Source organism: Pseudophryne corroboree, chromosome 1 (genome assembly GCF_028390025.1).
Source record: "Pseudophryne corroboree isolate aPseCor3 chromosome 1, aPseCor3.hap2, whole genome shotgun sequence".
NCBI classification, from domain to species: Eukaryota; Metazoa; Chordata; class Amphibia; order Anura; family Myobatrachidae; genus Pseudophryne; species Pseudophryne corroboree.
The window spans coordinates 503,715,927-503,860,105 of NC_086444.1; positions in this window are offsets into that span (position 1 = coordinate 503,715,927).

Consider the following 144,179-nt stretch of genomic DNA (forward strand, 5'->3'; position numbering starts at 1 on the left):
CCATATGTATATCCATTTCTATTTACCCTCTTAATTCCTTCCACCTCTTTCTCTCCTTTTTTCTTACTTTCTATTTCATGCCTGTAATACTCTCTTTGTTTTTCTTTTTTTCTGTCTCCCCCCACACACACACACACACTCACTGTAGCCTACTGCTCTCTGTGTCTGACTGCGTTTATCTCCTGTCTAGCTGCTTCTTGCCGTCGTTACCCCCCTGCACTTCCTTTCTTTTACACTTCAGTAGATTTTCCTCCAATTGCTCTTCTTATAGTTGCCATGCTGACCAGGTACTGGCTGCTGTACTAGCTTTGCATGTCATTGCACTCATGTAATGTGCACTTATGTGATGCCTGGATTGTGATTTTTTTATGTATTTGTTAGGTTTTCATTTAATACGTTGTCACAAAGCATGCGCCATACATGTTAGGTCTGACGTGTGGTGTTTGCGTTTCCCCCTTCCTGGCTTCAATAAACTCAGGGGAACCCTCATTTTAAAGATGACTAATAACACCGTAGTGTTTAGGCTAGATGCATCATTGCTTGGAGAGTGATAAAATGGAGAGATAAAAAGCACCAGCCAATCAGCTACTAACTGCCATGTCACAGGCCCTGTTTGAAAAATGACAGTTAGGAGCTGGTTGGCTGGAAGCTTATCACTTTCCATTTTATCTTTTTTCAAGCGATGATGCATCTAGACCGTAGTCTGATGATTACCCTTGATCTTGGGCACCAAACATTAACACACTTCTCTGCAGAAATACTAGTAGACAAATGGGATGGGGGGGGGGGGGGGGGGCAATTAATGTCATCATGGGATTTACATATTCATGGATACCCTATTTTGAAAGAGAAGAGTCCCCTTAATAGTCATTATGTGGTGATATTTAACCAGACAATAATAGCTTATACTACAGAAAGTATTAAAAAGCCAAGAGATCATAAACAAACTCCAGAGCACCCTGCTTTGATTCACTAGGCTGTCTAGCTGGTGTGTCTTTTTTGGCTAACATTTTATTTCTATACATGTTATGTGTTTTGTTAAAACTAGTATATATATATATATATATATATATATCTATATATCTATAGAGAGAGAGAGAGAGAGAGACTCTCCAAGGTCCGGCACTCCAATGATCCATAGATAAACTTCAGCCTGTGCCTTCACAGACATAATAACATGCTCAGAAAAGGTGTGGCACTCGACTTGAATAAATAGGCAACAAAAACATGCTTCAGCAACGTTTCAGTGTAATAAACACTGTCATCAGGCTAACAGTATAACAAACAACACGTACCTTATATATCTTAAACCACCACGTGTAACGTCCATGTCTGCACCGGGACTGCACACCCGGCCAGCATCAAGAATCAGTGAGGTCACTGCCGGCTGATGTGCGCACAGGGAATGACGCGGTGCTCACCATCACCATAGTTACAGCTTAAACAAAACAAAATGGAACATTGATAGCAAGGGAAAACAAAGTAACATAAAACATAAAGCATCAGCAGATCGATCAATGTTGCCATGAATGAAAAAATTAATACCATATAATAAATATTTAAAAACACGAAAGTACTAAACTGTCATTCAGGCCATGAGGAAACAAAACTCCCAACCTGTGGATCCACCTCGCTTCACATTTCAGTAATTGTAAATTACGATCCCCACCACGATAAGATGCCGGTATGTGGTCTATCATGCGGTATCTGATGCTGGAAAGACTATGTTTAGCTTACAAGAAATGTCTGGCCACCAGATGCTCACTGCTCCCCAACTGCAAAGCAGCACAAATAGCAGAACGGTGGCCAGACATTCTCTCCTTAAATTTGCATTGCATCTTGCCCACATAGGACAGACCGCATGGGCACACAATCTGATAGACAACATACATGCTATTACAGGTGAGGTGATGCAAAATCTTATACTTTTTACCGGATCGGGCGTGAGTAAACATGTCTCCTGCAAGCATGTAACAACACGTAACATAGGAACATTTGAAACAGCCAAATCTTTTACAAGATAAAAAGTGATCAGGAACATCATTAACTCTCATAGTAATATCAGACTTCACCAGATAATCACGTAAATTTCTGCCCCTAGAATGACAAGGCATCAGCCTGGTATTAGTTAATGACAAAGAATCATCTGATGCAACTATAGGCCATGCAGCCTTAGAAATACTATTGATATTAGGTGATAATACATTACATTTATTTATCCACGCGAACACCTGATCGCCACCACTGGTACTTTTTTTCTTCAATAGATCTTTCCTGTCATGTGACAGTACTTTAATTTCCTCCAACAAAGTACTTGAATATCCACGTTCCTGAAATTTAATAATCATCTGATCCATTTGAGCAGCAGCTGTAACAATAGCACTGTTAATACGTATGGTTCTAATCATCTGGGAATATGGTAGTCCCTTTTTTAAACTCACAGGATGACAACTGCTGACCAATAAGAAAGAGTTACGTTCTGTGTTTTTGTGATGCACAGTAGTGCTAATCAAACCATCATTCACTGAAACCAACACATCTAAAAAATCAATGCGGGTCTGATCTAACCGTACCGTAAATTTTACTGGATTCAGAGAGGCATTATGAGCAGAAATTAACTCGTGAAAGCTAGATTCGATGTCATTCCATATTATAAACACGTCATCTATATATCTTGTATAGAACAAGATTCTAGATGACACAATCGGATTAGCAAAAAAGATCTCATCCTCCATCATGAACATATACGTGTTCGCATACACAGGTGCCATGGCAGTACCCATGGCCCAACCAGACTGCTGACAAAAAAACATCCCATCAAATAAGAAGAAATTATGAGTTAAAATAAATTCTAGGAGCTGGACACAATGGTATATGGTATTAATTTTTCCATTCATGGTAACATTGATCCATCTGCTGATGCTTTATGTTACTTTGTTTTCCCTTGCTGTCAATGTTCCGTTTTGTTTTGTTTAAGCTGTAACTATGGTGATGGTGAGCACCGCGTCATTACCTGTGCTCTCGTCAGCCAGGAGTGATGTCACTGATTCTTGATGCTGGCCGGGTGTGCAGTCCCGGTGCAGACATGGGCGTTACACGTGGTGGTTTAAGATATATAAGGTACGTGTTGTTTGTTAGACTGTTAGCCTGATGACAGTGTTTATTACACTGAAACGTTGCTGAAGCATGTTTTTGTTGGCTATTTATTCAAGTCGAGTGCCGCACCTTATCTGAGTATATATATATATATATATATATATATATATAAACAGTGGGGCAAAAAAGTATTTGGATAGCCACCGATTGTGCAAGTTGACCCACTTAAAAAGATGAGAGGTCTGTAATTTCCATCATAGGTACACTTCAACTGAGAGATACAGAATCTGAAAAGAAAAACTAGGAAATCACATTGTATGATTTTTGAACAATTTATTTGTATATTCTTGTGGAAAATAAATATTTGGACAATCAAAAAATTTAACTGAATACTTTGTAATATAACCTTGGTTGGCAATTACAGAGGTCAAACATTTCCTGTAGTTCTTGACCAGGTTTGCACACGCTGTAGCAGGTATTTTGGCCGACTCTTCCATGCAGATCTTCTCTAGATCTGTCATGGTTTAGGGCTGTCGCCGGGCAACACGGACTTTCAACTCCTTCCACTGATTTTCTATTGGGTTGAGGTCTGGAGACAAGGCTAGGCCACTCCAGGACCTTGAAATGCTTCTTACGAAGCCACTCCTTAGTTGCCCGGGCATTGTGTTTGGGGTCATTGTCATGCTGGAAAACCCAGCCACGTTCCATCTTCAATGCTCTTACTGCGGGAAGGAGGTTTTTGCCCAAAATCTCATGATACATGGCCCCATTCATCCTCTCCTTAATACGGATCAGTCGTCCTGTACCCTTTGCAGAAAAGCAGCCCCAAAGCATGATGTTTCCACCCCCATGCTTCACAGTGGGTATGGTGTTCTTGGGATGCCATTCATCATTCTTCTCCCTCCAAATATGGCGAGTGGAGTTTATACCAAAAAGTTCGATTTTGCTCTCATCTGACCACATTGCATTCTCCCAATCCTCCTCTGGATCATCCAGATGGTCACTGGCAAACTTTAGATGGGCCTGGACATGTGCTGGCTTAAGCAGGGGGACCTTTCAGGCGCTGCAGGATTTCAATCCATGACGATGTAGTGTGTTACTAATGGTAACCTTTGTGACTGTGGTCCCAGCTCTGTTGAGGTTATTGACCAGGTCCCCCCGTGTAGTTCTGGGCTGATTCCTCACCGTTCTCAAGATCATTGATACTCCACGAGGTGAGATCTTGCATGGAGCCCCAGGTCGAGGGAGATTGTCAGTGATCTTGTATTTCTTTAATTTTTTAACAATTGTGCCAACAGTAGATCTATTCTCACCTAGCTGCTTGCCTATTGTCGAGTAGCTCATCCCAGCCTTGTGCAGCTCTACAAATTTGTCCCTGGTGTTCTTAGACAGCTCTCTGGTCTTGGCCATGGTGGAGAGGAAGCAGTCTGACTGTTTGAGGGTGTGGACAGGTGTCTTTTATACAGATAACCAGTTCAAACAGGTGCCATTAATACAGGTAATTAGTGAAGGATAGAAGAGCTTCTTAAATAAGAAGTAACAGATCTGTGAGAGCCAGAAATCTTGCTGCTTGGTAGGTGTCCAAATATTTATTTTCCACAAGAATATACAAGTAAATTGTTTAAAAATCATAAAATGTGATTTTCCTGGTTTTTTTCAGATTCTGTCTCTCACAGTTGAAGTATACCTAAGCTGGAAATTACAGACCTCTCTCATCTTTTCTAGGGGGTCAACTTGCACAATCGGTGGCTGTCCAAATACTTTTTTGCCCCATTGTGTATATATATATATATATATATATATATATATATATATATATATAAATTTATGTAGGCAGCACTCCAGTGCCGTTGCATAAATCACTCCTTGGTCTCCCTTTATTCGGGATCCAATATAGCGGTGTAGTCAGGCAGCACTCGGACAAAATTCAAGGAAACAAAACTTGCTTCAACGTTTCAAGAGTTATTATCTTGTCATCAGTAAAAGACATACACATACACCAATACTGACCTTATATACCCATCTCCACATGTGTAGCTCCCACCATCGGAACTGCCCGCTGGTGCCCATAAAGGATGTCATCAAGTGGTAACCATTGCCAGGTAACTAAAACAAACAAATGCAGTGACGATTCCCACTACAAACAGTGTAACAATCACAGATATATATACAGTTTGCAAAAAGCTACAGACACATAATAATACTTTCTGACACATGCATTCTATTATGTAACAGTTTTTCCCCAATTCAGAGTGTTAATGATATCTGATGCCATATATATTGCATAACATTGGCTGGGTAAAATAGTGAATTTTTACACTTGAATCACTAAAATCTCTAGATGTCACTGTATCATCTAACATCATGCATATATAACACATTATTCAGGAACAAACATCTTACAGAACCAGAAATTAAAACAGGGTAAACAGCAATAAAAAGATTAAAGAAAAAGAGTATGAAAAAGGGGTACAAAAACTGCAACCTACAAAGGGTATGAAATCCATTATAGGAAACAGTGAATAACCAGGTTTTCATTTAACCCCCTTGTAGCTAACATCCCTAACCTATGTATCCACTGTGCCTCACAGCGCAATAGCTTTCCCGCATGGTCGCCACCGCGGATAGATGGTGGTATATGATCGATTAAAATAAACTGAAATGCAGACATGTTATGTCCAGCCTGAAGGTAATGTCGGGCCACAGGCTGATCACTCTGCCCTGTCAGTTTGGAGACAGGGCAGCTATTGCGCAAAATGTGGACGGTGACTGCGACTGAAGGAATTCTTTTCTGATAATATAAGCAATGATAATTTTAATAAATCCTTTAAGAAAGCCTCAAAATTTGATCCAGTTTCCAATAGCTCTAGTATTAAGACTTTTCTACGGATGGTCAACAAGGATATCCGGACACATACCCCTCCGCGCATGTACGATAATCTGACTTCTGATGAGCGATCTGCGTTAAACAAATTTAAGAACTTCCCGAATTTAGTTATACGACCGACCGATAAGGGAGGATCAGTCGTGGTCCAGGATTGGACAGATTATGATGCAGAGATCATGCGTCAATTGTCTGATTTAAACACCTATCATCGTGTGGCGTTCAATCTGATTCCGGTTATTAAAACCAAAGTCGATGGTTGTTTGAAAATGGGTCTGGATTGTCGATGTATAGATAAAGAGCTGTTTGAATTTCTAATGGTTAATCAGCCGAGATGTCCTATCATCCACATGCTCCCCAAAATTCATAAGACCTTGTTGAAACCTCCCGAGAGGCCCATCATCACCACGGAAGGTTTCCTACTGCAACCATTGGCCACATTTATTGACCACATTTTGCAACCTTATGTTACCCGTGGTACTAGTTATATTTGGGACACTAGTGATTTCCCTGATCCTCTCATAGGGATTAAGGAACCCTGAGAAAACATATTTTTGCCAACGATGGATGTACAGTTATTGTACATGGTAATTCTCCACTTAGAAGGTCTTCAGACATTTAGTGAGGTGTTGTCCCTTGATCTCCATCATGAAGTACCTACGGAATTTATTCTTGAACTCACCAATCTGGTGCTCAGCCAAAACCACTTCAAATACAAGGATGCGTATTTTATACAACAATCAGGCAAGGCTATGAGGTCTAATTTAGTGCCCTCATATGCTAATCTGTACATGACACACTTTGAAAACAAGTACATCCTCCCTGAGTTTGGCCCACAGATTCAATTTTACAAATGCTTTATTGATGATGTATTTATTTTATGGGCAGGTAGCAGAGCTTCTTTTGTTCAAATGGTGGAGAATCTTAACCATATGGAATGTCCTATCAAATTCATGTTTGAATTCTCTGATGAGGTCATCAACTTTTTGGATGTGACGATACAGATACGTGATGGCATTCTTTCAACTTCTCTTTTTAGGAAGTCAACAGATCGGAACATGACCCTATTAGCGAGTAGTTTCCATCCTCCTGCTGTTAAACAGAATTTGCCCGTATCCCAACTACTGAGGGTAATGCGCATTAACACCAATTAGACATTGAGAGAACAACAACTTGATGAAATGATTACCAGATTCCGTGATCGGGGATATATTTCTAAAGCATTACAGAAATGTCTACAAAATGCTATAAAATTCTTTAGTGGAGACAAAGTGACATCCCCTTCAAATGGACAGTGCATGATCTTTTTTGACAAAATATGATAATTATTAACAATTTACACAGCGGACATTACATAAACATTAGCTGATTATTAATCCTGATTCCTCCTTACCATTTACACATATGTGACCCCCTATGATGGCCTTCAGTCGAGGTGCTATTCTGAAACAATTATTGATGATACCAGCCCTTGTACCTGAAACAAGTATGAATACTGTAGAAATCATGCGGTGTAAACCAGGGAGTTACTCGTGTGGGAATTTGCACAACTTGCAGGTCCCTGATTGTGGGCAGAACTTTTCCTCATCCACACTCTGGGAAGACATTTAAATTTCAATATAATTTATATTGCATATTAGACCATGTTATTTGTTTGTTGACATGTCCATGCAGTCTCTATTACGTCGGCCTGACCTCCAGATGTTTTAGAGACCGCATGGCCAACCACAGGACAACAATAAGAGCAGCTTTACTGTATTCAGTATGTCTCTCCATGCTTATCGTAGAATGACTGCGGGGGTTGTTTCTTGTTGTAGCTGCGGCAACGGGTAATGGGTGATGACATCATTTGTGGGCGTCTCTCATACCGATCTCGTGAGCCAGAGCGTGTACACGTGGCGCTGGCGACCTGTTAAAAGGTATGTTTTGTACTTGTGTTTTATCCTGATGACGGAGTGATATTAAAATTTTGAAATGTTGACCACAACCTGCGGTTTGTGCTGCATGTTCCGGGTGCCGCCTACAATGGCATGCTGCTACTGTATATATATACATTATGAAAACCTAGAAACCTAAAATCTTGTTTTTAAGGTAGCCTAATACAGAAGCAAAAACCACAAAATGTTTACTGATGCAAAATACTGCACTAAACATTGATTGTTTTGAACATTTGCTAACATTTGCAAACTAAACATTTGCTTTTTTGAAATGTTAATTTAAAATGTGTCAGTTTCATTGCCATGTTAGGATATATAAACAAACTAACTGAATTTCCTGAAGAGCCTTCTGGAAAAAACATTATAAGGGCCATATTTATCACAAACCGCATCTGCTGATGTGATAAAATCTCCCCAATGCGCAATGCAATAATTGAATACATCGAAGGGATGTATTAATTATTGCATGCAGGGACAGAGCTCTGTCTCTGCGAATGCACTCTGCAGCCACCTCAGGGTATGCAAAAAATGCACTAAGTATGTGCTGTGCAAGTGCCGCCGCTGACACCCCTATTATCAGGTGCGTATGTGCAGCGCACGTGCCACTGCCAACACCGCCACTGTCAGTACCACCCTTGCGCTTAACCGGTCATTGGTGTTCCAATGCTCTCCTTTGGCTCCAGTCATCTGATCACTTGTTTACAGCTTTGATCACATTTCTCAGTACAAGTATGGGAAACATTGGTGGTGGTGGGGTGGTACTAATTACCCAGGCTGCTGGGGGGTCAGCTGCCTGCTCTACCCCAAGTTGCCCTACTCCGAGTATACTTAATGCCGGCACCATCTTCCCAGGGATATCTTTGGGAAGATGGCACCCACACATTGAAATCAAAGTCTTTGTTTTCTAGTGTAAATGCACCATCTTTCCAAATTTTAATGGGAAGATGGCGCCAGCTGAGGAGGAGGGCCCCATCTTGCAAGGAAAGAAGTGGGTAAGTGCCCTACCCCCCACACCCTCCTGCTCCCCCTGCCTTAGAATGGTGCCCCCCATGGAGCACACGGGATTGCTTGCTTATCGATGCCGGAGTGGCTCTCTACACTCCTGATGGGACATGTGATCTGATTACTAAAAGATGTGAATTAAAGGCTTTTTTAGAAAAACTGCTCCATAAGCCCACATATACATTTCAATTAAACTAAATAATGTAATGAAAAAATATTAGGAAATATGCCCATGCACTGCACTGCATAAAAATACTGATTTTGATGTTGGAATATGATCAGCCCAATAAATGACAAATCAGTACAGTGATGAGACAAGCCTCAGTGGTGAAAGGGTTAATTACCATTGCCCAAAGCCCGTCCCTAAAAAACTGGTTATTCTGCAACACAGAACACTAGTTTTTGAATGCTATACGATGCAGAACCTCCATACTGTATTTCAGACCTTCAGATCTATGGCACAGTAACTTGCTAGGCAAATACAATACAGTTTCAGCATCTAAATGGCCTCAGATGCTAAACCCTAAATGTATTGCTAAAATGAGTGAGTACAGGATTTTGGGGTTAAAATAACTATTTGTCAGATGCTTATGTTAATGCTGATGCTATATTTATCCTAATAAGATACATTTGGATCCATGTTATGTATTGTATGTATGTATGTATGTATGTATGTATGTATGTACAGTATGTATGGATTAAATATTGAGTTTTGATTAGAAATGCCAGAATATTTTAAATAAATAACTTATTTTGTATGTGTTTGAGTTTCCTTGAAATGTTCTAATACAGTGTAACTTACAGACGGCACACAAAGAAATAAAACACAGAGTGTAAGGGTTAAGTTCTTTACCCTACCATCTAGTCATGTTACCATTTTTGATTAGGTCATGTTTACTGTTTCACTATGAGATGCAACTTATCTTTGAAGACACAGAGTGACATTTTACCAATCTCAATAACACCTGGTAAGTACCTCCTGTTGACAGTACTACTGTGTTTTAATGAACAAATAAATGGCTTATGTACCCTTCTTGGCAAGGAACCCTAGCTATTGAGGCAAAGCAGTAGCTTTCCCAGTGTTGCTTGGGCTAATTGACTCTTTGGATGAAGTTAAATCACATCATCCCCCGTGGGATGAATGTTTGCCAGTAATCAATAGCTCAACAAGATCCACATGGCAGGTAATTAACTGGAAAGTAATTAATACCCATTGAATGTTTTATTAACTGTTTACAATTCCTGAACTTAAAAATGTCAGCCTACTGAAAGTCGCTTCATGGAAACAGTGAACTGTAGATTGTTTGCACAGCTTATACTAAAATTGTATCAGACAAATAAATCTCTTTTAAGGGTCAGAACGACTATCCTTTCTGTTTGACAGCTATTGATAATGTTGTGTGGCGAAAGCTGCCTTCATAATGAAATGTAGGAAATGTGAGAACAAAAGAAAACTATAAACGTACAATAGCTCTGAAGTACAAAAGTTCATTACCTCTGCTATACTGTATCTAGTATATACAATAAAACCAACAAAAACTTGCAATTCTGCTAAATCAGTTAGCATAAATTTTAAAATAATATGCTTGCTATTTGTAATTAGGGGTTTTACTTAGCAAATGATTTGTCATCATTTTTGACATGTATTAATGCATTTGTTGCAAATACAAATATTAATTTTTATAGAGTGACCATATTATTCCTTTTACCTGGGACGCACATGAATTACACAGGTTCTGTGGCTGGTGAACTTCAAGCCTACATTTCATCTGATTTTAATCAGCCACAGAACCTGTATAATCTATGAGCGTCCCAGGTAAAAGGGATAAAATGGTCACTCTAATTTATATGCATAATTTAACAGAAATCATCAGTAAATATTATGCTGGGTACACAATAAACGATGTATTGCAAATGGCTTGGCGGGTGTGTACACCCAAAATGTCTGTGAACGGACTCGTTCAGATATATCAGGTCAACCCTGCAGCACAGCTGATGCCAATATATCTGAAAACTATATCGGTTCATTTGCATGTGTGTACAAGCGACCTGCCGACTGGCCGTATAGTGGCTGCAGGGGCCGCCGACACTGCGCAGGAAAATTTAAATGCCCACCCAGATGTGACGTCTGGCCCGACATGTTGAGCAGCCGATTGGTAGGTGTGTATGGCTTACCTAATCAGCCACTTTATTGGCTAGACGGCAGGTTGTTGGATGAATATTTTAAGTGTGTACCCAGCTTTAGTAAAAGAGATCTCTGAAAAGTTGGTGTGATGACGGCTCTATGCACAAAACAAAAATGGGAGTGCCAACATCAGGAAACACATAATTAAAAAAGTTCACCAAAACAGTGCTTAACAAATACTTAGGTAAACATGAAGTTTATTCTAACATTTGTCATTTTTATTTGCATTCTAGGATGTACTGTATATAAAAAAAAATCCCTATTATAACCTTACCATACGTCTTCCAGAACCATGGGAAGAACTCCAATTTACTGCTGCCAACAATTTTGAGAAATCTAAAATAATTAAAAAAAATGTTTTAAAGTAATGAAATAAAAGTTAACCTTCCACTTCTTCATTCTATTGTGTATGGTCTGGCACTATGTAAACTTTCTAGAAAGCCATGTCTGAGAGTAGCACCTTGATTAGTGGCACCTTGATTTTCCATGTGCACTAAGAATTATTTCGTGGAAGCTGATGCGGAATATGGAAGAGATGGTATATGTTCATTAAGAAAGCCAATGAGAATAGATGGTGCTGTTAATGGATGATAAAATATGTAAAGTGCGTTAGTGAAACCATATCGGGGGGGTGTGGGGGGGCATACAAATACTCTCAAGTAGGGCCTTAGTTGAAATGGAACACATGAGCCCAAGGTTGCAAGGCAGGAATGCAACCACTGTGCCACTGTGTTGCCTATATTGTAATTTTTTGAAGCTGCTGGGGGATACAGAAGAGAGGGAGTATGTCCAAAAAGAAAGTTGATGAGAAAATATAGTGCAGAATTAATGAACAATTACTCTGTATAAGTTAAGTGCATTGGAAAAAACATACAAAATCAGATAGGGACTTACTTGGAATGGAACACGAGTCCAGTATTGTAAGGCAAGCATGCTAACCACTCAGCCACTATGTTGCATAAATTATTATTAAGAACAATAAATAATGTTTGCGTCTATAAATGTATTTTTAATTGCACAAAATGTACGTGAAAGAAAGGATGAATAGGGACATTAAGGTGAATCAGTTACAAAATCACATAATAAAATGTACAAATAAAGGAGTTTCTGATTTGGCATAGCTTAAAGATACAAATCAAGGGCCAAATTCAAGATTGAATGCAAATGCAAATGCATTTGCAGTTGCCAATAATTGATACATTGCGCATGCGCAAAATTCACACAGCTCATGTCCGCCGCTATATTTATGTTCGGAAGAGAGGAAAAATAGCCTCTGCTAATTATTCTGCAAACTTGCACAAAAAAACAACCCCTCCACTAAACAATGTAAAAAAGGTGTCGTGGAGGAGTGTCTGTGCGCAGTCTCCACAAGTTTACAAATCTGGGCGTGTAGTGGGAGTATGTACCTGGCAGGTAAATGGCTCAGGAGGCACTAGCTGGCCCCAGAGCCAGATTTACAAACAATATATGAGTCAAAGGGTACATCTGGGCATTATACACAGGTGCAGCATTATAAACTCCTGGAAACTTGGTGAGTTTTGATCAGAGATGAGTAGAAAAGATAGGCAGGCACTGCCTCACCTGCCATAGACTTTTTACTCCAGAGTTTTGGCTGTAAAAATGATTAGAATAATGCAAAGGAGATATTTCTAACATATTAATTGTATTTATCATATACTTTACACAGTCAAACCTCTGGCACAAACGTAAGTATGACAGGAAAGGCTCTGCCTCACCTGCCTCACCCCACCGCACGTCACCGGTACCTGGGTCCAGGGCGGTGCATACGCATAACTGCAGAGACACAAGCATAAAGTAAATAAAAAGTCAATGCAGATTCTGAGCAGGTATAGAGCTACACACACTCTGCAAACATAGCCAGATTAAAGGGGGGATGCAGGGCATACTGTACCCCTGGCCGGAGCACAGTGATATCACTAGCTCTCCTTCTGGTGCAGTTGCAGAACCAGACAGCCAGAATGTGAGCAGGACAGTATGCAGTGCAGGCAGAGACATAGGAGTATCAGGTTTCATGAGCTACTAATGTAGCTTCCTGACCGGATGAGAAATAGAAGGGGAGAGAGAGCTGTAAGTAACCAAGGTATCCCAGCTTCTCTTCCTCCTTGCCTGTGTCCTTTGTAACCTGTTATGTAATGAGAGCATTGGGTCTAGAGAGAGAGAGACACACAGAGAGTCCTCCTGATTCCTGTCTCAGTGTGTAAGTAGTACAGAGGCTGCTGCTATTCTACATGCAACACCATAGATGATAGATTTTATTTTTCTATGTGTATGTCAAGGTTGTTTAAGCTGTCTTTGTTCCACTACAAGAAAACTTTAGAAAATAGTTGTCTCTCAATTAGGTGGAGCTATAAACAGTAAACATGCATTATTAAACTATTAGTTTAATTCTAATAAACACCATTGGTTTAAATTTAATATACACAATACATACCTCCCAACATGACTAATTCCAGAAGGGACAAAATACTCTCTACCTAGACTTCCCTCTAATGGGCCCTACACATAAAAAGATCCACCGCCGAGCTGCCCGACGGTGGATACGGCCGACGGGTGACTCGGTGGGGGGGCCGTGATGGGGGGAGTGAAGTTTCTTCACTCCCCCTGTCACCCGGCTCCATTGAAGTGCAGGCAAATATGGACGAGATTGTCCATATTGGCCTGCATGCACAGCCGACGGGACACCAGCGATGAACGAGCGCAGGGCCGCGCATCGTTCTTCGCTGGTGCCTCCACACTGAAAGATATGAACGTTATCTCGTTCAATAATGAACGAGATCGTTCTTATCTTTGAGGAATATTGGCCAGTGTGTAGGGCCTATTAGTTTATGATTGCAATCATCTCTGTTGAAATACCTTTCTTATCAATTAAATAGTTCAACACAAGTGACGCCAATCACATAATAAGAGGAAAGTCCAGGTAGAGAGCATTTTGTCCCTCCTGGAATGGGTCATGTTGTGAGGTATGCACAATCTAATATACACCCCCCTCCCCTTCAACCAGGGCCCCCCCTGTCTTAAGTGCCCTGGGCACCCCTAAGGCTTAATCCGGCCCTGTCTGCAAAGTCACTATAGTGGCAGCATTAACATCAATGGTTGATGCAGTTGCTGCAAAATTAGTGAATATTCGCACACAACTGATATTAATTAGTAAAATAAATCACACACAGCTCGTGTGCTGCCTCACGATTTTAGCTGCAGGTTTTTGACCCTTATGCATTCTGAATTTCAGGTTTATTCCTTTGTTTAGCTTATGTTGGTAAGTGCATTATTCAAACTGTTCATGCATTACAATTTAGGACATTAGTAATATATGCACATTACCCTGTGTTTGTGGTTTAATTTACTGGAAACACTAAAGCAGATGTTCTCTTAGTGCAAATGAACGGTAATCTGCGAAGAAACTGCACTAGAATTGCTTCTAATGCTAGTTTGCTTAGTTTTCAGGGTGACTCTCTTTTGTGTATTTGGATTTTTTTGTTAGTTTGCACTGTGGGCGTGGTTTCTTTTGTGTGCAGATTTGCATTCACTTTGCAAATGTTTGCAACTTTGCTTTTGCTAATACATTTGTGTTCAACCTTTAATTAGGCCCCAAGTACACTATTACATTTCCGTGGCATGATAATATCCTAATACAATTGACTGTGTCATATAAACATTTTAAACAATACATTTTTTTATTTTATTTTTGCATTTCAAACTCAAGTGGATGTGCATGCAAATTGCTGGTAACAAACACCACAAGGACACCACATGGTATGGTTTTAATTACAAGGTTTTAATTTCAGGTACAATGGTAGAAGAAGGAAAGTGTTACGATGAGACGTTAGTATCACTTGCTGTGCTATTAAAAAAGAATGTGTCTTAGGATATGGTAAAGGATCATTAACAGTATTCTATTATTAGGCTATTTGTACTACAGCAACAGTGCACTATATATCCCATGATAGTATTTCAAATGGGACTATAATAGCTGACTAAATAACTCTAGGGAGTTGTCATGAGTGTTGTATTTGTGGCAGATAAATGGAATAAAACTAGGCTTGTCACACCAACAGTATGAAAATCTATATGGAGATACTTAGGAAACATGGGCTGGGACCGGCTCTCAGCATGATAAACTTTGACCAAAGGCAATATTATTGAATACATTTCCACTTGCAATTCTTGTCACAGCAATCAAAGGATTATTTTCCAACTCTCAATAAATTTCCTTCAGCTAGAATGTACATTTTTATCACAATAGTGATGTATGTGAGACTTAATAGGGAGTGTATAAGCATACACTTTTAATAAAGGGAGGAACAGTTTAATGCAAAAAAAAATTGTTAAACATATATTAGTAGGGTCACATATGCCTACGTAGGTAGATAATTAGCTGAAGCATGCAAAAATGGTCATTATAAAAGGTTTACAGTATGAATTGATATGTTCGTAGGTTCAGTATTGGATGCTGTACTGTTCTTTCATTTTGTTTAATGACCTTGCATATGACTTAAAGTGAGAGTAAGGTGACATATACTGATATTAGCACCAAGGGCCTAATTCAGACCTGATCATAGACGTGCTAAATTTAGCACATCTACGATCAGTCACACAGACATGCAGGGGGATGCCAAGCACAGGGCTAGTCCACCCCGCATGTCAGCCCCCCCCCTCCGCACAAGTACAAAAGCATTGCACAGCAGCGATGCCTTTGTACTAGAAGAGTAGCTCCCTGCCAGCGCAGCTCCTGTGTACTGACAGGAGCTATTTGTCACCGTGAGGGTCGCAGCGACAGCGTTTGTCTGCCGTTTAGGGGGGCGCGTGTCTGGACAATTTGGGGGTCAGGCCACAGCTGCTGTGGCCCGTCCCCCAAATTGTCCGGACACGCGCCCCCCTACACGGCAGACAAACTCCGCCGGCCTGCCCAGCGACTGCCTCTGCCTGTCAATCAGATAGAGATGATCGCAGGGCTGAGACAGCTGTCGGCTGCCTGGCATGCACCGGTGCACTGCGGCGCCGGCACATGCGCAGTTCAGACCTGATCGGCTGCTGTGCGAGAACGCACAGCACCGATCAGGTCTGAGTTAGGCCCCTAGCACTACAGACAGATGTGGACAAAAGGGCAATTTTGGAAAGCAATGTAAACAGAGATTTAACGTAGATAAATGTAATGAGATGCACAGAGGCTGTATTAATGTCAGGTTATGCAGCAATTATATGGAAAACCTGTATAAAATACAGAAAAATGTTGGCTATAGAGGTCTACCACGTGTTAACGTGACACCAAGGCTTTGTGAAAGGAACATCATTTTGGTGCAATAACTTAGGAGTCATTTAAGCTAAAAATACCCATAAGCGTCAAAGACCTCCTGCTTTAAGAGTGATAAAGCATATTATTCTTCAGTGCATTATGGCCAACACATACTTCAGACCCAAGCTCGTGCTGGGGATGACAACTGCGTTGTAATGCTTAAATTGGGTGGTTTAGGGTGTTTGCACCAAACTACCAAACTCGTGTTTTCCATGTCTTTCTTATTTATGGTAGATTATTGGGGAGACATAGAGTGCCTCACTTGGAGGGCAAAGGGATCCAGCGGATTTGACAGAATAAGCTGCAATGTGGTGTGAATGGGAAGCATCTTTCATTAGTCAGGATCTAGGAGATAATATTCATTGCATGTTATTTTTTATTGTTACCAGAAACTTCATTTGAATGCAGCTGTGACTTCTGAGTTGGATGGCAATTTTTACTTTGAAAGTTATACGGCTAAGTGGATCCTATTACATTGTATTTGCTCTCAAAATTCCTCAAGGGATGAGTGTGGGATCAGCTAAGTAGTCCAAAAGATCTGAAGTGGTTAGATTGAGTCAGAGGGACAGGTGGCTTCAGAAGGTTAAAAAGTTGCATTGTGTAGGTGACTTTTCCTTTGCCCTTTTTAGGAGCCTTTACAGCTAGCAAAATGGTGATGGTGACTAAAGAACCTCATTTTCCTGTCTCCTATTTTGTAATGTACTGGCCCAGAATGCCACGTTACTGTGTAAAAACACTAAATCCAATACTGAACAGATGGGCAAGAATAATTGGGTTACACTGGCATCTCATATGATTACTGCAATTTGTCCAGTTGCATTGGCCCCTGCTTATTTGGGCTAGAGATCCCAATGGGGTGCTCAGTGGTTGCTGTATGGCTTAACAAATGTTAAACATTTAAATAATGATTTAAAAGTTAATTCAGTGTATTACTTCTTAGGGGTGTGGATAATGTGACGCAAACACTTTGTATTGGGGCGGCACCTTCAGTGGCAAAGTTGGCATGCTCAGTCACATTCATTCATGGTTTTTGGGTATCACATACTGTAAATCATACATTCATTGTGAACATTTGGAATACTTGTCTTCAACTTCATATAGGTTACCTGTATGCTTATCCTAGCTAGGCACTGCTTTGCTTAGATAACCCTTCTAATTCTGATGCTGTTTAGTTGTAAATGTGTTTTGTCTGGAACCTTTCATTTATTGATGAAATGGGGAAAACTCAGCAAGTCTGGTTTTGGCCACATTTATATAATTAATGGGCTAAACACCACTCCACCTGTAGAAGGCCAAACACCTTCCTGGGGAAGAGTAATGTCTACTGGTTTTATGCATGGGGAATGCACTGGAGTCATTTCCCGGGTATACTTTTTGGGCAATGGGGATAGACCACATTCTACAGTTAATGGCTGATTTGGCCAAGTTCAAGACTTAGTGGCTCCAAATGACAATTGTTTGGACAGAAATAATGCATAAAGTGTTTTGTATGGACTCGCTCAGAGATGTCATTGACATGCTTCGTGAAAAAGTCAACAAAGCTGTGTTCAGTTTGTGGGGTTGGCATCCACATTTATGTTTTCAAGACGCACATTTATATAGATAATAAATTGTGCAACATAACACGGTGTGTTTTGGTTTATTTGTGCGACAGATCTTTTCCTTCCTATGATTGGCATTTGGTTTGGCCACTTTGGTGGCGCACTACAGCTTTTAACTGGATGTTGTATAAAGATCATTGCTTTTCAGCAACCAAAAGTATGAGGTGTGGTGTGGTGGTGTTATGAGCCACGGCTGTGGCTCATTCCTGTTTTGCATTTTGGTTATGTATTTTATGTTATACTTCTGTTTATGTTCCCCGTGGGTGTCATGGGGTGTTCGGAGCTCACCCTTAAGGAGAGGGTACTGTTATGAACCACAGGTAGTGGTTCATTCCTATTCTATGTTTATAGTTGTCTTGCAGGCCAGGATTTCCCGTTGCTCTGGTTTTAGAAGACTCTTGTTTGCTGTCGGTGGTGAGTCTGTGTGATTGCAGCTTGTTCCCATGTGTTCAGCCTCACCTGTCTGTTGATTGCACCTCTCAGTTGTGCAGCAGGGCAGCTGCACGACATAATTAATTAAGACTCTGTTATATTCTGGCTCAGTGCAATTCACAGACGCTGGTGATATTTCCGGAGTTCCAGAGTTCTTGAGTTCTGAGCTAGTCCCTGCCAGTTCCTGAGCTCCTGTCTAGCAGTGTCTGTCTAGCTGCTTCGATTGTCGGTTCCTGTGTCGGTTCCTGTGTCGGTTCCAGTGTCGGTTCCCGTGTCCTGCCGTGAAGCGTTCCTGTCCAGAAGTCCTGTGGCTTTGTCTGTTCCTGGTCGAGTATCTGGCTTCTTGGTGTCCACCAGTTTGTCGTTTGGGATTCTGCCTGTCCTCCGGTTCTGAGAGCCTGTGTCGGCTACATTGGGGGTTCCCATCCGTTTGCCAGTATTTGTACCGGTTCCGTGAGTAGCGGCTTTGCCGCGTCCGTCGGCCTAGGCCGCTGTATTCCTTGGTTATATCTGTCACTGGTGTTTTGCAGAGGGTTCTGCATGTGCTGTCACCGCCGGTACACAACAGTATTGTGCCGGAGTGTGGACAGCATTTCCTTTGTTGTTCTTTTCCTTTGGCGGCGTGCCGCACATATACTTAATTTTAGGGTTGTTAGTAGCCCCTAGCCTTCTGTTTGCTTTAGTTAGAGGTCCCCTTGTTATTATCCTGTCTCGGTTCATGCCTTGTCTCACTCTAAGACCTGGGGGCATCGGAGTTGGGCAGACCTAATCCGCCCTTCAAACGCGGCTGCCGTGGGCCCAAGAAACCATAGTCACTCAGGCGTGAACTGACCACACGGGTGAAACAATGGAGGTAGGGTGCTAGGGGCTATTTCCACACCACACCTTATTTCAGCGTCACGTTCTGGTGCTCTGGACTCACTACGCAACATCTCCCTTGTTCTGAGCACCAGGAACCTAACATTATCACCAGCCATACAACAAAAAAAGAAATAAAGCTTTTTCTTTTTTGGCCCAGTCCAGTGTCTTGTCTAGAATCCAGTCCTGTCTAGAATTCAGTGTGCAGAATCCAGTCCTGTCAAGAATCCAGTCCTGTCTAGAATTCAGTGTGCAGAATCCAGTCCGGTGTTTAGAATCCAGTCCTGTCTAGAATTCAGTGTGCAGAATCCAGTCCGGTGTTTAGAATCCAGTCCTGTCTAGAATTGAGTGTGCAGAATCTAGTCTAGCTTAAAAATCCAGTCTTGTCTTGTCTAGAATCTTGTCTAAGAATCTTGTCTAGAATCTTGTCTTAGAATCGTGTCTAGTCTTGTCTTGTCTAGTTTGAAATCCTCCTATGCCTACTATGCAAGCCCTGCAAGCATCTCTCTCAGCCCTGAACTCTGGTTTCAGTGCTTTGAAACCTGAGCGGCTGGAAGTTTTGCAGCAATCCTTAAAGCAACTGCAAAACCTTCTGACCAAAATTTTGCTTATTTTGCCAGAAGTAGTTGAGAGTTCATTCTCTAAAGAGACTCTTGTTCACAGTATGGTGACAAGTGAATCCTCAGGTTTAATTAGAGAGAAAAAGTTTGAAAGTTTTCTGCGGCCCAGGCTCCCTGAAGAGGAGCGTCTGTGTCGCAGAAACTTAGATTTATGCCTATATTGTGGGGGTTTAGGCCACTATCTGCAGACCTGTGAGTTGCGCAAGCCAAAGTGTGGCGACAAATCCTGCCCTCTGGCCAAGTTGAGTCAGGATACAAGACCTACTCCTGTCTCTACTGTGGCAGAGGTACTTGTCACACAACCCACACTAAAAAGCACTCTGTCCTATAATTGGGGTCCTTGGGCTAGGGAGCCCCATTATAGATTCAGGAACCAAAGGAGAATGTTTCTCTCCTCTCTTGATTTTCCTGTTGAAGCAGAGTTGCAAACCCCTGGAGCGGTGCCCGATGCCCGGGGTCCTGGAGTGGTGCCCGGTGCCCAGGGTCCTGGAGTGGTGCCCGATGCCCAGGGTCCTAGGGCGGTGCCCGATGCCCAGAGTCCTGGAGGGTGCCCGATGCCCAGAGTCCTGGAGCGGTTCCCGATGCCCAGAGTCCTGGAGCGGTTCCCGATGCCCAGAGTCCTGGAGCGGTGCCCGATGCCCAGAGTCCTGGAGCGGTGCCCGATGCCCAGAGTCCTGGAGCGGTGCCCGATGCCCAGAGTCCTGGAGCGGTGCCCGATGCCCAGAGTCCTTGAGCGGTGCCCGATGCCCAGAGTCTTGGAGCGGTACCCGATGCCCAGAGTCCTGGAGCGGTACCCAATGCTCTAGGTTATAGAGGGACATCGAATATTATAGCTCAGGTGTCAATACCAGAAGGGGTCTCAGAAGCTGTTACCCCAGGTAGAGACTTGAAAAGCGCAACTCCAGAGAAGGTGTCAAAAACCATAGTTCTAGAAGGGAACTCGAGAAGCAAAACCCCAGAAGGGATCTTTGAAGTAATATCCCCAAATGGGGTCTCGAGAGAAAAATCCCCAAAGAAGGGTCTAGAAGTCGCTTCCCCAGGAAAGGTCTCAAGAGGCATAGCATTAGTGGAGGTTCTGAAGGTTATAGCTTCAGCAAAAGTCCCGGAAGTCATTGTCCCGGGAGAAGTTTCGATAATTATCGACTCGGAGAGGGAGGCTGACGGCCCGGTCCCAGAGAGGGAGGCTGACGGCCCGGTCCCAGTAAAAGAATCCGAGGTGCTGACCCCAGCGGGGTTCCCGAAGGCCACTGCCCCAGCGGGGTTCCCAAAGGCCACTGCCCCAGCGGGGTTGTGAAGGCCACTGCCCCAGCAGGGTTCCCGAAGGCCACTGCCCCAGCGGGGTTCCCGAAGGCCACTGCCCCGGGTGGGGTTCAGAAAGTCACTGCCCCGGGTGGGGTTCAGAAAGTCACTGCCCCGGGTGGGGTTCAGAAAGTCACTGCCCCGGGTGGGGTTCAGAAAGTCACTGCCCCGGGTGGGGTTCAGAAAGTCACTACCCAGGGTAGGGTTCTGAGGGCCACTGCCCCAGGTGGGGTTCCAAGGGCCACTGCCCCAGGTGGGGTTCAGAAAGTCACTGCCCCAAGTGGGGTTTAGAAAGTCTCAGCCTCGAGTAAGGTCAATAGTGACCAGGTCCTAGCAAAGCACTCTAGTCAGTCAGATGGGAAGGAAGCAGATCCTGACTCTGTTGATATCTCAACATCTATAATCTTTGATGGGGACTTAGTCCAATTTCTGGCGCTTTACAAACACTATTACACCATTTTGTTGTCTAGACCATTTCTGGGCATCACTTCAGAGAACCTAGTGCTCTATCTGATATATTCCTTTAGAGGAGAGCCTTTTGAGTGGGCGACCAGCCTAATGAAAGCTGAAGATCCCATTCTTCAGGATCCCCCAGCATTCAGTGATGCAGTTATTAAAAGATATGGTTCCAAAGAAATTGGTTCAGTTTCCTCTAGGTCACCCGTCTTATCTGCTGAGAGTTCACCGTATACTGTAAACTCGGCACAAGAGTCTCAGCCCGGTGTTTTGACTGCAGGATGTGCTTTTCTGTCTTCTTCTAATAGTAGTACTTTGCCTGAAAGTTCAGCTCCCAAGGTTGAGAAACCAATCTCTGATTTGAACCCAGCCTTGCTGGGAGATACCATCAGTTCAGACAATGTTTGGGGAATTACCTTGGTCAGACCTCAAGAACTTTGTAAAAATAATAATAAGAAAAATAAATAATTATTGACTCTTGCCTTGATATAAAAAAATATATATATATTTTTCCTTGTCTTGTGTCCAGTGGCCACCGTCAAGGGGGGGGGGGGGGGGGGGGCACCTTTACAAGCTGTTGCCACAGCTTGTTTCTGTTAGACCAGTGTGTCAGGTTTTTTTTTTTATCCCTTCTTTTGGAAAGTCTGAATTTTGGGGTCCTTTGACCCCTCCTCAAGGGGGGGGGGTACTGTTATGAGCCACGGCTGTGGCTCATTCCTGTTTTGCATTTTGGTTATGTATTTTATGTTATACTTCTGTTTATGTTCCCCGTGGGTGTCATGGGGTGTTCGGAGCTCACCCTTAAGGAGAGGGTACTGTTATGAACCACAGGTAGTGGTTCATTCCTATTCTATGTTTATAGTTGTCTTGCAGGCCAGGATTTCTCGTTGCTCTGGTTTTAGAAGACTCTTGTTTGCTGTCGGTGGTGAGTCTGTGTGATTGCAGCTTGTTCCCATGTGTTCAGCCTCACCTGTCTGTTGATTGCACCTCTCAGTTGTGCAGCAGGGCAGCTGCACCACATAATTAATTAAGACTCTGTTATATTCTGGCTCAGTGCAATTCACAGATGCTGGTGACATTTCCAGAGTTCCAGAGTTTTTGAGTTCTGAGCTAGTCCCTGCCAGTTCCTGAGCTCCTGTCTAGCAGTGTCTGCCTAGCTGCTTCGAGTGTCGGTTCCAGTGTCGGTTCCAGTGTTGGTTCCAGTGTCGGTTCCAGTGTTGGTTCCTGTGTCGGTTCCAGTGTCTGATCCCGTGTCCTGCCGTGAAGCATTCCTGTCCAGAAGTCCTGTGGCTTTGTCTGTTCCTGGTCGAGTATCTGGCTTCTTGGTTTCCACCGGTCTGTCGTTTGGGATTCTGCCTGTCCTCCGGTTCTGAGAGCCTGTGTTGGCTACATTGGGGGTTCCCGTCCGTTTGCCAGTATTTGTACCGGTTCCATGAGTAGCGGCTTTGCCGCGTCCGTCGGCCTAGGCCGCTGTATTCCTTGGTTATATCTGTCACTGGTGTTTTGCAGAGGGTTCTGCATATGCTGTCACCGCCGGTACACAACAGTATTGTGCCGGCGTGTGGACAGCATTTCCTTTGTTGTTCTTTTCCTTTGGCGGCGTGCCGCACATATACTTAGTTTTAGGGTTGTTAGTAGCCCCTAGCCTTCTGTTTGCTTTAGTTAGAGGTCCCCTTGTTATTATCCTGTCTCGGTTCACGCCTTGTCTCACTCTAAGACCTGGGGGCATCGGAGTTGGGCAGACCTAATCCGCTCTTCAAACGCGGCTGCCGTGGGCCCAAGAAACCATAGTCACTCAGGCGTGAACTGACCACACGGGTGAAACAATGAAGGTATGGTGCTAGGGGCTATTTCCACACCACACCTTATTTCAGCGTCACGTTCTGGTGCTCTGGACTCACTACGCAACATCTCCCTTGTTCTGAGCACCAGGAACCTAACAGGTGGGGCACATCCACTTTGAAGGGAGGCAAGTTTGTCACTTAGGGGAAGTTTGTTTATTTACAACTAAAGTTGTGTTAAGGCTGTATGGCAATGTAGTTATTGGCTGGAACTGATAGAATGGAATTCTTTGTCTTTTTCTTCTGATTCATTTAACAAAGTTGTGACTTCTTTTAAACCAATCATCTCATGTGTCTTAAGTTTATATTACGTTTAAGGGAAGAATCTACCTTTAATTGTAGAGGTGCCTGGTTGCTAAGTACATTATAACCAGTGTAATAACTTGCTGCATTGAGGAAATCTATGCTGACAACAAAAGGGACAGCTTAAACTACACCTTGGATAACATACATGAAAAAATACATGGGCTTTTTAATGGTTTACTACAATTTCTTACACATTCTTATTCTGTATGGATGTGAAGTCACTTTCATGACCATTTATCACCCAGCTGCTCTGGGTGCATAGGCTGTTGATCATCGATACCAACCCGTTATTAAGCAGCACATTTAGCAATGAGCCAACTCTTTAATTGGAGGAAGAATCATTCAACACACACCCTATGAAGTTTTTAGAAGTTTTCATCATGTGGAGTCTTTATCGAGTCATTCTGCAGGAGACTCCCTGAAATAGCAGCAATCTCCCTGGCTCCCTGAATAGTCCACCAATCTCCCTGATTGCACTTTACCCCCATTATATAGATGTTACATTCTTGGGGAAAACAAAGAAATCAGAAATATACTGTATACATTTAAATGGGATCATCAGCGCCATTTCCCTTTATTGGTTATAACTTATAAGGCACAATGGAGCAGATGTATTAAGCCTGAAGAACTGATAAAGCAATGATAAGTGGAAGGTAATAATGCACTTGCCAATCATTATAAGTTTGAAAAATGACAGTTAGGAGCTAATTGGCTGGTGTGTTATCACGTTCCACTTATCACAGCTTTATCATTTCTTTATCCCTTCTCCGGGCTTAGTAGATCTGCCCCAGTGATCCCTATGGCTACATGCATTTTAAATAAGGTTTCTCGTGGCCACTTACAGTATATAGGACCTTTTGTAAAACACAATAAACAAATCCTGCAAAATACAGTATGTTTCTTTTCTTCAACAAGTAGATCTTACTAACTTTGGGGATCCGTTACATTTGGATGTACGTCATTTTTATGACATGCCTTTCAGATGTAACAGTCCACGCTGATAGGTGTTACTTTCACAATCTCCCTAAAATGATTTATTAAAAGTAGGCAAGTATGCTTTGTTTCATGGAAAACATTTATTTATGCAGTGTTACAAAATTAATTTGCGCAGTGTACATAGAGTGTATTATTGAGATAATATTCTATATTGCAATTGCAAGATTGCATAATTTTTTATTCAGGAATGACTTATATTGTACCAACTAAGTTAAAAGAGGTCTTGATATTGTAATGACTGTAGTTTTGTGAACCCGGCGTATATGTAAAGTCTGTGCGGGTAACTGGAGGACTATGTGTATATTTGGCTGGTCTGTGGGAATCAGTAAGATGAAGTAATAAGAAGCAATCCCTGACTGGGAGTCGAATCCGGGCCTTAGCAGAGGGAGACGTATCCTGACCACTGGATCACCAGGGACTAGGTGTTGATAGCAGGATGGTGAATGTATTGGTGAGAATGAACTGGATATACTTTCACAGGAGTAGGTGTTTGTGTACTCAAAGCTACTATGAAATAGGTTCCCTGGAGTTACACAGATCTGGGAGGAGAGCTGAAGACGTTGAACCGGACTGGTTACGAGTGAGACTGGAACTGGGCTGGTTACTGGTGAGACTGAGAACTGGGTTGGTTACCAGCAAGACTGAGAACCGCACTGTGAACTGGGATGGGTTCCCTTAGAAAAAGAAAGCAACTGTAACCCGGACTGATATAACTGGAAACGCAACTGTGTGTAGAACAATGACTGTGGCTGGGACTTTAAGATGAGACTGAAGAAGAACTGAAGACTGTAGCTGTGACTTTAAGATGAAACTGAAGAATATGGTGGCTGTGTCTTTAAGGCAAGACTGAAGAATACTGTGGCTGTGTCTTTAAGACGAGACTGAAGAATACCTCAGCTGTGTCTTTAAGACGAGACTGAAGAATACTGCAACTGTGTCTTTAAGACGAGACTGATACTGGATATAACTAGTAACATAACTGTAATCCAGACTAGGTAGCAAAAGAGCAGAGTTTCACAGGAACTAAGGTAATAGTGTTACCTATTAGGGAGCTCAGCTACTAAGCTCACACTGAGCTGTGTGACTCAAGGAACTGGCAGCTTCTGTAACACAAGTCTCTTTACTTATACTTCCTGGTCCTTGGTGATTTGTGAACAGAATCAGGTGATACAGACCCTGTCATGTCAGTACTCCAGGTTAGGCTTTGATGTGGAGTGAGGCCCAGCAGGCCGGAAAAACACTGAAGCCTAAACTCCTAAAATGAGCAGAGGATGCTGGCTTTTAGGCCCAAACACCAGAGAGCCAAGCACAGTGGAGAATGTATCTGGTGACCACTGGAGTCAGAGAGACATATAGTATAATGACAACAATAATTGCTGTGTAGGCACAGCATAGAGAGACTTGCTGAATTCAGTATACACACAAAAGGTTAATCAACACAGGTGGAGCTTGTTAACGTTCACCTTCCAGGCAGAGAACTCAGCACTCCGGAAACTCATGGTACTGGCAAGCTGTTTATCCCAGTGAGCAGAAAAGACGCAGGATCCAGGACAGATGGCAGAGGTAAGTCACCAAATATGAGAACTACAGTCAGGATCATGACAGCTATTTATTGGTTTGGCTTCCCTGCTCTTTTTTTTCTCGAATTATCCCTTTGGTACAGCAGATATTAGTGGCCAAATGTGTGAGTGTAGATTAAATGCATATACAGTAACTGCATTGACCATACTTGTGTGTACCCATTTTTAGAGCATACACAGTGCAATTTCCCTCTGAACCACTGGACTGAACTTGAGCTCTGGCCCCACCATCCTGGTCCTTTTAGTGTAACCCGAGTCAGATATTCCAGGTTGCGTTTTCACACTGTAGCCTACTCGGGTTGGTCTGGGTTCAACTCTGGTCGTGACTTGCATAGCGAATTTAAGACACACAACCCGGATGGACTCTTTCAAACCAACAGAGAACCCAGCTTGCCCCAGTAATATTCTGAGTCAGAAGCTTGGTGTGCAAGGGGTACAAGCAACCTAAGAGTTGCTTAGATGCCCAATGTTTGTAAAGTGGATCCAAAACTGCAGTTTTGGACACCTCTGAATCAGGTTTGTAAGGATTACAAGCACATACATCTACACTGGAAACTCTGCTACTATACTGTAAATAACCGGCATCTTGCATACTATTACTTATGGCAGCCGATTGTTGGGACTTAAAGTTTAATTATTTTAAAAGTTTATTTACTTGTTCCCTCTCCCAGTGCCTGCCAAGCAGCCGATCCCTGCTGATCAGGCAGCCCACACCCCGCGGCTGCAGGGATTAACAGCCACCAGGTAATTGTAAAAGAATCAGTTTTCACCTTCCCTGTGTAGACTTGGCGGCTGCAGGAGGAGCTGCTGCTGGGAAAATATAAAGCCACAATGTTAAAATATTTCCTATCATTGATGGTAGATTTAGGTTGATATTCAGGTCAATGTTTATAAAAATGTTTAAAAAACATTTAAAATAAAATAAAATCATGTTGGATATAGATGCTCTTAACCTAATTCAATCACAAAAACGATCATTTCTGAATTTGGAAAAAATATTAGCCTCTTAATTGGCTGAAGCATTGAAAGCTGCTCTGTGTGATGAGTGAATATGCTATACTTTAAGCAGTTGTTAAACTTCCCGAACAACTGTCAGCACATTGAATAAATTAGTGCTGTCACAGACCAGCAAGAAGTTTTATGTAATCAGTGACATTCAAGATCTGTGAAAAGTACAGGTAATAAAAGCTACAGTAATTACAAACGTTATGTTGTTGTTACCATTATGCTTCTGACTAGAGATGAGCGGGTTCGGTTTCTCTGAAACCGAACCCGCACGAACTTCATGTTTTTTTCACGGGTCCGAGCAGACTCGGATCCTCCCGCCTTGCTCGGTTAACCCGAGCGCGCCCGAACGTCATCATGACGCTGTCGGATTCTCGCGAGACTCGGATTCTATATAAGGAGCCGCGCGTCGCCGCCATTTTCACACGTGCATTGAGATTGATAGGGAGAGGACGTGGCTGGCGTCCTCTCCATTAGAAATTAGATTAGAAGAGAGAGAGAGATTGTGCAGAGTCAGACAGAGTTTACCACAGTGACCAGTGCAGTTGTTGTTAGTTAACTTTTATTTATTTTAATATATATCCGTTCTCTGCTATATCCGTTCTCTGCCTGAAAAAAAACGATACACAGCAGCAGCCAGTCACACAGTGTGACTCAGTCTGTGTGCACTCAGCTCAGCCCAGTGTGCTGCACATCAATGTATAAAAGGCAAAGCTTATAATAATTGTGGGGGAGACTGGGGAGCACTGCAGGTTGTTATAGCAGGAGCCCCCAGGAGTACATAATATTATATTAATTTAAAATTAAACAGTGCACACTTTTGCTGCAGGAGTGCCACTGCCAGTGTGACTAGTGGTGACCAGTGCCTGACCACCAGTATAGTAGTATATTCATTGTTGTATGTATTGTATACTATCTCTTTATCAACCAGTCTATATTAGCAGCAGACACAGTACAGTGCGGTAGTTCACGGCTGTGGCTACCTCTGTGTCGGCAGTCGGAACTCGGCAGGCAGTCCGTCCATCCATAATTGTATTACAATATATACCACCTAACCGTGGTATTTTTTTTTCTTTCTTTATACCGTCATAGTGTCATACTAGTTGTTACGAGTATACTACTATCTCTTTATCAACCAGTGTACAGTGCGGTAGTTCACGGCTGTGGCTACCTCTGTGTCGGCAGTCGGCAGGCAGTCCGTCCATCCATAATTGTATTATTATTATAATATATACCACCTAACCGTGGTTTTTTTTCCATTCTTTATACCGTCGTCATAGTGTCATACTAGTTGTTACGAGTATACTACTATCTCTTTATCAACCAGTGTACAGTGCGGTAGTTCACGGCTGTGGCTACCTCTGTGTCGGCAGTCGGCAGGCAGTCCGTCCATCCATAATTGTATTATTATTATAATATATACCACCTAACCGTGGTTTTTTTTCCATTCTTTATACCGTCGTCATAGTGTCATACTAGTTGTTACGAGTATACTACTATCTCTTTATCAACCAGTGTACAGTGCGGTAGTTCACGGCTGTGGCTACCTCTGTGTCGGCAGTCGGCAGGCAGTCCGTCCATCCATAATTGTATTATTATTATAATATATACCACCTAACCGTGGTTTTTTTTCCATTCTTTATACCGTCGTCATAGTGTCATACTAGTTGTTACGAGTATACTACTATCTCTTTATCAACCAGTGTACAGTGCGGTAGTTCACGGCTGTGGCTACCTCTGTGTCGGCAGTCGGCAGGCAGTCCGTCCATCCATAATTGTATTATTATTATAATATATACCACCTAACCGTGGTTTTTTTTCCATTCTTTATACCGTCGTCATAGTGTCATACTAGTTGTTACGAGTATACTACTATCTCTTTATCAACCAGTGTACAGTGCGGTAGTTCACGGCTGTGGCTACCTCTGTGTCGGCAGTCGGCAGGCAGTCCGTCCATCCATAATTGTATTATTATTATAATATATACCACCTAACCGTGGTTTTTTTTCCATTCTTTATACCGTCGTCATAGTGTCATACTAGTTGTTACGAGTATACTACTATCTCTTTATCAACCAGTGTACAGTGCGGTAGTTCACGGCTGTGGCTACCTCTGTGTCGGCAGTCGGCAGGCAGTCCGTCCATCCATAATTGTATTATTATTATAATATATACCACCTAACCGTGGTTTTTTTTCCATTCTTTATACTGTCGTCATAGTGTCATACTAGTTGTTACGAGTATACTACTATCTCTTTATCAACCAGTGTACAGTGCGGTAGTTCACGGCTGTGGCTACCTCTGTGTCGGCAGTCGGCAGGCAGTCCGTCCATCCATAATTGTATTATTATTATAATATATACCACCTAACCGTGGTTTTTTTTCCATTCTTTATACCGTCGTCATAGTGTCATACTAGTTGTTACGAGTATACTACTATCTCTTTATCAACCAGTGTACAGTGCGGTAGTTCACGGCTGTGGCTACCTCTGTGTCGGCAGTCGGCAGGCAGTCCGTCCATCCATAATTGTATTATTATTATAATATATACCACCTAACCGTGGTTTTTTTTCCATTCTTTATACCGTCGTCATAGTGTCATACTAGTTGTTACGAGTATACTACTATCTCTTTATCAACCAGTGTACAGTGCGGTAGTTCACGGCTGTGGCTACCTCTGTGTCGGCAGTCGGCAGGCAGTCCGTCCATCCATAATTGTATTATTATTATAATATATACCACCTAACCGTGGTTTTTTTTCCATTCTTTATACCGTCGTCATAGTGTCATACTAGTTGTTACGAGTATACTACTATCTCTTTATCAACCAGTGTACAGTGCGGTAGTTCACGGCTGTGGCTACCTCTGTGTCGGCAGTCGGCAGGCAGTCCGTCCATCCATAATTGTATTATTATTATAATATATACCACCTAACCGTGGTTTTTTTTCCATTCTTTATACCGTCGTCATAGTGTCATACTAGTTGTTACGAGTATACTACTATCTCTTTATCAACCAGTGTACAGTGCGGTAGTTCACGGCTGTGGCTACCTCTGTGTCGGCAGTCGGCAGGCAGTCCGTCCATCCATAATTGTATTATTATTATAATATATACCACCTAACCGTGGTTTTTTTTCCATTCTTTATACCGTCGTCATAGTGTCATACTAGTTGTTACGAGTATACTACTATCTCTTTATCAACCAGTGTACAGTGCGGTAGTTCACGGCTGTGGCTACCTCTGTGTCGGCAGTCGGCAGGCAGTCCGTCCATCCATAATTGTATTATTATTATAATATATACCACCTAACCGTGGTTTTTTTTCCATTCTTTATACCGTCGTCATAGTGTCATACTAGTTGTTACGAGTATACTACTATCTCTTTATCAACCAGTGTACAGTGCGGTAGTTCACGGCTGTGGCTACCTCTGTGTCGGCAGTCGGCAGGCAGTCCGTCCATCCATAATTGTATTATTATTATAATATATACCACCTAACCGTGGTTTTTTTTCCATTCTTTATACCGTCGTCATAGTGTCATACTAGTTGTTACGAGTATACTACTATCTCTTTATCAACCAGTGTACAGTGCGGTAGTTCACGGCTGTGGCTACCTCTGTGTCGGCAGTCGGCAGGCAGTCCGTCCATCCATAATTGTATTATTATTATAATATATATACCACCTAACCGTGGTTTTTTTTCCATTCTTTATACCGTCGTCATAGTGTCATACTAGTTGTTACGAGTATACTACTATCTCTTTATCAACCAGTGTACAGTGCGGTAGTTCACGGCTGTGGCTACCTCTGTGTCGGCAGTCGGCAGGCAGTCCGTCCATCCATAATTGTATTATTATTATAATATATACCACCTAACCGTGGTTTTTTTATACCACCTAACCGTGGCAGTCCGTCCATAATTGTATACTAGTAAACTATCCAATCCATCCATCTCCATTGTTTACCTGAGGTGCCTTTTAGTTCTGCCTATAAAATATGGAGAACAAAAAAGTTGAGGTTCCAAAATTAGGGAAAGATCAAGATCCACTTCCACCTCGTGCTGAAGCTGCTGCCACTAGTCATGGCCGAGACGATGAAATGCCAGCAACGTCGTCTGCCAAGGCCGATGCCCAATGTCATAGTACAGAGCATGTCAAATCCAAAATACCAAATATCAGAAAAAAAAGGACTCCAAAACCTAAAATAAAATTGTCGGAGGAGAAGCGTAAACTTGCCAATATGCCATTTACCACACGGAGTGGCAAGGAACGGCTGAGGCCCTGGCCTATGTTCATGGCTAGTGGTTCAGCTTCACATGAGGATGGAAGCACTCAGCCTCTCGCTAGAAAACTGAAAAGACTCAAGCTGGCAAAAGCACCGCAAAGAACTGTGCGTTCTTTGAAATCCCAAATCCACAAGGAGAGTCCAATTGTGTCGTTTGCGATGCCTGACCTTCCCAACACTGGACGTGAAGAGCATGCGCCTTCCACTATTTGCATGCCCCCTGCAAGTGCTGGAAGGAGCACCCGCAGTCCAGTTCCTGATAGTCAGATTGAAGATGTCAGTGTTGAAGTACACCAGGATGAGGAGGATATGGGTGTTGCTGGCGCTGGGGAGGAAATTGACCAGGAGGATTCTGATGGTGAGGTGGTTTGTTTAAGTCAGGCACCCGGGGAGACACCTGTTGTCCGTGGGAGGAATATGGCTGTTGACATGCCAGGTGAAAATACCAAAAAAATCAGCTCTTCGGTGTGGAGGTATTTCACCAGAAATGCGGACAACAGGTGTCAAGCCGTGTGTTCCCTTTGTCAAGCTGTAATAAGTAGGGGTAAGGACGTTAACCACCTCGGAACATCCTCCCTTATACGTCACCTGCAGCGCATTCATAATAAGTCAGTGACAAGTTCAAAAACTTTGGGTGACAGCGGAAGCAGTCCACTGACCAGTAAATCCCTTCCTCTTGTAACCAAGCTCACGCAAACCACCCCACCAACTCCCTCAGTGTCAATTTCCTCCTTCCCCAGGAATGCCAATAGTCCTGCAGGCCATGTCACTGGCAAGTCTGACGAGTCCTTTCCTGCCTGGGATTCCTCCGATGCATCCTTGCGTGTAACGCCTACTGCTGCTGGCGCTGCTGTTGTTGCCGCTGGGAGTCGATGGTCATCCCAGAGGGGAAGTCGTAAGCCCACTTGTACTACTTCCAGTAAGCAATTGACTGTTCAACAGTCCTTTGCGAGGAAGATGAAATATCACAGCAGTCATCCTACTGCAAAGCGGATAACTGAGTCCTTGACAACTATGTTGGTGTTAGACGTGCGTCCGGTATCCGCCGTTAGTTCACAGGGAACTAGACAATTTATTGAGGCAGTGTGCCCCCGTTACCAAATACCATCTAGGTTCCACTTCTCTAGGCAGGCGATACCGAGAATGTACACGGACGTCAGAAAAAGACTCACCAGTGTCCTAAAAAATGCAGTTGTACCCAATGTCCACTTAACCACGGACATGTGGACAAGTGGAGCAGGGCAGGGTCAGGACTATATGACTGTGACAGCCCACTGGGTAGATGTATGGACTCCCGCCGCAAGAACAGCAGCGGCGGCACCAGTAGCAGCATCTCGCAAACGCCAACTCTTTCCTAGGCAGGCTACGCTTTGTATCACCGCTTTCCAGAATACGCACACAGCTGAAAACCTCTTACGGCAACTGAGGAAGATCATCGCGGAATGGCTTACCCCAATTGGACTCTCCTGTGGATTTGTGGCATCGGACAACGCCAGCAATATTGTGTGTGCATTAAATATGGGCAAATTCCAGCACGTCCCATGTTTTGCACATACCTTGAATTTGGTGGTGCAGAATTTTTTAAAAAACGACAGGGGCGTGCAAGAGATGCTGTCGGTGGCCAGAAAAATTGCGGGACACTTTCGGCGTACAGGCACCACGTACAGAAGACTGGAGCACCACCAAAAACTACTGAACCTGCCCTGCCATCATCTGAAGCAAGAAGTGGTAACGAGGTGGAATTCAACCCTCTATATGCTTCAGAGGTTGGAGGAGCAGCAAAAGGCCATTCAAGCCTATACAATTGAGCACGATATAGGAGATGGAATGCACCTGTCTCAAGTGCAGTGGAGAATGATTTCAACGTTGTGCAAGGTTCTGATGCCCTTTGAACTTGCCACACGTGAAGTCAGTTCAGACACTGCCAGCCTGAGTCAGGTCATTCCCCTCATCAGGCTTTTGCAGAAGAAGCTGGAGGCATTGAAGAAGGAGCTAACACGGAGCGATTCCGCTAGGCATGTGGGACTTGTGGATGCAGCCCTTAATTCGCTTAACAAGGATTCACGGGTGGTCAATCTGTTGAAATCAGAGCACTACATTTTGGCCACCGTGCTCGATCCTAGATTTAAAGCCTACCTTGGATCTCTCTTTCCGGCAGACACAGGTCTGCTGGGGTTGAAAGACCTGCTGGTGACAAAATTGTCAAGTCAAGCGGAACGCGACCTGTCAACATCTCCTCCTTCACATTCTCCCGCAACTGGGGGTGCGAGGAAAAGGCTCAGAATTCCGAGCCCACCCGCTGGCGGTGATGCAGGGCAGTCTGGAGCGACTGCTGATGCTGACATCTGGTCCGGACTGAAGGACCTGACAACGATTACGGACATGTCGTCTACTGTCACTGCATATGATTCTCTCAACATTGATAGAATGGTGGAGGATTATATGAGTGACCGCATCCAAGTAGGCACGTCACACAGTCCGTACTTATACTGGCAGGAAAAAGAGGCAATTTGGAGGCCCTTGCACAAACTGGCTTTATTCTACCTAAGTTGCCCTCCCACAAGTGTGTACTCCGAAAGAGTGTTTAGTGCCGCCGCTCACCTTGTCAGCAATCGGCGTACGAGGTTACATCCAGAAAATGTGGAGAAGATGATGTTCATTAAAATGAATTATAATAAATTCCTCCGCGGAGACATTGACCAGCAGCAATTGCCTCCACAAAGTACACAGGGAGCTGAGATGGTGGATTCCAGTGGGGACGAATTGATAATCTGTGAGGAGGGGGATGTACACGGTGATATATCGGAGGGTGAAGATGAGGTGGACATCTTGCCTCTGTAGAGCCAGTTTGTGCAAGGAGAGATTAATTGCTTTTTTTTTTGGGGGGGTCCAAACCAACCCGTCATATCAGTCACAGTCGTGTGGCAGACCCTGTCACTGAAATGATGGGTTGGTTAAAGTGTGCATGTCCTGTTTTGTTTATACAACATAAGGGTGGGTGGGAGGGCCCAAGGACAATTCCATCTTGCACCTCTTTTTTCTTTTCTTTTTCTTTGCATCATGTGCTGATTGGGGAGGGTTTTTTTGGAAGGGACATCCTGCGTGACACTGCAGTGCCACTCCTAGATGGGCCCGGTGTTTGTGTCGGCCACTAGGGTCGCTAATCTTACTCACACAGCTACCTCATTGCGCCTCTTTTTTTCTTTGCGTCATGTGCTGTTTGGGGAGGGTTTTTTGGAAGGGACATCCTGCGTGACACTGCAGTGCCACTCCTAGATGTGCCCGGTGTTTGTGTCGGCCACTAGGGTCGCTAATCTTACTCACACAGTCAGCTACCTCATTGCGCCTCTTTTTTTCTTTGCGTCATGTGCTGTTTGGGGAGGGTTTTTTGGAAGGGCCATCCTGCGTGACACTGCAGTGCCACTCCTAGATGGGCCCGGTGTTTGTGTCGGCCACTAGGGTCGCTAATCTTACTCACACAGCTACCTCATTGCGCCTCTTTTTTTCTTTGCGTCATGTGCTGTTTGGGGAGGGTTTTTTGGAAGGGCCATCCTGCGTGACACTGCAGTGCCACTCCTAGATGGGCCCGGTGTTTGTGTCGGCCACTAGGGTCGCTAATCTTACTCACACAGCTACCTCATTGCGCCTCTTTTTTTCTTTGCGTCATGTGCTGTTTGGGGAGGGTTTTTTGGAAGGGACATCCTGCGTGACACTGCAGTGCCACTCCTAGATGGGCCCGGTGTTTGTGTCGGCCACTAGGGTCGCTTATCTTACTCACACAGCGACCTCGGTGCAAATTTTAGGACTAAAAATAATATTGTGAGGTGTGATGTGTTCAGAATAGGCTGAAAATGAGTGTAAATTATGTTTTTTGAGGTTAATAATACTTTGGGATCAAAATTACCCCCAAATTCTATGATTTAAGCTGTTTTTTAGGGTTTTTTGAAAAAAACACCCGAATCCAAAACACACCCGAATCCGACAAAAATAATTCGGTGAGGTTTTGCCAAAACGCGTTCGAACCCAAAACACGGCCGCGGAACCGAACCCAAAACCAAAACACAAAACCCGAAAAATTTCAGGCGCTCATCTCTACTTCTGACAAAGCTGTTTTCCACAGAGAACTGTGTTAGGCAGTTCATTAGCCGGCATCTGCAAGCCTTGGATATAGGGCCTGATTCATGTTTGTAAGTAATGCAAAAAAGCAAGCAACTGGGTGAAAACTGGGGTAGAGGTAACATGATTTAGATTTGGGTGGGTTATATATTTTCTGTGCAGAGTAAATACTGGCTGCTGTTTCATGTAGACCACAAATACTGGACAGCTATTTTTTTACACTGCAATTTAGAATTCAGTTTAAAACACACCACACCCAAATCTAATACTTTTGCACTGGTCAAATAACCTGGGTTATTACTGGGTTATATCCTGGTCGAGCCTCAGAGGAAATGGCTACCAAAAAAATAACCTGGGTCAAGTGACCTGACAATCTGACCCGAGAAGTGAGCATGGTTGAACACAGGTAGGACATGGCTTACTCTGCAGTGGAAATGGACTCTGCCCGGGTTATGTGACCCGGGTATCGCTTCTACATGATGATTTGAGCTTCTAGGGCACTGGCAGATGATGTAATCTGCCAGTGCCCCGCAGAGACAGCACATGCAACCATCACAGCAGCTGCCATTGCTGACGCTGATATCAGAGCACCTGCAGCCTCAACCACAGCTTGAGCTTGCAGCTGGAAACACAGGCTGACCCTCCTTCTGACCCTCAGCTTGAACAGCAGCCAGAACTGCAGTCCCCACCTTTCCCTTTTGTGACCTCATCCTTGTCAGCCTGAAAAAGTACATTTTTAATGACATCCATAGGGTTTTGCAGGACTGGCCCCAGTTCAGTGTTAATGGGGAAGACCCAGGAATAACATGGGTGTCGTGTTGAAGTGCAGTGGAAATGGTGTCTAAAACTGTGTCCGACCCAGATTGGACCCATTTACAAAATACCGGGTTGGACCCGGGATTTTGGTGAAAAAAGCGTATAAATCTCTCCCTCTGCACGTTACATCTGCCCCACCTGCAGTGCAATATAATGTTGCCCAGTTGCTTACTTTTTTGCTTTACTTACAAACGCGAATCAGGTCCATATTGTGGACACTTGTGGTCATTAGAACTCCTAATTTTGAACAGAGCGTTTGCCTCCTTCCACCACAACTACATATGGAGCTACCAATAAGGTGGGACTACACAGAGTTGCAGAGAGATACTAACCCCTGTACGTGCTGTTATCACAGCATCCATAAACGCAGTACTGTATGCCAACAAAGCAAGTCTGAATGGAGCTGCAGAGAGACATTTTTGCATGGTACTGCTCTGTGAATTCTTTCTGGATCAACTACGGTAACTTCATTTTCCATTCTAACCAGGAACTGACTATAGAATATTACTACAGTGAGTGGCCATTTAGAAACATATAGTGTACATGGCATCACAGCTCAGGTTTTAAAGTCATCATTTATCATTTTATTTTATAACTTTCTAAATATTAATTTTACTTCATGTATTATTGTATGGGAGGCAATCACTAGACCGCCTGTTGGGATCCCAGCAGTCACAATACCGACGCCAGAATCCCGACAGGCAGAATCCCAGCAACACAGGATTTTCTCCCTCTGTGAGTGACCATGACACCTATAGATGGAAAATAAATCCTGTGGTGAGCACAGCCTGCAAGGGGCTTTCTAACGCTCGCCCCCCTGCTGACATACTGGTGACCGGTCTCCCGCTGTCGAGATCATGGAAGCGAGGATCCCGGACAACAGTAAAACATATGTATTCCATTGTATGCATAATAAGCAATGGTTTTAGATTTGTAATAGCAATAAATAGTTTTTGTGATCTCACACCATTTCAGTAATACTAATTTTAACATGCTGTTTCTTTCTCTTTATTTGTTGTTGTTACTCAACCTGACATGGCAACCCTTGCGTTGTGTGATATGTTGGTGCACTGAGTGTCATGTTAACACTTGCTAATTCTGTATTAGTAAACAGCAGGGCCACCATCAGTAGAGTACAGGGGGTGCAGAGGTATCAGGGCCAAGATGAGCAGGAGCCACAATCATTGATGACCCTGGTTGTGTTCTGCTTCTCAATCAGTAAATTAGTTCATGGATAGATCATCATAACTGGACAGTGGAAGCACATTCATAAGATGCATTTTCATTCATGGTGTCCAGCGGACCAGAAGAACAATGCAGAGTCTCTACACTTCATATTGTCTCTTTTAGACATGTAATTTTGACATTGCACCCCTGTGCCATGACTGTGGTTTTTGTGAACCCAACATGTATGTGATGTCTGTGTGGGTAACTGAAGGAATGTGTGTATATTGGCTGGTCTGTGGGAATCAGTGAGATGAAGAGCTCAAGGAGCAATCCCTGACCAGGAGTCGAACCCGGGCCTCAGAAAAGGGAGCCATATCCTGACCACTGGATCACCAGGGACTTGGTATTGATAGCAGGATGGTGAATGTATTGGTGAGAATGAACTAGATATACTGTCACAGGAGTAGGTGTTTGTGTACTCAAGGTTACTATGAAATATGTTCCCTGGAGTTGCGCAAAACTGGGAGGAGAGCTGAAGACGTTGAACAGGACCGGTTACCAGTGAGACTGAGAACCGGGCTGGTTAACGGTGAGACTGAGAACTGCACTGTGAACTGGGCTGTGTACCGGTATACTGGAACACAACTGTAATTCGGGCTGGTACGGATATAACTGGAAACGCAACTGTAAGTAGAACAATGACTGTGGCTGTGACTTTAAGACAATGCTGAAGAAGAACTGAAGACTGTAGCTGTGACTTTAAGACGAGGCTGAAGAACTGAAGACTGTAGCTGTGACTTTAAGACGAGACTGAAGAATACTGCAGCTGTGCCTTTAAGACGAGACTGAAGAATACTGCAGCTGTGCCTTTAAGACGAGCCTGAAGAATACTGCGGCTGTGCCTTTAAGAAGAGACTGAAGAATACTGCGGCTGTGCCTTTTTCTGATGAGACTGAAGAATACTGCTGCTGTGTCTTTAAGACAAGACTAATGAATACTGCGGCTGTGGCTTTAAGACGAGACTGAAGAATACTGCAGCTGTGGCGTTAAGACAAGACTGAAGAACACTGCAACTGTGGCTTTAAGACGAGAGTGAAGAATACTGCAGCTGTGTCTTTTAAGATGAGACTGATGAATACTGCGGCTGTGGCTTTAAGATGAGACTGATACTGGATATAACTGGTAACACAACTGTAATCCAGACTGGGTAGCCAAAAGAGCAGAGTTTTACAGGAACCAAGGAAAAAGTGTTACCTATTACGGAGCTCAGCTACTAAGCTCACACAGGGCTGTGTGACACAAGGAACTGCCAGATTTTGTAACACAAGTCTCTTTACTTATACTTCCTGGTCCTTGGTGATTGGTGAACAGAGTCAGGTGATTCAGAGAGTCTCAGGCTGGCACAGGATCGGATAACTCCAAGTCAGGTGATCAGACCCTGTTATGTGAGTACTCCAGTTTAGGCTCTGATGTTGAGTGAGGCCTAGCAGGCCGAAAAAACACTGAAGCATGAACTTCTACAAATGAACAGAGGATGCTGACTTTTAGTCCTAAACTCCAGATTGCTGAGCACAGTGGAGAATGTATCTGTCGACCACTGGCGTCAGAGAGGCATATAGTATAATGACAACAATGATTGCTGTGTAGGCACAGCATAGAGAGACTTGCTGAATTCACACAGAAGGTTAATCACCACAGGTCGAGCTCGTTACCTCTTAGCTCCTAGGTAGAGAACTCAGCACTCAGGAAACTCATGGTACTGGCAAGCTGTTTATCCCTGTGAGCAGAAAAGATGCAGGATCCAGTATTGGTGGCAGAGGTAAGTCACCAAATATGAGAACTACAGTCAGGATCGTGACACCCTGTTCTCAACTTTGTTTTATTATACATACAGGTGTTATCAGTGTTCAGCTGCTGGTAAAGTTAGATTAAAAATGTAGGTATCTACAGGGTGTGTTTATCCAGACTCTTATAGCATACCTCCAAACTTTCTATCTTCGCTGGTTGCCCAAAATTCGCATAAGTGGCTAAGCAGCAAGGGGGCATGGGCTTGACCCGAATGCTCAATCGGAGATCCATGCCCCCCGTTTTCATCATGGTGTGGCCTTGCCCAACACTCCAGTAGCTGCTTGACAGCCTCCATATCCTCTCCAAGTGCCGGCTCAGTGTGTGTGGATAACAGGCGCATGTGCCTGTCATTCATTCACCGCTGCTCTGCAATGCAAAGGAGCAGTGTCCAATTGCACCCGCCCCCAAGCTTCCACACACACACACACACACACACACACACACACACACACACACACACACAGGACACTGCTGCCCATGTGAGGGACAGTGGGACAGTTAAAGAAAAACGAGACTGTCTGACTGGAATCTGGAGAGACGGAAAGTTTGTTATAGAACTATTGTGTGTTTTTTCTCCTTTCCTCCAAGCAGCATTTTAAAGTTTGCATCATGTAGTAGATCTACTGTATTTTATACTGTACCTTAATAAAGACTTCCTGATTATACTTTCTGCTGCTACTATATTATTTATCTGCTAACAGCTTATGGGCCCAGCATTGTAATAAAATCAGAACCTCAGTGAAAGAAATCACGGAACACAGAGTAAATGGCTGCTGCTACCGGTGCTTCAGCTAAATTCACAGTAATGAGACTGACTAACCAGACCGATAAGACATGGAAATTCAACGTAAAGATGCTGATCATAAGAGAAGGTATAAGGGGTCTATTACTAACCCTTGGATGGAGATAAAGTGGACGGAGATAAAGTAGAGATGTGCACCAGAAATTTTTCGGATTTTGTGTTTTGGTTTTGGATTTGGTTCCGCGGCCATGTTATGGATTCGGACGCGTTTTGGCAAAACATCCCTGAAATTTTTTTGTCGGATTCGGGTGTGTTTTGGATTCAGGTATTTTTTTCCAAAAACCCCTCAATAACAGCTTAAATCATAGAATTTGGGGGTCATTTTGATCCTATAGTATTATTAACCTCAAAAACCATAATTTCCACTCATTTCCAGTCTATTCTGAACACCCCACACCTCACAATATTATTTTTAGTCCTAAAATTTGCACCAAGGTCGCTGGATGACTAAGCTAAGCGACCCAAGTGGGCGGCACAAACACCTGGCCCATCTAGGAGTGGCACTGCAGTGTCAGAAAGGATGGCACTTAAAAAACTAGTCCCCAAACAGCACATGATGCAAAGAAAAGAGAAAAAGAGGTGCACTGTGGTCGCTGGATGGCTAAGCTAAGCGACACAAGTGGGCGGCACAAACACCTGGCCCATCTAGGAGTGGCACTGCAGTGTCAGGCAGGATGGCACTTAAAAAATTGGCCCCAAACATCACATGATGCAAAGATAAAAAAAAAAAAGAGGCGCAAGATGGAATTGTCCTTGGGCCCTCCCACTCACCCTTATGTTGTATAAACAGGACATACACACTTTAACAAACCCATCATTTCAGCCACAGGGTCTGCCACACGACTGTGGCTGAAATGACTGGTTGGTTTGGGCCCCCACCAAAAAAAGAAACAATCAATCTCTCCTTGCTCAAACTGGCTCTACAGAGGCAAGATGTCGACCTCATCCTCATACTCTGATTCCTCACCCCTTTCACTGTGTACATCCCCCTCCTCACAGAGTATTAATTTGTCCCTACTGGAATCCACCATCTCAGGTCCCTGTGTACTTTATGGAGGCAATTGCTGGTGAATGTCTCCACGGAGGATTTGATTATAATTCATTTTGATGAACATCATCTTCTCCACATTTTGTGGAAGTAACCTCGTACGCCGATCGCTGACAAGGTGACTGGCTGCACTAAACACTCTTTCGGAGCACACACTGGAGGGGGGGCAACTCAGTAAAATAAAGCCAGTTTTAGCAAGGGCCTCCAAATTGTCTCTTTTTCCTGCCAGTATACGTACGGACTGTCTGACATGCCTACTTGGATGCTATCACTCATATAATCCTCCACCATTCTTTCAATGGTGACAGAATCATATGCAGTGACAGGAGACAACATGTCAGTATTCGTTGGCAGGTCCTTCAGTCCAGACCAGATGTCAGCACTCGCTCCAGACTGCCCTGCATCACCGCCAGTGGGTGGGCTTGGAATTCTTAGCCTTTTCCTCGCAGCCCCAGTTGCGGGAGAATGTGAAGGAGGAGCTGTTGACGGGTCACGTTCCGCTTGAGTTGACAAGTGTCTCACCAGCAGATCTTTGAACCTCTGCAGACTTGTGTCTGCCAGAAAGAGAGATACAACGTAGGCTTTATACCTAAGATCAAGCACGGTGGCCAAAATGTAGTGCTCTGATTTCAACAGATTGACCACCCATGAATCCTGGTTAAGCGAATAAAGGGCTCCATCCACAAGTCCCACATGCCTAGCGGAATTGCTCTGTTTTAGCTAATCCTTCAATCTCTCCAGCTGCTTCTGCAAAAGCCTGATGAGGGGAATGACCTGACTCAGGCTGGCAGTGTCTGAACTGACTTCACGTGTAGCAAGTTCAAAGGGTTGCAGAACCTTGCAAAACGTTGAAATCATTCTCCACTGCGCTTGAGACAGGTGCATTCCCCCTCCTTTGCCTATATCGTAGGCAGATGTATAGGCTTGAATGGCCTTTTGCTGCTCCTCCATCCTCTGAAGCATATAGAGGGTTGAATTCCACCTCGTTACCACCTCTTGCTTCAGATGATGGTGGGGCAGGTTCAGGAGTGTTTGCTGGTGCTTCAGTCTTCGGCACGCGGTGGCTGAATGCCGAAAGTGGCCCGCAATTCTTCGGGCCACCGACAGCATCTCTTGCACGCCCCTGTCGTTTTTAAAAAAATTCTGCACCACCAAATTCAAAGTATGTGCAAAACATGGGACGTGCTGGAATTTGCCCACATGTAATGCACGCACAAGATTGGTGGCATTGTCCGATGTCACAAATCCCCAGGAGAGTCCAATTGGGGTAAGACATTCTGCGATGATGTTCCTCAGTTTCCATAAGAGGTTGTCAGCTGTGCGCCTCTTATGGAAAGCGGTGATACAAAGCGTAGCCTGCCTAGGAACGAGTTGGCGTTTGCAAGATGCTGCTACTGGTGCCACCGCTGCTGTTCTTGCTGCGGGAGGTAATACATCTACCCAGTGGGCTGTCACAGTCATATAGCCCTGAGTCTGCCCTGGTCCACTTGTCCACATGTCCGTGGTTAAGTGGACATTGGGTACAACTGCATTTTTTAGGACACTGGTGAGTCTTTTTCTGACGTCTGTGTACATTCTCGGTATCGCCTGCCTAGAGAAGTGGAACCTAGATGGTATTTGGTACCAGGGACACACTACCTCAAGCAATTCTCTAATTCCCTGTGAACTAACGCCGGATACCGGACACACATCTAACACCAACACAGCTGCCAAGGCCTGAGTTATCTGCTTTGCAACAGGATGACTGCTCTGATATTTCATCTTCCTCGCAAAGGACTGTTGGACAGTCAATTGCTTACTGGAAGTAGTGCAAATGTTCCCCTCTGGGATGATGATCGACTCCCAGCAGCAACAACAGCAGCACCAGCAGCAGTAGGCGTTACACTCAAGGATCCATCGGAGGAATCCCAGTCAGGAGAGGACTCGTCAGACTTGCCAGTGACATGGCCTGCAGGACTATTGGCATTCCTGTCTAAGGAGGAGGAAATTGACATTGAGGGAGTTGGTGGTGTGGTTTGCGGGAGCTTGGGTACAAGAGGAAGGCATTTATTTGTCAGTGGACTGCTTCCGCTGTCACCCAAAGTTTTTGAACTTGTCAATGACTTCTGATGAATGCGCTCCAGGTGACATATAAGGGAGGATGTTCCTAGGTGGTTAACGTCCTTACCCCTAATTATTAGAGCTTGACAAAGGCAACACACGGCTTGACACCTGTTGTCCACTTTTCTGTTAAAATAATTCCACACCGAAGAGGTGATTTTTTTTGTAACTTGACCAGGCATGTCAATGGCCATATTCACCCCACGGACAACAGGTGTCTCCCCGGGTGCCTGACTTAAACAAACCACCTCACTATCAGAATCCTCCTTGTCAATTTCCTCCTCAGCGCCAGCAACACCCATATCCTCATCCTGGTGTACTTCAACAGTGACATCTTCAGTTTGACTATCAGGAACTGGACTGTGGGTGCTCCTTCCAGCACTTCCAGGGGGCGTGCAAATGGTGGAAGGAGCCACCTCTTCCCGTCCAGTGTTGGGAAGGTCAGGCATCGCAACCGACACAATTGGACTCTCCTTGGGGATTTGTGATTTAGAAGAATGCACAGTTCTTTGCTGTGCTTTTGCCATCTTAACTCTTTTCAGTTTGCTAGCGGGAGGATGAGTGCTTCCATCCTCATGTAAAGCTGAACCACTAGCCATGAACATAGGCCGTTCCTTGCCACTCCGTGTCATAAATGGCATATTGGCAAGTTTACGCTTCTCCTCAGACGATTTCAATTTAGATTTTTGGGTCATTTTACTGAACTTTAGTTTTTTGGATTTTACATGCTCTCTACTATAACATTGGGCATCGGCCTTGGCAGATGATGTTGATGGCATTGAATCATCTCTGCCATGACTAGTGGCAGCAGCTTCAGCACTAGGTGGAAGTGGATCTTGATCTTTCCCTATTTCACCCTCCACATTTTTGTTCTCCATTTTTTAATGTGTGGAATTATATGCCAGTAATATTATTATATCAATAGCAATGGCCTACTGTACTGTACAACTATATACTGTTGGTCACCAAAATGCTGCACTGTACTACTATATATACTGTTCACAAAAATGCAGCACAGATATGGAATGGATACTTGCAGTGGCACAGAGCTGCATGATACAGCAATGGCCTACTGTACTGTACAACTATATACTGTTGATCACCAAAATGCAGCACACTGAGCACAGATATTTGCAGCACACTGAGCACAGATATGCAGCTTTTCAGGCAGAGAACATAGATATTTGCAGCACACTGAGCACAGATATTTGCAGCACACTGAGCACAGATATGGAACTTTTCAGGCAGAGAACGTAGCCACGTCCTCTCCATTCAATCTCCAATGCACGAGAGAAAATGGCGGCGTCGCGCGGCTCTTTATATAGAATACGAATCTCGCGAGAATCCGACAGCGGGATGATGATGTTCGGCCACGTTCGGGTTAACCGAGCAAGGCGGGAAGATCCAAGGCTGCCTCGGAACCATGTAAGATAGGTGAAGTTCGGGGGGGTTCGGATCTCGACGAACCGAACCCGCTCATCTCTAAGATAAGGTAGCAGTCAATCAGCTCCTAACTACCATGTTACAGGCTAGGTTTGAAAAATGACAGTTAGTAGTTTATTGGTTGGTTCTTTATCTCCATCAAACTTTATCAACATCCAAGGCTTAGTAAATAGACCCCTAAACTAGTTAAAGGCCAGCACATACAGGGTTATATACTGTAAGATGTACAGTATACTAGAAATATTAGAATGTTTGCGCTACATAACAGAACAAATAAAATACTTTCATATAGAATCAGTGGTATTAAATAATGAGACTGATGCTATCATTTACATTTAATTATCTTAATTACATTTTAACTCCATTCTCCTTCTATGTACTCCCCTTCGTTATCCACACTGCTGCATTCTTATTTTTCATTGGTCAAAGCTGTTCTGTAGCTCATTATCTGTCAGCTGCCTAACAGCTCTGATGTTTTCTTCTTTACCTCAGTAACTGATTCAAGACTGGTTCCTTAGAGTACAGATTTACTTTAGGGAACTCTGGCCTGTTCTTCTGATTCTTTCCAACAATTTCTAGAACTTTTTTTAGGTAAGTTGTTTGCCTGTTGGAATTTTTGGTCCCCGGTCTGCCAAAATAACACCCTTGATATCAAAGAAAACAATTAACATACAGTAGCCTTGTTGCTTTGATGTGCTTTCGTAATTCTTGGTGATGATGGTGTTTTCCAGTGCATGGACTGATATTTTGTCACAGGATTGTACTGAAAGATCCATGTTTCATCACAGGTAATAAGTTTATCTAAAAAATGTTAATACGCTTGGATTTGTTTCAATATGTCTGTACAAATTTGCTTTCGGTTTTCTTTCTGCTTGACAGTGAGAAGCCTTGGAACCAACTTAGCACACACTTCTGTCATTTCAAGATCTTGATGTAAAACTTGCTTAAAGTTTTGACGTTTAGCATTTCTGCTATCATTCAGATGCTGGGTCAATGGTCAATTCGAACAATTTTCTAAATTTTGAAAAAAAATTCATTTGTTTTTGGTGTTCAAGGCCTCCTGGAACGTTCATCATTTTCGACATTCTTACGACCATCACTTAATCTTTTTTGCCACTCAAACACATGTGTGCGTGACATACAGTACAGTCTGCCATGTAAGACTTGTTTAGTGTACGGAAAGATTTGGTGGGCATTTTGTTCAATTTAACTAAAAAGTTTAAGTTATCATGTTGCTCTAATTTTGAACTAAGCATTTTATGATGCATGGGAAAAACACAACTTCTTCGAATGCTGTGTGACAGCAAACTATTTGTGTGAGAGGGGTTAAACTTGCAAAAACATTTTAGGATAGACAAGGTCAATGATTCCCTACTCCTTGTTAACTCAAACAGTGTGGTTTACTTTTTACAAGTACAGTCTCATTATTAAATAGCCACACCACAAATAAAATATTCAGTGCCAAACCAGATGATAAAATGACAGTACAGTATGATAAAGGGAAACTTGTTGATGAATTCAGTTGTAGCATAGAAAGTACAAATAAGCATGATACAGTATTGAGAGTTAAGGACTGTATTATTAAAAGCACTAGCCAGAGATCGGAATCACTTCAATATTTTTTGAGCAAGACACCTGATCACTTAAAAGCAGTATGGAAAGCCAGAATGAATTAGCTAAAGAAACAAGATTCAAAGGAAAATGCAATGAGTTCTATAAAAGAGCTGGAAAATATTTATGCTCAAATTACTTTCAATGCAAACATAGGCACAGTGATAAATACTTGGTGCATTGACTCAGGTCAAATGATAACAATTTCTTTACTCAGACCAAAATCACTAAAAAAGAATATCCACAGCTAATGGTCATTATATGGTCTCAGAAAGATTATTATTATTATTATTACAGGTTGAGTATCCCTTATCCAAAATGCTTGGGACCAGAGGTATTTTGGATATCGGATTTTTCCGTATTTTGGAATAATTGCATACCATAATGAGATATCATGGCAATGGGACCTAAATCTAAGCACAGAATACATTTATGTTTTATATGCACCTTATACACACAGCCTGAAGGCATAGGCGTGCGCAGGGGGGGTTCCTGGTGCGCACAGGCACCCCCTAATGTCTGTAAACCCCCTCACACACACCTGCTTCTGCTGCAGTATCGTCGATCGTCGAGTGTGCTCATTTCTGTCCTCCCGCCCATTGCGCCCGCCACCCCCTCCGCTCAGTCTGGCTGTCAATCATTTTTATGGTGCAGCATCACTGACGTAATCCTACTCCCAGTTCCTCTAACCGGTGGGATGTGTCGTGATGATGTCATGCCGCGTGCATGCCCCCTCATGCTCCCACCCACGCTCTCTCTCTCCTCATCATGTGCCAACGCCACAGAATACAGCATTCCTCTTGGAGCAGGACAAGTTCAAATTCAATATCAATATATATTTCGAGAGATTAGTATATAATCTATGGTAATAAAATATACAAATTGAACATATATTAAACAGATTTTATATATATATATATATATATATATATATATATATATTAGAGATGAGCGGGTTCGGTTCCTCGGAATCCGAACCCGCCCGAACTTCAGGTTTTTTTACACGGGGCCGAGCGACTCGGATCTTCCCGCCTTGCTCGGTTAACCCGAGCGCGCCCGAACGTCATCATCCCGCTGTCGGATTCTTGCGAGGCTCGTATTCTATCGCGAGACTCGGATTCTATATAAGGAGCCGCGCGTCGCCGCCATTTTCACACGTGCATTGAGATTGATAGGGAGAGTACGTGGCTGGCGTCCTCTCCATTTAGACTAGAGTACTAGAGAGAGACACAAATTTTGGGGAGCATATTATTAGGAGGAGTACTACTTGCTGCTGATAGTGTGACCAGTGACCACCAGTTTAATTAATCCGTTCTCTGCCTGAAAAAAAACGATACACAGTGTGACACAGTCACATACCATATCTGTGCTCAGCCCAGTGTGCTGCATCATATGTAATACTGTATATCATTATCTGACTGTGCTGAGTGCTCACTGCTCACACAGCTTAATTGTGGGGGAGACTTGGGAGCAGTTATAGCAGGAGTACATATTTTAAGTACAGTGCACACTTTTGCTGCCAGAGTGCCACTGCCAGTGTGACTGACCAGTGACCACTGACCACCAGTATTGTGATTGTCTGCTGACCACCAGTATATTGTGATTGTCTGCCTGAAAAAGTTAAACACTCATCGTGTGGTGTTTTTATAAACGCATTCTGCAGACAGTGTCCAGCAGGTCCGTCATTACATAATATATACCTGTCCGGCTGCAGTACTAGTGTGATATATATATATTTTAATTTTATCTCATTATCATCCAGTCTATATTAGCAGCAGACACAGTACGGTAGTCCACGGCTGTAGCTACCTCTGTGTCGGCAGTCGCTCGTCCATCCATAATTGTATACCACCTACCCGTGGTTTTTTTTTCTTCTATCTTCTTGATACTAGTAGCTTACTTTAGGAGTCTGCAGTGCTGAGTCTGACAGACAGTGTCCAGCAGGTCCGTCATTACATAATATATACCTGTCCGGCTGCAGTACTAGTGTGATATATATATATTTTAATTTTATCTCATTATCATCCAGTCTATATTAGCAGCAGACACAGTACGGTAGTCCACGGCTGTAGCTACCTCTGTGTCGGCAGTCGCTCGTCCATCCATAATTGTATACCACCTACCCGTGGTTTTTTTTTTTTATATCTTCTTGATACTAGTAGCTTACTTTAGGAGTCTGCAGTGCTGAGTCTGACAGACAGTGTCCAGCAGGTCCGTCATTACATAATATATACCTGTCCGGCTGCAGTACTAGTGTGATATATATATATATTTTAATTTTATCTCATTATCATCCAGTCTATATTAGCAGCAGACACAGTACGGTAGTCCACGGCTGTAGCTACCTCTGTGTCGGCAGTCGCTCGTCATCCATAAGTATACTAGTATCCATCCATCTCCATTGTTTACCTGAGGTGCCTTTTAGTTGTGCCTATTAAAATATGGAGAACAAAAATGTTGAGGTTCCAAAAATAGGGAAAGATCAAGATCGACTTCCACCTCGTGCTGAAGCTGCTGCCACTAGTCATGGCCGAGACGATGAAATGCCAGCAACGTCGTCTGCCAAGGCCGATGCCCAATGTCATAGTACAGAGCATGTAAAATCCAAAACACCAAATATCAGTAAAAAAAGGACTAAAAAATCTAAAATAAAATTGTCGGAGGAGAAGCGTAAACTTGCCAATATGCCATTTACCACACGGAGTGGCAAGGAACGGCTGAGGCCCTGGCCTATGTTCATGGCTAGTGGTTCAGCTTCACATGAGGATGGAAGCACTCAGCCTCTCGCTAGAAAAATGAAAAGACTCAAGCTGGCAAAAGCACAGCAAAGAACTGTGCGTTCTTCGAAATCCCAAATCCACAAGGAGAGTCCAATTGTGTCGGTTGCGATGCCTGACCTTCCCAACACTGGACGTGAAGAGCATGCGCCTTCCACCATTTGCACGCCCCCTGCAAGTGCTGGAAGGAGCACCCGCAGTCCAGTTCCTGATAGTCAGATTGAAGATGTCAGTGTTGAAGTACACCAGGATGAGGAGGATATGGGTGTTGCTGGCGCTGGGGAGGAAATTGACAAGGAGGATTCTGATGGTGAGGTGGTTTGTTTAAGTCAGGCACCCGGGGAGACACCTGTTGTCCGTGGGAGGAATATGGCCATTGACATGCCTGGTGAAAATACCAAAAAAATCAGCTCTTCGGTGTGGAAGTATTTCAACAGAAATGCGGACAACATTTGTCAAGCCGTGTGTTGCCTTTGTCAAGCTGTAATAAGTAGGGGTAAGGACGTTAACCACCTCGGAACATCCTCCCTTATACGTCACCTGCAGCGCATTCATAATAAGTCAGTGACAAGTTCAAAAACTTTGGGTGACAGCGGAAGCAGTCCACTGACCAGTAAATCCCTTCCTCTTGTAACCAAGCTCACGCAAACCACCCCACCAACTCCCTCAGTGTCAATTTCCTCCTTCCCCTGGAATGCCAATAGTCCTGCAGGCCATGTCACTGGCAATTCTGACGAGTCCTCTCCTGCCTGGGATTCCTCCGATGCATTCTTGCGTGTAACGCCTACTGCTGCTGGCGCTGCTGTTGTTGCTGCTGGGAGTCGATGGTCATCCCAGAGGGGAAGTCGTAAGCCCACTTTTACTACTTCCACCAAGCAATTGACTGTCCAACAGTCCTTTGCGAGGAAGATGAAATATCACAGCAGTCATCCTGCTGCAAAGCGGATAAATGAGGCCTTGGCATCCTGGGTGGTGAGAAACGTGGTTCCGGTATCCATCATTACTGCAGAGGCAACTAGAGACTTGTTGGAGGTACTGTGTCCCCGGTACCAAATACCATCTAGGTTCCATTTCTCTAGGCAGGCGATACCGAAAATGTACACAGACCTCAGAAAAAGAGTCACCAGTGTCCTAAAAAATGCAGCTGTACCCAATGTCCACTTAACCACGGACATGTGGACAAGTGGAGCAGGGCAGGGTCAGGACTATATGACTGTGACAGCCCACTGGGTAGATGTATGGACTCCCGCCGCAAGAACAGCAGCGGCGGCACCAGTAGCAGCATCTCGCAAACGCCAACTCTTTCCTAGGCAGGCTACGCTTTGTATCACCGGTTTCCAGAATACGCACACAGCTGAAAACCTCTTACGGCAACTGAGGAAGATCATCGCGGAATGGCTTACCCCAATTGGACTCTCCTGTGGATTTGTGGCATCGGACAACGCCAGCAATATTGTGTGTGCATTAAATATGGGCAAATTCCAGCACGTCCCATGTTTTGCACATACCTTGAATTTGGTGGTGCAGAATTATTTAAAAAACGAGAGGGGCGTGCAAGAGGTGCTGTCGGTGGCCAGAAGAATTGCGGGACACTTTCGGCGTACAGGCACCACGTACAGAAGACTGGAGCACCACCAAAAACGCCTGAACCTGCCCTGCCATCATCTGAAGCAAGAAGTGGTAACGAGGTGGAATTCAACCCTATATATGCTTCAGAGGTTGGAGGAGCAGCAAAAGGCCATTCAAGCCTATACAATTGAGCACGATATAGGAGGTGGAATGCACCTGTCTCAAGCGCAGTGGAGAATGATTTCAACGTTGTGCAAGGTTCTGCTGCCCTTTGAACTTGCCACACGTGAAGTCAGTTCAGACACTGCCAGCCTGAGTCAGGTCATTCCCCTCATCAGGCTTTTGCAGAAGAAGCTGGAGACATTGAAGGAGGAGCTAACACAGAGCGATTCCGCTAGGCATGTGGGACTTGTGGATGGAGCCCTTAATTCGCTTAACAAGGATTCACGGGTGGTCAATCTGTTGAAATCAGAGCACTACATTTTGGCCACCGTGCTCGATCCTAGATTTAAAACCTACCTTTGATCTCTCTTTCCGGCAGACACAAGTCTGCTGGGGTTCAAAGACCTGCTGGTGAGAAAATTGTCAAGTCAAGCGGAACGCGACCTGTCAACATCTCCTCCTTCACATTCTCCCGCAACTGGGGGTGCGAGGAAAAGGCTCAGAATTCCGAGCCCACCCGCTGGCGGTGATGCAGGGCAGTCTGGAGCGACTGCTGATGCTGACATCTGGTCCGGACTGAAGGACCTGCCAACGATTACGGACATGTCGTCTACTGGCACTGCATATGATTCTCTCCCCATTGAAAGAATGGTGGAGGATTATATGAGTGACCGCATCCAAGTAGGCACGTCAGACAGTCCGTACTTATACTGGCAGGAAAAAGAGGCAATTTGGAGGCCCTTGCACAAACTGGCTTTATTCTACCTAAGTTGCCCTCCCACAAGTGTGTACTCCGAAAGAGTGTTTAGTGCCGCCGCTCACCTTGTCAGCAATCGGCGTACGAGGTTACTTCCAGAAAATGTGGAGAAGATGATGTTCATTAAAATGAATTATAATCAATTCCTCCGTGGAGACATTGACCAGCAGCAATTGCCTCCACAAAGTACACAGGGAGCTGAGATGGTGGATTCCAGTGGGGACGAATTGATAATCTGTGAGGAGGGGGATGTACACGGTGATATATCGGAGGATGATGATGAGGTGGACATCTTGCCTCTGTAGAGCCAGTTTGTGCAAGAAGAGATTAAGTGCTTCTTTTTTGGTGGGGGTCCAAACCAACCCGTCATTTCAGTCACAGTCGTGTGGCAGACCCTGTCACTGAAATGATGGGTTGGTTAAAGTGTGCATGTCCTGTTTATACAACATAAGGGTGGGTGGGAGGGCCCAAGGACAATTCCATCTTGCACCTCTTTTTTCTTTAATTTTTCTTTGCGTCATGTGCTGTTTGGGGAGTATTTTTTGGAAGGGCCATCCTGCGTGACACTGCAGTGCCACTCCTAGATGGGCCAGGTGTTTGTGTCGGCCACTAGGGTCGCTTATCTTACTCACACAGCTACCTCATTGCACCTCTTTTTTTCTTTGCGTCATGTGCTGTTTGGGGAGTGTTTTTTGGAAGGGCCATCCTGCGTGACACTGCAGTGCCACTCCTAGATGGGCCAGGTGTTTGTGTCGGCCACTAGGGTCGCTTAGCTTACTCACACAGCTACCTCATTGCGCCTCTTTTTTTCTTTGCGTCATGTGCTGTTTGGGGAGTGTTTTTTGGAAGGGCCATCCTGCGTGACACTGCAGTGCCACTCCTAGATGGGCCAGGTGTTTGTGTCGGCCACTAGGGTCGCTTAGCTTACTCAGTGCCGTAACTAGGTGTGTGCTGAGGGGGCATTGCACACAGCGCAATCACGCTGTGGGCGCACCATCAGCATCCACACTGATTAGCTGCTGCGCTGCCCGCTGTAGTGTACAGTATATTAGTAGCGCTGCGCCCGGCTCCTTCCCCGCCGGAGGCAGCGCTGCTAATATAGATCACAGGCAGAGCAGGCAGCGCTGGGCAATCTGTGTGTGAGAGTCTCTCCGTCCTCCGTGTGCTGCTGGGCTCTGCTCCGCCCCCCCTCCTCCTGCTCTCCTGCACTGTACACTGACTTCCGGGTACAGGAGAGACGACGGCTGCAGCTGCTGCTTATCACAGCAAGTGAAGTCTCTCCCTCCATTCCCTCCCACCCCTCGTGCAAGTGCTCCTTATATTGTAGGTATGTGCTGCTAGTTACTACTTATTCCAGTAAAACAACATAAATACAACAACAAACTACTTTTCTTGTGTTTGGAAATTCTGGACTTTCTCTCAGTGACTTATTAGATAAACTACTGTGTAGTTTATCTATAATAAAGAAAAAAAGATAAACTGCATATACATTTATGTAATGTCCCCTGTAAATTGAATACATAAGATTGTGTGTAAATATTTTTCTGCTATGGTATAAAACTATATATATATATTTGGAGTATTACTGTCTGGTGTAATGTGACTAATGAACGCTGCCGTGCGGTGTAATGTAACTAATGGACGCTAATGTGCATTGTAATGTGACTGCAGGGTCTACCGTGCTGTGTAATGTAACTGGCGGACGCTACCGTGCGGTGTAATGTAACTAATGGACGCTAATGTGCGGTGTAATGTGACTGCAGGTGCTACCGTGCTTTGTAATGTAACTGGCGGACGCTACCGTGCGGTGTAATGTAACTAATGGACGCTAATGTGCGGTGTAATGTGACTGCAGGCGCTACCGTGCGGTGTAATGTAACTGGCGGACGCTACCGTGCGGTGTAATGTGACTGCAGGCGCTACCGTGCGGTGTAATGTAACTGGCGGACGCTACCGTGCGGTGTAATGTGACTGCAGGCGCTACCGTGCGGTGTAATGTAACTGGCGGACGCAACTGTGCTGTGTAATGTAACTGGCGGACGCTACCGTGCTGTGTAATGTGACCATGCAGTGTAATGTGGCTAACGGAGGGGGGGCAATTCTCTTTCTGGCAGAGGGCACCAAAATGTCTAGTTGCCGCTCTGGCAGTGGCGTAACTAGCGGTGTGTGAATTATAGGAAGGGATGAGGAGGGGGGAGAGGTAGCATTCATTTCAAAACATGACGGGGGGGGGGGCGCAGTTGCGGTTACTTGCACACAGCGCTAAAAAGTCTAGTTACGGCACTGAGCTTACTCACACAGCTACCTCATTGCGCCTCTTTTTTTCTTTGCGTCATGTGCTGTTTGGGGAGTGTTTTTTGGAAGGGCCATCCTGCGTGACACTGCAGTGCCACTCCTAGATGGGCCAGGTGTTTGTGTCGGCCACTAGGGTCGCTTAGCTTAGTCATCAAGCGACCTCGGTGCAAATTTTAGGACTAAAAATAATATTGTGAGGTGTGAGGTGTTCAGAATAGACTGAAAATGAGTGGAAATTATGGTTTTTGAGGTTAATAATACTTTGGGATCAAAATGACCCCCAAATTCTATGATTTAAGCTGTTTTTTAGGGTTTTTTGAAAAAAAACACCCGAATCCAAAACACACCCGAATCCGACAAAAAAAATTCGGTGAGGTTTTGCCAAAACGCGGTCGAACCCAAAACACGGCCGCGGAACCGAACCCAAAACCAAAACACAAAACCCGAAAAATTTCAAGTGCACATCTCTAATATATATATATATCTGTGCATCAATTCTCTATATTATTTAGTTTGCATTGAGTGCCAATATGTAGTGGTAGACACGCCTGATAGGTGGTGCTAGACACGCCCATTAGGTGGTGTTAGACATGCCCACTAGGTGGTGCTAAACACGCCCTTCTAATCGTGCACCCCCTAATAAAATGTCCTGCGCACGCCTATGCCTGAAGGTAATTTTAGCCAATATTTTTTAAAACTTTGTGCATTAAACAAAGTGTGTCTACATTCACACAATTCATTTATGTTTCATATACACCTTATATACACAGTTACAATATTTTTAATAACTGTGTATTAAACAAAGTTTGTGTACATTGAGCCATCAGAAAACAAAAGTTTCACTATCTCACTCTCGCTCAAAAAAGTCCGTATTTCAGAATATTCCGTATTTCGGATATTTGGATATGGGATACTCAACCTGTATTACATTTTATTTAAAAGGCGCCACAAGTGGTTCGCTGTGCTGTAAGAATAGAAGAAGGTTAAATTTACTGTCTTCAAAATCTAAGAGAAAGATACTTAAAAAATATTTTCTGTAAAGAAGCTTCCCAAGCAATAACATTTTGTGACTTTCAAAAGTGAGAAATCTATTATTAAATATGGTAGACACACAATTGCAGAAGTAAAAATCACAAATGAACTGCGTAAGTTACTGTAAATTGTAATAAAGCTGTTAATACTGCTAAGCAGGGGCATGTTAATTGTATGTATTTATGGCACCATGGTCTAGGGCACAGAGATTCTAGCTCCTCCCACTCTGCTACTTCTCTGGGCTGCCTAACTGACATCCATGAGAGGTGCAGTCATACTCATCCCACTTCTTACTGGTCTCCATGGCAGCAAGGATAGACAGTGACAGAACATGCTGGTCATTGTAGTAATTTTGCTGACATTTGCCTCCGTCCCTATTGTGGAGGGGAAGGCTTGTGGGAAGGGGCCCACCAGGGATTTCCCTGTGCCACTACTGACAAGTCTGATCTTGGCTGCAGCTTCACAAATCAAGGAGAGTTATCTGTTGAAACCATCTGTAATTTAATTTTAATTTTAACTTCCAGCACTTTCATTGGATGTAATTTTATGAGCCTTGGAATCTACAGTATAGGGATAGCTTTATTACAGTATATTTGTATCATTACAAATTGAGAGAGTACTGACGTTATATCAAACTATGATGATTAATGTAGTAGTCATTGTCTCAACCCTGTAGTTCCATCTGCCAATTCTCTAAAATATATGATATATGCAGAGTATAAGTATTCCTTAGAGTTAGTTGTTAGTTAGGTGACTGATTACATTTAAACCTCTTTCAACAAGGCAATTGCGAGTTTAATAGATACAATGTAAAAGGACGTGCACGGACACGACACAGGAACATTGGCATCACTATGGAGGTGCATGGGGTTTGGGGACCACTGGCTGACACCATCTCAGATTGTGACACCAAAACAGCAAAGAAGTTTTATCAGACCCTTTGATGGTGTTTCTGAGCAGCAGGGTGACCGGGAAGAGGCTGGGGGTTGCCCACCTGCTCCCAGAGCTCTGGACAAGCCAACAGCAATGGGGATGAGACACAAAGTCATGCCCTCAAAATATCATACATCTTTCCTGTCTACATGGATTTTCGACATGTACAAGTAGTCCGGGAATTGGGATGAAAGGTTAAGTAGGAACACTGGGTGTAGAAGAAAATTCTACTGTGTAGAAGAAAATTATTTAATTTTGAAAACTGATGTTTCTCCTTGATACTTTAACAATGTTGGCTAGTTGTCTGGCAAAAGCAATTAGTATTTCCCTCAAGATGTTAGCTAGGTGATATCCTAATACCACTTCAAGACAGAATAGTCTGAAAGTCCAGGCAATTACCCAGCATTTCAATGCCGGGTCATTTTGCCGGGACCTGCCGTACCCCCCCCCCCCCCCCACCCCCCTTTCACACAGACATGCAAATTACCAGGTCGAGAATTTCAACCCAGTAATTTGCAGATCAACACGGGTATTTTGTCTATGTGAAAGGGTCAACCCGTGTCATAATTCCTATTTCTCTTATATCCTAGAGGATACTGGAGTCCACATTAGTACCATGGGGTATAGACGGGTCCATTAGGAGCCTTGGGCACTTTAAGACATCAATAGTGTGCACTGGCTCCTCCCTCTATGCCCCTCCTACCAGACTCAGTTTAGAAAATGTGCCCAGAGGAGCCGTTCACGTTTGGGAAGCTCATGAAGAGTTTTCTGCATTTATTTTCTATTTTTTGTTATCAGGCAGGTCTGGTTGGCACCAGTCTGCCTGCTTCGTGAGAACAGCCCAACCTCCTTAGGGTTAATGGTCCCGTTCCCAGCTGACAGGACATTGAGCTCGTGAGGGTCCTATTCGCAAGCCCCACCATGGCGAGCGTACAGACCCGCAGCACGCCGCCTCCCCTAACAGAGCCAGAAGTAAGAAGAGTGGTGAGTAGGTGGCCGTCGTCCCAGTTAGCGGGTCGCCGGTTGTAATGGCGGCACAAGGGTAGGAGCGCAGCGCTGACAAGCAGGCTGCGGCTCCAGGCTTCAGAAACAAGCAGGGTGCTGCGTGGTCCGCTGTGAGTGACGAGCTGAAGCCATAACTATTAATCCCCACACTGGCAGTACATCTTACAGGGGTTTTAACCCACTGTAGAGCAGAAATATTACATCAGCCAGTATAAAAAACAGGGAAGACCGCGCACCATTAAGGGGGCATGGCTTCACTATGAGCGGATCCAGCAGCTCACCAGTGCCATTTTCCATCTGCAGCTATACACAGACAGGCTAGCAGGAAAGTGCTGCTCCTCCACAAGGACTCCAGAGCACCTCAGCGGTACCAGGGGGTCATAGCAAAGGGGGGGAGCAATAATAGTATACTAAGCCCCTATTAAGGGTGCTTAGTTTGTGACCCAGCTAAACTTGGAAATTAGCTTTAGGGGCACGGTGTGGCTGGCTACTTCATACTCTGTGTCTCCCTAGGGCGCTCTGTATGGGTTAACTATGCTTTTAACCTATTGTCCTGTGTGAGTGGGTTCTTTCACATTTTACTATGTCAAAGGAGTGTGTCTCATGCACGGCAGAGTGTTTTTCTCACTCAAGGGATCACTGCAGTGTACTCAGGATAGTACACATTCTTAGGCTAGTGGATATGAACCTGTATAGTTAGATTCATTGAAAGGGATGATCTTGAATATTTCCCATAAATTATCGCAGAATGAGAAGGAGACACAATACTTAAGACAGTCTGTGGATGACCTGATGAATAGAGATTCAGTGTCCATTCCGGCATCTCAGATCCCTGCCGTTTGTCCACAAAAGCGTACACTGGCCCAAATCCGGCAGACTGATACTGATGATGATGTATCAGACGTTGAGTAGGGTGAGGTGGACTTGGGAGGGGGGATGCAGCTTTGTCACAGGGAATACAGGCCCTGATAGAAGCTATTAGAGATGTCCTGCACATTCCTGACAAAGCGACAGAGGATGAGGAGGAATCTTATTTTAATGTAAAAAAAAAATCCTCTGCTACTTTCCCTGCATCTAAGTAAAATTAAATTCCTTATTTGAAGAAAGTTGGGTTAATCCTGACAAGAAGTTTCAGATCCCTAAAAGGTTACTGACATCCTTCCCTTTTCCTCAGGACGATAGGAAAAAATGGGAAAACCCACCGATTGTTGACACATCGGTATCTACACTGTCCCGTAAGATAGTCTTACCAGTCCCGGGGGCAGCCTCCTTAAAGGATCCGGCTGACTGTAAGACTGAGACCACTCTCAAGTTTGTATACACAGCTGCGGGGGTGGCCCAGAGACCCACTATAGCTTGTGCTTGGATCACTAGGGCCATTGCAAAATGGTCAGGGTAACCTAATTGAGGGGTTAGATTCGTTACCAAGAGGTGAGATAATTTTACTCCTGCACTATATACGGGACTCTGCAAATTTTATTGTGGAAGCCATAAAAGAAATCGTTTTGCTCAATGCAAGCACCACGGCCATGGCAGTGTCTGCACGCAGGGGCATATGGCTACGTCAGTGGGCGGTGGATGCGGATTCCAGAAAGGGAGTGGAAAGCCTACCTTTCACAGGCGAGGTCCTGTTTGGTGATGAACTGGATACGTGGATATCCAAGGCTACGGCGGGTAAGTCTGCATATCTTTCTTCCGCAGCCACCCCAGCTAGGATGGCCTATTCTGCTCCAACTCTGCAGTCCTTTCAGACAGCAAAATTTAAAAATAAAGCCAAAGGTTCTTCTACAGCCTTCAAAGGCAATAGAGGTAAACCCAGAAAACAAGCAACTGCAGGTTCACAGGAACAAAACTCCGGTTCTGCTTCCCCAAAGCCTTCAGCATAACGGTGGACCTCTCTGCCTGGAAGACGGACAGGTGGGAGCCCGATTAAAAGATTTCAGTCACGTATGGGCGACATCATGCCAGGATCCCTGGGTCAAAGAGCTCATCACCCAGGGATACAGACTGGAGTTTCAGGACCTCCCACCTCACAGATTCTTCAAGTCAGGCTTACCAGCTTCTCAGGAGGCAAGTATAAATGTACAGGATGCAATTCAAAAACTGATACAGACTCATGTCATTGTTCCAGTTCCACCTCAGCTACAGAACAGAGGGTATTATTCCAACCTGTTTGTGGTACCAAAACCGGATGGTTTGGTGAGACCCATTTTAAACCTCAAGTCGTTGAACCCATAGTTACGGGTGTTAAAATTCGAGATGGAGTCTCTGAGAGCGGTGATCTCGAGTCTGGAGGAAGAGGAATTCTTGGTGTCTCTGGATATCAAGGATGCATACCTTCATATCCCAATCTGGCCACCTCATCAGGCTTATCTCAGGTTTGACTTACAGGACTGTCACTACCAGTTTCAGGCTCTGCCTTTTGGCCTCTCCACATCTCCAAGAGTGTTCACCAAGGTAAAGGTGGAGATGATGTTCCTCCTCTGCAAATGGGGAGTGAACATAATTCCGTACCTGGATGAACTGCTGATAAAAGCACCATCCAGGGTGCTGTTGTTGAACAGTATTGCCCTCTCAACTCAGTTTCTCTGGGATTACGGGTGGATTCTGAACCTACCAAAATCTTACCTAGAACCAACACGGAGGCTTTCGTTCCTGGGGATGATACTGGATACGGACGTACAGAAGGTATTCCTTCCATTGGAGAAGGCAGTGGGGATCCAGTTGATGGTGCGGGATGTACTCAAACCAACCCTTATATCGGTGCATATCTGCATTCGCCTTCTGGGAAAGATGGTAGCCACTTATGAGGCACTGCAGTATGGAAGGTTTCATGCCAGACCATTCGAGCTGGACCTGTTGGACAAATGGTTCGGATCGCTTCTCTACATGCACCAGAGGATTCGTCTGTCTCCAAAAGTTAGCATTTCTCTGCTGTGGTAGCTCCAGATTTCTCACCTTACCAAGGGCCGGAGGTTCAGGATTCAAAATTGGGTTCTGTTAACCACAGATGCAAGCCTCAGAGGTTGGGGAGCAGTCACCCAGGGGGAACACTTCCAAGAAAAATGATCAAGTCAGGAAACCATTCTTTCAATCAACATTCTGGAACTAAGGGCTATATACAACACCCTTCTACAGGCAACATATCTTCTTCAAGATCAGGCAATCCAGGTTCAGTTGGACAATGTGACGGTGGTAATGTACATAAACTGACAGGGCGGAACGAAGAGCATAGCAGCAATTTCAGAGGTAACACGGATTATCCTCTGGGCAGAAAGACATGCTGTGGCATTGTCTGTGATCTTTATTCTGGGAGTAAACAACTGGGAAGCAGATTTCCTCAGCAGACACGACCTCCACCCAGGAGAGTGGGGCCTTCATCCGGAAGTGTTAGGGTGCGTGACACATCAGTGGAGAACTCCACAAGTCGACATGATGGCCTCTCGTCTCAACAAGAAACTCAGGCGGTATTGTTCCAGGTCTAGAGACCCACAGGCAGTGGCGGTGGACGCTCTGGTGGCTCCATGGGTCTACCAGATGGTGTATGTGTTTCTACCACTTCCACTGATCCCAAGAATTCTCAAAAGAATAAAAAGGGAAAAGGTTCAGGCAATTCTCATTGCTCCAGATTGGCCAAAATGGGCTTGGTCTGCGGATCTACTGGACATGCTTCTGGAGGATCTGTGGCCTCTACCAGATTTGGAGAAAATATGTGTCTTGGTGTGAAAACAGAAAAATTCCTGCAGTGGAATTTCAACTGGGTCGGTTTCTGCTTTTTCTGCAGTCTGGTGTGGATGTGGGCCTACACCTGGGCTCCATAAAAGTCCAGAATTCAGCCTTATCCATTTTCTTCCAAAAACAGTTGGTTTCCCTCCCTGAGGTTCAGACGTCCTTGAAAGGTGTTCTGCACATCCAGCCACCCTTTGTGCCTCCCACGGTACCTTGGGATCTCAACGTGGTGTTGCAGTTTCTACAATCTGAATGGTTTGAGCCTTTACAGGAGGTTGATGTAGAGTTTCTTAAGTGGAAGACCGTCACTTTGCTGGCCTTGGCTTTGGCAAGACGTGTGTCGGAATTGGGGGCGTAGTCTCACAAGAGCCCCTATTTGATTTTTCATGAAGATAGAGCTGAACTCAGAACTCGTCAATTTCTTCCAAAGGTGGTATCTGCATTTCACATCAACAAGCCTATTGTGGTTCCAGTGCTTACTGACACCTCTTCCACTTCAAAGTCCCTGGATGTTGTGAGGACTTTGAAAATCTATGTCAAACAGACAGCTCATCACAGAAAATCGGACTCGCTGTTTGTACTCTATGATCCCAATAAAATTGTGTGTTCTGCTTCAAAGCAGTCTATTTCTCGCTGGTTCAAGCTTACTATCCAGCATGCTTACTCTACGGCAAGTTTGCTGGTTCCTAGATCTGTACATGCCCACTCTACTAGGTCATTGGTTTCTTCCTGGGCTGCCCAGAGTGTCTCAGCCTTACAGCTCTGCCGAGCAGCAACTTGGTCTGGTTCGAACATGTTTGCTAAGTTCTACAAGCTTGATACTTTGGCCTCTGAGGATCTTCAGTTTGGTCAATTGGTTCTGCAGGGACTTCAGCACTCTCCCACCCTGTTTGAGCTTTGGTACATCCCCATGGCACTAATGTGGACCCCAGTATCCTCTATAGTGTAAGACAAAATAGGATTTTAATTACCTACTGGTAAATCCTTTTCTCATAGTCCATAGAGCAGGCATGTCCAAACTGCGGCCCTCCAGCTGTTGAGAACCTACACATCCCAGCATGCCCTGACACAGCTTTAGCATTCTCTGACAGCAAAACTGTGTCAGGGCATGCTGGGATATGCAGTTTCACAACAGCTGGAGGGCCGCAGTTCGGACATGCCTGCCATAGAGGATACTGTGCGCACCCACCCAGTGTTTCATTCTTCCTGCACTGTTACTTGGTTAAATAATGTTGGTTCAGCCATTCTTGTTCCTGTTGCTAGTTTGGTTAGCTTGGCTTTCCTCTTGTTGTGTGTGCTGGTTCGGAAACTCACCACTATCCTTAACTATCCTTCTCTCAAAGTATGTCCATTTCCTCGGGCAGAGTTTCTAGACTGATTCTTGTAGGAGGGGCATAGAGGGAGGAGCCAGTGCACACTACTGATTTCTTAAAGTGCCCTGTCTCCTAGTTGACCCATCTATATACCCCATGGTACTAATGTGGACCCCAGTATCCTCTACGGACTACCAGAAAAGGATTTACCAGTAGGTAATTAAAATCCTATTGTCTCCGACCCTGGTAGATTCCAGGGTGCAAGTCACAAGATTGTGAAGGAATGTTGTTACCTTTCTTTTTAACAGTCACTTTTCTTTCAAGGCTAAACATTTGCACAAATCATCAATCAAAGCTTTTTTGAAATAATATTTTTCAATAGGGAACTAGACATGTGCAGTGGCATCATGATGGGGTACGGGGCATGTGGCCCGCACCCGCGTGTCACCCATCAATGGGGTGATACCAAATAGAGCCACACACCCACATCCCATCCATTAATCTGAGAGGTGAGTCACATGTCCATGGGCCGCGGCGCCGTCCACAACCCCTTCTCTTCGCTGTCACTGTCAGACAGAACAGACCAGTGTCTGAGTTTTGCAGCCTAGGAAGTGTACCTTTGCCAGCAGGGGTACGATCATAACTGCAGTGCTTGGTTCCGGTCTCCGAGAGGCTCAGAACTGGAGAGAAGCTGGGAAGCCCAGCCTCCTTTCTGCACAGCTCAGTATCATTGATGGTGGATTCCTGATGCCGGGGCTGGGCACTATATTGTCTATTCTCCTCCCACCGGGCCGCACTGCACCGCCAGCATGAGGCAGTGATCCCTGGCAGCTACCTCACAAACACCAGGCTGCCAGATTCCAGCAGCAGCTGGAGCGGACGGACTGCTCAGCAGGCTGCTGTGTATATGGGGAACATTTACTAAGCAGTGATAAGAACGGAGAAGTGAGCCAGTGAAGAAGTTGCCCCATCAATCAATCAGCAGCTCTGTATAATTTTATAGTATGCAAATTATAGAGCTTTAACAGGAGCAGCAACCCAAGGTCAGTGCTCCCTGCTCAGTGTCCCCCACCATTACTGCCCCCCATCCCAGTGTCCCCCACCATTACTGCCCCCATCCCAGTGTCTTCCACCCTGCCCAGTGTGTCCCACCATTACTGTCCCTCATCCCAGTGTCTCCCACCTTGCCCAGTGTCCCACACCATTACTGCCCCCTTCCCAGTGTCTCCCACCCTGCCCAGTGTACCCCATCATTACTGCCCCCATCCCAGTGTCTCCCACCCTGCCCAGTGTACCCCACCATTACTGCCCCCCTATCCCAGTGTCTCTCACCTGCCCAGTGTACCCCACCATTACTGCCCCCCTTCATCCCAGTGTCTCCCATACTGCCGGGCCAATATCTCCTCCTTTCCCTCCCCAACCAGCTGTTATGATTCCCGTACTCCAGACCAGAGGAGATCTTATGGCAGAGGTCTGGGTACTGGAAAGATATGCTGGTTACGGGAGCAGGAAAGCCTAGTAACCCCTGGCGCCCTAACTCCGTTGTCTCGCCCGTGTTGTCAGAAATCCCCTGCGAGACTATGGTTGCTTGAGCCCATGGCAGCCGCGTTCGAAGGGCGGATTATGTCTGCCCAACCCCGATGCCCCCTCAGGTCTTAATGGGAGACAAAGGGAAATCCGAGACAGGGTGATAACAAGGGGCCCTCTGACTAAGCAACCAGGCCAGGGGTTACAAGCTATCTAACTTAAACCAAAAGTATGTGCGGACAAACCGCCAGGGAAAAGGACAACCAAAAGATCCCCTGATCCGTTACTCCTATCCAGCACCGCTGGATACCAGAGTGGATCTGTGGGAGCGGAATCCTCCGCAAAAACTCCGGAACACAAAGAAACTAAATAATAAATAGTAAGCGGTCAGGCCGCAACACACGGCTACGCCGCGACTCACGAACACCACAGGATGTTAAAGGTGCTCGGTCGGACTCCAGGAATAGATGACAAATTCCGAGTACTGGATCACTGAGGACAGGAACAACCGGATAGAGCAGGACTGGAAACTCTCTGTAACAGACTCAGCAAACAGGAAGCTATCACCGGCGTCTGTAAGAAGTCCTGAGAGTGCCTTTATTTGGGAACCCTCCAATCAGGATCCAGACAGGATAATAAACATCATGCCGTGCAGCTGCATGCTGCACGGCCAGGATACAAATGAACTCATTATCTAGACCTAGCAACGGGGAACGCGGTCCGACAGTGGCGTCCCCGTTGCTATGGTCTGAGCGGCTCCGTGCGCCCGGCGTCTAGCGTTGCTAGGGAGCCGGCGGCTGTGTGCCTGCGGCGTCCCTAGTTGCTAGGCGCCGGGCCGCACTGACGGGCGGACCCTCGGCGCCTAACAGTACCCCCCCCTTGAGGAGGGGTCAAGGAACCCCTAAAGCCAGGTTTCTGAGGAAATTCTCGAAAAAATGCCTTTTTAAGCCTTGGAGCATGGAGATCCTCATCCAGGACCCAAGACCTTTCTTCTGGACCATAACCTCTCCAATGCACCAAAAAATAAAGCCGACCCCGGGACAACTTGGAATCGAGAACCTTCTCCACCAAGAACTCCTGCTGACCCTGTACATCTATTGGTGATTTCCCCTGAGGGATCTTGCAAGGAAATCTACTGGACGAAACATATGGTTTTAACAAGGAGCAATGGAAGGTATTCCCGATCCGTAAAGTTTTTGGTAAACGTAACCGGAAAGCAACTGGGTTGACTTTTTTGATAATATGAAATGGTCCAATAAATTTAGGACCCAATCTGGCTGAGGTTTGTCGAAGTTTAATGTTGCGAGTCGACAACCATACCCTATCTCCAACTTTAAAAGTGCACGGCCGCCGGAGCCTGTCAGAAAATTTTTTCTCCCGAAATGCCGCTTTTCTGAGAGCCAGGTGCACTTTTCTCCAAATGAGTTTGAGATGAGAGGTCAAGGTCAGTGAGGAGACAGAGGAATGTTGAAAAAAGGAATTAGCTCTGGGGTGAAAACCAAAAACTGTAAAAAATGGAGATACATTGGTGGAGGAATGACAGGCATTGTTGTAAGCAAACTCTGCTAACGGAAGAAACTCAGACCAGTCATTTTGGAGTTTGGCCGAGTACAAACGCAAATATTGTTTCAATGACTGATTAACTCGCTCAGTCTGCCCGTTGGATTGGGGATGGTAGCCAGACGTTAAAAATAATTTCATCTTTAATGAGGCACAAAAAGACTTCCAAAATTGTGCAATGAATTGTGGACCCCGATCAGAAACAATATCAGTGGGTAACCCATGGAGTCTGAAAACATGGCGGAGGAACAAAACTGCCAATCCCTGGGCATATGGCAATCGGGGAAGAGCAATAAAATGGGCCATTTTGCTAAAACGGTCCACTACCACCCATATGACTCGGCATCCGGCTGACAGAGGGAGGTCCACCACAAAATCCATGGAAATATGAGACCATGGCCTAAGAGGAACATTCAAGGGCATAAGTTGACCGATAGGCAAGGAACGGGGAACCTTATGCTGTGCACAGACCTGACAAGAAAAAACAAACTCCTTAACGTCTTTGGAAAGACCAGGCCACCATACCGAGCGGGAAACTAATTCAAAGGTTTTAGCGATCCCCGGATGCCCGGCAACTTTGCTATCGTGAAACTCCGTCAAAACTGTTGCTCTCAAAAACTCGGGGACATAAAGACGACCAGCAGGAGTATTTCCAGGAGCTTGATGTTGAAGCTGCTTTTACTGGGTAAATAAATCTTGTGTGAGGCCTGCCCGAATGACTGAAGACGGAAGTATGGGAGTAACAGGACTGTTGTCTTGAACTGGAAGAAAACTGCGTGACAGGGCATCTGCCTTGGTATTCTTGGAACCTAGCCTGAAGGTGATAATGAACTTGAAACGAGTAAAAAATAAGGCCCAACGAGCTTGCCGGGCATTCAGCCGTTTAGCTGATTCAATGTATTGAAGATTTTTGTGATCAGTCAAAACTGAAATGGTATGAGTGGCTCCTTCAAGCCAATGCCTCCACTCCTCGAAAGCCCATTTAATAGCCAGTAATTCCCGGTTACCAACATCGTAGTTGGATTCAGCAGACGAGAATTTCCTGGACATAAAGGCACAGGGATGTAATTCTAGGGAATCCGGATCCTTCTGAGATAGGATGGCCCCTACTCCAACCTCCGAGGCATCAACCTCAACAATGAAAGGCAAATCTGGGTTGGGATGTCTGAGGACAGGGGCTGAGACAAAGGCTTGTTTCAAGGCCTGAAAAGATAACTCCGCTTCATGTGACCAGTTGGTAGGATCTGCTCCCTTCTTAGTCAGTGCCACAATGGGAGCAACTAGGTCAGAGAAAGAGTGAATAAATCTTCTATAGTAATTCGCAAACCCTAAAAAGCGCTGAATTGCTTTTAAATTGGTGGGTTGCGCCCAACTAAGGATGGCTTGGAGCTTCTTTGGTTCCATACAGAATCCCCGAGGGGAAATAATGTACCCTAAAAAGGATACCTCCGTGACATGAAATTCACACTTCTCCAGCTTGGCATATAGGTGATTTTCACGTAATTTCTTTAGAACCTGACGCACCTGGGTAACATGTTGTTCTATAGAGTCAGAATATATCAAAATATCGTCTAAGTAGACTACAACGAATTTTCCAAGAAATTCACGGAGCACATCGTTAATGAGATCCTGGAAAACTGCCGGAGCGTTGGACAGGCCGAATGGCATAACCAGATACTCATAGTGGCCTGACTGAGTACTGAATGCCGTTTTCCACTCATCCCCTGACTTGATTCTGATAAGGTTATATGCTCCTCTCAGGTCAATCTTAGAAAAAATCACAGCCGAACGTAGCTGATCAAAGAGGACAGAAATCAGCGGCAAAGGGTAAGTATTCTTTACTGAGATTTTATTCAAGGCTCTAAAGTCAATGCAAGGTCTGAGTGATCCATCCTTCTTCTCCACGAAGAAGAAGCCTGCACTTAAAGGGGATTTAGATGGCCTGATAAATCCTTTCCCTAGACTTTCTTTAACATACTCATTCATGGCCACAGTTTCAGGTCCGGACAATGCATATAACCTTCCCTTAGGAAAAATGGCACCAGGAATTAACTCAATAGCACAATCATAAGGCCTATGGGGAGGCAGAATATCCGCATTGCCCTTGGAAAATACATCAACAAAATCCTGGTATTCCACAGGAATGGGTGCGGGAATGACAGCAGCTATTCTGATGGGAAGCGTAATACATTCCTTATTACAGATGGTACCCCATTGTAAGATCTCCCCCGACTGCCAATCAATGATGGGATTATGAAAGGCCAGCCAAGGGTGACCCAGAACCACAGGAACTGCTGGACAATGGGTAAGGAAAAACTCAATCTTTTCAGAATGCAGAGCTCCTACCGAAAGTAGAACAGGAGGTGTACAGAGAGAAATAACCCCATTGGACAAGGGACTCCCATCTAAACCATGCATGGTGATACACCTACCCAAGGCTAACTGAGGAATACCTAAGGCCTTGGCCCATGTTAAATCCATAAAGTTCCCTGCAGCTCCACTGTCCACAAAAGCCGAGACCGAGGAACAGAGGCTGCCAAAGGAAACCTTAGCTGGAACCAACAGTGAATTATTTGAGGAGATAAGCTGCAGACCAAAGTGAACCCCCTCACAACTCACTTGGTCGAGGCGTTTCCCGATTTGTTCGGACAACTACGGGCAAAATGTCCCTTACCCCCACAGTATAAACAAAGACCAGAATTTTGCCTTCTGGTTCTTTCTTCAGGAGACAGTTTGGAGAGGCCTATCTGCATGGGCTCCTCTATGTCCACAGGAATGGAAAAAACACAAGGAGTAGACCCGACAGATGCTCCTTTTTCAGCCCTCCGCTCTCTGAGACGACGATCAATCTTAATAGAGAGCTCCATGAGTTTATCGAGCGTCTCAGGAGCGGGATACTGAAGGAGACTGTCTTTTATAGACTCGGATAAACCGAGGCGAAACTGACTGCGCAGGGCTGGGTCATTCCATCCACAGTCGTTCGACCAACGGCGAAACTCCGTACAATAAATCTCTGCGGGATTCCCACCCTGTCTGAGAGCACGCAACTGACTCTCGGCGGATGCCTCTCTATCAGGGTCGTCATACAATAGCCCTAAAGACCCCAGAAAGGCGTCTACAGACAATAAAGCCGGATCGTCTGTCTTTAAACCAAAAGCCCAGGTCTGAGGATCCCCCTGTAGCAAAGAAATAATAATTCCTACCCGCTGAGATTCAGTACCTGAGGAGACTGGTCTTAAACGAAAATACAGTTTACAAGACTCTTTAAAATTAAAAAACTGCTTTCTATCCCCAGAAAAACGGTCAGGCAGATGCATTTTTGGTTCAGGAATGACCCTCGGGGAAGTCCGTAACAGATCTTCCTGTGACCTCACCCGAAGGGACAGATCCTGAACCATCTGAGTAAGCTCTTGAATCTGGCTAACTAAAAGCTGGCCAGGATTTGGCCCAACACCGGTGGGATTCATGAGGCTGACAAATCTCCCAACAGAATAAAGGAAAAAATTAACTCCTGTTTAATTTTAAATGTTAGTCTGGCCGGTGATAATGTTATGATTCCCGTACTCCAGACCAGAGGAGATCTTATGGCAGAGGTCTGGGTACTGGAAAGATATGCTGGTTACGGGAGCAGGAAAGCCTAGTAACCCCTGGCGCCCTAACTCCGTTGTCTCGCCCGTGTTGTCAGAAATCCCCTGCGAGACTATGGTTGCTTGAGCCCATGGCAGCCGCGTTCGAAGGGCGGATTATGTCTGCCCAACCCCGATGCCCCCTCAGGTCTTAATGGGAGACAAAGGGAAATCCGAGACAGGGTGATAACAAGGGGCCCTCTGACTAAGCAACCAGGCCAGGGGTTACAAGCTATCTAACTTAAACCAAAAGTATGTGCGGACAAACCGCCAGGGAAAAGGACAACCAAAAGATCCCCTGATCCGTTACTCCTATCCAGCACCGCTGGATACCAGAGTGGATCTGTGGGAGCGGAATCCTCCGCAAAAACTCCGGAACACAAAGAAACTAAATAATAAATAGTAAGCGGTCAGGCCGCAACACACGGCTACGCCGCGACTCACGAACACCACAGGATGTTAAAGGTGCTCGGTCGGACTCCAGGAATAGATGACAAATTCCGAGTACTGGATCACTGAGGACAGGAACAACCGGATAGAGCAGGACTGGAAACTCTCTGTAACAGACTCAGCAAACAGGAAGCTATCATCGGCGTCTGTAAGAAGTCCTGAGAGTGCCTTTATTTGGGAACCCTCCAATCAGGATCCAGACAGGATAATAAACATCATGCCGTGCAGCTGCATGCTGCACGGCCAGGATACAAATGAACTCATTATCTAGACCTAGCAACGGGGAACGCGGTCCGACAGTGGCGTCCCCGTTGCTATGGTCTGAGCGGCTCCGTGCGCCCGGCGTCTTGCGTTGCTAGGGAGCCGGCGGCTGTGTGCCTGCGGCGTCCCTAGTTGCTAGGCGCCGGGCCGCACTGACGGGCGGACCCTCGGCGCCTAACACCAGCCCACTACACTCCTCTCACTGCTCCTGCACCTAGAAAGCCCCCAGCCAGTAAAGTCACAGTGTCCCCCCTCCCACCCCTATCGCACTCCCCCTCCTTCCCATAGAGCCTAGTTTTTCCCACCTACCCTTCCCAACCTGCCGACTGCCCATCTTAACTGCTTCCCTGCTAGAATCCCCAGCCAGTCCAATCACAGTGCCTCCCTCATTCAGCGTAGTGTACCCCTGCCATCACCATTTCACTGCCTACCTTCCTATCCAGCCCTGTGTCCCCACATCAAACTGCCCCCCCCCATCCAGCTCAGTGTCCCCCCATCGCACTTCCCCTCCCCATCAAGCCCATTGTCCACCTGTATTGTATTGTATTGTATTGTAATGTATTGTATTGTATTCTTCCCGTCATATACAGTATATCAGTGTATGTATTGGTATTGGGGCTGATATGCCTGCGGTAAGGATCCCAGAAGCCATCACTATCAACCCCGAGATCCCAGCCACCAGAATGCCACCAGGGGAGGGGGGGGGGGGGGGGCGGCAAGTGCACTCACCATGCAGCGGGCTCAGTGGCTCTCTGCACTCACCACAGGTTCTCTTCCCGCTCTATGGGTGTCCTCACCACCGTCGACTACAGCACCTTCCACTGCTCATTAGGTACTGTTACCCTGCTTTCCTATGTCCTGCTTTTTGTCCCTCTGTCACTCTCTCTGTCACTGCTGTCACTCTCCCGGTCCCTATGTCCCTGCTGTCACTCCCTGTCACTCTACCTGTCCCTATGTCCCTGTTGTCACTCTCCCTGTCCCTGCTGTCACTTTCTCTGTCACTCTCCCTGTCCCTGAATTCTTGCTCATACTGTGTGGCATAATGTAAATTCGGCTTATACTGTGTGACATGATGTGAATTTTGGCTCATACTGTGTGGCATAATGTGCATTTTGGATCATACTGTGTGGCATATTGTGAATTTTGGCTCATTCTGTGGGAATTTTGGCTCATTCAGTGTGGCATAATGTGTAAGGGGCACCAGTACTAGATAGTATAAGGGGTCCATCTATTATGGTGCATAATGTTTATAAGGGGTATGTGGTGTGGTACACTACACTTAAGGACATGCCACCTTTTGAGTGGCCACACCCCCTTTTCCTCATCGCGTGAGCATAATTACAACCTTCACTTCTCCAAACCCCCACTTCAAAATTTCCACTTTTACCACTGTGTATATATATATATATATATATATATATAGTCCATAGAATAGGCGGCACTCGGAGACTGAGAATGAATGAAAGCCAAAACCCTACAGGGTGTGTTTATTCAAACAGTGACGTTTTGAGGAGAGTTTCCCCTTCTTCAGACTCACCCTGAAACGTCACCATTTATATAAACAGACCCTGCGGGGTTTTGGCTTTCATTAATTCTCAGTGTCGCTTGGCTTAGTCATACAGCTACCTCATTGCACCTCTTCGACATCTTTGCATGAGGTGCTGTTTGGGGCCTAAGTTTTGAAAAGTGCCATCCTGTCTGACACTGCCGTATGAGTCCAGGGGTACTGCTGTATTAGTCCTGGGGTACTGCCGTATAAGTCCTCCAATTGCAGAATTTTTTAAAAATGACTGGAGTGTGCTGGAGATGCTGTCAGTGGACCGAACAATTGCGGCCCACTCTCAACATTCAGCCACTGCATGACACTACTAGATGGGCCAGGTGGTTGTGTCAATTAGCTAAGTCATACAGCAACCTTGGTGCACCTATTTTTCTTCTTTGCATCATGTGCTGTTAGGGAACTTTTTTTTATATCTGCCACTGCAGTGCCACTCCTAGATGGGCCAATTGTTTGTGTCACTTGGCTTAGTCATACAGCTACCTCATTGCACCTCTTCTACATCTTTGCATGATGTGCTGTTTGGGGCCTTTTTTTATATCTGCCCTCCTGTCTGCCACTGCAGTGCCACGCCTAGATGGGCCAATTGTTTGTGTCGCTTGGCTTAGTCATACAACTACCTCATTGCAATTCTTTTTCTTCTTTGCATGATGTGCTGTTTGGTGCCTTTTTTTGCATGTCTGCCCTCCTGTCTGCCACTGCAGTGCCATGCCTAGATGGGCCAATTGTTTGTGTCGCTTGGCTTAGTCATACAACTACCTCATTGCAATTATTTTTCTTCTTTGCATGATGTGCTGTTTGGGGCCTTTTTTTTATATCTGCCCTCCTGTCTAACACTGCAGTGCCACTCCTAGATGGGCCAGGTGTTTGTGCTGCACACTTGTGTTGCTTAGCTTAGTCATCCAGCAACCTCGGTGCAAGCTTTTGGCCTAAAAACAATATTGTGAGGTGTGAGGTGTTCAGAATAGACTGGAAATGAGTGGAAATGATTGTTATTGAGGTTAATAATACCGTAGGAGCAAAATGACCCTCAAATTATGTGATTTTAGCTGTTTTTATGTTTTTTTTTTTTTTTTAAATCATCCAGAACCAAAACCAAAACACAAAAGGGTGGTTTTAGCAAAACCAAAATACGAAAGTGGAATTAGAACCAAAACCAAACACAAAACACGAAAAGTGCCTGCCACATATCTCTAGTTAAAACTGATATTACAAATTTTTAACCACAGCCGGTGCACTTTCTGACTAGGAAGAATGGGTGCTATAAATGCTTAGGGTGCACCACGTGTTCATTCATGTCCCCAGGTGACAGTATCTCACACCCTTATTCAGGGAAAAAGTTCCCAATTAAATGGCCACTTACATGTAGTACTAAGTATATAGTGTATGTCATCATGTGCCCATGTGGCATATATTACATAGGAAAGACAGAGTGCCAGTTTAAAATATGGATGGCGCAACACAGACAGGCTATTAGGCATGCACTCAACATGGGCACAGCAGAACAACCGGTAGCCCGACATATTTTAGAACATAAACATGGTATGGCCACGTTGCGTTATAGAATTTTAGATCATGTCCCTGAGGGGACTAGAGGTGGCAATCGGGGGAAAAAACTGCTGCAATTGGAGTCGCGGTGGATCCATAGGCTTCAAACCTTGTGACTCAAAGGCCTTAATGACACACTGGGTTTGATCCATTTCCTATAAGTTAAAAAGTTGCTTCGCAATTGGTATACTGTTTTTTTTTATTAATATATGGTGATAAGCTAGTAATGCTGACATATCGAGCATGAGGAGTGTTGGTAACACTGTGGAGTTTATTGTGAAGAAACTTAGAAAGTGGTACATAACGTTAATGTGCCACACAGTGATAGTAGATACAGTATAAGATAATGAATAATAGTAATAATAGCCACCCGTTCATACCATCACATTTTTATTATGTATGTCATTATGTGTTTTGCAACATATTATTTTTATTTACACTACTAATGTTTTAATATATTGTGTTGAACACTAGATATCAATTGTATAGACTGTGCAGGTTGTGAAAGCCAGTCTTCTTAATCATGTACCTTAGGAATAAGCTACATTATTATTATGACACTTGTCACTGTTGTTGCGTGGCACGGTATGTGTTTTGGGGAGGGTCTATTCTAATCTGTACTGTTTGTTTACAGTGTTTCCAAGGTCACGCAGCCGGAGGCCGGGACGTCATTTCCGTCAGCTGCGAGAGGCCGGAAGTACAGGGCCTGAGCTACGGGCGGCGTGGCTGAGGACAACGCTGAAGGGGGAGGTCTGAGGGTGAGTTGTTTAGCTATTTATTTCACTTGTGATTTACTGTTTGTGTGGTCTGAAGAAGGGGAGCACGTCCCCGGAACATTATCATCTAATACTGCAAGTCTCCGAGTGCCGCCTCATTCTTGTTGTCGCTGCATACAGGGGTAACACCCAGTGGAGGGCAACAGGAGTGCCGGGTTTCTACAAGGATATATATTAGAGATGTGCACCGGAAATTTTTCGGGTTTTGTGTTTTGGTTTTAGGTTCGGTTCCGTGGCCGTGTTTTGGGTTCGAACGCGTTTTGGCAAAACCTCACCGAATTTTTTTTGTCGGATTCGGGTGTGTTTTGGATTCGGGTGTTTTTTTCAAAAAAACCCTAAAAAACAGCTTAAATCATAGAATTTGGGGGTCATTTTGATCCCAAAGTATTATTAACCTCAATAACCATAATTTCCACTCATTTTCAGTCTATTCTGAACACCTCACACCTCACAATATTATTTTTAGTCCTAAAATTTGCACCGAGGTCGCTGGATGACTAAGCTCAGCGACCCAAGTGGCCGACACAAACACCTGGCCCATCTAGGAGTGGCACTGCAGTGTCACGCAGGAGATGGCCCTTCCAAAAAACACTCCCCAAACAGCACATGACGCAAAGAAAAAAAGAGGCGCAATGAGGTAGCTGTGTGACTAAGCTCAGCGACCCTAGTGGCCGACACAAACACCTGGCCCATCTAGGAGTGGCACTGCAGTGTCACGCAGGATGGCCCTTCAAAAAAATAGTCCCCAAACAGCACATGACGCAAAGAAAAAAAGAGGCGCAATGAGGTAGCTGTGTGACTAAGCTCAGCGACCCAAGTGGCCGACACAAACACCTGGCCCATCTAGGAGTGGCACTGCAGTGTCACGCAGGATGGCCCTTCCAAAAAACACTCCCCAAACAGCACATGACGCAAAGAAAAATGAAAGAAAAAAGAGGTGCAAGATGGAATTGTCCTTGGGCCCTCCCACCCACCCTTATGTTGTATAAACAGGACATGCACACTTTAACCAACCCATAATTTCAGTGACAGGGTCTGCCACACGACTGTGACTGAAATGACGGGTTGGTTTGGACCCCCACCAAAAAAGAAGCAATTAATCTCTCCTTGCACAAACTGGCTCTACAGAGGCAAGATGTCCACCTCATCATCATCCTCCGATTTATCACCGTGTACATCCCCCTCCTCACAGATTATCAATTCGTCCCCACTGGAATCCACCATCACAGCTCCCTGTGTACTTTGTGGAGGCAATTGCTGCTGGTGAATGTCTCCATGGAGGAATTGATTATAATTCATTTTAATGAACATCATCTTCTCCACATTTTCTGGAAGTAACCTCGTACGCCGATTGCTGACAAGGTGAGCGGCGGCACTAAACACTCTTTCGGAGTACACACTTGTGGGAGGGCAACTTAGGTAGAATAAAGCCAGTTTGTGCAAGGGCCTCCAAATTGCCTCTTTTTCCTGCCAGTATACGTACGGACTGTCTGACGTGCCTACTTGGATGCGGTCACTCATATAATCCTCCACCATTCTTTCAATGGGGAGAGAATCATATGCAGTGACAGTAGACGACATGTCCGTAATCGTTGGCAGGTCCTTCAGTCCGGACCAGATGTCAGCATCAGCAGTCGCTCCAGACTGCCCTGCATCACCGCCAGCGGGTGGGCTCGGAATTCTGAGCCTTTTCCTCGCACCCCCAGTTGCGGGAGAATGTGAAGGAGGAGATGTTGACAGGTTGCGTTCCGCTTGACTTGACAATTTTCTCACCAGCAGTTCTTTGAACCCCTGCAGACTTGTGTCTGCCGGAAAGAGAGATACAACGTAGGTTTTAAATCTAGGATCGAGCACGGTGGCCAAAATGTAGTGCTCTGATTTCAACAGATTGACCACCCGTGAATCCTTGTTAAGCGAATTAAGGGCTCCATCCACAAGTCCCACATGCCTAGCGGAATCGCTCTGTGTTAGCTCCTCCTTCAATGTCTCCAGCTACTTCTGCAAAAGTTTGATGAGGGGAATGACCTGACTCAGACTGGCAGTGTCTGAACTGACTTCACGTGTGGCAAGTTCAAAAGGTTGCAGAACCTTGCACAACGTTGAAATCATTCTCCACTGCGCTTGAGACAGGTGCATTCCACCTCCTATATCATGGTCAGTTGTATAGGCTTGAATGGCCTTTTGCTGCTCCTCCAACCTCTGAAGCATATAGAGGGTTGAATTCCACCTCGTTACCACTTCTTGCTTCAGATGATGGCAGGGCAGGTTCAGGCGGTTTTGGTGTTGCTCCAGTCTTCTGTACGTGGTGCCTGTACGCCGAAAGTGTCCCGCAATTCTTCTGGCCACCGACAGCATCTCTTGCACGCCCCTCTCGTTTTTTAAATAATTCTGCACCACCAAATTCAAGGTATGTGCAAAACATGGGACGTGCTGGAATTTGCCCATATTAATGCACACACAATATTGCTGGCGTTGTCCGATGCCACAAATCCACAGGAGAGTCCAATTGGGGTAAGCCATTCTGCGATGATCTTCCTCAGTTGCCGTAAGAGGTTTTTAGCTGTGTGCGTATTCTGGAAAGCGGTGATACAAAGCGTAGCCTGCCTAGGAAAGAGTTGGCGTTTGCGAGATGCTGCTACTGGTGCCGCCGCTGCTGTTCTTGCGGCTGGAGTCAATACATCTACCCAGTGGGCTGTCACAGTCATATAGTCCTGAGTCTGCCCTGCTCCACTTGTCCACATGTCCGTGGTTAAGTGGACATTGGGTACAACTGCATTTTTTAGGACACTGGTGAGTCTTTTTCTGAGGTCTGTGTACATTTTCGGTATCGCCTGCCTAGAGAAATGGAACCTAGATGGTATTTGGTACCGGGGACACAGTACCTCAATCAAGTCTATAGTTGGCTCTGCAGTAATGATGGATACCGGAACCACGTTTCTAACCGCCCAGGATGCCAAGGCCTCAGTTATCCGCTTTGCAGCAGGATGACTGCTGTGATATTTCATCTTCCTCGCAAAGGACTGTTGGACAGTCAATTGCTTGGTGGAAGTAGTAAAAGTCGTCTTACGACTTCCCCTCTGGGATGACCATCGACTCCCAGCAGCAACAACAGCAGCGCCAGCAGCAGTAGGCGTTACACGCAAGGATGCATCGGAGGAATCCCAGGCAGGAGATGACTCGTCAGAATTGCCAGTGACATGGCCTGCAGGACTATTGGCATTCCTGGGGAAGGAGGAAATTGACACTGAGGGAGTTGGTGGGGTGGTTTGCGTGAGCTTGGTTACAAGAGGAAGGGATTTACTGGTCAGTGGACTGCTTCCGCTGTCGCCCAAAGTTTTTGAACTTGTCACTGACTTATGATGAATGCGCTGCAGGTGACGTATAAGAGAGGATGTTCCGAGGTGGTTAACGTCCTTACCCCTACTTATTACAGCTTGACAAAGGCAACACACGGCTTGACACCTGTTGTCCGCATTTCTGTTGAAATACTTCCACACCGAAGAGCTGATTTTTTTGGTATTTTCACCAGGCATGTCAATGGCCATATTCCTCCCACGGACAACAGGTGTCTCCCCGGGTGCCTGACTTAAACAAACCACCTCACCATCAGAATCCTCCTTGTCAATTTCCTCCCCAGCGCCAGCAACACCCATGTCCTCCTCATCCTGGTGAACTTCAACACTGACATCTTCAATCTGACTATCAGGAACTGGACTGCGGGTGCTCCTTCCAGCAAATGGTGGAAGGCGCATGCTCTTCACGTCCAGTGTTGGGAAGGTCAGGCATCGCTACCGACACAATTGGACTCTCCTTGTGGATTTGTGATTTCGAAGAACGCACAGTTCTTTGCTGTGCTTTTGCCAGCTTAAGTCTTTTTATTTTTCTAGTGAGAGGCTGAGTGCTTCCATCCTCATGTGAAGCTGAACCACTAGCCATGAACATAGGCCAGGGCCTCAGCCGTTCCTTGCCACTCCGTGTGGTAAATGGCATATTGGCAAGTTTACGCTTCTCCTCACACGATTTTATTTTAGATTTTTGAGTCCTTTTTTTACTGATATTTTGTATTTTGGATTTTACATGCTCTGTACTATGACATTGGGCATCGGCCTTGGCAGACGACGTTGATGGAATTTCATCGTCTCGGCCATGACTAGTGGTAGCAGCTTCAGCACGAGGTGGAAGTGGATCTTGATCTTTCCCTATTTTTGGAACCTCAACATTTTTGTTCTCCATATTTTAATAGGCACAACTAAAAGGCACCTCAGGTAAACAATGGAGATGGATGGATACTAGTATACTTATGGATGACGAGTGACTGACGACACAGAGGTAGCTACAGCCGTGGACTACCGTACTGCGTCTGCTAGTATAGAGATGATAATGATATAAAAAATATATATATATCACTACTGCAGGTATATATAATATAATGACGGACCTGCTGGACACTGTCAGCAGACTCCTAAACTACTAGTATGAAGAAGATAGAAAAAAAAAAACCCACCACAGGTAGGTATACAATTAAGGACGAGCACTGACGACACAGAGGTAGCCACAGCCGTGGACTACCGTACTGCGTCTGCTAGTATAGAGATGATAATGATATAAAAAATATATATATATCACTACTGCAGGTATATATAATATAATGACGGACCTGCTGGACACTGTCAGCAGACTCCTAAACTACTAGTATGAAGAAGATAGAAAAAAAACCCACCACAGGTAGGTATACAATTATGGACGAGCACTGGCGACACAGAGGTAGCCACAGCCGTGGACTACCGTACTGCGTCTGCTAGTATAGAGATGATAATGATATAAAAAATATATATATCACCACTGCAGGTATATATAATATAATGACGGACCTGCTGGACACTGTCAGCAGACTCCTAAACTACTAGTATGAAAAAGATAGAAAAAAAACCCCCCACCACAGGTAGGTATACAATTATGGACGAGCACTGACGACACAGAGGTAGCCACAGCCGTGGACTACCGTACTGCGTCTGCTAGTATAGAGATGATAATTATATAAAAAATATATATATATCACTACTGCAGGTATATATAATATAATGACGGACCTGCTGGACACTGTCAGCAGACTCCTAAACTACTAGTATGAAGAAGATAGAAAAAAAAAAACCACCACAGGTAGGTATATAATTATGGACGAGCACTGACGACACAGAGGTAGCCACAGCCGTGGACTACCGTACTGCGTCTGCTAGTATAGAGATGATAATTATATAAAAAATATATATATATCACTACTGCAGGTATATATAATATAATGACGGACCTGCTGGACACTGTCAGCAGACTCCTAAACTACTAGTATGAAGAAGATAGAAAAAAAAACCCACCACAGGTAGGTATACAATTATGGATGAGCACTGACGACACAGAGGTAGCTACAGCCGTGGACAACCGTACTGCGTCTGCTAGTATAGAGATGATAATGATATAAAAAATATATATATATCACTACTGCAGGTATATATAATATAATGACGGACCTGCTGGACACTGTCAGCAGACTCCTAAACTACTAGTATGAAGAAGATAGAAAAAAAAAACCACCACAGGTAGGTATACAATTATGGACGAGCACTGACGACACATAGGTAGCCACAGCCATGGACTACCGTACTGCGTCTGCTAATATAGAGATGATAAAGATGATAGAGATGAACAAAAAAAATATAACACTACTGCAGGTAAATATTTATATAATATAGTGAATGACGGACCTGCTGGACACTGTCAGCAGAATGCGTTTATAGAATAAAAAAAAAAAACACCACAGGAGTGTTTAACTTTTTCAGGCAGACAATATACTGGTGGTCACTGGTCAGTCACACTGGCAGCAAAAGTGTGCACTGTACTCCTGCTATAACTGCACCCCAGTCTCCCCCACAATTCAGCTGTGTGAGCAGTGAGCACTCAGCACAGTCAGATATACATAGATGATATTATCATGCAGCACACTGAGGCTGAGCACAGATATGGTATGTGACTGTGTATCGTTTTTTTTCAGGCAGAGAACGGATTATATTAAATAATAAAGTGGTCAGTCACTAGTAACTAACTATCAGCAAAACTCTGCACTCTGAGTACTCCTAATGCTCCCCAAAATTACTAAGTAATCAACTCAAGTGTCTCTATCTATTCTAACGGAGAGGACGCCAGCCACGTCCTCTCCCTATCAATCTCAATGCACGTGTGAAAATGGCGGCGACGCGCGGCTCCTTATATAGAATCCGAGTCTCGCGATAGAATACGAGCCTCGCGAGAATCCGACAGCGGGATGATGACGTTCGGGCGCGCTCGGGTTAGCCGAGCAAGGCGAGAAGATCCGAGTCTGCCTCGGACCCGTGTAAAAAGGCTGAAGTTCGGGGGGGTTCGGATTCCGAGGAACCGAACCCGCTCATCTCTAATATATATATATATATATATTAGTTTATTTTTACCTTAATTAGGTGAGTCCAAATACAGATGTGTCCTCCTAGAATATTGTGTATCCTGGCAAAGCTTACCATAGCGCCATACAGAAACTGCCTCAAATGCAGATGCAGTCAGCAGGAGAGCGATGCTCCCGCTGCCCAGAATGGTAAGAAGGAGCCAGCGGAGGGGAATAATCAGGGGTAGTGGGAAGCAATGCTCCTGCTACCTGTAGTTATTGCAAGAATGTTCAGGACGATAGCAGGTGCACGCAAAATCCGTTCACACAGGCGTTCGCAAGGTGATTGACAGAAGGAATCCATTTGTGGGTGGTAACTGACCGTTTACTGGGAGTGTTTGAGAAAACGCAGGTGTGCCCAAGCGTTTTCAGGAAGGGATTCTGACGTCAGCTCTGGTCCCAATCAGCCCGATTCTATCGCACTGGAAGAGTAAGTCCTGGGTTGCGCAGAGACTGCACCGACTGAATTTTAACAGCTCGGTGCACACATAACATCACACACTTTCACGACGAATATACACTCCCCCTGGAGGCGGCGACTATCTGAATGCAGGACAGCAAAAATCGCAGCCCAGCGATTAGATCTGAATGACCTCCTTGATTTGGACACTACAAAAGTGCTGCAAGGGGGAGAGGGGGTGACAATGCAGCTGGGCTGTGTAGCATACAGGACACTCTGCACCAGAGCTGTAAATAGACATTTTGGTGCCCCTTGGCAGAAACTGAATTGGTGCTCCCCTCCCATATTTCAAATCAGGGACAGTGCGCGCCAAAGTCATGCAGCAAAAATTTAGGGGTGTGGCTTCATAGAGATGTGTGAAAATGAATACGTGTGATATACTTTGTTGCTTATAAAGATTTTATTACGGTTTGGTATGCTGTTCATGAGAGTTTCTTTTGATATCTTCATATGCCATATTCGGAATCTTGGGTACATGGAACAACCTCATTGCATTGCAAACCAGTTTTACAGTTTGTGGCCAGTAAGTAATGAAACTGGCGAGTTTAATAATTTGGGCATCCAGTCTAATTTGCATAACTCTTATGTAAATGTTATTACATTTAGGCTGTGTATATTATTAGCTGTTTTGTTGGGTGTGATATGCTTGACCGGCAGTCAGCATACCGGATCCGGGACCCTGGCAGCAGAATCCCAATGGGGGGTGGTGCGAGTGCAGCAAGCCCCTTGCGGACTCGGTGACTCAGTGCGGTCACCACGGGTTCTAATCCTACTCTAAGGGTGTCATGGACACCCACGAGTGGGAATAGTCCCTGTTGGTCAGCATGCTGACCATCACGATTGTGAGAGAGCGGGATGTAGGGGAAGGTTATGTGACTGTTGGTCACATGTCTACATCCCATTTATGTTACTACTATTGCCATTGCATTCAGTGACATACACTGAGTATATAGTAAAAGTAGTACAAAAACATTACTAAGGGTTCCGTGTGATGTGATATGGAAGGAGGTCCATGGGGGTGACACTATGAGTTACCATACCGGGTGACACCAACCCTAGTGACCCCTCTGTACATGTACAGTTGTATCAGTATTATGTTCTACTACAATTGTTTGCTCTATAACTCCAACAGTATATGTAACTGTGGGGCTAATTCCGGTTGGATTGCAAATAGTAAGCCAACCGGAATTTTTATGATTGCCTGCCAGCGAATGCACAGGGCCCATCCTGCGCATGTGCCTGCATTTACTGCAGGCGCCCTGCAGAAAATGCGAACACCTCTGAGCTTTGGGGGGGCAGCAACGCTCCATTTCCTAGGCAAAGACAAGGGGTTGTGGGGGGCGCGACATCAAAATGTGGGTGGTGGCAGTCAAACAGTGGGCGTGATGGGGGAGTGATTGGGGCGGCTACGTGACGTCACACGCAGCCACTGCGAACACAAAAATGGCAGCGCACCAGCAGGAGGCTACCCTATTTTTAGCGCTCAAGCGGAAATTGTGGTCCAAACCGCAATTTCAGCGTGCTATGGTGGGGGCGGGGCAGCGCTTAGCATGCTGGGCGGCTTTGCCCTGTGATGGGCGGCCCCCAGCATGTGGTCAAAAGGTTTGCAAATTCTGCTACTTAGCAGAATTTGTTCTCCTTTCTGAATCAGGTCCTGTATTTGTATAATATAAATGGTATGCTTCTGCCTTGAATATTGCTGAATGTATTTCAGACTTTGCGATGCTTCATAAACAGTGGCGTCAGACTGGGTGGGGCAAGAGGGCAGCTCGCCCCCCCAAAACATGTGAGGGGCTGGCAATGCCCGGACCCACACATAGTTACATGGGGTACGCAGCTGCATATAGCACCAGATGATAAAGGCACTGCCGCAGATACCTTCCTCTTGCTTATTGTCCTCCTGTGATCATGGGTGCACAGCATCTCCCATCACTCTCCCTCCCCCTGCTCATGGATGCCCAATCTCCTTCCGTGATCGCGGCACAGTCTCCGACCGCAATGGCGGGGACAAAGCACCCCCCACCCTGCTCGGTGTCTTCCCACTCCCGCAATTGTGGGTGCACAGCGCCTCCCCCCACCCACCTCCCACAATCGCAGGTGTCACTCCTGCTATCGCGGGTACACAGCACTTCCCCTCCATGTTACCAGGAGTGAAGGCAAGGCCGAAAAGTGAATGGAGACAGAGCTGGCCCAACGCAGACCGGAGCCTCTCAGCAGAGCAGCATTAGCATCTGGCACTGTGGGGGCATATGTATATCTGACACTGTGGGGGCATATGCGTATCTGGCACTGTGGGGACAGATGTGTATCTGGCACTGCTCTCTTTCCTCTCTCTCCCTAACACTCTGTCTCCTCTCTATCTCTCTCTCTCTCTCTCTCTCCCTATTACTCTCTCTCCCTCTTCCTAATACCTCTCTCTCTCTCTCTCCCTAACACTCTCTCCCCTCTCTCCCTAATGTTCTCTCCCCTCTCTCTCCCTAACACTCTTTCCTCTCTCTCTCTCTCTCTCTCTCTCTCTCTCCATAACACTCTCTCTCTCCCTAATGCTCTCTCCCCTCTCTCTCCCCAACACTCTCTTTCTTCTCACTCTCTCTCCCTAACACTCTCTCTCTCCCTAACACTCTCGCTCCTCTCTATCAATCTAGCTTCTCTCTCTTTCTCTCCCTAACACTCTTCTCTCTTCCTAACACTCTCTTTCCTCTCTCCCTAACACTCTTGCTCCTCTCTAACACTCTAGCTTCTCTTTCTTTCTCTCCCTAACACTCTCTCCTCTCTCTCTCTCTCTCTCTCTCTACCTAACACTCTCTTTCCTCTATCCCTAACACTCTCGCTCCTCTCTAACACTCTAGCTTCTCTCTCTCTTCCTAACACTCTTGCATCTCTCTCTCTCTCTCTCTCTCCCTAACACTCTCGGTCCTCTCTCTCCCTAACACTTTTGCTCCCCTCTCTCTCCCTAACACTCTCTTTCCTTACTCTCTCTCCATAACACTCTTTCCTCTCTCACTCTCCCTACCACTCTCTCTCTCTTCCTAACACTCTCTTTCCTCTCTCCCTAACACTCTCGCTCCTCTCTAACACTCTAGCTTCTCTCTCTCTCCCTAACACTCTTACCTCTCTCTCTCTCTCTCTCTCTCCCTAACACTCTCCTCTCTCCTCTCTCCCTAACACTCTCACTCTCTCTCCATAACACTCTCGCTCCTCTCTCTCTCCCTAACACTCTCGCTCTTCTCTCTCTCCCTAACACTCTTTTTCCTAACTCTCTCTCCCTAAGACTCTTTCCTCTCTCTCTCTCTCTCTCTCTACCTAACCCTCTCTCTCTCCCTAACACTCTCTCTCCTCTCTCTCTCCCTAACACTCTCTTTCATCTCTCTCTCTCTCTCTCCCTGACACTCTCGCTCCTCTCTCCCTAACACTCTCGCTCCTCTCTAACACTCTAGCTTCTCTCTCTTTCACTCCGTAACACTCTCTCTCCTCTTTCTTCTCTCTTTCTCTCTTTCTCTACTTAACATTCTCTCTCCTCTTGCACCACTCTCTCCTTGACACTGTTTATCTCTCTACCTGACACTCTCCCTTTCTTCTTCTCACTCTCCCTGATAGTTTCTCCCTCTCCTTCTTTCTTTCTTTCCCTGACACTCTCCCTCTCTCTTCCCACCTCCTCCCCACAATGGTGCCGCCTCCATTTTGAACACATAGTACCACCTCCTCCTCCCTGGTGGCTCCGCCCCCAGGGGGCACCAAATGATGATCTATCTTGCCCCCCCTCTTCCCCCATAATAAATATGAATGATATTTTTACTATCCACTCTGACAATTGGTGTACTTGAACAATACATCTAGAGTGATATAGCCTTCTAGATTAAGGTTTCTGTTACTCAGAAAATTAACAAGGATCAGTACTAGATATGGAGAGTCACCTTTTAATACCAATACCCATGCTTGACCCCCTGTTGCTCAAAATAGAGACACACCCCCAACCCCCCGAGCTTGTGTGACCAAAAGGTGTGTGGCCTTTTGGCATGACTCCATTTTCATCTACCTGCACTGCCTCCTCCCCACGGACTGGCTGGTCGCTGTGCGATAATGCCATAGTGCAGCAACCAGCTCTCTGTCACCGAGGAGCAGCTGGCAGTTTGGCATCACCCCTCTGAGGGTGACACTCAGGTACAGTCTGCACACCCGCACCCCACTTGTCACTCTTTTGTCAGTTCCTATTGTTCCAGCAGGAAAGCACATAAACTCAGCACTTTCAAAACAGGTTACCTAGGATAGGAAATGAAGTGAAGGCCGCCACACGTACCACAAAGCCCTCTTGAAGACATAGGGGTACATTTACAAAGCAGTGATAAGAACGGAGCAGTGAGCCAGTGTCCATAGCAACCAATCAGCACTGAAGTAACATCTATAATTTGCATACTGTAAAATGATACAGAGCTGCTGATTGGTTGATGGGGAAATTTCTCCACTGGCTCACTTCTCCGCTCTTATCACTGCTTAGTAAATGTACCCCATAGTCACTAGTAGGGTATATGACAATATGGTATCATCTCAAGAGAGAGAGGTACAGAGTAGTATGGGAATTTAATGAGAATAAGGAGAGAGGCAGAGTTTGGTACACCAATTTCTGACCAGAAAGGGTTAAGCAGGTATAGATAAAGATAGCAGGCAGAGATTGGTACACAGGTATCTGACCATAAACGGTACAGATAAAGGTAGCAAGCAGCATTTTGTACCCATATAACATACCAGAAAGGGTTAAGCAAGTGCAAATAAAGGGCTTGAGCCGCTGTCACTGCTGCTTCCTTGGAAGCAGCAGTGATAGTGCTGTATGGTGGTGCAGCAGGAGGCGTCTATTGCAAGCAGATGCCTCCTGCTGCAGTAATGATCCGACCTGCATCCTAGAATGCAGCATCAAATCACTAGACTGACCATCAGGCAGCTTGCAGCATCCATAGTGTGTGCAAGCTGCCTATCGTAGAGGCCTAGGAAATGGAGATCTCTAGGGGTAAATTTACTAAGATGGGACTTCTATTTAAGATGAGATGTTGCCCATAGCAACCAATCAGATTCCAGGTATTAGCTTCTAGAAGGTGCTAGATAAATGAGAAGTAGAATCTGATCGGTTGCTATGGTAACATCCCATCTTAAATAGAACTCCCATCTTAGTAAATTTACCCCCTGGCATCTACCCTACCTCTAAATGGTTTTGGCATGCTTCAGTTTTCACAAACTCAGTACACAGGTAAGGTTTCAGAACACAGGTGTTTGTTCAGGGCAGTGCCGTAACTTGTCCCATCACCCGGTAGCAAATAAAATAAGTGTGCGCCCCCCTTCTCCCCCCCCCCCCAAATGCAGACTGTGTCAATAGTAAGAAGTAAGCTGCTACTGCTGTTATGGAGGCAGGATTATGGGAAAATTAGGGATAAGTATAGGATAAGGGATGTGGGGGAGGGTTAGGATGGAATCTGGGTAACTTCTAAATGTCTCTCCTGTTGGTTAAGTATAAAAATCCATGTTGTGTATCGTGTCCAGGACCGTACTGAGTGGAGATTCTCTTTAAGTATCTTGTGGAAACTTGTTACTGGAAAACCAGTCACCCTGGGACTCTGCAGTAGCCAAGTGAACTGTACTGCATGGGACCCCACACATTGGGGCCCCCCACACTGTAACACACACTGTAACACTGCACCGATCTAACCTACTCTGTACCTTCCCTGACTGGATCCTATCAGCATCGCACAGATGGAGGTGTTTGGCGTTAGACTTGCATGTCTGGCTCCCCAGGTTGCTGCTGCTGCTGCTTGGTGAATGTCCGGTGACAGACAGCAGCTCCAACAGAAGGAGGATGGTGGGCGAGGCATTATCCTGCCCAATAACAACAACCAAATACCTGACTGGGTACTGACAGGCAATGCATCAGTACCTGGTTCCTGGCCCTCTACTGTGTGCTTATGTGATGGGGTGCTCCAGCCAGCAACCTGCCACTGCTAGATGTCACCTGGCTGCACAGAGACCACACTCCATGGCCCCACTGCCTCCCAATGTACAGTACACCATAAATGCCGCCTGCCATGTGTTTCTAACTAATTATTATTATTATTATTATTATTATTATTATTATTATTAGCGAACAACATAGAAAATATTGTGGGGTAATGGGAAATGGAAATGATACCCATCCTGATGAACTAGTGGTAAAATAGTGTATTTAATAAATACACTAAGTGGTTTTAAGAACAGAATTGCAACTGCCCAAGGAACATATGGAAGCATTTACTATTATAATGTTACTATTATCTTTTATTTATATGGCGTCACAAGGGATACACAGCGCTCGTTACAGAGTATATAAACAAATGAGCAAAACAAGAAAACAGCAGTTACAGTTTGAGACAATATAGGACAAGTACAAGGTATATACAGAAAACCAGGGGTTGGGTGCCATCAAAGGGAGTACTGAGTATAAGATAGTGAAAGTAAGAAAAGGAAAGGCACATGAGGGGAGAAGGCCCTGTTTTTTTGAGCTTATAATCTAAAAGGTGAAGGGCTAACATACCAGGGTGACACAAAAGGTGTAGACTGTGCACGGGGACAAGAGGGTTAGGAGGACAGTTGGCTGGGTTTGATGAAGAAGTGCATCTTGAGAGACCATTTGAAGTTTTGTAGAAAGGTGGAGTGTCTAATGGGGAGAGGTAGAGAACTCCAGAGATAGGGAGCATCACATGCAAAATCTTCTATATAGGAGTAGGAGGAGGTAATCAGTTGGCAGGAGAGGTAGCATGCGTTAGCAGAGCGAAGAGACTGTAGCAGAGTGTAGTGTAGCAGAGTGTAGAGAGAGATGAGGTTAAAGATGTAAGAAGGAAAAGAGTGGGTGAGGGCTTTGAAGCTGAGTGTGAGAAGCTTGGATTGGATTCTGAATGAAAAGGGGAGCCAGTGATGGGCTTGTAAGAGAGGGGAGGTGGAAGTAGTAAGTTTGGTAAGGAAGATGAGACAGGAAGCAGCATTGAGGATAGATTGGAGTGGAGAGAGGCATATGTTAGGGATGCTGGAAAGGAGGAGATTACAGTAGTGTCTGATTCTGAAAATGTTTTTGAGATGGAAACGGCAGGTTTGTGAGAGGTACTGAATGTTTGGTTTGAAAGAGAGAGAGAAGGCAGGGATTACTCGAAGACAGCGCAGGAGATAGTAGTGCCATCAACAGATAATTAAATTTTTGGAGGTGGGTTCATGCAGGAGGGAGTGTAGAAGATAAACTCAGTTTTAGACGTGTTAAGTTTAAGAAAGCGCTGGGATAATCAGGAAGAGATAGTGGAGAGACAGTTGGAGATACAAGTGAGGAGAGCTTGGTAGAGGTTCAGGGGTGGAACGGTAGATTTGAGAATCATCAGCGTACAGATGATATTGTAAGTCAAAAGAGCTAACAAGTTCACTTAAAGAGGATGTGTAGAGAGAGAAAAGGAGAGGCCTAAGAACAGAACCTTGGGGGACACCTACTGGTAGAGGAAGTGGAGGTGAGGTGGAGTCATGAAAGAAGACAAAGAAGGAATGGTCAGAAAGGTAGGAGGACAGCCAGGAGAGGGCAGTATCACACATATCAAGGGAGTAAAGGAGGAGAGGGTGGTCCACAGTGTCAAATGCAGCACAGAGGTCATGGAGAATAAGCAAAGAGTAGTGGCCCCTGGATTTAGCAGCAAGGGGGTCATTGCAGACTTTCGTGTGGGCAGTTTCAATGGAGTGGCGAGGAAGAAAACCAGACTGGAATGGTTCAAGTAGGAAGTTGGAGGATAGAAGGACAGTGGGGTGGTTGTAGACTATGGCCCTCATTCCGAGTTGATCACTCGCTAGCTGCTTTTAGCAGCAGTGCAAATGCTAAGCCGCCGCCCTCTGGGAGTGTATCTTAGCTTAGCAGAAGTGCGAACGAAAGGTTAGCAGAACTGCTCGAAAAAAAATTCATGCCGTTTCTGAGTAGCTCCAAACCTACTCCTACCTTACAATCACTGCAGACAGTTTAGTTCCTGTTTTGACGTCACATACACGCCCTGCGTTCAGCCAGCCACTCCCCTGTTTCCCCAGGCACACCTGCATTTTTACCTGACACGCCTGCGTTTTTTAGCATACTCCCGGAAAAACGCTCAGTTACCACCCAGAAACACCCACTTCCTGTCAATCACTCATCGATCAGCAGAGCGACTGAAAAGTGTCGCTCGACTTTGTGTAAAACTGCATAGTTTTGTGTGAAAGTACTTTGCGCGTGCGTACTGCGCAGAAATGCTACACATGCGCAGAAATGACGATTTTTAGCCTGATCGCCACGCTGCGACCAAAAGCAGCTAGTGATCCACTCAGAATGAGGGCCAATATGCTGTCATGCTCCGGAGTACTTTCTTACCTTTGCGATGTCTGCCCTGGTTGGTGCAGAGGGCTGGTCGTGCTGCTTCCGTGCATCACTCCTGTTTCAAGCAGGAGTCTGCAGGTGTGGTTCTCAGGTGAAGTCCCACTGAGTTTGCTGCTACTGCTGTCCACTGTCACAGCAATATCCTCCATGATGTCTGCTTCCTGGTGTTTGAGCCTAATGCAGAGTTCCCTCCAAAACTGGACCTGGACACTGCCATCTTGGATTGCATTGTCCAATCCTGTAGTCCCTTCCAGCCAGCTGATCGCAGCACCCAATCTCTGAGCACCATTGGTATAAGGGTAATTTCCTGCTGCCATCATGAAGTCAGTACAGCAATCTATTCTCAGGAAGTAACAGCTCTTTCCTGAGCTCTTATATATTCACTGTTTGCTTTGATTCAGGTCCAGTCTGGTGATTTTCAAGTACCAAGTGTATTGTATCTGCTATTATATCTGCATCTTACAAGGACTTCTCCAGTGTCATCCTTCTGAACTCAGCCCAGTCTGCACTTCTAGTCCATTCTGGTTCTATTCTGGTTTGCATTTACTACAAGTACATTTGCATCCATTAAGGATTTCATCAGTGTCATCATTCCGGACCCAGCCCGGTCAGCACTTCAGTCTGTTCTGGTTCTATTCTGGTTTGCATTTATTACAAGTACATTTGCATCTTTCAAGGACTTTTCCAGGGTTATCATTCTGGATCCATTTCAGCTAACATTTCAAGTTGTATTTTATTCTTCTTTCAAAATTAGCAGTGATCTACAGTATCAGTTTAAATAAATTATTGCTCGTGTTTCATTTACCATTGGAGTATCTGCCTAATTTCAAGTTTCATGTGCAAAGCCTGGTTAAAGCTTCCTCGCTTCACTCACACTCCTTCCAAGCTAGCTCCATCCACAAATGCTGTCCAAGCCAAACCAAATCCTCAGGCATGACATACGCTCAAGGAGTTTCGAGGCAAAAGGAGAGAGATGGGTTGGTAGTTGGAGAAAGTGGTTGGATCAAGGTTACTGTAGGTTTTTTAAAAATAGGGGAGACAAGAGCCTGCTTGAAGCAAAAGGGGACAGTGCCTGATGAGACAGTGAGATTGAGAAGATAGGCAAGATGGGAACATGTAAAAGAAGAGAAGTAGTGGAGGAGGCGTGAGGGGATAGGGTCAAGTGGGGAAGTGGAGGGGGTGAGGAACAGATGAGGGCATTGAGTTCCCCACCATATACAGGGAAGAAAGATGTCACAGTGAGTAGGAGAGAATGGTAATGATAACATCAAACATGGATAGCACCTGCACTCCCAATACTTGTTAGTAAATTTATGTGTACCTTTGTGGGAATCTCCTCTTCCGAGGGTGCTGATTCCATCTCAGGGGTCAGTGCTGGCTCCTCCTTCTGCTCAGTGGAGTAACCTCCTCCTCCTCCTCGGGCGCTCCTTTATTCTACAACCTGCTGACAAACACATTCTACTTCAAATTAATTTTAGACCATAAGGCCCCCCTGTCTTGGTTGCCCATATCCCCAAAGGCTCAATACAGGGTTGACATAAAGAGGAAAATACTGATTACATTCATACCCACTATATCTTTCTTGTAACAAAACACACGTACTCAGTGGCATTTTAACAGAGGAGGGGGCCACTGTGCAGACTCTGGGTGGGCCCGCTGCTCTGCACAGCACAGTAGTCTCTGGCATTGCGCATGCGTGGTGGCCATTTTAGCTGTTATTTTCACTGTGGCTGTAGCACCCGACGCAGGACACTGGAGAGGTGAGTATTACAATATGGGTGCCCTGTGTGTGATGTGGACCCTCCCTGGACCCAGGGGCCTGTGTGCATTGCACACATTGCACCCATTATAGAAAGGTCAGTGACATACTGTATGTACATGTACACATGTCCCAAACAAACCCTGAACTTCTGTACAACAGAAAGGATTAATTGTATCTTCAACAAAATTAATTTAACAATTTATAGGATTAAATTGGAAATTCACATCTAAGATATCTTTATTATGCTAGTTATTTTGCCTACTGTATGCTGCATTTTATGCATTCTACATTATGTGCAAATTTATATTTATATCATCTATGGTTTCTTAGCAGCCTTTTGTGGAGTAAAAAATGTTGTTGTACTTACTGTACATGGTCTTTATATGGTCATTACAATATGAAATTATGCTATATTATAATAAAAAGTATGTGTATGCATAGTAAAAAATAGCAATTATTTCAAAAGAAACAAATAAATGCATGTTGACCATTACAAAGACTTAAAATATTAGCAATACTTTGAAACAAATTCATATGTTATAGCAAGCTGAAATAAATCTTTTAAGACTGCATACATAAATATTGGTGATTATATTCAAAATAATTGCAAACAAATACATACAAACACAGTTATTACCATTTTATAATGTATGACTAATGTTATTTAAAAATGTTCTGAAACTGTTTCTTTGATTTGTTGCCGAGAACTCATTGAATTCACTAATCCAGACAGATTACCGTGCAGCTTCTATATTTAGGAGCCCGTCTGGTACTGTGGCAATTGCAGATGATCGGATTACTGTTATACCAGGCATGCAAAATACAACAATGTTTTCAATAGAGAAAAAAATGGAAACAGTGTTGACTCTAATGAAAATTTAGTTGTTCATAATGTTTATTATTTTGCATTTTCCAGTACATGTTAGTGCTTGTGCTTTATTTTTACATTTATTACTGTTTCACTTTCACTAAAGGAAGCAAGAGGTTTATGCCAGGATAGTATGATGTGCTTGTTCACTGTTTATGTAAGATATTTCATTAAGCCTGTTCTGTACTGAATTTCAAGAGCTCCATCTAGTGGCACTTGAGAAATAAATCTCTGAAGTCACAGAAAGACATCTGGGGAGCGACTACATAATACTGAGTAAATATCAGGTGTATGCAATTATACACTGTTTTTTTTTTATCCAGTGAAATCTTAAGTATTTTTTAAGCATACTTAACCGAAATTTGATATATCTCATTTGGTAAGCATTAATGGAATTGCTTCATGTATTCTAAACAAAACAAAACTGTGGGGTAAATTTATTAAGATGGGAGTTCTATTTAAGATGGTATGTTGCCCATAGCAACCAATCAGATTCTACTTCTCATTTTTCTAGCACCTTCTAGAAGATAATACCTGGGCCAGTATTTACTAAAAATCCGAGTTTGGCCGATTTGTGTTTTTTTTTCTAAGTCCCAATCCGGGAGTTCACTAAGCACCAATCTCGGCAGTGTCTGGTCTATTCGTAATGGTTTGAATGACAACGTTCCGAAATACGAATGAATAGACCATCGGTCAAACGCGGCTGTTATTTCATAGAATACGGGAATTCACTATTCATTCGTATTTGGGTGTTAGTCTCTGAGTGCTCAAATGCGGTCGTATTTTTTTGCGATTCGTAAAAAAAAGCGGCAAAAAAATAGACCTGCTTTTTTCAGTCGTGTTTACATGTGTTGCAAATAAAAAATCACTCACACCTGAATTAGGATGCCTATAAAAGGATGTTAGGCCCATTTCAATACACCTACACTCAGAAATGGCAGCAGGACTGTGGGCCAGTGATCTTTTGTGTGCTGTGGGATTCCTCAGACTCAGACATCAGCCTGTAAGTAACCAGGGCCAAGAAACTGAACATGGTCAGCAGGTTGTACAGGTTCCGCGGAGGCTGCGCAGGCCTCATTTTTTTAGGGGGCGTTTAAACTTGAACGCATTGTCCGATGATAAGGTCATACAGATGTTCCGTCTAAATCGTAACAACATTTTCCGTCTGTATGACCTTGTCAAACTGGGCCTAGACCCTGAGACAGCACGCTCTCGCCCTGTCTCAGGCCTGCACAAACTCCTGGCTGTGTTTCACTTTATGGCTACTGGCAGCTTTCAGGCTGTGTCTGGGGATGTCATAGGAATCTCACAGCCCTCATTTTCCAGAATCTTAACACAGGTGATGTATACCTAACGACCTCTTCTGTTTTGTGTTTGTTTTAATTTCTCGGTGGCCAGTTCTGTCCTAAAATCTCATGTTTATTGTTCTTTAAAATGTACACACAGGTGTTGGCTGTTTTGCAGCCCCACATCGAGGCCTCAATCTGCTTCCCTACCCAGGAGTCTCAGTGGCATGCCGTCAGGGTAGATTTCTATGAGCTGGCTGGCATGCCCAATGTGCTTGGAGCCATAGATTGCACACACATTCAGCTGAGACCACCTAGGGGCAGGCAGCACATATATACAAACCGCCATTTCGAACACTCCATAAATGTGCAGGTGGTTTGTGATGCAAATTTCAAAAATAATGAGTGTTGTTGCTGGTTACCCTGGGGGCTGCCATGACTCCTTCATCCTCAGTCAGTCATCCCTCTTTGATAAGTTTGAGGACGGACACATGCCAGATGGATGGCTGCTGGGTATGTAATTTGATATGTGTAGGCCTGCGTATACTTTGTCCAAATACAGGTGCAGATGTATTAACCTGTAGAAGGCATAAGGAAGTGAGAAACCAGTGATCTGTGCAAGGTGATAAAGGCACCAGCCAATCAGCTCCAATATGTAAATTAACATTTAGGATCAGATTGTCTGCTGCCTTTATTACCTTGCACATATCACTGGTTTTTCACTTCCTTATGCCTTCTACAGGTTAATACATCTGCCCCACAGTGTGTTACTTATGTGTTGCTGTATCTTAACATGAATCACGTTACTATATCTGTCTTTTAGGTGATGGAGGATATGGCTGTTTCTCTTGGCTTCTAACTCCATTGTCCCGACCTGATACCCCTGCTGAACACAATTACAATCATGCACATAAGTCCACACGGAATGTGATATAAAGATGTTTTGGCGTGCTGAAATCTAGGTTTCGGTGTCTGGATAAGTCTGGTGGCCTTTTGTTGTATAGTCCCTCCAAGGTGACTCAAATTGTGTTCTGCTGCTGCTTTCTTCATAACATGTGTTTGCAACAACATCTGCCACATGTTGAGGAGGAGGAGGAGGAGGAAGAAAGCAGCCAGCAAGCAGAGGAATTAGAGACATCTGGTGATACTTGGAGTACTGATGTAGGGAGGCAGGTTAGACAAGAGATCATCAATCGCTATTTCTAAGGTAAGCTTGGTTTGCTTATTTCATTTGTTGTGTAATCATAAATAGATGTTTTGCCTTTTTTTCCAAAAACCATTACTCAGAATGTGTCTGTCTCCTTGACACATACAAACATACCCTCGCTATATGAAAAACAAATGTCGCATGTGTATTGTGTGTATTTTTAATCTCAAAACAACACATTATGAGTGGCATGCATTAAGTCTGGATAAGTGATCGTAAACTTGCAGTGCTAATTTCTTACAAGCCCACATCATCCATTTAGTATTTCACTTTATCATTGTGTGTAACGTCCTAATGCACAGGTTCACAAACTCGGCCCTCAGGACCACACACAGTGCATGTTTTTCACGTAACCCAGTAGAAGCACAGGTGTATGAATTACTCACAGACATATGTTAAAAGGTTCACAGGTGGAGCTAATTATGTCACTTGTGATTCTGTGAGGAGACCTGCAAAACATGCACTGTGTGGGTTCCTGAGGGCCGAGTTTGAGAACCTATGTTCCCAAAAAACACTCCTCAACATATAATGTTAGCCTTGAGGAATACATGTGTCCCTATGTGTGATGCACCATTATATTTAAGACTCACAAACTTACTGTAATCAGGAATAATTTATTTCCTAATGTTTGATGCTGTAAACTTGATGATGTGTAAGTAAATACACAGTTTGCCACACATATACATTATTATACACATTTTTTGTTTTTTGTTGTAAAAGTACATATTTGTTTGTTTCAGCATCATGTGTAAAAACATTCTTACTAATTTTTAACACACACAAACATGTCCCAACAATACTGACATTCATTTGAACAATGTTTTTCAAACAAAACAAAGCCAACATATTACAAGCTTTTTACGCAACTCAATTGTGTTCTTCTTGTAATGTTGTATAGATAAGAAAGCTAAGATATGTATCAATAACATTGTAATTTGGATTGTCTGCAGTCAAAGAGAATGATTGGAATCTAGAAAGAGTAATGATTAGAAAAAAATCAAGTGGTCAGTTTACTTCCTGCTAAAGACATTCTGCCTGGCTGGCAATTATTGTATCTGCAGGCAAAGCGAATGATTCGAATCTAGAAGGAGTAATGATTAGAAAAAAAATCAAGTGGTCAGTTTACTTCCTGCTAACATGTATGTGTGGCTCCATCAACATTTCCCTCCTCCAATACCAAAAAAAATGGTAATGAATAAATGTGCGTACAAATTTTATGTTTTTGTTTGTACCACTTATAATTAATGATGTTGAAAAAAGTGTCAAGGAGCTAAGTGTTATATTTTTTTAGCAACAAAAACACTTGCTAACTATTTTGAGTTACTTATCACAAATGTCTAACTTTTTTTTTCACATTTTTTTGGGTGGCTGCTTGTCCTGCCCTTTGCCTTTAGCACTGTCATGTTGTCGTGCTCTGGTGGAGCGTCTTGGTGGTGATGAGACTGGCGTGATATTTGGAGTAGTCGTACCAGAACTGCTGCTTGTTTGCTGTTGGTGCATGCATCTGAGTGTTTCATTCAGGTTAGTGAGGGTGGCATTGAGTTCACGTGTAGCAGCATTTTGATTGTCTACTATACGGAATAAACTTTCATTAATCTTTTGATTGTTTTGAAAAATGCTCATATAACTTTGCTGTTGTCTGTGCTGTTCTTCCATTATGCGCTGTAAGTTGCCCATGACCTGTGTAATGTCTGTACGCATGAGTTCCATGGTATTGCCTATTCTGGTTGTTTGTTCATTTTGTCTACTCAGATTTCTTGATATTCTTCTGAGGTGAGATGGTAGGCTTGCAAACATTTGTGTCTGCTTACGCAGGCAATCTTCATTAGTGGCCTGCTGTCTAGCCCAAATAGTCCAAAACACCTGATCAGGGCCTTGTGTTCCTGGTGTTGTTGGGCTGTGTTGTGGTGGTGGTGTGCTTTGCTGTGGTGGTGTACTCACAGGTGCTGGGGAGCTCATTCCTTGCATCAATGGCAGCATTTCTAAGATGTTTGTCTCCTCCATGTCACTGTGTTGGGGTTGTTGCGGAGGGATGCTGTTCCCAGGACTCGAAGCTGAAATGTTAAACAAATCTCCGTTAGCTATCCATATGTTTGTGAAATGTAAACAAATCACTACACATGGAACACATGTCATTCACTGTTGCTTTCAACTATTCTGGCTAGCAACATCATCACTCTTAGCTTAAATACATACATATGCCTGTTTGAGGCAAATGTGTCTGGTTACTTAATTGTGAAAGCAAACACTTTAGTTTTATTGTAGCTCACACATACTCCACCATAAAAACACATTGGAATACATAATGTGTTACCTTATAGATTTGTTCAAACTAACATAGTAATGTTTTTATATGTATTTTGCAATGTTACCTCAAGCACACATGTGAAATTTGGAAAAACAACCTTACTTTTTGCAAACAAACCAACATGCTTTTTTGTTGCAGCATCTTACACACAATGTCATACTGTATGGCTCAAGTGGACATACATATCTTCACTGGATGTGGACAAGGCCATTTAGCTTGGATTCCATTTCAGCTTTTACTTACTGCTGTAAGTATTTTAGTTTTTGATGTGTTTTGACTTAATGCGGTTATGAATGATTTTGATTATGTTCTGACATTTTACACATTTTTTTCAGTTTGATACTCACAATCTAGATGAGGGGAGTGTGGATGACGTCTTGGAGGTGTGTCCAAAATTTGGAGTGGGGGTACAGAACATACGGACGATAATCTTCGTGGCGGGGTAGCCTGCTGTGTTTGTGCCGGGACATACGACCTTGCTTTCTTTTCGGCCACAGGTTTTTTGTGGTGATGTCTTACAGAAGTGCCACTTCTGCTGCTCCATACTTCTTTTGATGGACCTTTTAATGAAAGTGCAATTTTGTTATGCCCATTCCTTTACCAGCATACCCTATACTACAATGGACACTTTACCTGCTTCCGCAGCGTCATCATCATCAGATGTGATAGGAGTTACTGGCCGACGAGTAGTACTGCTTTTTTCAGACACTGTATAAAATAAATTATAAAAAAAATCATGCTATTGTGTATACATCCACCCATTATGCTTATAAACATTTATTCTTTTAGAAATGCTTGGTTTTTATTTAAAACAAACATAAGGACCAGAAATTTAAAAAAAAACATTGACCAAAACACATATGCACTATGGCAACATCAACACAGGAAAACATGTACAGGACACTGACATAGGCCACAAGTTCAAGGGAAAAAAAACACACACACACAACTTCATTTTGTATTGAAAGGAAAAATATTACAGATGCAATATATAAATTGATCTGTGATGTGGCACTCCAAAGACACATTACCACTATATGAGCAAAAACAAAATGCAGCAATTTATATAAAAATTACACTGCAGTGTGGTGTCACGGTACAAATACAAGCAAAAAAAAAATATTGTTTTTTAAATTAAATAATTAACATTATCTAAAGATGACATTACACATGTAAGTGGTTTCCAAACCACTTTCCAGTACTCCAGCCTCTAACATGACAACCACTGTTTTTAAAACATTGCACATGGATCACTTAAATATAAAACATAGTCACAATTTATTTTATAAAAAACGCCCAAAAGGAAAACATTATTGCAGGACAATTCAGAGACACACCAAGTCCAAACTACACATGCAAAATATCTGTCTGAAAAACACATGACATACAATAAAGTAAGATGTTACATTGGCTTTTGTATAAAACATTAACCAAAACAATGTATTTGCTGACACACACTTGAAGATGGGAGTAATATGCAACGTCACATGACACACATTTAAAAAAAAAAAACAGAATGTAAATGCAAATACACATGCTCACCATTCTTCCTGGGCCTATCTGAATCCCGGACATGGGTTGCAGAGACAACTTCTGGAGGGATTACACTCCGCATGGGCTCCTCATACTCCAGATAACTTGCAATATAGGGCTGCCCACCACCGGTTTTCCGAGCCTCCTTGGCCTCCTTGGCCATTTTGGACTTGACACGTCGCTTTATGTCATAGTATCGTTTGCGGCACGTGTCCTCCGTCCGCTTGACCACCCCCTCACTATTGACAGCAGCAACAACTTTCGCCCACAACACCGTCTTCCTCCGTGTTGGCACCTTGGCGGACTCAGGGCCAAATAGCTGCCTCTGATACTTCATAAGCTCACGCACCAATGCCACATTTTCTGCAAAACTAAACTTTACATTCCGCCCAGTCTTAGTAGTGGTGCGTGGCTGCGGAGCACTCTGACTGTCACTATCACTTGAGGCTGCTGCAGCAACCTCACCCACCTCCTCCACCTCACTAACACTCACCTCCTCCACCTGACCAACCTCCTCCCCCTCACTCACACCCTCCACCTCTGAGTCACACATAATTGTGTGTCTAAACAGTTAACACAGGGGAAAAAAAAGACAAACAACACACTCCTCCACTACCACTACACAACTCACACACACACACACCCACACACACACACACACACACACACACACACACACACAAACACAAACACTGACAAGGGACTATAAAGAAAAATAATTTGGACTAAAAATGAGACAAAACCACAAAATACAAGACAACAAGAATGACAAGACGACTTTCAAACACAATACCACACTCAGAAATCGCTTCCAACACTCCTCATCAAACCACAAATTCATCTACCTCCACAGCACAACCTCCCTCCTCCTCACCACTAACTAAACCCACGAGGTGCAGACGGTTTGGGGCGTATTTATATGGTTGCGCACAGACACTCCTACCATCTGAAACACAACCAATCACGGACGGGGATGAAAATCGAAACTGAAAGTGAAAATGCGGCAGCGGGAAAAAAAAAACCCTGCCGCGTTTAACTTAGGAAAAAAAAATAGCAAACACAACAAAAACACGTACGCAAACGACAATGACGGCCGTAAATGTGCCAAAAAAACCCGACTGGCATCGACATCGGAAAACACGACAACCATAAAGTCGACTGCTTCGTAACTTTGCGTATATGGGCCCTCATTCCGAGTTGTTCGCTCGGTATTTTTCATCGCATCGCAATGAAAATCCGCTTAGTACGCATGCGCAATGTTCGCACTGCGACTGCGCCAAGTAACTTTGCTATGTAGAAAGTAATTTTACTCACGGCTTTTTCATCGCTCCGGCGATCGTAATGTGATTGACAGGAAATGGGTGTTACTGGGCGGAAACACGGCGTTTCAGGGGCGTGTGGCTGAAAACGCTACCGTTTCCGGAAAAAACGCAGGAGTGGCCGGAGAAACGGTGGGAGTGCCTGGGCGAACGCTGGGTGTGTTTGTGACGTCAACCAGGAACGACAAGCACTGAACTGATCGCACAGGCAGAGTAAGTCTGAAGCTACTCCAAAACTGCTACGAGGTTTGTGATCGCAATTTTGCGATTACTTCGGTCGCACTTTTAAGAAGCTAAGATACACTCCCAGTAGGCGGCGGCTTAGCGTGTGTAACTCTGCTAAATTCGCATTGCGACCGATCAACTCGGAATGAGGGCCATGGATTCAAAAAGTTGCATGAAAATGCACCCGATACAAAACGAGTTTAAACACTACACAAACCGACTCAAACACGAACATTAGTAAATATTGCCCCTGGAATCTGATTGGTTTCTATGGGCAACATCCCATCTTAAATAGAACTCCCATCTTAGTAAATTTACCACTGTGTATCTAAAACTCATTTTGCAAGCTTTAGATTCAATAACCCGCATCAGAAACGTAATGTGCCGTAGATTTGGACACATTTAAGCAATGAACATGAAAGGAACTGAGAGGTTGGAAAAAATATAGAAATCATTTGGCTTTTACAGGTATATCTGGGATCCCATTGCCTACACCCCTGTTGAATAACCCTGATTTTTCTCTGATTATGTTGCCATCCGGACTATACTCTTGGTCGAATGCAGGAATTTCCCGTATTTGTCATCTAGCTGCTAATTATGGTATTTGCTCCTTTGAGAATCTCCAGCGGAAGTATAATCTTCCATCTCATTCCTTCTAGTTTTATCTTCAAGCTAGGCATTTTATTTATTCCTTTAGGTCACACACTTTGACATGGGCCCCTACTAAATTTGAATCTTTCTATATGACTGAAAACTTCCCAAGACACTTAATTTCACAGTTGTACTGTTTATATCTTGATAGTATGGGGAATATTTACTAAGGTCCCGATTTTTTTCCGAGTTTGCATTTTTTTTTCTCTAAGTGTCATCTCGGGAATTTACTAAACACAAATCTCGGCAGGGTTGGGGCTATTTGTATTGTTTCTCCCGGCTGAGTTCACAAATACGAATGAATAGACCATCGGTCAAACACGGCTGTTATTTGATACAACTCTGTAATTTACTAAGAATTTGAATTCTCAATCACTGCCGACAATAGCCAAACACTACTGGGAAAGCATAGAATTCGTAAATAAAAGCAGTTTTAAAATAGACCTGCTTTTTGGTGGCTTGTTCAGATAGTCATGCACGGATCAGTGAGATGCATGCTTTATGAAAAGGGGTCTGAAAGTGTTAGAAATCAAAGAAAAAAATGTGGGTGACCCCAATTAACTTTGCAGTTAGCCGCAGACCACAAAGTTCCCATCATAGGCCAGAATGGAGCTGCGCTAAGCTCCATTCTAGCCCCTGCGCTCCACCTGATTGACAGCCCAGGAGCGCACAGCCAATCAGAAGAGCGCTATGATGCGGCACTCCATGATTGGCTGGCGGGATCTCCGGTGACAGCAGTCATGGGGTTCCCGGCATTCAGGAAAAGGGGTTTCATGTGTAAACATGGAACCCCTTTAGCATGTTGGAATGGTTTTTTTGGGGGGGTTTGTTTTTTTAACCCTGTGGATTCTACATGGAACGAAGAGGACCGATCATCACTGGAAAATAGGTGAACTTTTTTTTTTTTTACAGCTTTCCAATTGGATTCTAGGTTGACAAGGGGACCGAGGGGCTCTGTGGGACACTAGGTAAGTATATGTGAGTGTGTAAGTATGCATGTATGTTAATTAAAGTTATACTGTCACGGTGTGTGTGTTTTGTTTTAATTTGGGTATTTCTTTTGTTGTAGAACTACAGGTACCATCGGGCCCATTATTTCCCTGCATGAATGGTGCTTTTGGTTCTCCAAGTACCAGCAAGCATGGGAGGCTTGCTGGGACTTGTAGTTCTACAACAAAAGACAATAGGGCAGATGTATTAACCGGGAGAAGGCATAAGGAAGTGATAAACCAGTGATATGTGCAAGGTGATAAACACACCAGCCAATCAGTTCCCATATGTAAATTAACAGAAGCTGATTGGCTGGTGCCTTTATCACCTTCCACATATCACTGGTTTATCACTTCCTTATGCTTTATCCAGGTTAATACATCTGCCCCAATATTCTTTATTTACACAAACAAAGGCTACCAGCCCCCCATCCACCGCCCAGGGATGGGGGGGACAGCCTCGGGTTTCACCCCTGGTCCTTGGGTGTCTGGGGGGACCCCTTGATTTAAGGGTTCCCAACTTCTCCAGGGAACCCTGGCCAGGGGTGACTAGTTGGGGGGCTAAAGTCACGGCCGCAGGGACCTATATAAGTTTCCCCCGGCTGAGGCATTATCTCTCTGGCTAATAGAGCCTGGTGCTGGTTTTAAAAATACGGGGGACCCATACATCTTTTGTCCCCTATATTTTTGGAACCAGGGACGGCCCAAGAGCCTGGTGCTGGTTGTCTAAATATGGGAGGACCCCAGGCAATTTTTCCGCGTTATTTAAACAACCAGGGCAGGCTCAAAGAGCCCGAGGCTGGTTATGCTTAGGAGGAGGGACCCCACGTCATTTTTTTTTAAACATTTTTAACTGTTTAAATACTTCTCATGCTGTACACATGAAGCCCTGCACAGATCTCACTGATCCAGCAAGGCTTCATTGTGTTATGTCAGGCAGTGTTTTACTAATACCTCTCGTAAAACACTGCCCGGCAATATGGATAACATCGACATCGAAAAATACGAAAAACTAAAACTCGGCAGCTTAGTAAATTACCGAAAATAATTTCAAAAAGTTGCAGAAACATACAGCCGATAAAATTCAAGTTTAAACTCCCACCAATTCGTCAGGAACACGAATCTTAGTAAATAAACCCCTATGAATACTGGTTTTCCCTCATATGTCTTGGCGTGGCAGATCAAGCTGCGTAGAGACCTGACGGAAGACCAGTGGTCTAGTATTTTTAATTACACTTTTGCTAGCTCCTCCTCCCTCAAGGTGTTGGCTACTTAGTACAAACTTTTGGCTCATTGGTATAGATGCCCGATGTAAATTCATCAGATATACCCAAATTTACATGCTACATGTTGGAGGTGTAATCAGGGATTAGGCACTTCCCTCCACATTTGGTGTACCTGCCGAGTCTTGACTAGTTTCTGGCGAATAGTTTGAGAACAGAATTACTGGTCTTGTATTACCTGAAATGCCTGAATTCTGGCTACTTAACCTAATGGAGATGCCTGTTTCAATTTATAACAAATCGTTGCTTTGGCATTTAATGAATGCTGCTAAAGCCATAATACCCTGCTACTGGAGAACCACATTATGTCCCCCTATCTCTCGTTGGTTTCAAAGGTTAGACCATTATATGCTTATGGATGACTTATACGTCCTTTATGAAATCACCCTCTTCTAATTTTACAGCTACTTGGTATAACTGGCTGGCCTTTAAAGACACATCTGACTATAGAGAACACCTTGCCACCTCATTATCTGGACCTCCGTAGCTGTCACGGTTTACTGCCTACTCCCTTCCTTCTCCCCCACTTTCCCATTTCTTCATTTTCTCTGTTTCCCTGTCCCTTCTCTTGTCAGTATTTCCTAAGTGGTTGTAATATCAATGATTATTTTGCAATGTTTTGTTTACCAGGAATTGCATTTATGATTGAGTGATTATATTAATTGGAATATTGACTGTTCTTTTTTTATCTGTTTGTAGCCTTAACGGCTATGTGTTTGTTTACTCGTTATTCTTTAAAATAGAGATGTGCGGAGGGCACTTTTCATGTTTTGTGTTTTGGTTTTGGTTCTGGTTCCATCCTCGTCTCGTGTTTTGGATTTGGATTGGTTTTGTAAAAACCACCCTTTTGTGTTTTGGTTTTGGATCTGGATGATTTTTGAAAAAAAACATAAAAACAGCTAAAATCACAGAATTTGGGGGTAATTTTGATCCTACAGTATTATTAACCTCAATAACATTAATTTCCACTCATTTCCAGTCTTTTCTGAACACCTCACAATATTGTTTGTAGGCCAAAAGGTTGCACTGAGGTGGCTGTTTGACTAAGCTAAGCGACACAAGAGGGCGGCACAAACACCTGGCCCTTCTAGGAGTGGCACTGCAGTGGCAGGCAGGATGGCAGATTTAAAAACTAGGCCCCAAACAGCACATGATGCAAAGAAGAAAAAGAGGTGCAATTAGGTAGCTGGATGACTAAGCTAACCGACACAAGTGTGCCGCACAAACACCTGGCCCATCTAGGAGTGGCACTGCAATGGCAGACAGGATGGCACTTAAAAAAAAACTAGTCCCCAAACAGCACATCATGCAAATAAGAAAAAGAGGTGTAATGAGGTACTGCAGATACACGTTCCTACTATCTGTATGTGACACCTGCACAGTATCACTTCTCTCATTCTGTATGATCAGTGTAATTATACTGGAGATACATGTTCCTACTATCTGTATGTGACACTGCACAGTATCACTTCTATTATTCTGTATGATCAATGCAATTATACTGCAAATAACCATACCTATATGTATGTGACACTGCACAGTATCACTTCTCTCATTCTGTATGATCAGTGTAGTCTTATACAGCAGCACTGGACATATGGCAGCAGAGGACACCACCACTGTGACTGGACTGATGCAGCACAATACACCACCACTGAAGTGATGCAGCACAACACAGCACCACTGGACTGGACTTATACAGCAGCACTGGACATATGGCAGCAGAGGACACCACCACTGTGACTGGACTGATGCAGCACAATACACCACCACTGAACTGATGCAGCACTACACAGCACCACTGGACTGGACTTATACAGCAGCACTGGACATATGGCAGCAGAGGACACCACCACTGTGACTGGACAGATGCAGCACAAGGCACTACCACTGAACTGATGCAGGACACTGAGGACGGAGACACGTCCTCTACACTCTCCAATGCCGGAGTGAAAATGGCGGCGACACGCGGCTCCTTATGTGGGATTCAATACCTGCGAGAATCCGACAGCGGGATGATGATGTTTTGCCTCGTTCTGGTTTCTGAGTCAGGTGGGAGTCAGTGAAGTTCGGTAGGGTTCGGTTCGCAGGGAACCGAACCCGCTCATCTCTACTTAAATCTAATAAAAATGGATTTTACTAAAAGGAACTGAGAGAAGAATGTGCTGGAAATGGATTAAACCACTTTGTATCAATCACACTGGGTTAGATAATATAGATATTAGGGGAGGGGTAACTATGTTAATAGTTTGCTGTCCAGCAAGACCTAGTTCTCTATCTGCTGGATCTTCTCAAGAGAAGCGACTCTACACAATGACTATTTGGGCCATTAACGTCTTTATTCCAATCTTTTGGCCTTTTATCCCATATCTTTGCCTCTCTTCTGCTGTGTCTTTAACCTTTGTCTTTCTTTTTCTAACCTTCTTTTTCTTGCTTTCATTATTTATTTTTGACTGCTCATTGTTTCCCTTCCCCACTATTTATGTCTGCCACTCTGACCACCTTCCCCCCCCCCCCCTTTCTGGAGGACTGAACCTCGTCCAGTGTGCCCCTGTGCTCTTCTCATTCCCCTACGCGGATGACCGCCATGTAATCTGTGGAGGTTGAGCACCCAGCTGTAAGGCCTGCCGAGAAACCAGCTCAGGCCATCCGATGCACGGAAGCTTTTCTTATAGGGTGTTAATGGCAGATGGCCTTGGGTCAGGGGAAGGCAGATCCCAAAAAGAAAAGTATAATAATGAAATGGATGACAATGTTTAATAAAAAAACATTGACTTGGGCTCCCTCCCCCTATGCACTGTCTCTCTCAGCTGTGCACACTTCCTGTCCGACAACAGGTTTATTGAGACTGCCTGTGCACGAAAGAGGTTCTGCGATTAAAAATCGCAGTGTGTGGGAGCCCCTAGCATCTGCCCTTGTCACTACTCCTTAAAACGGCTCTGAGCATAATAGGAAATAGCAATGTAAGACATATACAGTGCATCCGGAAAGCATTCACAGTGCTTCACTTTTTCCACATTTTGTTATGTTACTGCCTTATTCTAAAATGGAATAAATTCATTTTTCCCTTAAAATTCTACACACAATACCCCATAATAACAATGTCAAAAAAGGCTATTTGCGATTTTTGCAAATTTATTAAAAATAAAAAACTAAGAAATCACATGTACATACTGTAAGTATTCACAGCCTTTTCCATGAAGCTCGAAAATTAAGCTCAGGTGCATCCTGTTTCCACTGATCATCCTTGAGATGTTCCTACAGCTTAATTGGAGTCCACCTGTGATAAAATCAGTTGATTGGACATGATTTGGAAGGCACACACCTCTCTATATAAGGTCCCACACTTGACAGTGTATGTCTGAGCACAAACCAAGCATGAAGTCAAAGCAACTGTCTGTACACCTCTTGAGGCGCAAATATGGGGAAGGGTACAGAAAAATATATGCTGCTTTGAAGGTCGCAATGAGCACAGTGGCCTCCATCATCCATAAATGGGAGAAGTTCAGAACCACCGGGACTCTTCATAGAGCTGGCCAGCCGTCTAAACTGAGCGATACGGGGAGAAAGGCCCTAGTCAGGGAGGTGACCAAGAACCCATTAGTCACTCTGTCAGAGCTACAGCATTCCTCTGTGGAGAGAGGAGAACCTTACAGAAGGACAACAATCTCTGCAGCAATCCACCAATCAGGCCTGTATGGTAGAGTACATAGAACAAAGATGTGATATTCAATCTGCGCCAAACAAATGAAGGGTAATAGATACTTATATTCGAGAACGGTCCATATATAATTTTCAAAAAGTCCCAATGTCTTGTTTCCTTAAATACAACCGAGAGACGGTCTCCTCCAAATGGATACCATATGTAAAAGAGAACATACAAAGAAATCCAATGTGTAGTATAGTTTTAAAAGTCTGGATAAGAGGTAATAAGGGAAGATCCGATAATACTCTTTAATTCCGTGAACTTCAAAGATTATAGGGTCACCCCAAAATCGTGCACTGATTAAAGGAATGGATGCTCACTCTTAGGCTTACATAGAGCAAAAGGTCCTATGCTTATAAAGGTATCTTTACTTTATACGTCCCCGATTGGCACCAAAGTGAACCTAATTCATACAGCCAGAAGAAAATCACGCTTAGACGTATGCTTACTTGTAGCGAGTATTGTAAGTTCATGTAAAGGTTTCTTTAAAATTCTTCCCCCGCTGTCAAGAATTTCCTCACAAATCCGTACCAGTAGGTCGTTGAAAAAAATAATAAAAGCAGGTCTCAGGCTAAAAGAACATTTCTCATACCTGTACAACTTTATATACAGTATATGTAATTAAAATGTAAGATATCAAACACGCTTACACGTGTGCTTACTTGAAATGGATATGGTCAAATCCCGTAGCGTTTTCTTTTCCTCCCCACACAATTGATTTGCTTCCCAAAACACACAACCGTTTGTAAATAAAAACGGTGTTTATTGGGTACATAAAATAACAAATAAAACAACAAATGGGACACCAAGCTGTCAAAGCCTGACCTGGGTCATAGATTGAATTTCACAACTCAGTGGATATCGAACAAAAAGGGCCCATCTATTCTCACCACTAGGCTGGATGCCACAGGTACAGGTCCGGGTGTCCCAAGTTAAAAACACTCCACCAACGCGTTTCGACTCGTATGGTCTTCCTCAGGGTAGTGTAATGGATCACAGAGCTCTCTATTTATGCTGTATGGTAGAGTGGCCAGACGGAAGCCACTAGTAAAAAGCACATGACAGCCTGCCAGGAGTTTGCCAAAATGCACCTGAAGGACTCTCAGACCATGAGAAACAAAATTCTCTGGTCTGATGAGACAAAGATTGAACTCTTTGGCGTGAATGCCAGGTATCATGCAGTGTTTTGGGGGCGGCATTGCGGTGTTGGGGGGGAGTGGTCTAGACAATGGAGGTGTGTCCGAATCGTTGGAGACCTGAACCACGGTGGCTGCATGACATCACACGCAGCTGCAGCAACATGAAACATGGCTGCCCGGCAACTGACTAGGCTGCGCTGTTTAGCGATGCGCTTGCATTTCAGCAGGGGGGGACCCGGCATGCGGGGCAGCCTTGCTCTGTGCTGGGCTGCCCCCCGATTTCTCATAAAACTACAACTCATGCTGAATTAGGCCCAAGGTCTGTATCAGGTAGTGTGCATTTGAAGCAGTTGAAGTTGCCAGAGACACCAGTGAAAAATCATAGTTTGGGGTAAAATATGCGCTGTGCAATAACTTGTAATGCATCTCTCTGTAGGATGCAGACATTAATTGTTTTTTTAGATTGACGTACAATTTAAAAATAGGGGACAAAGAAATGTCAGGAAATGTGGAGTTCCATTTGGCAATTCCTGCTTTTTCTGGGTCTAGATTTAGGAAATGACTTAAGTGAGTATAAAATACTGGAAAACATATCGGAGCAGCAAGACAGCACATCATCCAAACCATTTTTCTCCTGAGGGGCGGGAGGCAAGATAATACTATATAGTAGTAACATAACTACTTATTTGGAAAAAAACAACAATGGAAAGTGAAGATGTGGGTCTCTGTCCTGTAGGTGAACATGAGAGAGAATGGTCATAGTGGACAGGTCCAATAATTGATGTATTGTATGTAGCGAATCCCTTCTGAGCTCCAAGTGGTGAAAATTTAGGTTGATAAGCCAGCACTAAATCCAGGATTGTGGCCTATGGGAAGGAACAAGGAGATGCTAAGCGAAACCTTCATTTGAGATCTTGCACAGTGCCAAGCTAAACAGGTGGTATGAATATATTTTGTGTAAAGTGTATTTTGTGTAAAGTGAGGTGGTGAAGACAAAGGAGGGTGTATGTAATAATCCTACTAAAGGTTTGCTCTAAGGTCATATCAGCAAATCTATTAATGCCCTTTATCCAATTAATTGCGTAGCTGTAATTTTCAACGGTGGTGTAAGAACGGAAGAATAATTCCTACCAAAGTAGGGTATTGGCTTAACTTGAATAAAGAGATTCTGGGTTTTTATTCCAGCCCAAATTACTTTGCTAATAACTCTATTCATAAGTTTCAAATATGAGTGTAGGGGAAGCAAGGGGAACATCTGAAATACTGTAAAGTACAGTATAAAATCCTGGGAAAATATATAATTTTAATTAATTGACATCTACCAAGATAAAAGAAGGCAAGGTGTTCCCAATGTAATTTTCTTAATATTCCACTCAAGAGAATAATATGTAGATAACTATCAATTGTAAAGCACAATGGAATATGCTGTGCTATATAAGTAACCCTTAATAAATAATAAAATGTAAAAAAATAAATGATGAATTGATACAGAGGATAGAGAAGCATCAGTGATAAATGCTTATTTGAATTTCTCACTTCAGTAGGATGATCATGTGACAGGCTTACAATAACTGTCAATGTGATGTCAGCTTTGGTATAACTGTAAGCTTTGTTAAGAAAGACACTGATTGGAAGGCTGATCATGTGACAGGCTTACATCATAAACAGCCATTGTGATGTCAGCTTTGATATAACCAAAGGGAGGGAGGAGGGGTGGAAAGAGGAAGGGTGTAGGTTATGGAGTGGTGGTGGGACAGAGGGTGGGAAGGATTTAGGAATGGGGAGTGAGTATGAGAGGGAGGGTACGTGGGAAATAGGGTGGGAGGGATTTAGGGCTAGAGGAAGGGAATGTGGTAAGGAGGGAGAGTAGGTGGGAGGGAGGGAGTGTGGGATGGAGGTTGGGAGGGATTTAGAGTGAGGTAGGGATTGTGGGGGAGGGAAAGTGGACATAATGTAAGGAGTGTAGGTGGGAAGAATTTAGGGATGAGGGAATGCACGAGGGAAGGAAAGTAGGCAGGAAGGATTTAGGGATGGAGAGAGGTAAAGTGGGTAGAAGTGAGGGAGTGTGGGAGGAAGAGTAGGAGGGAGGGAGTGTAGGAGAGTTTTGTTAGGGATGGAAGGATTAAATAAATGCCTTTAACCCCTGATGATTAATTTGAACCACCCTGAGTTAATGAGAGTACAGAGGAACCCTACCAGTGTTAGTTTATGTACCACAAAGCAGCATTGAGAACACCTCTCTCTCTCTCTCTATATATATATATATATATATATATATATATATATAACGACAGGAGAATGGGCAGCACTCAGAGTCTGGACAATCCTGTAAAGTGCATAGAAACCACTAAGGGTATATACTTAATGCATGTGACGTTTCGGGGTCTTGCCCCTTCCTCAGACAAAGTGCAGTGCAAAAGTGATAAGCATATCAATTAAGACAAACAATTAAGACAAACACCCCCTGACTCCCCCGCAGTGTGATCTGTAGCCAGCACCATGCATTCAGAACTTCCGGTCGCGGCGTCTCCGTCGCACTGCAAGTGACGCCAGGCACCCAACTCCCGGATCCATGGTAACACACTGGATAAACAGTGATGTCAGCGCAGCAATGTAAACATTCAAAGTACACAGGAAGATACTGCGCTACAACGCAGTAATATAAGCATTAAAAGTACACAGGAAAATGCTGCGCTACAATCAAATAACATACAAAAAATATGTAAATACGGGTGTAGTATGGTATGCTGGCGGCCGGGCTCCCGGCGACCAGCATACCGGCGCCAGGAGCCCGACCGCCAGCATACCAACAGCATGGCGAGCGCAAATGAGCCCCTTGCGGGCTCGCTGCGCTCACCACGCTGCGGGCACGGTGGCGCGCTACTCGTGCCACGCTATTTTATTCTCCCTCTAGGGGGGTCATGGACCCCCACGAGGGAGAAAAAGTGTCGGTATGCCGGCTGTCGGGATTCCGGCACCGGTATACTGTACGCCGGGATTCCGACAGTCGGCATACTGAAGACCACCAGTAAATACCACAGACTGTGATGTATAATAACTAAGACAATACAACATATAATAAACATGCACAAAAGACCATAATAAATCTCATTAGATTTCAACTAGTGGCTAAGTGGTATATTTATAAGAATATAAAAAAGGCACTTGTCATTGCCATCATAATCTATATAATGCACATACAGATGGGTCCTCCATTATCTTGGCTCTTTTTGGGCCTAGACGGAGGTTTAGTCATGCCTAGGCGATAGCTTAAGTTACTGAGTTGTCGAAGTCAAAAATATTACATACACACCACATGCAAACACCCAACAGTGTTGCCTCTGTGCGTGCGCGTAGTCGCCATGAGTGCGCATACATGCACGCTACGTACACTGGTTCATGAGCCTTGCGTATTGGCGCATGGTATGAGTATATACGGTAGCATACACATTCGCACAGAAAAGCCACAAGACATATTCATTATTCTCCTTATATAGTGCATAATTTATACATAGTCTACACACACTTTTCCAGCAAGTTACATATACTCAAAGGATAGAACAACAGAGTTATTCAGGGTTACAGAATATGAAGGGATGGAGCAAAGTTAGGACTTAATGTTTGGTGTCCAGATGTGCAGTATTTTGAGATCTACATTCCGGTTGCTATTCGCAGTTTATAGCATGTGTCTGCGCAAATTGTAATATTCACAAACTACTGTAAATACTGTACTCTTGATATTAGGTGGGAACCCAGTGGCGAACACCAGCAAGTACACCTGTACCAAGCATCACCCATTCATTTAAACCAACCTATGACCCCTCATGTGCTGTAAATGACCTGCCCTTTGACCTATGAAAGAAGAGCTTACATTTCCCATTGTACTGTATTTGGACACATTGTATAAAAGAGAGTCCTCCTGGCCATGCTCAGTCTATTCTCTGAAGGTCATCTTGCTAAGTGAGTCCTGGATCCGGGAGCGCTCGCGAACAAACATATGTACTATTGGTTGTAACTCTTCTCTGTAATATTGTTGTATCTTTTATCTGTATCTTTTGAGTAAATACTGTTGATGCGTTGGATCACAACATTACATTTAACTACTGGTGTCGCATTCCATTCTTGTTTGGGGATAAGGTGTATTCAGTCACACGCATTGCTGCATTGTGCGCATAGCGTGTCGGCGTGTATATGCAACATGCATACATTTCTTAGCGGTTATTTGCTTATGTTTAACAGCCACAGCGGCCCGAATCACAGTGTTATAAGGTATCGCTTTTCCTTGTAAATTAATCAAACTTGACAGAGTTTAATCACGGACAGGCACGTTTAGGCGGGTCTAGATACTCAGCATGCAATACACATCTCCATCACTGGGTGGCCAATAATGCTCCACTAATCCAGTACTTTAGATCGAATAGCGGCGGATTGATCTACAAGCTCTGGCAAATGGTCAGTGACAACTGTAATGTTAATAGATGGTGACCAATGGTCAGACGGAGAGAGTTAAAAAAAAAAAAAAGTTTATACAGACACAAACGAACATGTTAAAACACTTGTGTATGCAGACGGTGTTCCCGTGACTTTTTTTATTATTATTTTTTTTCTTTGTAATACATTAAATGGAAAGGTGCATACAGGTTTCACATAAATCAGAGTAAATCTGCAGGAGCGACTCATTCTGCTATATACAATACAAAGCAGTAATGAGAACCCGTAGACATACAGTACCAGTAAATATAAATTAGTGTATTCTGATGCAACTAACTGAGCGAAACATAATAACACTAAAAGATGCATGATGAGAATAAATTCTAAAAACAGAACCCACTACTCCAGGGACAGGAGGGAATTAATATAATCACATTATGACCTCACAGTTAATAAACAAAACTGAAATGAAAGAGAGGAAGAACTTCAGAAAAAAGGAAAGCACTTCATTATCTCAAATAAACCCCCAAACTATGATGGTAATAAAGTAGTTCTACCAGTGTCTTAAAACTACTTTAAAAGCTAGATTGGGGATTATAGACTTCTTTGTGATACCAATCATTTAGATAAAATTAATGAAACTTAGTGACTCATTTAGGCCCTTCGGTGCCAAACAGTCAGGATGGAAAAATGAGATTTATGGTAAGAACATACCGTTGTTAAATCTCTTTCTGTGAGGTACACTGGGCTCCACAGGGAATTACATTGGACTCCACAGGGAATGACATTGGGGTGTAGAGTCGGATGTTGATTCGAGGCACCAACAGGCTAAAAGCTTTGACTGTTCCCAGAATGCATAGCACCGCCTCCTCTATAACCCCACCTCCATGCACAGGAGCTCAGTTTTGTAGTTAGTGCCATGCAGTGCAGGCATACAACAGGTGGACTGCTCCTGCAGTCCTCAGAAGAGCTTTTTAAGTGAAAAAATGAAGACTTCAAGGGCTGCAGCAGAGACACTGTGAGTGTTAGATGTCAGTCAGACATCTCCTGCTGCAGCTCCATCACCTCCCCCAGCGGCGCTGTATACTCCCGTGCCCTGGTTGCTGGGTACTTACAGTGGAGGCTCCGGTTTTCTTCTGTCAGGCACACACACCGCCTCAGCTCTCCAGGATCGCGTGGCCATATTCAGGGAGGCGGTAAGTGGGTCCCCCAGGCGGGACCCACTGTAAACCATGATCCGGAGCGGCCGGTGGGAGGCGGGCCGCGCGTGCTGGCGTGAACACTGTGGCAGTACAGGGACCCCACTAGACCACCAGGGCAAGGGCACAGGTCGGATTCTCTCCACTATCCATTTGCTAAGGCCCACAGTACCCGGTGGTGAAGTCCAGCAAGGGGATAAGGCTCTGACCTGTAGCCCTTCCCCCCAGGCCCAGGGCACTATTTAGAGTAAATGTTCCCACCCTGGAGCTGCATATCTTTCTCTCCCTCACTCCCTGTCAGTGTTTGGGTGCCATTAGGTCAAGCTGAGCTGATCCTGGGACTGTATGGGCAAATCCTCCTCTGTAAAGCCACCTGCATGTCAGCGCTGTGCATTTTACAAGACACTTAAGTATTCTACATGTCTGTTGACAGTGTTAGTCAAGAAAAAGTGCATTTAGTCAGGGTTATTTAGTACAAGTACCCTGTGATATACATCCAGTCTTTACTGTGCATTGTTATATCTATTGAGTGTATAGCTATACTTAGTATTATTCTGTATTGCTAGTCCAGAGCAGTTTTATTGCATGTTATAATTTCTGTATTGTACAGTGTGACTATGTGTGTGTGCATATAGCTGCTGTGTGACCTCCATTTCGTGTATCTCACTCAGATTGCTGAGGAGAGGGGATGATAGAGGCAGTTGCTGCTACAACTAGAATCTAGATGGATTTCTGCTGCGGGGTCCTCTGGGCTCCACACGGAATGACATTGGGGTGTAGAGTAGGATCTTGATCCGAGGCACCAACAGGCTAAAAGCTTTGACTGTTCCCAGAATGCATAGCGCTGCCTCCTCTATAACCCTGCTTCCATGCACAGGAGCTCAGTTTTTGTTAACCAGTCCAATGTAGTAGCAGGTAAAAGAGATGACAACCGTTAGTAGCCACATACACCACATTCTCACGACCAGAGAAAGTGTCAGTGGCTAATGCCATACCAACCCAAAGAAGCTAAGTGCATCAGGGTGGGCACCCTGTGGAGCCCAGTGCACCTCGCAGACAGAGATTTAACAACGGTAAGTTCTTACCATAAATCTCGTTTTCTGCTGCGGGATACACTGGGCTCCACAGGGAATAACATTGGGGATGTCCTAAAGCAGTTCCTCATGGGAGGGGACGCACTGCAAGTGGACACAAGAACCCAGCGTCCATAGGAAGCATCCTGGGAGGCAGATGTATCAAAGGCATAAAACCTTATGAACATTGTGACAGGACGGTACCGTACGAAAGCACTTGCCGCTTTCGCGTCCCGTTGACTGCGCACAGACTGGAAGGTCAAGTCACACGAGGCCTGACCACATAGGGGATTCCCGCTTACCGTCAGTAACCGCCTGTTACTGACTCCACCCACTGCGTTGTGGGCGGGTTTTTGCTGCCACCACCAAACTCCTAACCTGCCGTGGCGTTTGGAACCACGGTTCTGCTCTGTATGTGCCGACGCACTGCCTTACCACACCTGTGTGGTGTTGACGAATCCCCACTAGCCACTTGCTAGGCCTCTACCGGTAGCTGGCGGAGGGCGGAACTTGGAGACGTTAGGTGCTTCCCTGGACAGCCGGAGAACGGAGCTAGGTTTGGCCTAACCCTGTTGGTCACAAGATGAAGCAGTCTTCTTGAGGCAATGATGTTTATTGCTCAATAACCTTTAAAAAGGCTCCTCCCTATTGCTAGGGGCAACAGCATACAATCAGATGTTTTCAGCAGAATAAGATGGTACAACTACAACTCTGGAGGCACGCAGGTCTCCTTTTTATGTCAGTTTTCCACACAGTACCACAGGGGGGGTAAGCCCTCCCTTTCTTCTCCAACCAATCAGGTTATTTTACAAAATACCAATAAATTACATTTTACAAGGATATAAGTGCAATAAAACAATATCCTCCTTCCTGTCACCCAGACAACGTTTGGTATCAGATTAACATCACTGTTGATAAATTTATCACATATCTTCAAAATACAGATGTTTCTGGTCATTCACATCTACAGGCAATCCCAGTGTTTAAGATTACAACAGGAATGGCTACAATACAAACAAACAGTCTTCCTTCCTACATCGGTCGTTCGTATGTCAATTAAATCAGGTACATGAAACAAGTTCCAAGCCCATAGACCCAGTGATTAGCATCTCTCTCTAAGGAACTTACACATCAAAAGGTATTGTCCTTCACACCTCGCTGCTAGGACAGAGCCATTAGCATGCCACTTCCTATTTCCAGAGGATAAGAGTTGCTTATTCAGACAGCTATAGTAACTGCATTTTTCCTTTAAATACATTTCATTTAAACACGTGTTTCCCTTTAAATATACACAGAGCCTGTCTTGAATATAAAATAGATACAGTTAAACATGCCTTCCTGCAATGGTGCACAGAGCACTACATATGACATGTTAAAAGTAAAACACATCATTAAACAAACTTTTAAACAGTCTGTAACATGGCGCCGGGCACGAGGGTTAACCCCTTCAGTGCCGCAGATGCCATTACACGTGTGGCTGGCTAGTCTCTCCGGCCACAAACGTGTTCACTGAGGACCACGTAGCCGCCTTGCACAATTGTTCAAGGGTCGCACCACGGCGGGCCGCTCAAGAAAGTCCAACAGACCGAGTAGAATGTGCTTTGATGGTAGCAAGAGCTGGAAGGCCAGCCTGTACATAAGCATGTGCAATCACCATTCTAATCCATCTGGCCAGGGTCTGCTTGTGAGCAGGCCAGCCACGTTTGTGAAAACCAAACAGTACAAAGAGAGAATCGGACTTCCGGAGGGATGCAGTTCTCTTCACATAGATACGGAGAGCCCATACCACATCCAAAGACCGCTCTTTGGAAGACAATTCAGGAGTGGCAAAGGCCGGAACCACGATCTCCTGATTAAGGTGGAAAGAAGACACCACCTTAGGTAAGTACCCAGGACGAGTTCTAAGAACCGCCCAGTCATAGTGAAAAATCAGATATGGGGACCTACAAGACAAGGCATCCAGAGCCGACATCCGTCTAGCAGAGGCAATAGCCAGCAGAAACAATACCTTACAAGAAAGCCACTTAAGGCCTGCAGATTCAAGAGGCTCAAACAGAGACTCTTGTAACACCTCCAGAACCACCGACAAGTCCCAAGGAGTCACAGGCGGGACATAAGGAGGTTTAATCCGCAACACACCCTGAGTGAACGTATGAACATCAGGTAAAGTCGCAATTTTTCTCTGGAACCAAACCGACCAGGCAGAAATATGAACCATGATGGAGGCCAGACGAAGGCCCAAGTCCAGGCCCTGTTGTAGAAAGGCCAAAAGTTTGGCCGTACTAAACTTGTAAGCATCATAATTGTTAGTGGCGCACCAAGCAAAGTAAGAATTCCAGACCCGATGATAAATCCAAGCAGAAGCCAGTTTGCGGGCCTTCAACTTAGTTTGAATGACCACTTCAGAAAATCCTTTGTCCCTCAAGACGGAAGCTTCAAGAGCCACGCCGTCAAAGCCAGCCGGGCCAGATCCTGGTAGACATAAGGGCCCTGAACAAGGATGTCTGGTCATTGTGGAAACAAAAGAGGATGCTCTAACGATAGACCCTGAAGGTCTGAGAACCAGTGCCATCTGGGCCACGTTGGAGCGATCAGAATTAGGATTCATCCTTCTTGCTTGAATTTCCTTAATACTCTGGGCAGGAGTGAACACGTATGGCAGACGAAAGTTCCATGGAATTGACAGTGCATCCATGAACGCTGCTTGAGGATCCCTTGTCCTTGCTCCGAAGACCGGAACCTTGTGTTTGTGTTGAGGTGCCATCAGGTCCACATCTGGGAGGCCCCACTTGTCCACTAGGAGTTGAAATACTTCTGGATGGCTCCACTCTCTGGCGTGTATGTCCTGATGACTAAGGAAGTCCGCTTCCCAGTTTAAGACTCCCGGGATGAACACTGCCGATATGGCTGGCAGATGGCGTTCTGCCCACTGAAGAATTCTGTATACTTTCCCTCATTGCCATGCGGCTTCAAGTGCCACCTTGATGATTTATGTACGCCACCGTGGTGGCGTTGTCTGACTGTACTTGAACAGGTCTGTTCTGTATTAAATGCTGGGCCAAGTTCAGAGCATTGAACACCGCCTGCAGTTCCAGAATGTTTATCAGGAAGAGAGACTCCTCCTTGGTCCACTGACCCTGAAGGGAGTGTTGCTCCAACACCGCCCCCCAGCCTCTCAGACTGGCATCCGTCATCAGAAGGACCCAGCTGGAGATCCAAAAGGGATGCCCCCTACTCAATCGTTGGTCCTGAAGCCACCAGCTCAGTGACAGATGGACCTTCGGAGACAAGGAGATCATGTAAGATTTTATCCGGTGAGGTAGGCCGTCCCACTTGGCAAGAATCAATTTCTGTAGAGGGCGGGAATAGAATTGAGTGTACTCCACCATGTCGAAAACCGACACCATGAGACCTAGCACTTGCATCGCCGAATGTATCGACACTTGTAGACGAGATAGGAAGCATTGAATCCTGTCCTGAAGTTTCAGGACTTTCTCATGAGACAAGAACAACTGCTGGTTGTGAGTGTCTAACAACGCCCCCAGGTGCACCATGCTCTGAGCAAGGACCAGGGAAGATTTCTTCCAGTTGATGAGTCACCCGTGGGCTTGCAGAAAATGGAGCATCAGATCCAGATGGCGTAGGAGAATTTCTTGGGAATTCACTAGGATCAACAAGTCATCCAGATACGGCAGGATCCTGACCCCTTGATAGCGGAGTACAGCCGTCATTACCGCCATGACCTTGGTGAAGACTCGCTGAGCCGTGGTCAAACCAAAAGTTAATGCCCGAAACTGGTAATGGAGGTTGCCAACCGCAAACCTCAGGTACTGCTGATGTGACATTGCAATGGGAATTTGCAGGTAAGCATCCTGTATGTCCAGGGAGACCATATAATCCCCAGGTTCCAAGGCCAGAACAATAGAGCGAAGAGTTTCCATACGAAACTTGGAGACCCTCACAAATTTGTTCAAGGACTTGAGGTTGACGATGGGCCGAGAGGACCCATTCAGTTTCGGGACTAGGAACAGCGGTGAATAGTACCCCTTGCCTCTTTGAGCCAGAGGCACCTGTACTACCACTCCTGTGTCCAGGAGGGACTGTACCACCGAATGAAGAGTTTTTGCCTTCACCTAATCCAAAGGGACGTCTGTCAGGCAAAATCAATGAGGGGGACAATTCTTGAAGGATACCTCGTAACCTCGAGTGTTGACTTCCCGTACCCAGGCATTGGAAGTGGTCTTCAACCATTCCTGGGTAAACCCTAGAAGTCGGCCCCCCACCCTGGGATTCCCCAGAGAGAGGCCGGCCCCATCATACAGCAGGCTTGTCAATTTTGGAAGCCGGCTGACGGGCAGCCCAGGTCCATTTTGGTTTGGACTTATTGGGTTTGGAAGTGCAAGCCTGTTTCAGGTACGCCTGACCCTTTGCTTTCCCTGAAGGACGAAAGGAGCAAAAGGAAGTATTCAGCCTTTGGTACCGAAGGAGCAGTACTAGGTAGACAAGCTGTTTTAGCAGAGGCTAAGTCAGCCACTATCTTGTTAAGGTCGTCTCCGGAAAGAATGTCTCCCTTAAAAGGAAGTTCCTCCAAGGTTTTCTTAGAGTCCAGATCTACAGACCAGGACTGCAACCAGAGAATCCAGTGAGCCAAAATGAACGTAATAGAAGCCATGGCCGCCAGAATACCAGCATCAGAAGCTGCCTCCTTAATGTAATGAGAAGCTGTGACAAATATATGAAAGACATTGTCTAGCATGATCAGAAGCGTTAGAAGGCAGATCAGCTTCCAACTCCTGAGCCCACGCTTCAATAGCCTCTGCAGCCCAAGTCACTGCAATGGTGGGCCGATGCGCAGCACCTAAGGTGTAAATCACCTTTAAACAACCCTCCACACGCTTATCCATCGGTTCTTTAAGAGACGTGATGGTAGTAACAGGCAGAGAATCTACTGGCGGGGTTGTCTCCCAATTTTTACTTAACTCCGCCGCGAGTGGATAGCGAGTCAGCATCTTCTTGTGAGGAATAAATTTCTTTCCTGGATTTTCCCAGGATTCCTGACGCATGTCAACTAAATGGTCAAAGTGAGGTAAAACTTGTTTAACCAATTTTTGATGTTTAAATCTGTCCGGTTTCTTAGGAGCAGTATCAGGCTCTGGGTCATCAGTAATTTGAAGAATTATCCTGATAGCTTCCAACAAGTCAGGAACATCCACCTGTGAAACAGATTCCCCATCAGAATTATTAGTATCAGTGTCTGTGGGGTCAGTATATATGCCATCCTCATCAGACAAGGTGCCTGGGATGTTAGTGGATTGTGAGGAAGTAATAGCCCGCTTAGAGGACCCCTTGGTCTTAGGCGGACGAGGGTGAGATTTCTGAGTGGACAGTTGATATGCCCATGGCAGATAACCCCACAGGAACCATAAGCGGTTTGCACCGGCACAGGAGGTCTCATAGGGGGCGTAAGTCTAGTTACCAGCGTATTCAATAACATGGAGAAAGTAGCCCTAGGTGGGTCATTATACACCCCCATTGCTACGGTCCCACTGGGGGGTAGGGAACCTCCAGAACCTGAACCCTCTGCTGCAATGTTTTCCTCTAATGTGTCTGCAGCGTCACCACCACGCAATGTGGGATCAGCCCCAGCTCCGTCGCCTCTTGTAGCTGAAATGTCTGAAAGCTCAATGCAAGGCAACCCAGGGCAATATCAGCAGCACAACACCTGACAAGAACCCCCTGTGTAGTACAAACAGAGTTCCAGAGGTATATGGTGACTAAAAATCACAGAGAAAAATAAGTATAAGTATATCTTGTGAAACACCTTTATTAAGTTATAATCCTGACACACTTAGTCCCCTCAGGTTACAGAATATAGGGATAGCAATCTGAGTGAGATACACGAAATGGAGGTCACACAGCATTTCAGCTTAGGGTCAGTCATTACCATTTTCCATAAGTTTTTTGCTTTTTTCACAGTATTAGTATTATATTCACAAACAAAAGCTGTACCAAGGTACCTTCTGGCGCCAATTTACTAAAAACAAGCTCAATATTTTATCTGTAGTCTGTATGCAGCTCTCTACCATCAAAAGGGACTACTCCACCCTTTCAAACCAGAAAACTTACAATTAATCACAGATAGCGCTGACAGGCTATAGTTTACACTGCTCAAAAAAATAAAGGGAACACTTAAACAACACAATGTAACTCCAAGTCAATCACACTTTTGTGAAATCAAACTGTCCACTTAGGAAGCAACACTGATTGACCATCAATTTCACATGCTGTTGTGCAAATGGAATAGACAACAGGAGGGAATTATAGGCAATTAGCAAGACACCCCCAATAAAGGAGTTGTTCTGCAGGTGTGACCACAGACCACTTCTCAGCTCCTATGCTTTCTGGCTGATGTTTTGGTCACTTTTGAAAGTTGGCGGTGCTTTCACTCTAGTGGTAGCATGAGACGGAGTCTACAACCCACAATAGTGGCTCAGGTAGTGCAGCTCATCCAGGATGGCACACCAATGCGAGCTGTGGCAAGAAGGTTTGCTGTGTCTGTCAGCGTAGTGTCCAGAGCATGGAGGCGCTACCAGGAGACAGGCCAGTACATCAGGAGACGTGGAAGAGGCCGTAGGAGGGCAACAACCCCGCAGCAGGACCGCTACCTCCACCTTTGTGCAAGGAGGAACAGGAGGAACACTGCCAGAGCCCTGCAAAATGACCTCCAGCAAGCCACAAATGTGCATGTGTCTACTCAAACGATCAGAAACAGACTCCATGAGGGTGGTATGAGGGCCTGACGTCCACAGGTGGGGGTTGTGCTTACAGCCCAACACCGTGCAGGACGTTTGGCATTTGCCAGAGAACACCAAGATTGGCAAATTTGCCACTGGCGCCCTGTGCTCTTCACAGATGAAAGCAGGTTCTCACTGAGCACATGTGACAGGCGTGACAGAGTCTGGAGACGCCAAGGAGAATGTTCTGCTGCCTGCAACATCCTCCATCATGACCGGTTTGGCAGTGGGTCAGTAATGGTGTGGGGTGGCATTTCTTTGGGGGGCCGCACATCCCTCCATGTGCTCGCCAGAGGTAGCCTGACTGCCATTAGGTACCGAGAGGAGATCTTCAGACCCCTTGTGAGACCATATGCTGGTGCGGTTGGCCCTGGGTTCCTCCTAATGCAAGACAATGCTAGACCTCATGTGGCTGGAGTGTGTCAGCAGTTCCTGCAAGACGAAGGCATTGATGCTATGGACTGGCCCGCCTATTCCCCAGACCTGAATCCAATTGAGCACATCTGGGACATCATGTTTCGCTCCATCCTACAACGCCACGTTGCACCACAGACTGTCCAGGATTTGGCGGATGCTTTAGTCCAGGTCTGGGAGGAGATCCCTCAGGAGACCATCCGCCACCTCATCAGGAGCATGCCCAGGCGTTGTAGAGAGATCATACAGGCACGTGGAGGCCACACACACTACTGAGCCTCATTTTGACTTGTTTTAAGGACATTACATCAAAGTTGGATCAGCCTGTAGTGTGTTTTTCCACTTTAATTTTGAGTGTGACTCCAAAACCAGACCTCCATGGGTTAATAAATTTGATTTCCATTTATAATTTCTGTGGGATTTTGTTGTCAGCACATTCAACTATGTAAAGAACAAAGTATTTATTAAGAATATTTCATTCATTCAGATCTAGGATGTGTTATTTTAGTGTTCCTTTTATTTTTTTGAGCAGTGTGTATATATATATATATATATATATATAGTCAATAAGGGCAGCACACCAATAAATAAAGCATCACATTATCCTAGTGGTCCTACGGCCAGGACCCAATATTCAGTCAGCATGAGGCGGCACTCAGGATAGGAGACGCAGACACCAGCAGATGTAATGTAATTGATTACATCTGTTGGTGTCTGCATCTTCTATCCTGAGTGCCGCCTCATGCTGACGGTATATATATATATGTGTGTAAATGCTAAATATATATATATATATATATATATAGTGGTCGAAGTGGAAATTTTTAAGTGGGGGTATGCAAGAGTCAAGGACGCAATTATGCACGCGCGCTCCAGAAAAGGGGGCGTGGTCATCCAAAATGGGGCATGTGCAGTGTAGTAGAACCCCTTATACTATTTAGTACTGGTGGCCCTTTCACATTATGGCACACGGTACAAGGCGAAATTCACATTATGGCACACGGTACGAGCCGAAATTCACATTGTAGCACACTGAATGAGCCGAAATTCACATTATAGCATACTGAATGAGCCGAAATTCACATTATAGCACACTGAATGAGCCGAAATTCACATTGTAGCACACTGAATGAGCCAAAATTCACATTGTAGCACACTGAATGAGCCGAAATTCACATTGTAGGACACTGAATGAGCCAAAATTCACATTATAGCACACTGCATGAGCCGAAATTCACATTGTAGCACACTGAGTGAGCCGAAATTCACATTGTAGCACACTGAATGAGCCGAAATTCACATTGTAGCACACTGAATGAGCCAAAATTCACATTATAGCACACTGAATGAGCCAAAATTCACATTATAGCACACTGAATGAGCTGAAATTGTGACAGCAGAGAGAGAGTGTGACGACAGGGAGAGAGAGAGTGATGACAGTGACAGCTGGGAGAGAGTGACAGTAGGGACAGGGACAGGGAGAGAGGGTGACAGCAGGGGAACATTACCTGACTCATTTGTTGCGGCTGAGCGGCTGGTAGCTGGCAGATGGTGTGCGGTGAGCGGCTGGAGGTGGTGAGCGGTGTACGGCTGTGAGCTAGTACAGCGCTCTACACAGCCGCCGGCAGCCTAGCAGGGACGGGAGCAACATCAGTGATCGCACGGAGCAAAAAAAATTGTGGGTCCCTGTGACCCCTCACTATAGAAAATTGGGGTCACACTTCACCATTTCTGGGTCCCATAACATATTATTGGCGTGTGTGTGTGGTGGGGGGGAGAGGTCATGCAGATGTTGGGGCAGTGTTGATGATAGGGTGGGGGTAAGGGTAGATAGCGGCTGGGGCAGTACTGGAGGGCAAGGAGGGGGTTAGAGGTAGGTAACACTGAGTGGTAGGGAGATGGTAAGGGTGGATAGTAGTTAGGGCACTATTGGGGGCAAGGAGGTTTATTGGGACAGGCAGTACTGGGGGAGTAGGAAGGGTATTAGATAGCTGGGGCAAGGGGAGCCCATATAATTCTCTGGTGCAGATGTGGGTATTATTTCAATTTAAGTTATGATGTAAAATATCTGGAATTTCTATATTTTTTATTGTCCTAACCCCTTTTACAGATTCTAATTCACACTGCTATTTGCTATGCACTGTGGGGCTGATTCAGAGGTGGACGCTGTAGCGCAGCTGCTGTGTCTACAGTATGTATGCAACGGCTGTGCGAAATAATGCTAATGCCTCAGAATGCATCTTAAGTAAATAGATGCCTGCTGCAGGCTTGTCTGATCCACTGCTTCATCCAAAGACGCAGCCCTGGATCAACTATGTGAACATTGGACATCTGAGTAGCTCTCAGGTTACTCAGGATGTCTGCTGAAATCACCCTGCTTGTGGTGAAGCTGTCAATCATACTGCTGCATTTGGGGCACTGCAGGCAACACTGCATCCCCAGGGCCCAGATTTGCACATGTGCAGTGCAGCTCTTGCGCAGAGCTTTATTCCAACTGCAAAAAAATCGCTACAGCACCTCTGACACAATGGTTTGTGTAGATCTTTAGTGGTGGAGTGCATGCACATGCACATAACCCATCTGCACATGTGCATAGTCACACGCGGTGCCCCCTGACACTTGTATACTGTGTGTGACTGAGTCTGTATATGGTGCAGAACAGAACTTGTTTGGAAAAAAAGCTGCGGCTGCACGTTGTACTGTAGCAGTTTGTATACAGATTCAGAGCTTCCGTTGCACACAGGTATATGTGTGATGTGTCATATATAATATTAATCAGCACAGGTGGCCCTGAGCTTCCTAGTCACATTGCGAAGCAAATAAGATGCCTAAAGCTAGAAGACTCTCATGTGACCTCATGTGCCAAGAGGGGCTATTTGGTGTGACCACAGCAAAGATGTATTAGGACATACTGTATCGGTACCAAAATTAAGTGAAAGTCAGACCAGATTATTAATAGGGTTAGCTTTCCATTTCATTATGCAAGGAAAGTGTATATGTGCTGATAAGGAAAGCAATAGTAAATGTTATATACATTATCTTGTTTGCAAATTACTGTCATATAGAACGGCTTAACTAATAATTCTACTAATTTGACTTTTTTTTATACAATAACACAATTTGACAGTAGAGGGCAGTGTTTAACAAGTATTCTTTTAAGTTTCTTTTTCAAGCATGCCTTAGAACAGCGGTTTATCAAACTTTTCTGAATCACGGCGGCCTAGAGTATCAGAATTTTTTTTCATGGCAGCTCTAGGCCAAAAGTTTCTTTAGAATTAAATATTAAATAAAGTAAACTGTGTTTATATGTTTTCCTTAGGGTCAGTTATGTGGTGAGGCACAGGATTTGCTTCTTTTTGTCCAGAACTGTTATGATTCGCAGCCACAAGCACTGTTTTTGCCTACTAAATTGACCATAAATAATTTTAATTGGTCATGGACCACCAACTCAGGGCACCCCTGCAAGTGTCCCAAGGCACCCCGGGGTGCCACGCCACACAGTTTGAGAACCACAGTCCTAGAAACATCATATACAGTACTAGTTACAATCACAAAAATGCATATAAATTAACATATTTTTATTCAATCTTATCATGAATCCTACTAATATCAGGTGAAACTGCTGATGAAAAAGTACTATACAATCCACTATAATATATCATAGGTAGAGATGTGCAGTTCGGAGTTTAGGAAATCCGAGCCCTCCGAACTTCCGGTTTCCAAATAAATCCAAGCCTTGGCTTGGGTGTTCCCGTCAGGCTTGGATTCCAAATTGATGCTAAACATCATCATCCTGGCATTGGATTCTCACAGGTTTTAGATTTTATATAAGGCCCTCTCGCAGTGATTCAAGCACCATTTTACTCTAGTCACACTGTTGTTCTGTGTCCATCAAGTGGCTATACTGTGTCCATTCACCAGTGGCTGTGCTGTGTCCATCAAGTGGCTGTGCTGTGTCCATCCTAAAGTGGCTGTGCTATCAGGGCCGGTTCTGGGGCTTTGCGCGCCACGGGTGGCAGTGGGGGGCGTGGCTTTGTACAGGGGGCGTGGCCATTTACGCCCCCTGTACAGACTACTGTAGCGCTCTGAAATGTGCCCCCCGCTGCCGCTGGCCGATGTGAAGCCCTTCGTGGAGAGGTCCTTTAATGTGCGGTGCGTGATGACGTCATCGCGCACCGCACAGCAAAGGTACTCTCCACGAAGGGAAACTAGACGCGTAGCATCTAGTTCCCTTCTTGGAGAGGACCTTTGCTGTGCGGTGCGCGATGACGTCATCTAGCACCGCACAGTAAAGGACCTCTCCACGAATGGAAACTCTAGTTTCCCTTCACAGCGGCCAGCGGCAGCGGGGGGCAGCGGGTAGCGGGGGTACAGCGGCAGCGGATCTTGCCCTGGTGCGGCGCCCTCCGGAAGGCAGCGCCCCGGGCAAAAGTCCTGCTTGCCCGTGGCAAGATCCGCTGCTGTGTGCTATGTCCATCAGGTGGCTGAGCTGTGTCTATCTACAAGTGGCAGTGCTGTGTCCATCCACTCCCTGCCCATGTCCATTCACAAGTGGCTGTATTGTGTATATCCACCAGTGGCTGTGCTGTGTCCATCCTAAAGTGGCTGTGCTGTGTCCATCAGGTAGCTGTTCTGTGTCTATCCACAAGTGGCTGTGCTGTGTCCATCCACTCACTGCCCGTGTCCATTCACAAGTGGCGGTGCTGTGTCCAGTCCCTTAGTATAATTATTATGTCCCACAGTAGTGCTGCACTGACTCCACAGACCAAACCACACTGCATTCACATATAAGCAATGTGACTTCACAATGTCAATTGTGAAAAAGTAAAAAAGTTTATAATAGGTTTTAAAAAATTGTTGCTTTTTTAAGCTTGCCCAACTTGTGTGAGCTGTAGCCCAGTGGGTTTGTTCACGTACATATAAAAGCCCTTTGAATCCTCACAGTGTGAGCAGAGCTGCGAATGAAAAAAAAAATGTTCTATTGTTTGTACTGTTCTTTGCGCTGTATCCCATTTGATCACGTACAGATAAAAGCCCTTTGAATCCATGCAGTGTGAACTGAGCTGCAAATTTAAAAAAAATTAAAATATAGACTATTCTATTGTTTGTACGTTTTGTGCATGGTACTCTCCAGTGTATTTGTTCATGGATAAAGAAATGCCCTTTGAATCCCTGCAGTGTGAGCTGAGCTGGCATATTGGCACTGCTGAGCTGTTACCTTAGCTGCCTTAAGCCCATTGGTAGCTGGTTTTGTGGGGACCCAAACAAACCAAGCACTTCAGCACAAAAAGTGGCAATCCCTGTCGCTGAAGTGCTTGGTTTGTTAAACTGTGCATGTCCTTTTTAATATCCAACTTATACTTTTCATTTCAGCCACTGCTGTGTGGCAATGTTTCATATATGTGCTAAAAACAGCTGTGTGTGTGTGTGTGTGTGTGTGTGTGTGTGCCACTGCTCTGTCACGTAGTTACCAGCCAGTTTGCTGCAGTGTTTGGCCTAAACTGGATGAAAACAATATTGTGAGCTGTCAGGTGGTAAAAATGACTGTAAATTAATGATATTGAGGTTAAAAATACTGTAGGAACAAAAAAGGCTAAAATTGTGTGATTGTGAAATGTTTGAAATAAATACAGATCCAAATCCAAAACCAGTGAGACAGTTTTTGGTAAAGCTAAAACCAAAACCAATAATCTGACGACAAATTAGAAACAAAATCAAAACCAGCAAAAATGGGCTGACGCACATCTCTAATCAAGGGTAGAGAAAATATCACTAAAAACTGGACTGTTAGTGTGCCTTGAGGATCATGAATGGGAAATACTGTTACACTTTACAGTATCTGCTCCCATGTCACCAGTTCTACTAGGATTCAATGAACTATACTTGTTTCCATAAAGCTAACATGTTAAGTCATTTCTAAAACCTGATATACGAGAAGATATTCATGAGGGTACTGTGAATACTGTTGAGACGTTATGGGTAGAAATTGCATGCAGGGTAAAGGGAACAAAAAAGACAGTACTAGGGTTATGCTACAAGCCACCTAGTATTAATGTGTCTGATGAGGAATTGTTACTTAAGCAAATTGAAAAAGCGTCAGGAATTGGAGACATAATAGTGATGGGAGATTTTAACTATCCAGAGATTAATTGGACAAATGATTAATGTACCGGTAATACTGCTAGGAGTAATACGTTTTTAAACACACTAAATGATAACTACTTACTTCAACTAATCGAGGAACCAACTAGGTACAATGCAATCTTAGACCTGGTATTAACAGACAATGGGGAAATGATATCAAATATTACAGTAGGGGAGCCCATGGGAAACAGCAACCACAATATGGTCACATTCAATATCAGTTTGCATAAGCAGTCCTATATAGGCTCAACTAGGACTCTAAACTTTAGCAAAGCCAACTTTAACATGATGAAGGAAGCTTTAAGGGACATTGAATGGGAAATTTTGTTTCATGAAAAAATAATACAGAGAAATGGGAGGTATTAAAAATGCTGCTAAATAATTATACTCGTATCTTTATTCCCATGGGCATTAAACAAAGGAGTAATAATTCCAAACCAATGTGGCTTAACAAAAAGATTAAGGTACTAATGGGCAAAAAGCGGCGAGCATTCAAAAAATATAAATCAGATGGGAAAGTGGAGTCATTCCAGTACTAAAACGATTGTAACAAAATATGCAAAAAAGAAATAAGTGCTGCTAAAATAGAAACTGAAAAGCTACTAGCAAAGGAAAGTAAATCAAACACCAAAAAGTTTTTAAATACCTCAATAGCAAAAGATTAAAGAAGGAGAGTATAGGCCCTTTAAAGAAGTTTTTCTCATCTGTATTCACAATTGAGGACCAGGTGGCAGGATTAACACATAACCTCAGCAACGATAATGTCCAACTACTAAGTGCTTATTTAAGGGAGAAAGTTGTTTGTGACCAATTTAAGAAAATTAAGATTAATAAATCACCTGGTCCCGACGGAATTCACCCAAGAGTTCTCATGGACCTACACTCCGTACTAGCAAGACAACTATTTCTCTGACATCCTAGTGGATGCTGGGAACTCCATAAGGACCATGGGGAATAGACGGGCTCCGCAGGAGACTGGGCACTCTAAAAGAAAGATTAGGTACTATCTGGTGTGCACTGGCTCCTCCCTCTATGCCCCTCCTCCAGACCTCAGTTAGAATCTGTGCCCGGCCAGAGCTGGGTGCTCCTAGTGGGCTCTCCTGAGCTTGCTAGAAAGAAAGTATTTGTTAGGTTTTTTATTTTCAGTGAGATCTGCTGGCAACAGACTCACTGCTACGTGGGACTGAGGGGAGAGAAGCAAACCTACCTGCGTGCAGCTAGCTTGTGCTTCTTAGGCTACTGGACACCATTAGCTCCAGAGGGTTCGAACACAGGGCCTGACCTCGATCGTCCGTTCCCGGAGCTGCGCCGCCGTCCCCCTTGCAGAGCCAGAAGACAGAAGAAGGAGATGAAATCGGCGGCAGAAGACTCCGGTCTTCATTAAGGTAGCGCACAGCACTGCAGCTGTGCGCCATTGCTCCCACTGCACACCACACACTCCGGTCACTGTAGGGTGCAGGGCGCTGGGGGGGGCGCCCTGGGCAGCAATAAGAATACCTTTTGGCACTAAATACACATAATACAGTCTGGGAAACTGTATATGTGTAAAAAACCCCGCCATTATGCTATACAAAACGCGGGAGAAGCCCGCCGCTGAGGGGGCGGGGCCTTCTTCCTCAGCACACCAGCGCCATTTTCTCTTCACAGCTCCGCTGGAAGGACGCTCCCCAGGCTCTCCCCTGCAGTATCCTGTACGAGAAGGGTAAAAAAGAGAGGGGGGGCACATAAATTTAGGCGCAAATAGGTTAATAAGCAGCTATTGGGAAAAATCACTCATTATAGTGTAAATCCCTGTGTTATATAGCGCTGTGGTGTGTGCTGGCATACTCTCTCTCTGTCTCCCCAAAGGACTTTGTGGGGTCCTGTCCTCAGTCTGAGCATTCCCTGTGTGTGTGTGCGGTGTGTCGGTACGGCTGTGTCGACATGTTTGATGAGGAGGGTTACGTGGAGGCGGAGCAGGGGCAGATAAGTGTGGTGTCGCCCCTGACGGGGCCCACCTGAGTGGATGGATATGTGGAAGGTCTTAACAGACAGTGTCAACTCCTTACATAAAAGGTTCGATGACGCAGCAGCCTTGGGACAGCCGGGATCTCAGCCCGCGCCTGCCCAAGCGTCTCAGAGGCCATCAGGGGCTCAAAAACGCCCGCTAGCTCAGATGGTAGACAAAGATGTCGACACGGAGTCTGACTCCAGTGTGGATGAGGATGAGACAAATGTACAGTCTACAAAGGCCATCCGATGCATGATTACTGCAATGAAAAATGTATTGCACATTTCTGATGTTAACCCGGTTACTACCAAGAAGGGTATTATGTTTGGGGAGAAAAAGCAGCCAGTGACTTTTCCCCCATCTGATGAATTAAATGATTTGTGTGAAGAAGCGTGGAGTTCCCCCGATAAGAAACTAGTGATTTCTAAGAGGTTACTGATGGCGTACCCTTTCCCGCCAACGGACAGGTTACGTTGGGAAACATCCCCTAGGGTGGACAAGGCGCTCACACGCTTATCAAAAAAGGTGGCACTGCCGTCTCAGGATACAGCCGCCCTAAAGGAGCCTGCGGATAGAAAGCAGGAAGCTATCCTGAAGTCTGTGTATACACACTCGGGTACTATACTGAGACCTGCTATTGCTTCAGCATGGATGTGTAGTGCTGCAGCAGCATGGTCTGATACCCTGTCAGACAACATTGATTCCCTCGACAGGGATACTATTTTGCTAACCATCGAACATATAAAAGACGTCGTCTTATATATGCGGGATGCACAGAGGGACATTTGCCTGCTGGCATCTAGAATTAATGCAATGTCCATTTCTGCCAGGAGAGTATTATGGACTCGGCAGTGGACAGGTGATGCTGATTCTAAAAGACACATGGAGGTTTTGCCTTATAAGGGTGAGGAATTGTTTGGGGTCGGTCTCTCGGACCTCGTATCCACAGCAACAGCTGGGAAGTCAACTTTTTTACCTCAGGTTCCCTCACAGCCTAAGAAAGCACCGTATTATCATGTACAGTCCTTTCGGCCTCAGAAAGGCAAGCGGGTCAGAGGCGCATCCTTTCTACCCAGAGGCAGGGGTAGAGGAAAGAAGCTGCACCAGGCAGCCAGTTCCCAGGAACAAAAATCCTCCCCCGCTTCCTCTAAGTCCACCGCATGACGCTGGGGCTCCACAGGCGGAGACAGGTGCAGTGGGGGCGCGTCTCCGAAACTTCAGCAACCAGTAAGTTCGCTCACAGGTGGATCTCTGGGCTGTACAAATTGTATCTCAGGGATACAAGCTGGAGTTAGAGGCGACTCCCCCTCGCCGTTACCTCAAATCAGCCTTGCCAGCTGCTCCCAGGGAAAGGGAGGTAGTACTGGCGGCAATTCACAAGCTGTACCTCCAGCAGGTGATAATCAAGGTTCCCCTCATTTAACAGGGACGGGGTTACTAATCCACAATGTTTGTGGTACTGAAACCAGACGGTTCGGTGAGACCCATTCTGAATTTAAAATCCTTGAACACTTATATAAGGAAGTTCAAGTTCAAAATGGAATCGCTCAGGGCGGTTATTGCAAGCCTGGAAGAGGGGGATTTTATGGTGTCGCTGGACAATAAGGATGCTTACTTGCATGTCCCCATTTACCCGCCACACCAGGAGTACCACAGGTTTGTGGTACAGGATTGTCATTACCAATTCCAGACGTTGCCGTTTGGTCTGTCCACGGCACCGAGAGTATTTACCAAGGTAATGGCCGAAATGATGATACATCTTCGGAAGAAGATGTAAAACTTTTCATTTCAGCCACTGCTGTGTGGCAATGTTTCATATATGTGCTAAAAACTGCTGTGTGTGTGTGTGTGTGTGTGTGTGTGTGTGTGTGTGTGTGTGTGTGTGTGTGTGTGTGTGTGTGTGTGTGCCACTGCTCTGTCACGTAGTTACCAGCCAGTTTGCTGCAGTGTTTGGCCTAAACTGGATGAAAACAATATTGTGAGCTGTCAGGTGGTAAAAATGACTGTAAATTAATGATATTGAGGTTAAAAATACTGTAGGAACAAAAAAGGCTAAAATTGTGTGATTGTGAAATGTTTGAAATAAATACAGATCCAAATCCAAAACCAGTGAGACAGTTTTTGGTAAAGCTAAAACCGAAACCAATAATCTGACGACAAATTAGAAACAAAATCAAAACCAGCAAAAATGGGCTGACGCACATCTCTAATCAAGGGTAGAGAAAATATCACTAAAAACTGGACTGTTAGTGTGCCTTGAGGATCATGAATGGGAAATACTGTTACACTTTACAGTATCTGCTCCCATGTCACCAGTTCTACTAGGATTCAATGAACTATACTTGTTTCCATAAAGCTAACATGTTAAGTCATTTCTAAAACCTGATATACGAGAAGATATTCATGAGGGTACTGTGAATACTGTTGAGACGTTATGGGTAGAAATTGCATGCAGGGTAAAGGGAACAAAAAAGACAGTACTAGGGTTATGCTACAAGCCACCTAGTATTAATGTGTCTGATGAGGAATTGTTACTTAAGCAAATTGAAAAAGCGTCAGGAATTGGAGACATAATAGTGATGGGAGATTTTAACTATCCAGAGATTAATTGGACAAATGATTAATGTACCGGTAATACTGCTAGGAGTAATAAGTTTTTAAACACACTAAATGATAACTACTTACTTCAACTAATCGAGGAACCAACTAGGTACAATGCAATCTTAGACCTGGTATTAACAGACAATGGGGAAATGATATCAAATATTACAGTAGGGGAGCCCATGGGAAACAGCAACCACAATATGGTCACATTCAATATCAGTTTGCATAAGCAGTCCTATATAGGCTCAACTAGGACTCTAAACTTTAGCAAAGCCAACTTTAACATGATGAAGGAAGCTTTAAGGGACATTGAATGGGAAATTTTGTTTCATGAAAAAATAATACAGAGAAATGGGAGGTATTAAAAATGCTGCTAAATAATTATACTCGTATATTTATTCCCATGGGCATTAAACAAAGGAGTAATAATTCCAAACCAATGTGGCTTAACAAAAAGATTAAGGTACTAATGGGCAAAAAGCGGCGAGCATTCAAAAAATATAAATCAAATGGGAAAGTGGAGTCATTCCAGTACTAAAACGATTGTAACAAAATATGCAAAAAAGAAATAAGTGCTGCTAAAATAGAAACTGAAAAGCTACTAGCAAAGGAAAGTAAATCAAACACCAAAAAGTTTTTAAATACCTCAATAGCAAAAGATTAAAGAAGGAGAGTATAGGCCCTTTAAAGAAGTTTTTCTCATCTGTATTCACAATTGAGGACCAGGTGGCAGGATTAACACATAACCTCAGCAACGATAATGTCCAACTACTAAGTGCTTATTTAAGGGAGAAAGTTGTTTGTGACCAATTTAAGAAAATTAAGATTAATAAATCACCTGGTCCCGACGGAATTCACCCAAGAGTTCTCATGGACCTACACTCCGTACTAGCAAGACAACTATTTCTCTGACATCCTAGTGGATGCTGGGAACTCCGTAAGGACCATGGGGAATAGACGGGCTCCGCAGGAGACTGGGCACTCTAAAAGAAAGATTAGGTACTATCTGGTGTGCACTGGCTCCTCCCTCTATGCCCCTCCTCCAGACCTCAGTTAGAATCTGTGCCCGGCCAGAGCTGGGTGCTCCTAGTGGGCTCTCCTGAGCTTGCTAGAAAGAAAGTATTTGTTAGGTTTTTTATTTTCAGTGAGATCTGCTGGCAACAGACTCACTGCTACGTGGGACTGAGGGGAGAGAAGCAAACCTACCTGCGTGCAGCTAGCTTGTGCTTCTTAGGCTACTTGACACCATTAGCTCCAGAGGGTTCGAACACAGGGCCTGACCTCGATCGTCCGTTCCCGGAGCTGCGCCGCCGTCCCCCTTGCAGAGCCAGAAGACAGAAGAAGGAGATGAAATCGGCGGCAGAAGACTCCGGTCTTCATTAAGGTAGCGCACAGCACTGCAGCTGTGCGCCATTGCTCCCACTGCACACCACACACTCCGGTCACTGTAGGGTGCAGGGCGCTGGGGGGGGCGCCCTGGGCAGCAATAAGAATACCTTTTGGCACTAAATACACATAATACAGTCTGGGAAACTGTATATGTGTAAAAAACCCCGCCATTATGCTATACAAAACGCGGGAGAAGCCCGCCGCTGAGGGGGCGGGGCCTTCTTCCTCAGCACACCAGCGCCATTTTCTCTTCACAGCTCCGCTGGAAGGACGCTCCCCAGGCTCTCCCCTGCAGTATCCTGTACGAGAAGGGTAAAAAAGAGAGGGGGGGCACATAAATTTAGGCGCAAATAGGTTAATAAGCAGCTATTGGGAAAAATCACTCATTATAGTGTAAATCCCTGTGTTATATAGCGCTGTGGTGTGTGCTGGCATAATCTCTCTCTGTCTCCCCAAAGGACTTTGTGGGGTCCTGTCCTCAGTCTGAGCATTCCCTGTGTGTGTGCGGTGTGTCGGTACGGCTGTGTCGACATGTTTGATGAGGAGGGTTACGTGGAGGCGGAGCAGGGGCAGATAAGTGTGGTGTCGCCCCTGACGGGGCCCACCTGAGTGGATGGATATGTGGAAGGTCTTAACAGACAGTGTCAACTCATTACATAAAAGGTTCGATGACGCAGCAGCCTTGGAACAGCCGGGATCTCAGCCCGCGCCTGCCCAAGCGTCTCAGAGGCCATCAGGGGCTCAAAAACGCCCGCTAGCTCAGATGGTAGACAAAGATGTCGACACGGAGTCTGACTCCAGTGTGGATGAGGATGAGACAAATGTACAGTCTACAAAGGCCATCCGATGCATGATTACTGCAATGAAAAATGTATTGCACATTTGTGATGTTAACCCGGTTACTACCAAGAAGGGTATTATGTTTGGGGAGAAAAAGCAGCCAGTGACTTTTCCCCCATCTGATGAATTAAATGATTTGTGTGAAGAAGCGTGGAGTTCCCCCGATAAGAAACTAGTGATTTCTAAGAGGTTACTGATGGCGTACCCTTTCCCGCCAACGGACAGGTTACGTTGGGAAACATCCCCTAGGGTGGACAAGGCGCTCACACGCTTATCAAAAAAGGTGGCACTGCCGTCTCAGGATACGGCCGCCCTAAAGGAGCCTGCGGATAGAAAGCAGGAAGCTATCCTGAAGTCTGTGTATACACACTCGGGTACTATACTGAGACCTGCTATTGCTTCAGCATGGATGTGTAGTGCTGCAGCAGCATGGTCTGATACCCTGTCAGACAACATTGATTCCCTCGACAGGGATACTATTTTGCTAACCATCGAACATATAAAAGACGTCGTCTTATATATGCGGGATGCACAGAGGGACATTTGCCTGCTGGCATCTAGAATTAATGCAATGTCCATTTCTGCCAGGAGAGTATTATGGACTCGGCAGTGGACAGGTGATGCTGATTCTAAAAGACACATGGAGGTTTTGCCTTATAAGGGTGAGGAATTGTTTGGGGACGGTCTCTCGGACCTCGTATCCACAGCAACAGCTGGGAAGTCAACTTTTTTACCTCAGGTTCCCTCACAGCCTAAGAAAGCACCGTATTATCATGTACAGTCCTTTCGGCCTCAGAAAGGCAAGCGGGTCAGAGGCGCATCCTTTCTACCCAGAGGCAGGGGTAGAGGAAAGAAGCTGCACCAGGCAGCCAGTTCCCAGGAACAAAAATCCTCCCCCGCTTCCTCTAAGTCCACCGCATGACGCTGGGGCTCCACAGGCGGAGCCAGGTGCAGTGGGGGCGCGTCTCCGAAACTTCAGCAACCAGTAAGTTCGCTCACAGGTGGATCTCTGGGCTGTACAAATTGTATCTCAGGGATACAAGCTGGAGTTAGAGGCGACTCCCCCTCGCCGTTACCTCAAATCAGCCTTGCCAGCTGCTCCCAGGGAAAGGGAGGTAGTACTGGCGGCAATTCACAAGCTGTACCTCCAGCAGGTGATAATCAAGGTTCCCCTCATTCAACAGGGACGGGGTTACTATTCCACAATGTTTGTGGTACTGAAACCAGACGGTTCGGTGAGACCCATTCTGAATTTAAAATCCTTGAACACTTATATAAGGAAGTTCAAGTTCAAAATGGAATCGCTCAGGGCGGTTATTGCAAGCCTGGAAGAGGGGGATTTTATGGTGTCGCTGGACAATAAGGATGCTTACTTGCATGTCCCCATTTACCCGCCACACCAGGAGTACCACAGGTTTGTGGTACAGGATTGTCATTACCAATTCCAGACGTTGCCGTTTGGTCTGTCCACGGCACCGAGAGTATTTACCAAGGTAATGGCCGAAATGATGATACATCTTCGGAAGAAGGGAGTTATAATTATCCCGTACTTGGACGATCTCCTTATAAAGGTGAGGTCCAGAGAGCAGTTGTTAGTCAGCGTAGCATTCTCTCGGGAAGTGTTGCAACAGCACGGCTGGATTCTGAATATCCCAAAGTCGCAGCTGATTCCTGCGACGCGTCTGCTTTTCCTGGGCATGATTCTGGACACAGAACAGAAGAAGGTGTTTCTCCCGGTGCAGAAGGCCCAGGAATTGTCATCTCTGGTCAGGGACCTCCTGAAACCAAAACAGGTGTCGGTGCATCACTGCACGCGAGTCCTGGGAAAGATGGTGGCTTCTTACGAAGCAATTCCCTTCGGCAGGTTCCATGCAAGGATCTTTCAGTGGGATCTGTTAGACAAATGGTCCGGATCGCATCTTCAGATGCATCGGTTGATCACCCTGTCCCCAAGGGCCAGGGTGTCTCTGCTGTGGTGGCTGCAGAGTGCTCATCTTCTCGAGGGCCGCAGATTCGGCATACAGGACTGGGTCCTGGTGACCACGGATGCAAGCCTCCGAGGATGGGGGGCAGTCACTCAGGGAAGGAACTTCCAAGGACAGTGGTCAAGTCAGGAGACTTCACTACACATAAATATACTGGAACTAAGGGCCATTTACAACGCCCTGAGTCAAGCAGAGCCCCTGCTTCAAAACCAACCAGTGCTGATTCAATCAGACAACATCAATGCGGTCGCCCATGTAAACCGCCAGGGCGGCACAAGAAGCAGGATGGCGATGGCAGAAGCCACAAGGATTCTTCGATGGGCGGAGAATCACGTGCTAGCACTGTCAGCAGTGTTCATTCTGGGAGTGGACAACTGGGAAGCAGATTTCCTCAGCAGGCACGACCTCCACCCGGGAGAGTGGGGACTTCATCCAGAAGTCTTCACGCAGATTGTAAACCATTGGGAACGGCCACAGGTGGACATGATGGCGTCCCGCCTCAACAAAAAGCTAAAAAAATATTGCGCCAGGTCAAGGGACCCTCAGGCGATAGCTGTGGACGCACTAGTGACACTGTGGGTGTACCAGTCGGTTTATGTGTTCCCTCCTCTTCCTCTCATACCCAAGGTACTGAGGATAGTAAGAAAGAGAGGAGTAAGAACTATACTCATCGTTCCGGATTGGCCAAGAAGAACTTGGTGCCCAGAACTACAAGAAATGATCTCAGAGGACCCATGGCCTCTGCCTCTCAGACAGGACCTGTTACAGCAGGGGCCCTGTCTGTTCCAAGACTTACCGCGGCTGCGTTTGACGGCATGGCGGTTGAACGCCGGATCCTAACGGAAAAGGGCATTCCGGATGAAGTGATTCCTACGCTGATAAAAGCTAGGAAGGATGTGACAGCAAATCATTATCACCGCATATGGCGGAAATATGTTGCTTGGTGTGAGGCCAGGAAGGCCCCAACAGAGGAATTCCAGCTGGGACGATTTCTGCACTTCCTACAGTCAGGAGTGACTATGGGCCTAAAATTGGGGTCCATAAAGGTCCAGATTTCGGCCCTATCTATTTTCTTTAAAAAAGAACTGGCTTCACTGCCTGAAGTTCAGACGTTTGTTAAGGGAGTGCTGCATATTCAGCCCCCTTTTGTGCCTCCAGTGGCACCTTGGGATCTTAACGTTGTGTTGGATTTCCTGAAATCCCACTGGTTTGAGCCACTTAAGACCGTGGAGCTGAAATATCTCACGTGGAAAGTGGTCATGCTATTGGCCTTAGCTTCGGCTAGGCTTGTGTCAGAATTGGTGGCTTTGTCATGTTAAAGCCCTTATCTGATCTTCCATATGGACAGGGCAGAATTGAGGACTCGTCCCCAATTTCTCCCTAAGGTGGTATCAGCGTTTCATTTGAACCAACCTATTGTGGTGCCTGCGGCTACTCGGGACTTGGAGGACTCCAAGTTACTGGATGTAGTCAGGGCTTTGAAAATCTATGTAGCCAGGATGGCTGGAGTCAGGAAAACTGACTCGCTGTTTATCCTGCATGCACCCAACAAGCTGGGTGCTCCTGCTTCAAAACAAACTATTGCGCGCTGGATCTGTAACACGATTCAGCAAGCTCATTCTGCGGCAGGGTTACCGCATCCTAAATCGATAAAAGCCCATTCCACAAGGAAGGTGGGCTCTTCTTGGGCGGCTGCCCGAGGGGTCTCAGCTTTACAGCTTTGCCGAGCTGCTACTTGGTCGGGTTCAAACACATTTGCTAAGTTCTACAAGTTTGATACCCTGGCTGAGGAGGACCTTGCCTTTGCTCATTCGGTGCTGTAGAGTCATCCGCACTCTCCTGCCCGTTTGGGAGCTTTGGTATAATCCCCATGGTCCTTACGGAGTTCCCAGCATCCACTAGGATGTCAGAGAAAATAAGAATTTACTCACCGGTAATTCTATTTCTCGTGGTCCGTAGTGGATGCTGGGCGTCCGTCCCAAGTGCGGACTCTCTGCAATACATGTATATAGTTATTGCTTAACTAAAGGGTTATTGTTATGAGACATCTGTTACTGAGGCTCAGTTGTTGTTCATACTGTTAACTGGGTATGGTTATCACAAGTTGTACAGTGTGATTGGTGTGGCTGGTATGAGTCTTACCCTGGATTTCAAATCCTTTCCTTGTTGTGTCAGCTCTTCCGGGCACAGTTTCTGTAACTGAGGTCTGGAGGAGGGGCATAGAGGGAGGAGCCAGTGCACACCAGATAGTACCTAATCTTTCTTTTAGAGTGCCCAGTCTCCTGCGGAGCCTGTCTATTCCCCATGGTCCTTACGGAGTTCCCAGCATCCACTACGGACTACGAGAAATAGAATTACCGGTGAGTAAATTCTTATTTTTTGATCTTCAATGACTCACTTACGTCAGGCATGGTTCCCAAAGACTGGCGTATAGCGTAAGTAGTGCCGATATTCAAAAAGGGAAGTAAATCTGAACCGGGTAACTATAGACCAGTTAGTCTTACATCTATAGTGGGGAAAGTACTGGAATGTATTTTAAGGGATAGCATACAGAAGTTCCTTGAAGCCAATAAGGTTATTAATAGGAACCAACATGGATTTGTGAAGGATAGATCATGTCAAACAAACTTACTAGGCTTTTATGAAACAGCGCGAACCTTGATCAGGGTAAGGAGGTGGATGTAATCTTTTTAGACTTTGCTAATGCTTTCGACACAGTACCACACATGAGACTTATCTATAAGTTACAAGAACTGGGGCTAGGGAACACAATATGCACTTGGGTTACAAAGTGGTTATATAATTTGGAGCAGCGAGTTGTGGTAAATGGAACTTTTTCAAATTGGACTAAAGTACTAAGTGGTGTGCCACAAGGGTCTGTATTCGGACCACTATTGTTTAACATTTTCATAAATGATCTAGCAGTAGGTCTAGAGAGCATTGGTGGTCATTCCGAGTTGATCGCAGCCAGCAACTTTTTGCTGCTGCTGCTGCGATCAACTAGTCTACGCCTATGGGGAGGGTATTTTAGCTTTGCAGGGCTGCGATCGCTTGTACAGCCCTGCTAAGCTAAAAAAATTTAAAGTAAAAGAAGACTAGCCCTGTACATACTTACCCTGTGCGATGCTGGGGCCGGCTTTGACATCAGGCATCTGCCCTCTGTTCTGCTGGACACACCTGCGTTTCCTTCTCCACTCCCCAAAAACGGTCCGGTGATGCCCAGGTACTCCTTCTTTCTGTCAATCTTCTTGCGGTCGGCTGTGCGGCCGCTTTCTTCGTACTCCTGGACGTAACCCGACGACCCCTGTCACCAGGCAGCGTTGCGCACGTGCAGTGCGGCCACCGCGCATGCGCATTCCGGACCTGTTCGCACCGCAGCGACAAACTGCTGCGTGCAAATGGGTCGGAATGACCCCCATGGTGTCAATTTTTGCAGACGATACCAAACTGTGTAAAGTTATAATTTCGGTGGGGGATGATGAGTCTCTTCAGAATGATTTATTTAAACTGGAAGCATGAGCAGCAAAATGGAGAATGAGGTTCAATACAGAAAAGTGTAAAGTAATGCACTTTGGTAGCAAGGAAAAAAAATACCACCTACTTACTAAATAGGGTAAAATTAGCAGGTTCTGTACTGGAAAAAGACTTAGGTGTTCACATAGATGACAAACTTAGCAGCAGTTCCCAAAGCAGCGGGGAATTGATGCAAGGGATGAGAGTGTTATACTCACATTATATAAATCCCTAGTGAGACCACATCTTCAATACTGTGCACAATTTTGGGCACCATACTACAAAAAGGATCTCCTGGAACTAGAAAAGGTTCAGAGGTGGGCGACCAAACTGATTAAGGTGATGGAGACGCTGGAATACGAGGAAAGGCTTGCTAGGCTAGGCATGTTTACACTGGAAGGAGATTAAGAGGGGACATGATTAACATTTACAAATATATAAGGGGACAATATACAGAGCTTGCGGAGGATCTGTTTTTTATAAGATCGACACAGAGGACACGTGGACCTGTGCTTAGGTTAGAGGAGAAAAGATTTTGCACACAGAGGCGAAAAGGTTTCTTCACAGTAAGGACAATACGTGTTTGGAATTCCCTGAGAGAGTAGTAATGGCAAACTCAGTCAATACTTTTAAGAATGGGCTAGATAAATTCCTAATGGATAAGGATATACAAGGTTATTGTGGGTAGATCACGCACTATAGTATAAAAAAAAAAAAAAAAAGAGGAATAAACATAAGGCCGACATTCACAACAGATAAAATTAGTCGTAAAAACAATACAGTGTAGGAGACAACAAATAGGTTGAACTCGATGGACAATTTGTCTTTTTTCAACCTCAAAAACTATGTTACTATGTAAAGTGTATAATCAGATACACTTAATATTTAATATATATGTCATTATCTCAATAGGGGACCCAAAAATGTGGGATTTTGCATTTTGAATAAGGGATACCCAACCTCTAATAGAAAATGAAAAGCAGATCCGCTACCCGCTGTGTCCCGGGTCACAGCAGCTGCGTGTGACATCACGCAGCCACCGCAGGCTACCCCCACAACGGTCCGGACACACCTGCGTTGTCCGGACCGCGCCCCACCAACAGCATTCTAATACAGCTGGCACGCCCTCTCCCGCCCCGCGACCACCCCCTCCCGCCCCGCGAACGCCTCTGCCTGTCAATCAAGCAGAGGCAATCTCAACCCTGAGGTGCTTTTAGCATCTTGCTGGGCTACCGGGGTGCGCACGAGCAGTACGCCCTCTGCACGTGCGCACTCCACAAAGAAATTCAGACTGCTATCGCTGCTGCTGCTGCAGCAATCCAGTCTGAATTATCCCCTCCATTTCTACAATGGCTAGTCCTGAAATGGTTATGATCCAGGGGCACGCAGGGTCATTGTATTGGCTCCAGCACATACAGGAGATACTGTACTGTATGTGCACCTTCCCTTAATTCCCACTATATTTAAAAAAAACAGTCAGCATACCATACACGGGACTATTCACAAACTTGTATACTACAGTCAGACACTTCACACATACGCTATTTGTGTTTGCATTGGGAGCATTGTAATTCTTACTACAGTATATGAAGCTAGTTTAATTGTTAGTTTAAACAGTTATAAACAAATAACAACTATTGTAGCTTCATATACTGTAGTTAAAAGTATACCTGCAACACTGGAGCAAATAGCTTATGTATGAAGTGCCTGACTGCATTACAGGAAGTTGAGTGTTCAGTTCCCCAGCATGGCATTCTGTACATGAGTTTTATTTAAATACAGTACAGGCGGATTTAATTAAAATTCTAATTGACAAGGTGCACACAAATCACACTATTCCTAATAGCAATATTTACTGAACTCCGGGGCATCCAGACTGGTCTCAGGTCGGTATAGAGGGGTGCGTGATGGATCTCACTACTCATGAAATGCGTTTTTCTGTGAGGTAAATGGAGGCAGTGGTAGATTAACCACTAGACACATGAGGCACAGATATATAGATGGGGATGGGCAGACAACACAAAGCAGGGGTGCGGGCTCGGTGGCAAGCTGCACTCGCCACAGGTTCTATTCCCACTCTATGGGTGACGTGGACACCCAGGAGTGGGAATAGTCCCTGTTGGTCAGAATGCCAACTGTCTGGATTGTGAAGGGGTGGGGTCCCGATGTCGGTATTGTGACCGGCAGTCTCCTGACCGCCGGTCACATAACTACATCCCATGCAGGACACACAGAGCCCGATTCAGAGGTGGACGCTGTGGTGGCATCGGATGACCGCAGTTTTAAGTCTGTGCATACATTTGAGTAGCACTGTCCATGCGACATGCCTGCGTTTTTGCCCCCACACCCTGTTACCTCCCATATACCTGCCTATCAATCACTTTACAAATAAATCCCCTCTGCGACTGCTGTCACATGACCGTTGCAGCACATGTGCAGTGTGACTTACAGATGTAGCCTCCGTTATCTTGACTGTTTCTCCACCTAGACGGGTGTTTAGTCACGCTAAGGCGATAGCTTAGCTTGCTGAGTTTAATCACGGGCAGGCGCGTTGAGGCGATACTAGATACTCAGCATGCAATACACATCTCCACCACTGGGTGGCTAATGCTCCACTAATCCAGTACTTTCGAATGTATAGCGGCGGACTTATCTACAGCTCTGGCAACTGTTAATAGTTTATACAGACACAAACTGTCACTGACCTAGGCTGGGGGTGTTGTGAACTCGGGGGTTCTCCCGATGGTAGGGGAGAGGAACCACAGTTGGGTCGGAACAGGGATGGCTTGATGTAGGTCTTCCTCATACAGGACTCTGACAGTAAAGCTTGGTGAAAATATTAAAGGACTTTATTGCAGGAAGGGGACAACACAATGTCACATAACAGAGAAGGAGCGTATGGAGAAATGTCCAGAAAGTACTTGTGAGTGATGGTAAAAGATACTGGTGACTGAAGAACTTGAGAGCAATGGTTAAAAGACACTGATGATTTGAAGAACTTGAGAGCGGTGGTTAAGACTCTAATAATTTGAAGAACTTGACAGCGGTGGTTAAAGACACTGATGATTTAAAGAACTTGAGAGCGGTGGTTAAAGACACTGATGATTTGAAGAACTTGAGAGCGGTGGTTAAAGAAACTGATGATTTGAAGAACTTGAGAGCGGTGGTTAAAGACACTGATGATTTGAAGAACTTAAGAGTGGTGGTCAAAGACAATGATGATTTGAAGAACTTGAGAGCGGTGGTTAAAGACACTGATGATTTGAAGAACTTGAGAGCGGTGGTTAAAGACACTGATGATTTGTATAACTTGGGAGCGAGGGTTAAAGACACTGAGGACTTGTATAACTTGAGAGCGAGGGTTAAAGACACTGAGGACTTGTATAACTTGGGAGCAAGGGTTAAAGACACTGAGGACTTGTATAACTTGAGAGCAATGGTTAAAGACACTGAGGACTTGTATAACTTGAGAGCGACGTTTAACCTGCAGCCCGCGCTGACTCCAAGAAGCACTGGTGACTGGAGCGCAGTGGAACCCAGCAGCAGCTGGGAACGCTGGAAGCTGTGCAACAACTGACACCTGGAAATGCCGGAGACACTGGGGTATGCTGCAGAGAGATCCGCCGAGAACAGAAGCACTGGCATCCACTTCAGAGGAAAAGACAATACTCAGGCGCCGAGGCTCTGCCCGGCGTCTGCCTTTGAATCTCCCGCCTCCGCTGGATGGCGGAACAGTCCGATGACGTCACCCGCTCCCCGCCCACGTGATGCCGGGTGTCATGGCGGCGCCCCTGCCCCGGGGAACCGCCGGGAGCCGCGCCAGCCAGACGCCGGAGCCCGTGGACCACCGAAGGCGGAGGCCGCAACACAGACCGGCAGGCACGCAGGGGTAAGCGCGGCCAACGTCGCCCATGGCGTGTGACAGTACCCCCTCCTTCAGGAGTGGCCCCGGACACTTTCCAGGTTTTGTTGGATGTCTGGAATGGAAAATCCGCACCATTCGGGGAGCTATAACTTCAGTAGCCTTGACCCAGCTCCTCTCCTCGGGGCCAAAACCTTTCCACTCCACCAAATACTGTAGATTCTTGTGAAGATAACGAGAGTTGAGAATAGCTTTGATTCCAAAGTCCGTTCCAGCTTCAGACTCAGCAGAGGTTGGCCTCGGGGATTTTAAATGGAACCTGTTTACATTAAGGGGTCGAAGGAGAGAGACATGAAAGGAGTTTGCAGACAACCTGGTTCAGAACTTGTAACACGGGGTAAGGACCAATAAACTTTGGGACGAACTTCATAGTGGGCACCCTTAACCGGAGGTTGGGGGTGGAGAGCCATACCCTGTCACCAACCTTGTATTGGGGAGCTGCTCGTCGCTTCCTATCCGCAAAGAACTTATAGCGGCCGGAGACTCTCTTGAGATTAGCATGAACTCGACTCCAAATTTGGCTGAAGTGTTGAAGAGTAGAGGCTGCAGCAGGAACATCCTCCGGGGGACAAATGGGTAATTCAGGAACTTGAGGATGGAACCCATAATTAATGAAAAATGGGGACTCACCAGTCGAAGAGTGGTACAGATGATTGTGGGCAAACTCGGCCCATGGCAACAGTTCCACCCAATCATCTTGCGAGGGAGAGAGATAAACACGGAGAAAAGTCTCTAAATCTTGATTGACGCGTTCAGTTT